This window comes from Pristiophorus japonicus, chromosome 16 (genome assembly GCF_044704955.1).
Source record: "Pristiophorus japonicus isolate sPriJap1 chromosome 16, sPriJap1.hap1, whole genome shotgun sequence".
Classification (NCBI taxonomy): Eukaryota; Metazoa; Chordata; class Chondrichthyes; family Pristiophoridae; genus Pristiophorus; species Pristiophorus japonicus.
The window spans coordinates 63,672,835-63,791,964 of record NC_091992.1 but is presented as its reverse complement, the minus strand read 5'-3'; the positions used below and the strand labels follow the sequence as shown (position 1 = coordinate 63,791,964).

General features: G+C 45.7%; 3 protein-coding genes across 4 annotated transcripts in view; 2 read left to right on the top strand and 1 right to left on the bottom strand.

The window, feature by feature from the left end:
• Positions 1–1,576: 1,576 nt before the first annotated feature.
• Positions 1,577–64,285, bottom strand: nup88 (nucleoporin 88). Of its 2 annotated transcripts, XM_070857387.1 has the most exons (17): positions 64,051–64,285; positions 61,941–62,110; positions 56,255–56,380; positions 54,641–54,727; positions 52,125–52,289; positions 47,334–47,520; positions 40,561–40,711; positions 37,344–37,442; positions 35,783–35,873; positions 32,891–32,995; positions 31,550–31,702; positions 30,202–30,327; positions 25,129–25,194; positions 16,332–16,412; positions 16,073–16,199; positions 11,909–12,027; positions 1,577–3,614 (listed from the first exon to the last, which is right to left on the bottom strand). In XM_070857387.1, the coding sequence occupies exons 1-17, from the start codon at positions 64,255–64,257 to the stop codon at positions 3,551–3,553; spliced, it is 2,124 nt and encodes a 707-aa protein (XP_070713488.1). In that variant the 5' UTR covers positions 64,258–64,285; the 3' UTR covers positions 1,577–3,550. The 2 variants fall into 2 exon arrangements, with proteins under 2 accessions (XP_070713488.1, XP_070713489.1); XM_070857388.1 differs by lacking the exon at positions 1,577–3,614 and having other exon boundaries at positions 11,905–12,027.
• A 150-nt stretch (positions 64,286–64,435) lies between these two features.
• On the top strand, positions 64,436–87,035 carry rpain (RPA interacting protein). The gene is made up of 7 exons (XM_070858139.1): positions 64,436–64,678; positions 66,610–66,798; positions 68,325–68,397; positions 72,703–72,817; positions 80,715–80,778; positions 86,377–86,511; positions 86,864–87,035. Exons 1-7 carry the CDS (start codon positions 64,607–64,609, stop codon positions 86,891–86,893), a joined length of 678 nt encoding a protein of 225 aa, XP_070714240.1. The 5' UTR covers positions 64,436–64,606; the 3' UTR covers positions 86,894–87,035.
• Positions 87,036–114,313: 27,278 nt separating this feature from the next.
• c1qbp (complement component 1, q subcomponent binding protein) overlaps positions 114,314–119,130 on the top strand; it is a 13,254-nt gene continuing 8,437 nt past the window's right edge. The window contains exons 1-3 of the mRNA XM_070858138.1: positions 114,314–114,595; positions 114,859–115,009; positions 116,066–116,153. Coding sequence (XP_070714239.1) covers positions 114,370–114,595; positions 114,859–115,009; positions 116,066–116,153 — 465 coding nt within the window. The 5' untranslated portion in view covers positions 114,314–114,369. The remainder of the gene's footprint in view (positions 114,596–114,858; positions 115,010–116,065; positions 116,154–119,130) is intronic.

Genomic DNA, 119,130 nt, shown 5'->3' with positions numbered 1-119,130 from the left:
ATCAGGCCCTCAAATCTAGCACCAAGCTTATGGTCTACAGGGCTGTCGTGATACCCGCCCTCCTATATGGCTCAGAGACATGGACCATGTACAGTAGACACCTCAAATCACTGTAGAAATACCACCAACGATGTCTCTGCAAGATTCTGCAAATCCCCGGAGAGGACAGACACATCAACATCAGTGTTCTCGATCAGGCCAGCATCGAAGCACTGACCACACTCGACCAGCTCCATTGGGTGGGCCACATTGTCCGCATGTCTGACACAAGACTCCCAAAGCAAGCGCTCTACTCAACTCCTACACGGCAAGCAAGCCCCAGATAGGCAGAGGAAACGTTTCAAGGACACCCTCAAAGCCTCCCTGAGTGCGACATCCCCACCAACACCTGGGTGACCCTGGCCAAAGACTGCCCTAAGTGGAGGAAGAGCATCCGGGAGGGCGCTGAGCATCTCGAGTCTCATCGCCGAGAGCATGCAGAAACCAAGCACAGGCAACGGAAGGAGCGTGCGGCAAACCAGACTCCCCACCCACCCTTTCCTTCAACCACTGTCTGTACAATCTGTGACAGAGACTGTAATTCCTGTATTGGACTGTTCAGTCACCTGAGAACTCACTTTCAGAGTGGAAGCAAGTCTTCCTCGATTTCAAGGCACTGCCTATGATGATGATGTACCTTCCCCAGGTTGGCACCATTGTTAGGTACACCTGGTGCTGCTCCTGGCATGCTCTTCTGTACTCCTCATTGAACCAGGGTTGGTCCCCTGGCTTGATGGTAATGGTAAAGTGAGGGATATGCCAGACTATGAGGTTACAAATTGTGGTGGAATATAATTCTGCTGCTGATGGCCCACAGCGCCTCATGGATCCCAGTTTTGAGCTGCTAGATCTGTTCTGAATCTATCCCATTTAGCACAGTGGTGGTGCCACACAACAGGATGGAGAGTGTCCTCAGTGCGAAGACAGGACTTTGTCTGCATAAGGACTGTGCGGTGATCAGTCCTAACAATACTGTCATGGACAGATGCATCTGCGACAGTAGATTGGGGAGAACGAGGTCAAGCAGGCTTTTCCTTCATGTGTTTCTCTCACCAGCAGGGGGCAGCGTTCTTGCACAAGTGAGTGATTTGGGGCTGGGGCAGGGGCGAGTGAGGTAGTGACTGGGGGAGGGGTGGGACAAAGGGAAGGTGTGATTTGGGGCGGGGGCAGGGGCGAGTGAGGTAGTGACTTGGGGAGGGGTGGGAAGAAGTGAAGGAGTGATTTGGGGTGAGTGAATGATGACGCTAAGGCAAGGCTATGTCCTTCAGGAATCAGCCAGCTGTGGTGCTACCAAGTGGTTGAAACCTGTTGCATTGTTAACTGTTTCCAGTTCTGATGAAAGGTCATCAACCTGAAACATTAACTCTCTCCACAGATGCTGCCTGACCCGCTGAATATTTGCAGCATTTTCTTTTATCATTCTCCATGCCTCGACTTCAGAAATGGATCAGATGCAACACCCTCAGCCCTGCTCTCCAACCAATGAATTAGGCACCTAGCCCAAGCCATTTTATCCAGTTTTATGAACAAGACAAGCTGATGTACCATATTAAAGCATTTATTCAGACATGTATAAAGTACACAAAATTACATATCAATGTACTTTTAAAAAAAAGGATCTTACACATTTTCTCGTATACTTTAGGTCAAATATCTAAAATATTACTTAAAAAAAAATATTTGGGGGTAATCTGAACCTAACCCATCCAGTGGGAAACTGACCTCAATGAAGAGTAAAATGAAACAGACTAAGCTTGACCTGATTCCCACCGTGTGGTAAAATTACTTTTTTGCATGGTATTTACAGGATTGTAACTGAATATTTACAGCAGCTGTCACCCCTCCAAAAAGGAGCATTCCAGAATTCAAAATAACAGATGCTGGGTGCAAAAGTAAACATAAGAGTATACAAACTGACAGACTAATTTGCAAGAGCTTCCCAAATATTTCAAACATATAAAAATGTTTGCTTTAGATAGTTATAGAAACAAATCTAGATGGGAAGAATCTGGACAAAATGTCACCCTCTCCTTTTCTAAAGTACTGTCCCATGCCATGTAAAGTTCCAGATGTACCAGCAATCATCTCTCTCTCCGCTCCCCAATCGCCATCGCACCCAAGTGACCACTTTTCATGAGGCAACCCAAACAGCAAATTTCAGCAGTCTAGTCAACCACGGCGGACACAAGAACTTCACCCGACGTGCACACAGGTTTTCCCGCAGGAGTTACTGGACAGCATTCCAGAGCAGGAATGCGGCTGGATTTCCTGCTCAGCTGACTGGAGGCAGTAAAGCCAGGTATGGTGCTGCCACATCCATCCAGATAGGGGCTCTGGAGATGTAGTCAGACACCTTGCTCTAATCAAAAAGTGTGCAGACTGTTGAAGTTCCAAGCCATGTCAAAGATATCGTTACTCTGCGCTGGGCCTTCGAAACCAGTTGAACAAAAACAACTGGTGAAAGTTTCTGTATATATATGTTTCAAAATGCATCTCACAAGCAATGACTGATTTTAAAAGCCTAGAATCAGCAGCATGAATAAGCATAAAATAATTGTGCCTCGTGGTGGCGAGAGCCGGATTTATAGCCACCGTACTCCTGTGTTGGAACCGGAGAGAAGCAGCAACACTGGAAGAGCAGGACTAGGAAATGCCACTGCAGCACCAGCAGAGGGAGCGAATGTGTATCCAATCTAATAGTTTGCTGCGGTAAACCAACAGCCGTTTCTTGCATTAGGCCGTGGGCTTGAATTGCCTGCTGATGCCCGATCTCTTGGCTTGCACATGAACTGCCAGATAGGCAGAAGGTGAAACTGTACGTGGCACATATCAGGGACTAGTGAGGAGCAGAGAAGAACCTGTTCTTTTGAAGGGAGCTCGTGTCATTTAGTTCAGCAAGAGATGGTTTACCACTAGTTAGTCATTTGGAATTCATGAAATATAGTATACTGCTGCCAACAAACCGGAAGCAGTCTGCGTATGCGCGCTGCCAGTTCGTCACGGGAGCGGGGCCGTTCAAACAAGTCGGGAAAGGTGCGAGCTCATTATTGTAAGAAGCATAAACACTATGCTTCTGATGGCATGCACAGTATGCTTCTGCGCAGCTTCTGGTTCGTTGGTAGCAGCCACTCCGATACGAAAAACGAGTTTAATAGTCTGTAGTCGATGGGTATATTTCCACTACTTTTTGGTGCAACATGAGAATCTCTGTCAATGAAATTTCATAACTGAAGTGCATATAAATAGCAAAACAATCTCAGGGATGTATGGTTAAAACAATGTCGGTCTTTATGCATCCTACAAATAGAAAACCTGGTGAAATTACACCCAGAGTGAAGTCCATTCCGTCTTGTACAAAACCCCATCAAAACTGACAGCTGGAATGAGAAATGCTGTCATTTTGCTTGTCCTCAATGCTGTTTCAGAGGAATTATAGTCATCTCTCCTCCCCCCTCCCAAACATAGCATCCTGAAAAATATCACCAGAAAACAAAATAGAAAAGTTCAGAACTTAAAAGTTGACATGAGTTCGGATGTCGTTAATCTTTTTCACCATTTCAGCTATACGGTCACTCCTGAAAAATAAAAAGACTCAATATTAAATGTTGAAGAAGCTCAGTTGATAGGAACGGCAGTAGATGATTCAGTCCCTCAAGTCTATTCCTCCATTGCATTAGATTATGGCTGATCTGTATCTTAACTCCATCCACCTGCTTTAGTTCCAGAACCCTCACCCAACACTAATCTATCAATGAAATTAAATGATGATTTTAAACACAGCTGAACAGTTATAGTTGGAATAGGTCACCATCTATAAAGAAATAACATGTTTAAGTGCTCCAGAAGACAGTTACAGCCTTGGTTTTATTTCTGTAATGTTCTTATACAGAAATAGGCCATTGTTTGGGAATAAAAAAAGTGTCAAATACCAATTTCTCCAGTCTGTTGCTGTTCAATATCTCAGCATGCCTGGTCGGAGGTATTTTAATGTGACTGCGATGGGTTGTCACCTCTCAGATGGACATAGAGTCAGAATAGAGGGCAGTTCACGGATGCAGAGCAGTCATTTGGGGGGAGGTGTGGAAAAGCGTGGGGTCCCGAGAGAGAGCAAAGCAGGCAGTGTCAACTGGCCCCACCCCGTTAATGTTCGAGCAGCGCTGCGAACATTAGTGGAGAAGTGGAACACAGGTGATGTTTGGATACCGATTAAGATCACCGGGCGACACTAATGACCAGTAAAAAAAACATTTTAAAAGTAGAATTAGAACAGATTAGATCAGATGTGATGCTATATTAGCAAATATTATGGGGTTAATGCATTCCTCCTTCATTTCTCTTGATCCTAAATTCGCCTGTCTTCGTCAAAGCAACGTCAGTTTCAGTCCAGTCACAAGAGCGTGTCCTTGGCATTGCTACAGTCAATATTTACCATTTAAACATGACTGGCATTCATCTCAACCACAGACAAAGATCTATGCTGACTGCCCCGGTCGTGCTTGTTTGACTATATGGGATTCGTCAAGAAAATTTGCTGGTGACACTAAACTGGCAAAATGTAACAGAAACTGTGCAAGACTGCAGGAGTGTGTCGACAGGTGAGCAGGACGGGCAGACAGGTGAGCAGGACAGGCAGACAGGTGTCAGATGCAGTTCAATGTAGCAAAGTGTGCAGTAATACATTTTGAGAGCAATAAGAAAACACCTTTAATTTGTACAATTTTAAATGCAGAGAGATCTTGGTGTGCTGGGCCTGAGAGTTGGCAGTAAGTAAACGTGTGAAAAAAGCAAACAGAAGCCAGGTTTTGTTGCTAGGGACAAAGGTTCTAAAAACAAGGAAGCAATGCTGAACTTACACAAGAGGTTAGTTTAACTGCAGATTGGATATTCAGATCGGTTTTACTGAATATGTTCTTGAACCAACAAGAGAACAGACTGTCTTAAGATTTAATGATGTGCAATGAGCCTGAATTAGTCAATAACCTAACATAGAAACATAGAAAATAGGTGCAGGAGTAGGCCATTCGGCGCTTCGAGCCTGCACCACCATTGAATAAGATCATGGCTGATCATTCCCTCAGTACCCCTTTCCTGCTTTTTCTCCATACCCCTTGATCTCCTTAGCCGTAAGGGCCATATCTAACTCCCTCTTGAATATAGCCAATGAACTAGCATCAACAACTCTCTGCGGCAGGGAATTCCACAGGTTAACAACTCTTGAGTGAAGAAGTTTCTCCTCATCTCAGTCCTAAATGGCTTACCCCTTATCCTAAGACTACGTCCCCTGGTTCTGGATTTCCCCAACATCGGGAATATTCTTCCCGCATCTAACCTGTCCAGTCCCGTCAGAATCTTTTACGTTTCTATGAGATCCCCTCTCATCCTTCTAAACTCCAGTGAATAAAGGCCCAGTTGATCCAGTCTCTCCTCATATGTCAGTCCTGCCATCCCGGGAATCAGTCTGGTGAATCTTTGCTGCACTCCCTCAATAGCAAGAAAGTCCTTCCTCAGATTAGGAGACCAAAACTGAACACAATATTCCAGATGAGGCCTCACTAAGGCCCTGTGCAATTGTGCAGTTGCAGTAAGACCTCCCTGCTCCGATACTCAAAACCCCTAGCTATGAAGGCAAACATACCATTTTGCCTTCTTCACCTGTATGCTGTACCGGTATGCCAACTTTCAGTGACTGATGAACCATGACACCCAGGTTTCGTTACACCTCCCCTTTTCCTAATCTGCCGCCATTCAGATAATATTCTGCCTTCGTGTTTTTGCCCCCAAAATGGATAACCTCACACTTATCCACATTATACTGCATCTGCCATGCATTTGCCCACTCACCTAACCTGTCCAAGTCACCCTGCAGCCTCTTAGCGTCCTCCTCACAGCTCACACCACCACCCAGTTTAGTGTCATCTGCAAACTTGGAAATATTACATTCAATTCCTTCATCTAAATTGTTAATGTATAATGTATATTGTAAAGAGCTGGGGTCCCAGCACCGAGCCCTGCGGCACTCCACTAGTCACTAACGGTGAGAGAACCCCTAGCTAATGGTGAGGGAACCCCTAGCTAACAGTGACCGGAACATGATGGAAGTCGATATTGGGTTTGAGGGAGGAAAGAGTCAAAAAGCAAGGTTTGAAATTTAGGCACGGCTAACTTTGGAGGAATGAGGCAGGTATTGACCACAATAGACTGAGCAGTACCAATAATGAATAAAACTAGATGAACAGTGGGAGGTATTTGGTAGAATACTCCTAAAGGCCAAGAGCTCTCTTTGTGTAATTAAACAACCTTGCTCAATAAGGGAAGTGAGAGATAGTATAAACAAAAAGCAAGGGCTTATACAAAGAGCAGCCGCAAAATGGCAATACAAGAAAAAGCTTGCGAGGGATATCAAGGACAACACAAAAGGTTTTTACAAATATATTAAGAGAACAAGGGTGGCTAAGAGTCTTGTGGGTCTTTTAAATGCAGGTGATGCTGTAATTGAAAACCAGGAGATGGCAAACTTGTTTCCCAGTGAAGAATGACAATAAAGTACCAGAGATACAATGAAAGGTGAATACAGATCAAGGGGAGCATTCAACAGGAGTAGATATTTTTGATGTATGTTAATGATTTGGACGAGTATACAGGGCATAATTTCAAAGTTTGTAAAGGACACAAAACTCGGAAATGTAGTAAACAATGAGGAGGATAAAGACTTCAAGAAAACAGAGACTTGAGATGGGCAGACACGTGGCAAATTAAATTTAGAGCAGAGAAGTGTGAAGTGATACATTTTGATAGGAAGAATGAGGAGAGGCAATATAAACTAAAGGGTACGATGTTAAAGGGGGTGCAGGAACAGAGAGACCCGGAGGGTGTATACACAAATCTCTGACGGTGGCAGAACAAGCTTATGGGATCTTTGGCTTTATAAATAGAGGCAGAGTACACAAAAGGATGTTATGCTAAAACTTTATAAATCACTGGTTGGGCCTCAGCTGGAGTATTGTGTTCAGTTCTGGGCACCACACTTTAGGAAGGATGGCAAGGCCTTGGAGGATGCATTAGAGATTTACGAGAATGGTACCAGGGACGAGGGACTTCAGTTACGTGGAGAGACTGGAGAAGCTGGGGTTGTTCTCCTTAGAGCAGAGAAGGCTATGGGGAGATTTAATAGAGGGGTTCAAAATCATGAAAGTTTTTGATAGAATAAATAAAAAGAAACGCAGCGAGATGTTGTGATCGGGAACGCACTGCCTGAAAAGGCGGTGGGAGCAGATTCAATAGTGACTTTCAAAAGGGAATTGGATAAATACTTGAACGGGGAAAATGTGCCGGGCTACAGGGAAAGAGCAGAGGGGTGCGATTAATTGGATAGCTCTTCAAAGTGCCGGCACAAGCACAATGGGTCTCCTTCTGTGGTGAGTCATTCTCAGATTCTATGATTTTTTGAAATGGGGAAAACAATGAGACTAAAGATATACAAATCTCCAGGATCTGATGGTTTCCACCCCATGGTATTAAAAGGTGGTGAGGAAGTTGTTGATGCTTTAGTCATGATCTTCCAAAACTCTCTCGATTCAGGAATTGACCCCTTGGATTGGAACATTGCCAATGTCACGTCACTATTTAAGGATAGGAGAGATAAACTAGGAAATTATAGGCCTATTAGTTTAACGTCAGTTGTGGTGAAGTTACCAGAATCTGTTATTAGGGACCGAGTGACTGAGCACTTGGACAAATATAAGCTAATCAGAGAGCCAACATGGGTTTGTAAAGGGCAAGTCATGTCTAACAAACAGAGTTGAATTATTTGAGGAGGTAACTAATATGGCAGATAAGGGAATGTCTATGAATGTTATTTATATGGACTTCCAAAAGGCTTTCGATAAGGTTCCACATAAGAGACTGTTACCAAAAATGAGAGTGCATGGGATTGGAGGAAACCTATTGATCTGGGTAGGGAATTAGGTAGGAGACAGAAAGTAGGGATAATGGGTACATGCTCAAGTTGGCAGGTGGTGACTAATGGTGTCCCCCCCAGGGATCTCGACTGGAGCCTCAGCTTTTCACTGTATTTATAAAAGATTTAGAGAAAAGGAAGAGAGAGCCATATATCCAAGTTTGCTGATGACACCAAGTTAAATGGCACAGTAAATAGTGTAGATGGGAGCAGCAAGTTGCAACGGGACATTGATGGATTAAATGAGTGGATGGAGTTGAATGTGGGGAAATGTGAGATCATCCACTGTGGACCCGAGAAAAGGTAGATCAGAGTATGTTCTCAATGGATGAGCAGAGCGTTCGGGGTCCATGTGCAGAAATCACCAAAAGTTAGTGGACAGGTACAAAAACTGTAAAAAGGCAAATGCAATATTAGCCTTCATCTCAAGGGGCTGGAAGTTATGTTAGTTATATAAAGCTCAGTTAGACCCCTTTTAGAGTATTGACCTTAGACTGGGTGCAGCACATCCAGAATGATAGAAGGGTTAAATTATAAGTACAGGCCACATAGACAAGGCCATGGATCTAACCAAGATGTTTACAATGAAAGGATTCGATAGGGTAAATATAGAAACTTTCCTATGGTGGGGGAGTCTAGAACAATAATAATAACTTTTATTTATATAGCGCCTTTAATGTAGTAAAACGTCCCAAGGTGCTTCACAACAGTGTTACAGACAAACAGATAAATTTGACACCGAGCCACAGAAGAGGAAATTAAGGCAGATGACCAAAAGCTTGTTTAAAGAGGTAGGTTTTTAAGGAGCATTTTAAAGGAGAAAAGAGAGGTAGAGAGGCGGAGAGGTTTAGGCAGGGAGTTCCAGAGCTTAGGACCCAGGCAGCTGAAGGCACGGCCACCAATGGTTGAGCAGTTATCATCAGGGATGCCCAAGAAGGCAGAATTTGAGGAGCGCAGACATCTTGTGGGGTTGGGAGGCTGGAAAAGATTACAGAGATAGGGAGGGGCGAGGCCATGGAGGGATTTGTAAACAAGGATGAGAATTTTGAAATCAAAGCGTTGTTTAACCGGGAGCCAATGTAGGTCAGAAAGCACAGGAGTGATGGGTGATCGTGACTTGGTGCGGGTTAGTACACAGGCTGCTGAGTTTTGGATGACTTCAAGTTTATGCAGTGTGGAATGTGGGAGGCTGGCCAGGAGTGAGTTGGAGTAGAGGTAACAAAGGCATGGATGAGGGTTACAGCAGTAGATGAGCTGAGGCAGGGGTGGAGATGGGCGATGTTACCGAGGTGGAAAAAGGCGGTTTTAGTTATACCGCAGATATGTGGCCGGAAACTCATTTCAGGGTCCAATATGACACCCAGATTGTCAATCTTGTTCACCCTCAGATTGATGCTTGGGAGAGGGATGGAGTCAGTGGTTAGGGAATGCAGTTTGTGGCAGGGACCAAAGATAATGGCTTCGGTCTTCCCAATATTTAATTGGAGCAAATTTCTGCTCATCCACTACTGAATGTTGGACAAGCAATCTGACTATTTAGATACCAAGCAGGGGTTGAGAGAAGTGGTGGTGAGGTAGAGCTGGGTGTCGTCAGTGTACATGTGGAAACTGATGCTGTGTTTCCGGATGATATCGCCAAGGGGCAGCATTTAGATGAGAAATAAGAGGGGCCAAGATCAGATTCTTGGGGGACACCAGAGGTAAAGATGCAGGGGCAGGAAAACAAGCCATTGCAGGAGATTTTCTGGCTACGATGAGATAGATAAGAATGGAGCCAGTCGAGTGCAGTCCCACCCAGCTGGACATTGGTGGAGAGGCATTGGAGGAGGATGGAGTGGTCAACCGTGTCAAAGGCTGCAGACAGGTCCAGAAGGACGAGGAGGGATAGTTTACCTTTGTCACAGTCACAAAGGATGTCATTTGTGACTTTGATGAGAGCCGTTTTGGTACAGTGGCAAGGGTGAAAACCAGATTGAAGGGATTCAAACATTGAATTCATGGAAAGATGGTCATGGATTAGGGAGGCAACAACACGTTCAAGTACTTTGGAGAGGAAAGGGAGGTTGGAGATGGGGCGATAGCTAGCAAGCACAATGGGGTCAAGGGTTGTTTTTTTGAGGCGAGGGGTGATGACGGTAGATTTGAAGGAGTGGGCGACAGTTCCTGAGGACAGAGAACCGTTAACAATGTTGGCTAACATGGGAGCCATAAAAGGAAGTTGGGTGGTCAGCAGTTTAGTGGGAATAGGGTCAAGAGAGCAGGAAGTGGGTCTCATGGACAAGATGAGTTTGGAAAGATCAAGAGGGGAGATCAAAGAGAAACTAGAGAAAGATGTGAGTTTAGGGCTGAGGCTGGTGGGAGCCTCAGATGAAGTTTGGTCCGGTGGGCTCGGGGAAAGAAGGGAACTGGCAGAGGCAGCTGATCGGATGGTCTCAATCTTTGAGACAAAGAAGTCCATGAGCTCCTCACACTTGTTGTTGGAGGCGAGTGTGGTAGAGACAGGGGAGAGGGGTTTAAGGAGACAGTTAGCAGCAGAGAATAATAGCCAGGGGTTATTTTTGCAATCCAGAATGATCCTGGAATAGTGAGCAGTTTTGGCAGACAAGAGTAGGAGCCGATAATGCTTTATGTGTTCGAGCCAGATCTGGCAGTGAATGGCTAAACCTGTTGTCCATCACATCCGTTCAAGTCTGTAACCCGTGGACTTGAGGGAGCGAAGATGAGGGTTGTATCAGGGGGAATGGTAAGGGTGGGCGAGGGTAATCATTTTAATAGGAACCAGAGCATTAAAGGTGGTAGTGAGGGTGTGGTTCAGCAGATCGATGGATGATGAAATGCCATTGTTAAAAGGGGGCCAAAGGTTGGACAGTTTGGAGTTGATAAGTGCAGTTGTAAGAGAGTTGGGAGAGTGTTTTTTCCAGGGGCGGATGCAGAAGGAAGTAGGTTTAGATTGGGGAAGGGGGATGTGGGTCGATAGTCATACAAGGAAATGGTCAGAGATGGCTTTATCTTTAATTGATACAATTGGAATAGAAAGGCCACGAGAGATTGCAAGGTCAAGGGGGTGGCCGTGAATATGGGTTGAGGAATTTACATGGAGGGAGAGATTAAGGGAGGACAGGAGGGTAGTGAACTCAGAGGAGAGAGAACAAGATGAATTGAGATGGAGGGTGAAGTCACCAAGGATGAGAAGTTGCTCGGTGCAGAGGCTGAGGGAGGAAAGCAGTGCGGAATATCCGTAATAAAGTTTTTATCATGTTTGGGTGGGCGGTAGAGAAGGAGAATTCTGAGTGAGAGGTTAGAGGGGTGGAATAAGGCGAGATGTTCAAAATGGGGGCATAACCTTAAAATTAGAGCTAGGCTTTTCAGGGGTGATGTCAGGAAGCATTTCTTCACACAGAGTGGTGGCACTCTCTCTCTCCTTAAAACGCTGTTGAGATTTGTCAAATGAAAATTTCAAAACAAAGATTGATAGATTTTTCTTGGGCAAGAGTTACAGAACAAAGACAGTAGAGTTAGAGAGAGATACATGATCTAACCGAATGGTGCAACAAGCTGGAGGGGCTGAATGTCCTGCTCCTATGTGCTCTATACTTGTGCGCCAGTGAATTGAACCGGAAATCTGTATCTTATAGATTCCTGATTTACGGTTTACCGATTGTAGGCCTATCTTCTCCCAGTTTGAGTCAATGTTCTTTTGCATCCCTATTCCCTTTCTTACTTCAAATTAAAAAAAACTAAATTTCCTTCCTCAGAAGGTCTCGACCATTAGCCTCTTTTAAGGAAGACAGAGTCTGATACTTTGCTTCTGATATATAGCAAAGTTGGCCAGCTGACCAGTTGTGCCCCCTCAGTGCAGTTCCCCATGTTTGCAGTTCAACAAATGCATCAGAAAGGCTCCCTGGTACTTACTGCTCCTTGAGCACGGAATAAATGCACTTCTTCTGGGATGCACTGAGGGTAATGCTCTTTCTCCGTGGATGGTCTTCTTGCCGGATTTCTCTCTGCTGGTATTCAGTCTTCATCTGCACCTGAGATAAAAAGGGTTTCGGTCAGAGTAATCAGGACAATCTGCAACATATTTGATTGTATGTGTAAACACAAGCCGATACCGAAAGTCGAGCTCACGCCTTCAGATTAAAGCGGAAGTCACTAATTAGTTGCTTTTTCCCCCCCAGCTATAATAAAAGACATAAACAGCAAATTAGCTCACTTAATTTGAGCAAAACTAGGTCAGTACAATGACTACGTGTATTTATATAGCGCCTTTAACGTAGTAAAAAGTCCCAAGGTGCTCCACAGGAGCGCAATCAAACAAAAGTTAACACCGAGCCACATACCGCGATATTAAGAGAAGTTTGGTCAAAGAGGGAGGTTTTAAGGAGAATCTTAAAAAGTGATGTAGAGAGGCGGAGATGTTTAGGGAGGGAATTCCAGAGCTAGGGGCCCAGGCAGCTGAAGGCACGGCTACCAATGATGGAGCGATTAAAACTAAGAATGCTCAGGAGTCCAGAATTAGAGCAGCACAGATATCTCGGTGGGTCATGAGGCTGGTGTAGGTTACGGAGATACGGAGAGGCGAGGCCATGGAGGGATTTGAAGACAAGGTTGAGAATTTTACAACTGAGGTGTTGCCTAACCAGGAGCCAATGCATGTCAGTGAGCACAGAGGCGATGGATGAATGGGACTTGGTGCGAGTTAGGACTTGGGCAGTCCATTTTTAGATGTCCTCAATTTTATGAACGTGGAAGGGCGGCCAGGAGAGCGCTGGAATAGTCGAGTCTAGAGGTAACAGAGGAGGCTGAGGGGAAACCCTATTGAGGTGTAAAAATAATGAGGGGACTAAATCGAATGGATAGGAAGGACCTGTTTCCCTTAGCAGAGGGGTCAAGAACCAGGGGGCATAGATTTGAAGTAATAGATGGGAGGTTTAGAGGGGACTTGAGGGGAAATTTCTTAACCCAGAGGGTGGCGGGGGGGGGGGTCTGGAACTCACTGCCTGAAAGGGTGGTAGAGGCAGAAACCCTCACCACATTTAAAAAGTACCTGGATGTGCACCTGAAGTGGCGTAACCTACAGGGCTACGGACCGAGAGCTGGAAAATGGGATTAGGTTGGATAAGCTCTTGGTCAGCCAGTGGACACGATGGGCTGAAATGGCCTTCTTCTGTGCTGTAAATTTCTATGATTCTATGTAACATAGAAACATAGAAAATAAGTGCAGGAGTAGGCCATTCGGCCCTTGGAGCCTGCACCGCCATTCAATGAGTTCATGGCTGAACATGAAACTTCAGTACCCCATTCCTGCTTTCTCGCCATACCCCTCGATCCCCCTAGTAGTAAGGACTACATCTAACTCATTTTTGAATATATTTAGTGAATTGGCCTCAACAACTTTCTGTAGTGGAGAATTCCACAGGTTCACCACTCTCTGGGTGAAGAAGTTTCTTCTCATCTCGGTCCTAAATGGCTTACCCCTTATTCTTAGACTAGCATGGATGAGGGTTTCAGCAGCAGATGAACTGAGGCAAAGGCGGAGATGGGCGATGTTCCAGAGGTGAAAATAGGCAGTATTGGTGATGGCATGGACATGTGGAAATTGACGCTGTGTTTTCAGATGATGTCGCCGAGGTGGGGGCCAAGAATAGATCCTTGGGGGACACCAGAGGTAACAATGCGGGAGTGGGAAGAGAAGCCATTGCAAGTGATTCTCTGGCTATGATTAGATGGATAAGAATGGAACCAGTCGAGTGCAGTCCCACCCAGCTGGACGATGGAGAGGCATTGGAGGAGGATGGTGTGGTCAACCGTGTCAAAGGCTGCAGACAGGTCAGGAAGGACGAGAGGGGATAGTTTACCATAGTCACAGAGGATGTCATTTGTATAGACAAATAATTTGAACTCTTTCACATCCAAAAGACTCTCCAGCACAACCAAATGCATTACCTTCTGCTAATTATCTGGCTATTTAAAAAAAATTCAAGTTGGTCTATGTTGCATTTGTTGAAAATGTACATCTGACAAATCAGGAAACTGGCATTTTATTTCACACAGTTTTCAAACAGTTTGTAACTAACAGTAATCTGAAAAGCTGACTTTGGATCTGTACATTATTACTTGTCAGTTGAAGTTTTAACAGCAAAACATAAAAACAGATAGTAAAAGCTTTTACCGATATATAAAACGGAAAAAAGTGACCAAAGTAAATGTTGGTCCCTTAGAAGATGAGAAGAGGGATTTAATAATGGGAAATGTGGAAATGGTTGAGACCGTAAACAATTATTTTGCTTCGGTCTTCACAGTGGAAGACACAAAAACCATGCCAAAAATTGCTGGTCACAGGAATGTGGGAAGGGAGGACCTTGAGACAATCACTATTACTAGGGAGGTAGTGCTGGACAGGCTAATGGGACTCGAGGTAGACAAGTCCCCTGGTTCTGATGAAATGCATCCCAGGGTATTAAAAGAGCTGGCGGAAGTTATAACAGATGCATTCGTTATAATCTACCAAAATTCTCTGGACTCTGGGGAGGTACCAGCGGATTGGAAAGCAGCTAATGTAACGCCTCTGTTTAAAAAAGGGGGCAGACAAAAGGCAGGTAACTATAGGCCGGTTAGTTTAACATCTGTAGTGGGGAAAATGCTTGAAACTATCATTAAGGAAGAAATAGCGGGACATCTAGATAGGAATAGTGCAATCAAGCAGACGCAGCATGGATTCATGAAGGGGAAATCATGTTTAACTAATTTACTGGAATTCTTTGAGGATATAACGAGCATGGTGGATAGAGGTGTACCAATGGATGTGGTGTATTTAGATTTCCAAAAGGCATTCGATAAGGTGCCACACAAAAGGTTACTGCAGAAGATAGAGGTACGCGGAGTCAGAGGAAATGTATTAGCATGGATAGAGAATTGGCAGGCGAACAGAAAGCAGAGTCGGGATAAATGGGTCCTTTTCGGGTTGGAAATCGGTGGTTAGTGGTGTGCCACAGGGATCGGTGCTGGGACCACAACAGTTTACAATATACATAGATGACCTGGAAGAGGGGACAGAGTGTAGTGTAACAAAATTTGCAGATGACACTAAGATTAGTGGGAAAGCGGGTCGTGTAGAGGACACAGAGAGGCTGCAAAGAGATTTGGATAGGTTAAGCGAATGGGCTAAGGTTTGGCAGATGGAATACAATGTCGAAAAGTGTGAGGTCATCCACTTTGGGGAAAAAAAAAACAGTAAAAGGGAATATTATTTGAATGGGGAGAAATTACAACATGCTGAGGTGCAGAGAGACCTGGGGGTCCTTGTGCATGAATCCCAAAAAGTTAGTTTGCAGGTGCAGCAGGTAATCAGGAAGGCGAATGGAATGTTGGCCTTCATTGCGAGAGGGATGGAGTACAAAAGCAGGGAGGTCGTGCTGCAACTGTATAGGGTATTGGTAAGGCCGCACCTGGAGTACTGCATGCAGTTTTGGTCACCTTACTTAAGGAAGAATATACTGGCTTTGGAGGGGGTACAGAGACGATTCACTAGGCTGATTCCGGAGATGAGGGGGTTACCTTATGATGATAGATTGAGTAGATTGGGTCTTTACTCGTTGGAGTTCAGAAGGATGAGGAGTGATCTTATAGAAACATTTAAAATAATGAAAGGGATAGACAAGATAGAGGCGGAGAGGTTGTTTCCACTGGTCGGGGAGATTAGAACTGGGGGCACAGCCTCAAAATACGGGGGAGCCAATTTAAAACTGAGTTGAGAAGGAACTTCTTCTCCCAGAGGGTTGTGAATCTGTGGAATTCTCTGCCCAAGGAAACAGTTGAGGCTAGCTCATTGAATGTATTCAAGTCACAGATAGATAGATTTTTAACCAATAAGGGAATTAAGGGTTATGGGGAGCGGGCGGGTAAGTGGAGCTGAGTCCACGGCCAGATCAGCCATGATCTTAATGAATGGCGGAGCAGGCTCGAGGGGCTAGATGGCCTACTCCTGTTCCTAATTCTTATGTTCTTATGTTCTATTCCTTAAAAATAGCCATCAAAAAGATAACTAAACAATACAAGGTGCTAGATTATTTGTACCTGGTTAATGCTGCTTCCCAGGTCCTGGAGCTGGTCGTGGATAATAACCAGTTCTTTCTTCATGTCTCTCTCACTGTCGGACAGCACAGGAAGCTGGGAATTAAAATTGCGCAAAACTCCCTTCACCCTGCCAAGTGGAGTACATCAGAAAATTAATCTTTTTCCTAAAATACTACACACATGCCCACCCACCCATTTCTTATTTATAAAAAGGGTTTTCTCCCCTTTTGTAAACCGTCAATCTACTCTTGGCCCATACCTATTCATGATGTCTTCTTGGTTGTCTTTTGCCTCCTCGTATTTCTCAGCGAGCACCTCTGCCATTTCTCGCAGCATCTGCCTGACAAAGAAAATTAATTTTGATCAGCATCTCCGAAACTGAACTTGCGCCATTTTCAAAACAAGTTCTTCTCCCTCCATCAACAATCGCCGCTACTAATTTCAATCCAGTTAAAATCCACGTATTTACAAAATATATCTAATCAGTGCATCAAGCAGCAAGTGCTGAAATACTTCAATGCACTGAGATCTCTGCCCTTGGCTCAGGCTGGCTCTCCCAGATTCCCTACTCTGTCTGTCCATCACACTTAAGGGAGAACCAGTGGATGTGGTGTATTTGGACTTTCAAAAGGCTTTTGACAAGGTCCCACACAAGAGATTGGTGTGCAAAATTAAATCACATGGTATTGGGGGTAATGTACTGACGTGGATAGAGAACTGGTTGGCAGACAGGAAGCAAAGAGTAGGAATAAACGGGTCCTTTTCAGAAAGGCAGGCAGTGGCTAGTGGGGTACCGCAAGGTTCAGTGCTGGGACCCCAGCTATTTACAATATACATTAATGATTTAGATGAAGAAATTGAATGTAATATCTCCAAGTTTGCAGATGACACTGAGCTGGGTGGCTGTGTGAGCTGAGGAGATGATAAGAGGCTGCTAGGTGACTTGGACAGTTTAAGTGAGTGGGCAAATGCATGGCAGATGCAGTATAATGTGGATAAATGTGAGGTTATCCACTTTGGTGGCAAAAACAGAAAGGCAGATTATCTGAATGGTGACAGATTAGTAAAAGGGGAGGTGCAACAAGACCTGGGTGTCATGGTACATCAGTCATTGAAAGTAGGCATGCAGGTATAGCAGGCAGTAAAGAAAGCAAATGGTATGTTGGCCTTCATAGCGAGAGGATTTGAGTATAGGAGCACGGAGGTCTTGCTGCAGTTGTACAGGGCCTTGGTGAGACCACACTGAGTATTGTGTGCAGTTTTGGTCTCCTAATCTGAGGAAGGACATTCTTGCTATTGAGGGAGTGCAGCGAAGGTTCACCAGACTGATTCCCGGGATGGCAGGACTGATATATAAAGAAACACTGGATCAACTGGGCTTGTATCCACTGAAATTTAGAAGAATGAGAGGGGATCTCATAGAAGCATATAAAATTCTGACAGGGCTGGACAGGTTAGATGCAGGAAGAATGTTCCCGATGTTGGGGAAGTCCAGAACCAGGGGCCACAGTCTAAGGATAAGGGGTAAGTACATCTAGGACCGAGATGAGGAGAAACTTTTTCACTCAGAATTGTGAACCTGTGGAATTCTCTACCACAGAAAGTTGTTGAGGCCAGTTTGTTGGATATATTCAAAAGGGAGTTAGATGTGGCCCTTACGGCCAAAGGGATCAGGGGGTATGAAAAGAAGGCAGGAATGGACTACTGAAGATGCATGATCAGCCATGATCATATTGAATGGCGGTGCAGGCTCGAAGTGCCGAATGGCCTGCTCCTGCACCTATTTTCTATGTGACCATCATCGTGCTGTCCAATTGTCCGATCAGATGTTAAGTTTCTTCAACATTGATCAGATTGAGATCCTGCAAGAAATGTTTTATTCCGATGTCCCTTTTCCTGCCTGCTCCTCAGATGGCCCCTGGAGGTGTGCAGCCTCTATGTCCTCTGTTTCACACCCCACATTTCTGTTTATGGCCACCACAGCCTTCACTGCCACTGAAACCCTTGTTCATACTTTTGCCACTGCAAATTCTCATTTTGCAATGGCCTCCTAGTCAGCCTTGTGACAAACTGCTGGTCTGACAGCTGACCATTTAATCCAGTCACAATTCGCAGAGTTTAAAAAGACACCAGCTGTATCCTAGCCTGAATCAATACAGATACTGTAAAGTTTGTTGGATTCATAGAAAATAGAAGTAAAAATTTACAGCACAGAAGGTGGCCATTCGGCCCATCGTGTCCACGCCAGCAGACAAAGAGCTATCCAGCCTAATCCCACTTTCCAGCTCTACCACCCTTTCAGGCAGTGAGTTCCAGACCCCCACCACTCTCTGGGTGAAAACATTTCTCAATTCTCCTCTAATCCTTCTAACAATTACTTTAAATCAATGCCCGCTGGTTATTGATCGTTCTGCTAAGGGAACAATTTCCTTCCTATCTAGGCCCCTTATATGGTCTCCCCTCAGCCTCCTCTGTGTCAAAGAAAACAACCTCAGCCTATCCAATCTTTCCTCATCGCTAAAATTCTCCACTCCCGGCAACATCCTTGTAAATCTCCTCTGGGCCCTCTCTAGTGCAATCACGTCCGTCCTGTAATGTGGTGACCAGAACTGCACGCAGTACTCCAGCTGCGGCCGAACCAGTATTTTATACAGTTCAAGCATAACCTCCCTGCTCTTGTATTCTATGCCTCGGCTAATAAAGGCATACTGTATGCTCCTTTTATCCTTGCCGCTGCTCTTCAGATCCTAGGAGCTTGAGGGGCGGCTGGATTCACTGTGGTGCATTCGCGAGACTGAGAATATTGTGGATAGCACATTTCTAGAGGTGGTCATCCCGCAGCTTAAAAATATGCAGGCAGAGAGGGAATGGGTGACCACCTGACAGAAGAGGAGGACCAGGCAAGTAGTGCAGGAGTCCCTAAGTCCATCTCACTCTCCAACCAGTACTCTGTTCAGAGTACCAGTGCCTCTTCGGAGTGCAGCTAGAGCCAAGTCCACGCCACCACGGGTGGCTCAGCTCCACAGGGGGGAGGAAGAAGAATGGAAGAGCTATAGTGGTAGGGGATTAGATAGTCAGGGGAGCAGACAGGCATTTCTGCGGCCGCAACCGAGACTCCAGGATGGTATGTTGCCTTCCTGGTGCAAGGGTCAAGGATGTATCGGAGCGGTGCAGGACATTCTGAAAAGGGAGGGTGAACAGCCAGTTGTCGTGGTACACATAGGTACCAACGATATAGGTAAAAAATGGGATGAGGTCCTACGAGATGAATTTAAGGAGCTAGGAGTTAAATTAAAAAGTAGGACCTCAAAAGTAGTAATCTCAGGATTGCTACCAGTGCCACGTGCTAGTCAGAGTAGGAATCACAGGATAGCTCAGATGAATACGTAGCTTGAGGAGTGATGCAAAGGGAGGGATTCAAATTCCTGGGACATTGGAACCGGTTCTGGGGAAGGTGGGACCAGTACAAACCGGACGATCTGCACCTGGGTAGGGCCGGAACTAATGTCCTAGGGGGAGTGTTTGCTAGTGCTGTTTGGGAGGAGTTAAACTAATATGGCAGGGGGGTGGGAACCTATGCAGGGAGACAGAGGGGAATAAAATGGAGACAGAAGCAAAAAATAGAAAGGAGAAGAGTAAAAGTGGAGGGCAGAGAAACCGGAGGCAAAAAACAAAAAGGGCCACTTTACAGCAGAATTCTAAAGGGTCAAAGTGTGTTAAAAAGCCTGAAGGCTCTGTGCCTCAATGCGAGGAGTATTCGGAATAAAGTGGACGAATTAACTGCGCAGATAGCAGTTAACGGGTATGATGTGATCGGCATCACGGAGACATGGCTCCAGGGTGACCAAGGTTGGGAACTCAACATCCAGGGGTATTCAGCATTTAGGAAGGATAGGCAGAAAGGAAAAGGAGGCGGGGTTGCGTTGCTGGTTAAAGAGGAAATTAATGCAATAGTAAGGAAGGACATTGGCTTGGATGATGTAGAATCGGTATGGGTGGAGCTACGGAATACCAAAGGGCAGAAAACGCTAGTGGGAGTTGTGTACAGGCCACCAAATAGTAGTAGTGAGGTTGGGGACAGCATCAAACAAGAATAAGGGATGTGTGCAATAAAGGTACAGCAGTAATCATGGGCAACTTTAATCTACATATTGATTGGGCTAACCAAACTGGTAGCAATGCGGTAGAGGAGGATTTCCTTGAGTGTATTAGGGATGGTTTTCGAGACCAATATGTCGAGGAACCAACCAGAGAGCTGGCCATCCTAGACTGGGTGATGTGTAATGAGAAGGGACTAATTAGCAATCTTGTTGTGCGAGGCCCCTTGGGAAAGAGTGACCATAATATGGTAGAATTCTTTATTAAGATGGAGAGTGACACAGTTAATTCAGAAACTCGGGTCCTGAACTTAAGGAAAGGTAACTTTGATGGTATGAGGCGTGAATTGGCTAGATTAGACTGGCAAATGATACTTAAAGGGTTGACAGTGGATAGGCAATGGCAAACCTTTAAAGATCATATGGACGAACTTCAACAATTATACATCCCCGTCTGGAGTAAAAATAAAACGGGGAAAGTGGCTCAACCGTGGCTAACAAGGGAAATTAAGAATAGTGTTAAATCCAAGGAAGAGGCATACAAATTAGCCAGAAAAAGTAGCAAGCCAGGAGGACTGGGAGAAATTTAGAATTCAGCAGAGGAGGACAAAGGGTTTAATTAAGAGGGGGAAAATAGAATACGAGAGGAAGCTTGCCGGAAACATAAAAAATGACTGCAAAAGCTTCTATAGACATGTGAAGAGAAAAAGATTAGTGAAGACAAACGTAGATCCCTTGCAGTCGGATTCGGGTGAATTTATAATGGGGAACAAAGAAATGGCAGACCAATTGAACAAGTACTTTGGTTCTGCCTTCACAAAGGAAGACACAAATAACCTTCCGGATGTACTAGGGGTCCGAAGGTCTAGTGAGAAGGAGGAACTGAAGGATATCCTTATTAGGCGGGAAATTGTGTTAGGGAAATTGACGGGATTGAAGGCCGATAAATCCTCAGGGCCTGATAGTCTACATCACAGAGTACTCAAGGAAGTGGCCCTAGAAATAGTGGATGAATTGGTGATCATTTTCCAACAGTCCATCGACTCTGGATCAGTTCCTATGGACTGGAGGGTTGCTAATGTAGCACCATTTTTTTTAAAAAGGGAGAGAAAAAACGGGTAATTATAGACCAGTTAGCCTGACATCAGTAGTGGGGAAAATGTTGGAATCAATAATTAAGGATGAAATAGCAGCACATTTGGAAAGCAGTGATAGGATTGGTCCAAGTCAGCATGGATTTATGAAGGGGAAATCATGCTCGACAAATCTTCCGGAATTTTTTTGAGGATGTAACTAGTAGAATGGACAAGGGAGAACCAGTGGATGTGGTGGTGTATTTGGACTTTCAAAAGGCTTTTGACAAGGTCCCACACAAGAGATTGATGTGCAAAATCAAAGCACATGGTATTGGGGGTAATGTACTGACGTGGATAGAGAACTGGTTGGCAGACAGGAAGCAGAGAGTCGGGATTAACGGGTCCTTTTCAGAATGGCAGGCAGTGACTAGTGGAGTGCCGCAGGGCTCAGTGCTGGGATCCCAGCTCTTTACAATATATATTAATGATTTGGATGATGGAATTGAGTGTAATATCTCCAAGTTTGCAGATGACACAAAACTGGGTGGTGGTGTGAGCTGTGAGGAGGACGCTAAGAGGCTGCAGGGTGATTTGGACAGGTTAGGTCAGTGGGCAAATACATGGCAGATGCAATATAATGTGGATAAATGTGAGGTTATCCACTTTGTGGGTAAAAACACGAAGGCAGAATATTATCTGAATGGTGGCAGATTAGGAAAAGGGGAGGTGCAGTGAGACCTGGGTGTCATGGTTCATCAGTCATTGAAGGTTGGCATGCAGGTACAGCAGGCAGTGAAGGCGGCAAATGGTATGTTGGCCTTCATAGCAAGGTGATTTGAGTATGTCGAGCAGGGAAGTCTTACTGTAGTTGTACAGGGCCTTGGTGAGGCCCCACCTGGAATATTGTGTCCAGTTTTGGTCTCCTAATCTGAGGAAGGCCATTCTTGCTATTGAGGGAGTGCAGCAAAGGTTCACCAGACTGATTCCTGGGATGGCAGGACTGACATATGAGGAGAGACTGGATCAAATGGGCCTGTATTCACTGGAGTTTAGAAGGATGAGAGGGGATCTCATAGAAACATATAAAATTCTGACGGGACTGGACAGGTTAGATACAGGAAGAATGTTCCCGATGTTGGGGAAGTCCAGAATCAGGGGACATAGTCTTAGGATAAGGGGTATGCCATTTAGGACTGAGATGAGGAGGAACTTCTTCATTCAGAGAGTTGTTAACCTGTGGAATTCCCTGCCGCAGAGAGTTGTTGATGCCAGTTCATTGGATATACTCAAGAGGGAGTTAGATATGGCCCTTGCGGCTAAAGGGATCAAGGAGTATGGAGAGAAAGCAGGAACGGGGTACTGAAGGAATGATCAGCCATGATCTTATTGAATGGTGGTGCAGGCTTGAAGGGCTGGATAGCCTACTCCTGCACCTATTTTCTGTGTTTCTATTCTGGAGGGGGAGGAAGAAAGAGGATGAACAGCCAGTGGTCGTGGTCCATATCGGTACCAATGACACAAGTAGAAAGAGGGATGAGGTCCTACAGGCAGAGTTTAGGGAGCTAAGAGATTAAAAAGCAGGACCTCAAAGGTAGTAATCTCCAGATTACTGCCAATGCCAAGTGCTAGTGAGTACAACAATAGGAGGACAGAGCAGATGAATGCGTGGCTGGAGAGATGGTGCAGGCGGGAGAACTTTAAACTCCTGAAGCATTGGGACCGTTTCTGGGGGAGGTGGGACCTGTACAAGCCGGACGGGTTGCACCGCAACAGCACCGGGACCAGTTTCCTTGTCGGGGGGTTGCTAGTGCTATTGGGGAGGGTTTACACGAGCTGGGCAGGGGGATGGGAACCGGAGAATAGATTCAGTAAAGCAAAGCTGGAATTGGGCAGCAGAAAAGTAGAAAGTGAATTTGGAAGACAGAGGAAACAAGGGCTGGAAAATAGACAACAAGGGAGTTTGGCACCACTAAGTGGTATATACTGCAATGCAAGGAGTATAGGGAATAAGGCAGATGAGCTGAGAGCACAGATAGATACATGGGAGTATATTATAGCTATTACTGAGACATAGCTGAAAGAAGGGCAGGTATGGCAGCTCAACATTCCTGGTTACAGGATCTTCAGTCGGGATAGAGAGGGGGTAAAAAAAGGAGGGGCGGGGGGAATGAGTCGCAGTTTTAATTAAAGAAACAAAAACAGCTGAGAGAAGGGATGATATGTTAGAGGGGTCATGTGTGCTGAATTGAATAACAAAAAAGGGGCGCTCATACCACTGGGAGTCCACTATAGACCTCAGTCAGAGGGAGATAGAAGAACAAATATGTGCTCAAATTACTGAGAAGTGCAAAAACTCTAGAGCTGTAATAGTGGGATTTCAACTACCCCAATAATAACTGGAAAAAAGTAGTGTTTAGCCAGTATGTAACAAGCCCAACAAGAGAGGGGGCAGTTTTGGACTTGGTTTTGGGGAATGAAGAGGGGTAGGTGGAAGGGGTATCATAGAAACATAGAAATTTACAGTGCAGAAGGAGGCCATTTCGGCCCATCGTGTCCGTGCCGGCCGACAAAGAGCCGCATGGCCCGCGGACAGCAACCCTGAAGGTTACATGAACAATGATGAAAAGGTAAAGAGCTTCCGGCCCAACCAGCTGTGACACCCTACACCGAAACATTCTACACTCCACCCCAACTGGAGCCATGTGATCTCTTGGGAGAGGCAAAAACCAGATAAAAACCCAGGCTAATTGGGGGAAAAAATCTGGGAAAATTCCTCTCCGATCCATCCAGGCGATCGAAATTAGTCCAGATCATCCTGGCCGTATTCTATTCCCTGCAGTACTTACCATTGTATCTGCGCCGACCAACAAAAGGTCATCCAGTCTAATCCCAATTACCAGCTCTAGGTCGGTTACCCTGCACTTCAAGTGCCCATTCAAGCACCTTTTAAATGTGGTGAGGGTTTCTGCCTCTACCACCCTTCCAGGCAGTGAGTTCCAGACCCCCACAATCCTCTGCATAAAGAAGAGGTAACCAGGACGGTCGATGAGGGCAGTGTGTATGACATATGGATATGGATTTTAGCAAAGCTTTTGATAAGGTCCCACATGGCAGACTGGTCACAAAAGTAAAAGCCCATGGGATCCAGTGGGGTTCTGCAGGGCTCAGTACTGGGTCCCTTGCTTTTTGTGGTAGATATCAATGACTTGGACTTGAATGTTGGGGGTTTGATTAAAAAGTTTGCAGATGACACTAAAATTGACCCTATGGTTGAAATGAAGAAGAAAGCTGCGGACTGCAGGAAGGTATCAATGAACGGGTCAGGTGGGCAGAACAGCGGCAAATGGAATTCAATCCGGAGAAGTGTGAGGTAATGCATTTTGGGAGGTCTAACAAGGCAAGGGAATACACATCAAATGGCACAACACTGAAAAGTGTAGAGGAACAAAGGGACCTTGGAGTGGGTGGGGAGAGCACGTGGGGGGGGGGGGGGGGGGGGGAAGAGCGCGCGGGGGGGGGAAGAGCGCGCGGGGGGGCGGGGGGAGAGCACACGGGGGGTGGGGGGGTTTAAGGTCAGGAACGAGGGCTGGGATGGGGGGAGGCAGGAACGTGGGCTGGGGGGGGGGGGCAGGAACGTGGGCTGGGCTGGGGGGCTCCACCCTATCTGGGGGGTCAGAAGTCAGAAAGGCTCGAATCACACTTTGCAAAGTCAGTCAGTCAGAACTTGGGCTGGGCGGTTCCAATTACACATCCCAGAGTAACTTCTGGGTGTGGCTTATCCTCCAAGAGGATCAATCAGCAATCAGGTCATGTGTTAATGGCGAGCCAATCAAGCATTTCTCTAGTGCAAATAACTATCATTTAAAACACAACCTCTACTTACTTCTCCTCAATGCAATGTGCGAGATCAAACTGCTGCTTCTTCTTCTGACTACCCAGAAGCTTCACCCTGCAACATAGGAACAGTTTCTTTTTTAACTATCATGTGCCTTGGTGATAGTTAATTCAATATTACTGCCATAGTGCGGTAAATAATGGTAATTAAAGCTGCAATTATACTGCACACAACAATCTCCGATCAACATCTGTATAGTGTGATACATGGTCGACAGAACTGTCATTTCTCTGTCAGTAAAGGGAGTCAAAGGTTTTTAGACGCTCCTGGCAGTAGACACTGAATTGCTTGATCAAGGCTAAAATGTCATTTTATTAAAGTTACAGTACATCCGTGTGAAGCCCATTGGCTGCCCCCTCAGTTGTGAATAAGGTCCTCTCCAGTCACAACCAACACCGAGCAGTGACCCCCATTCCCTACAGAAGCCCCAACATAAGAATTTGGAGCAGGAGTAGACCATTCGGCCCCTCAAGCCTGCTCCACCATTCAATGAGATCATGGCTGATCTTCAACCTCAATTCCACCTTCCAGTCATATTTCCAACTCCCTTGATTTTTAGTATCTAAAAAACTACCGATCTCTGTCTTGAATGCACTCAACGACTCAGTACACAGCCCTCTGGGGCAGAGAATTCCAAAGATTCAGCACCCTCTGAGTGAAGATGTTTCTCCTCATCTCAGTCTTAAATGGCCGACCCCTTATTCTGAGACTGTGACCCCTGGTTCTAGACTACCCAGCCAGAGGAAACATCCTCCCTGCATCTACCCTGTCAAACATTTCACCAGCGGCCTCACTCGGCCAAACTAGAGAGGCACGTAGCCTTCATCAATTCATAAGAGCGTTTGGAGAGAGGGAAGGAAAAAGGAGCATTTGGAGGGAGGGAAAAAGAAGCGTTTGGAGGGAGGGAGAGAAAAAGGAGCGTTTGGAGAGAGGGGGGGATAAAGAGAGCACTCTGAACGGGATGAGTGTTACTGGTGGGCGGGGGGGGGGGGGGGGGGGAAGAAGAGAGAGAACAAAGGCTTGTTTGACAGTATAGATTTTTTCATTTAAGGGAGATGGGGCGGGGGGGTGGGGTGGTGAAGCAGGTTAGGACTAATTAGCAATCCTGTTGTGCGAGGCCCCTTGGGGAAGAGTGACCATAATATGGTAGAATTCTTTATTAAGATGGAGAGTGACACAGTTAATTCAGAGACTAGGGTCCTGAACTTAAGGAAAGGTAACTTTGATGGTATGAGATGTGAATTGGCTAGAATAGACTGGCAAATGATTCTTAAAGGGTTGACAGTGGATAGACAATGGCAAACATTTAAAGATCAAATGGATGAACAATTGTACAACCCTGTCTGGAGTAAAAATAAAACGGGGAAGGTGACTCAACCGTGGCAACAAAGGAAATTAAGGATAGTGTTAAATCCAAGGAAGAGGCATATAAATTGGCCAGAAAAAGCAGAAAACCTGAGGACTGGGAGAAATATAGTATTGAGCAGAGGAAGACAAAGGAGGGGGGAAATAGAGTATGAGAGGAAGCTTGCCGAGAACATAAAAACTGATTGCAAAAGCTTCTATAGATAGGTGAAGAGAAAAAGATTAGTGAAGACAAATGTAGGTCCCTTGCAGTCAGATTCAGGTGAATTTATAATGGGGAACAAAGAAATGGCACACCAATTCAATAAATACTTTGGTTCTGTTTTCACGAAGACACAAATAACCTTCCGGAAATACTAGGGGACTGAGGGTCTAGTGAGAAGGAGGAACTGAAGGAAATCCTTATTAGGCGGGAAATTGTGTTAGGGAAATTGATGGGATTGAAGCACGATAAATTCCCGGGGCCTGGTGGTCTGTATCCCAGAGTACTTAAGGAAGTGGCCCTAGAAATAGTGAATGTATTAGTGATCATTTTCCAACAGTCTATCGACTCTGGATCAGTTCCTATGGACTGGAGGGTAGCTAATGTAACACCACTTTTTAAAAAAGGGAGAGAGAAAACGGGTAATTATAGACCGGTTAGCCCGATATCAATAGTAGGGAAAATGTTGGAATCAATTTATTAAAGATGAAATAGCAGCACATTTGGAAAGCAGTGACAGGATCGGTCCAAGACAGCAGGCATGGATGTATGAAAGGGAAATCATGCTTGACAAATCTTCTGAAATTTTCTGAGGATGTAACTAGTAGAGTGAACAAGGGAGAACCAGTGGATGTGGTGTATTTAGACTTTCAAAAGGCTTTTGACAAGGTCCCACACAAAAGATTGGTGTGCAAAATTAAAGCACATGGTATTGGGGGTAATGTACTGACATGGATAGAGAACTGGTTGGCAGACAAGAAGCAGAGAGTCTGGATAAACGGCTCCTTTTCAGAATGGCAGGCATTGACTAGTGGGGTGCCACAGGGCTCAGTGCTGGGACTCCAGCTCTTTACAATATACATTAATGATTTAGATGAAGGAATTGAGTGTAATATCTCCAAGTTTTCAGATGGCACTAAGCTGGGTGGTGGTGTGAGCTGTGAGGAGGATGCTAAGAGGTTGCAGGATGACTTGGACAGGTTAGGTGAGTGGACAAATGCATGGCAGATGCAGTATAATGTGGATAAATGTGAGGTTATCCACTTTGGGGGCAAAAACACAAAGGTAGATTATTATCTGAATGGCGGCAGATTAGGAAAAAGGAAGGTGCAATGAGACCTGGTTGTCATGGTACATCAGTCATTGAAAGTTTGGCATGCAGGTACAGCAGGTGGTGAAGGCAAATGGTATGTTGGTCTTCATAGCTATGGGATTTGAGTATAGGAGCAGGGAGGTCTTACTGCAGTTGTATAGGGCCATGGTGAGGCCTCACCTGGAATAGTGTGTTCAGTTTTGGTCTCCTAATCTGAGGAAGGATGTTCTTGCTATTGAGGGAGTACAGCGAAGGTTCAGCACACTGATTCCCGGTTTGGCAGGACTGACATATGAGGAGAGACTGGATAGACTGGGCCTTTATTCACTGGAGTTTAGAAGGATGAGAGAGGATCTCATAGAAACATATAAAATTCTGACGGGACTGGATAAGTTAGATGCAGGAAGAATGTTCCCGATGTTGGGGAAATCCAGAACCAGAGGACAAGTCTAAGGATGAGGGGTAAGCCATTTAGGACTGAGATAAGGAGAAACTCCTTCACTCAGAGAGTTGTTAACCTGTGGAATTCCCTACTGCAGAGAGTTGTTGATGTCAGTTCATTGGATATATTCAAGAGGGAGTTAGATATAGCTCTTACGGATAAAGGGATCAAGAGGTATGGAGAGAAAGCAGGAAAGGGGTACGGAGGTGAATGATCAGCCATGATCTTATTGAATGGTGGTGTAGGCTCAAGGGGCCGAATGGCCTACTGCTGCACCTATTTTCTATGTTTCTATAAACCTAAAGGTATGGGAAGGGAAGTCAGTCTAAGTTTGCAGAGGTCGTATACACAACATTTTGAAAATTACACAGAGGCGTTTTGATTCAAAAACGTAATGTCTTTTCCTGGAATTTTCTCTTCAATCAAACTGCTTTTTAAAAAAAAACAGGCAACAACTTTACGTTTATGAAATAAAATCTTGTTCTGACATTATACAGAAATACATTTCAGCTTACAATGCAAAGCTTTTAGAAATTAAAAGTGAAGAAAATGTTGAAACCTGTAACCTTCGGCCAGCATGCAGCCTACATTTCAGAGAGGCCTGACAAAGATGCATGAGCAGATCTGAATGCAACAACCGTTTGCTCCACTGCACTAATTACAATGACAAAGCTGTTAAATCCGGAATTATGTGCAGAAATACAGTAAGAGGAGACATTTTTCTCTGCATTTAAAAAATAATAAATAACAACTGATTGTAACTTTGTTTGAAAATGTGATTAAGCAATACACTTCCTTTTAAAGGGGATAGGATTAGTTAATCCTTCCTTGTTCTCACTTTTTATCTATTATGAATCTAATACATGGTTTACTCAAAAACATCGCCTGACTCTGCCCCTCCTCAGCTGCTGCTGAATTCCTCATCCATGCCCGTGTTCAGCCACCTAAGAACTCATGTTAAGAGTGGAAGCAAGTCCTCCTCGATTCCGAGGGACTGCCTATGATGATGATGATCTCTGGACATGACCATTCCAACACTCGCCTGGCCAGCCTCCCATCCTCCACCCTCCATCATCCAAAACTCGGCTGTCCGTTCCCTAATTCGCACTAATTCTCACCCATGACCCCAGAGCTCGCTGACCTACATTGGCTTCTGGTTAAGCAATGCCTCAATTTTAAAATTCTCATTCTTATTTTTAACAGAGTGACGGCTGCCAACGAACTGGAAGCTACCAGAAGCTGCAGAAGCATTCTGCACAGGTCCAAAATTTGAAACAGTGACATCCACCACAACAGATGGAGGAGCTGAAAAGTGCTGAAGCACATCACTAAAAGTTTCATTAATGTTACTGTGGTTGGATTAATTTAACTTTGTTTCATTGTTACTGTGGTTGGATTAATTTAACTTTGTTTCATTAAGGTTACACGGTTGGGTTAATGTAAGAACTGCTGTCTCGAAGAACGAACAAATTCAGTTCAAATTTTATTTAAAATTAACGGTTGTAACAAAATTCTCAAAATCCACTTCTTTATTCCTCATTTTGGGAAGTCTGGCAAAACAAACGAAAACACACACTGGAACTGCGCACGCGCGCAACTACTCCAGGTCCGTTGGCAGAAGTCGCACCCTAGTTTTAAATGGCCTCGCCCCTCCCGATCTCGAACCTCCTCCAGCTCCACAACCTTCCGAGATCGCCACTCTCCTACAATCTCTGGCTTCTTGCACATCCCTGATTTTAAGGTCCCAAGCTCTGGAATTCCCTCCCTATACCTCTCCACCTCTCTCTCCTCCTTTAAGAAGCTCCTTAAAACCTACCTCACTTGTCCTAATATCTCCTGATGTGACTCAGTGTCAAACTTTGATTGATAATGCTCCTGTGAAGTTGGGTTGTTTTACTAGGTTAAAGGCGCTATACAAATGCCAATTGTTTAAAATGAACCAGATGTTGGCACCGTTACCTGCGTGCGATCTCTTCTCTTGCGAGAGCCTGTTTGAGGATGTACTCTTCTCTGAAGACCTGGGTAGCTCGACTTAGGAGCTGCAGACATTCCTGTGGTGGCGGAGCTCCCTCTGCATCGGAGGCCCTGGATTGATGAATGAAGCTGGGTCAGTGTGTATTCTGTAGAGTCCCAAGCACTAGGAACTCTTTAACCTCTTCACTCTGCAAAATCAGTTACATTACGGGCAGGATGCAATACAACAGAAAAACCACGCAAGTATCATGCAAAATGGCTTCTTGGACGTACAATGTCAATGGGATTGCTGAGGAAAACAGACACTGATTAATATGATATACATCACCAGCATAACACACGCAATAACCACTCCCACACCAGACGCCTGGTTGAGTGGAGCTCTGTCCTCCATAGCTCTCCTTGATCAGTCTACCAGGAAGTAGGGGAGGAATGCCCTCACCCTATGGGTACAGTCGTTTTGTGGTTATGTTACTGAACTACTAATCAAGAGGCTTGGATTAACGATCCGGAGAATATGAGAATTTGAGTTCAGTTTTGAAAAAAAATCTGGAACTAAAAAGGTGGTGTCAGTAAAAGTGAGCATGAAACTGTTGGATTGTGGCAATACCCAATGGGTTTACCAAGGTCCTTACCCGCTCTGGGCCTATATGTGACTCCAGTCCCACACCCACGTGGTTGATTTCACTGCCCACTGAAGTGGCCTAATAAGCGACTCAGTTCTCAGGGAAACTAGGAATAGACAGTAAATTCCAGCCTCGATAGTAATTTAAAAACCCAAACGTACAGTCCAAGAGACGCACGAGTACAAATCCCAATCAAGATTACTCCTCATGGATTGGCAAGGGCGAACCGAATGCATCATCAATGTAGCTTCAGGTTCACCAGGTTGAAAACACTTTTTTCTGCCAATTTTCACTTCTCCTTTCCTGAAAGTGCCGACTTGTGGCGCAGCAGTTCGATGCATGCCAGCAGCCCACCAATAAGTCACCAAAGTGGTCATTCTTCCTGTGAGCCCAGACAGGGCATGCTAACCAGGGCATCACAACCCGCCCCCAATCCTGCCCAAACCAACATTCACACACTTCAGGAGTGGTGGCAGATAGCTGCAATGCCCCAACTCAGACCATCTAATTCAACAACTGAACTTGCAACTGTTCTGTCTGTATAGCTTTAGTGGCCCATTGAACCGTTACACACCAGCCTAGCAGGGCAGTGGGAAAAAACAAATCATTCAAATTTAAGCCATTTTGACTCAATGTCATTATTTCAGATAGAGGGAATTTGGTTGCTTGCAAATAGGATGTCACATGGCTGCGGATTAAAACGATACCTTAGAAGTAGAGGATTGGTTGTACTGCGACGCAAAATGTTTCTAATGTGTTGTTCAAAGGAATTGCTGGCAAAGTTCCGCAGCGGAGATGCCACACAGCCAGTGTCTGGGTTGGAACACAGTAGTGGTGGCGACACTGGTCGCGTAGTGGTCCTGCAAACACAGTTAGAACATTTATTGCACGGCAATCGAGTCGTGCAGTATCAAACAAAACTTGCAGCTGTAAACATTCAGACCCAATCCTGGAATGGTTACAGCACAGAAGGCCATTCGGCCCATCGAGTTTGTGCTGGCTCTCTGCAAGAGCTCTTCAGCCAGTCCCACTCCCCCACCCTTTCCCCGTAGCCCTGCAATTGCTTTCCTTCAGATACTTATCCAACTCCCTTTTGAAAGCCACGATTGAGTCTGCCTCCACCATCACCACTATGCATTCCAGATCCTAACCACTCGCTGCGTAAAAAAGTTTTTCCTCATGTCGCCTTTGGTTCTTTTGCTGATCACCTTAAATCTGTGTCCTCTGGTTCTCGACCCTTCCGCTAATGGGAACAGTTTCTCTCGATCTACCCTGTCCAGACCCCTCATGATTTTGAGCACCTCTATCAAATCTCCTCTCTACCTTCTTTGCTCTGAGACCACCACACCACCAGATTCTCCAGTCTATCCACGTAACTGAAGTCCCTCATCCCTGGAACCAATCTTGTCAATCTTTTCCGCATCCTCTCTAAAGCCTTCACATCCTTCGTAAAGTGTGGTGCCCAGAATTGGACACAATACTCTAATTGAGGCCAAACCAGTGTTTAATAAAGGTTCATCATAGCTTCCTTGCTTTTGTACTCTATGCCAGGATCCCGATTGCTTTCTCAACCTGGGTGCACGATTCAACAGCATTATTTCTTCCATCTTAAATGTTCTCCTCTCCACCAACCCCCAGAAGTTGATCATTCATGCTGGGTTGCAGTTCCGAAGGTTAGCCTCCGATACCTTGCCCAAGGAACCTGTCTTTCATTGTGAGCCGGGACAGCAAGCTGATTCAGAAGAGCCAGATTTCTGATTTCATCCAAAATTCATACACACAACTTTCTAGCTGGAGAATAGGATAGCATTTAGGAGTAGGAATCCTGTCTGATGATATAAAGTGCCCCACTAGGTGCAGCAACTTAGCAGAAGCCAGAGATCAAACGTGGGACCTTCCTGGTCTAACATTCTATTGGCCCATAAGATTTTGACTTGACAATACAATTTGTAACAAATCATATACTCACTTTCCTGACCACTACACCTTTCTAACCCTGTTAAATGAGAGCTTTCCAAATTAAACTATTAATACAAGAAAATACTTACAACAATTGTCTTATGATACATTCGTATGAATCTGTAATACAAATCATTGTGGCCCCAAGAGACAGGTCGGAAATGATCCAGAATCCCTTGATTGGTGCAGGCCGGCTGTGAAAATACACAGATGGTGAAAGTAAAGCACTTGCCATATTCTTTACCAAACGAATGTGACAGACAAATATAGAAAAAGCATTATTGGCTTTAAAAGAGACTACAATTTCTGGATACCTTCTCATTTGATAGATTATTTTGAAATAAAGTCCTCAAGGTAATTTGTGAGGGGGTGTGTTCACCTCCGGTTGGGGTGGAGTGTAGAATGTTTCGGTGTAAGGGGTATCGCAGTTGTGTGGGGCGGACTGGTTGGGCTGGGTGCTCTTTACCTTTCCGTCATGTTCATAGGTTTATATGTAATCTTCAGGGCTGCTGACCGAGGGCCGCGCGGCTCTTTGTCGGCCAGCGTGGACACGATGGGCCGAAATGACCTCCTTCTGCGCTGTAAATTTCTATGTTTCTATGTGTCAATTTGATAACTTATAAATGAGTTTGTAAAATGACCAGATACATTTATTTTTGCTAAAATTGTAATTTTAAGCACAATACTTATCATATTGTCAAGGTTATTTTGGGGGCATGACAGGAGAAATACAGAACATTTAAAAGACAGCAGATTCGGTCCAACCAGTCCAGGTTGGTGATTACCCTCCTCACAATCATAGTCTCAATCATGTTTACCCACTCTGTTCTAATATCCTTTCAACCCCTTTACCTTCATTCCCCTATCCAGTCTAATCTTGAATGCTGACATTGTTTCTGTCTCAAGCACTGACCCTGGGAGTGAACATCACAGTCTCACATCTCTCTGTGTGAAGACGATTCTCCTGCCCTCTGTTCTAACTCTCTTGCATTTAATCCTGCATCGATGGTCTCTCGTTCTGGACCCCACAATCACTTGAAACTGTCTGCTTCCATCAACCCTGTCTTATTTTTTCAGAATTTTAAATATTCTATCATATTGCCCCTTCCTATAGTGAGAAGCCCAATATTGCAGTGTTCTAATTGAGGCCTTGGGGTTTTAAATAGACACATTACCACCTCTTGGATTTTATGTTCTATACCTCGAGACAAAATCTAAAAAAATTTTTTATGGCCTTATCAACGCGAGCTGTTGTGAACCTGCTTTCCCCCCCCACCCCCCACCCCCATCCATCCTTCTGCTTTCCCACAGCACCACGCTGACTACCACTCAGATCATCATTACTGTAGTTACTTTTTTTTTTAAACCAAAATGCATGACCTCATACTTATGGACATTGAAATATATCTCCCACCTTTTAGGCCCTTCCCCACTTACTATTGCTTTACAGTTTTCTTTCATAAAGAATTAATTATCAGCACATTTAGGTAGCACTCCCTCTAGCCTTATATCCAAATCATTGACATACACAGTGACCAGAAGTGGCCCTATAACTCAACCCTGTCGGACTCACTCCCAACTACTCTGGAAATTTGCCGTTAGCTCCTACTGCTTCCTAACCAATGTTTAATCCATTTTGCTATCCACCCCCTATTTTCATACCATTAAATCTCCTCTAATAATCACCTGTGCTAACTTTGAGAGGTTAACTTTGCTCCAACTATTAAACAGGACGTAGGCTGCTGCCCTGATGATTGATGGTTCTTTAATTCTCACTCACTGCGTTACTGATTGCATTAGCAGGCTTCTCAGTCAGAATGAAATCCACATATGCTAGAGATTGGCAGGATTGTATTATTTTGTTAAATTGGCTATTCAATGCCGGTTTGGCTAATAATTTAATAAAACAAATCAAGTAAGTTTTTAAACTTTGTGAATGTTGTACTCTTTAGGATTACCGAATTTCGCGCCGGGGAATGGAACACTTGCCATGCTGAGTATCAGTAACAAGCACACCTAAGTCACAAAACACATGGTTTGATGCAGTGTAAAGCTCCGTCCATCCTATCCCAACTTGACAAGAGCACTCCCCATTGCAGTGGCAGCTTTGCTCTGTGGGTCCACACCCAGCACGAACTGAATTCAGATGGTTCAAACTCACTTCACATAGAAGCAGAAACTGCTGGAAAGACTCAGCAGGTCAGGCAGCATCCGAGTGTTTCCAGCATTTGTGGTTTGTGTTTCGGATTCCAACATCCACAGTATTCTGCGATTGTGTCATGGAGTGCTAGTTTTATTTTTATTTTTAAATGAGTACTAATCAAAGGGTCCACAGGGAAAGGAGGCGATAGTGACAGTTATACAACACAGGGTAGCCATTTTAACTGCTGCGTCACTGCATTGTGGCAGAAATGATAATATGAAACATTTTCCTTGCACGTTTTATATAGTTTTGCTTCAATTTCCAAAATATTGATTATGGCCAGACACCTGTGCTTCTGGAATAATTCTGGTTACACTAGGAAAAGTATAACCTAGCTTCAATAAGACCCCTCTCAATTCTTCATAACTAACCCCACATGCCAAGAATTACACCAATACAACAAAGAAAATTAAGGGACAGTGAGCTGGTCAACCACAAAGTGCAAGATAAAAGTCTGCGGATTGAAAAGTTCCAATCAAGAGTCTAGCACAGGGTTGTTGACTGCAGGTCTATGTCAAAATCCCAGAAATCCTTTTGCCCACGTGAAAGTCCAGTCAGCCCAAGGCACACATCTCCCAGGAACCAGTTATTGAGACAGAAACCTCCTGGCTGTCCTCCCTCTTGGCCACAAGTATGGTACAGAGCTAGAGAGGAACTAACCAGTCAGTTTGCAGTAGGTAAAATAAAAAAGGGACATCTTAAAATGTTAAAACAGTAATATAAAACCAACAGTGTGCGTTACAATTGTTCAGCAATAAGGAACAGAGAGCGACAATACCTGCACGGCAGTGGTTTGGTACACAGGATGTGTTCCACTATGCATTTCTGTTCTGCTGCCAACTCCTGCAGCCCATTTTTATCATCTTCATCTATAGGCATAAAAGCAAAAGGTGAAGCACTTTCCTCGGGACAGGGGTTATACAAGTCACCCGCGTACTCTTAAAAAGAAAGCATCAATTACTGCCAAATAGTCACCTGTGAAAAGAATCACCCCCAGGCAAATCAAAACTCGATTTTGATTATTTTCCAATGCATGTAACTACCAGAATTTATAAACCATGCCTTTTATTGCTTTTTCTGGAGTAGAAAAATAAATTTAACTTGAGCCTAATTGTGGAACAGAAATATCGATTACTTGCCTACCACAGTTGTACCAACCAGACACTAACTGCAGCATTTTACTCAACGAGTCTGTAGTGGACTCTGGTACCCAGCATCTACCTAGAATTAGTGTCCATGAGCAAATGAAACAGCCAGAAAACATGTTTTGGTACATGAGTGTTTGAGATCTGTGCAAACACTGCAGGTCGTGTAATCTGGTTGTTGTGGTCTCTGCTGCCATATTGGGATTAACATTAAGGGTAACTCCCAATCGATCGTGCCATAAAGGGAAAGGCACTTGCAGAAGCCAGGTGCTTCCTTACAGAAAGTTCCCTTCTTAAGGTAGGCTGACCATACCTGCCACCCCAGCAGACCTTATCAACTGAGCTTCAGCATGTGTGTCTTTCTTCTATTGTGATCTCTCTAGACAGGTAGTTTGCTGGCTAATAACCCATCACTCCTTCCCTGAGCATGGGTTGGCCAGTGGCCCTGCCTAAAGTGGATTACTACCAGAATACCCCATGCTGTGTAAACAAACAGTGTCTCCCACCATCTTATGAATGAATGGAGGGTCTGAAAATGAGATAAATTAACTATTGTCTTAGATTGTTACTGATAAATTTCAATTACTGGCTCATTACTCTATCTTGATGGCACATCAAGTGAGAAAGGATGCTACATCTGAGCATTAACCCTTAAAAATCCTGAACCCCAGTTCATACCAGGAACATATTATACCTTAAACTAAAAATGTCAGTTCAGTCAATAGTCAAGAATTCCTAGTCATATGACAATCTCCTGGGAGCCTGCTGGCATGGTGGACTGCCTTAAAATGGTGTCATCACAGCCAATGTTCCCAGTAACCTGCCCAGCGACGCAGCAACCTGGAGGTCCCACGCCGACTTAAAAGCTTGATCTCTAGTTTGATGAGCATTTTCTCTCTCTCGCAGCAGGGGAGAACGTGTTGCAAAGGCAAGTGAGTGAGCAGCAAACAGGGTGCTGAGTAAAATACTGCTTCAGTAAATTTGCTATAGTACAGCAATGAGTCTAGCCTGCAGTGAACTTAAAAGGAACGCTGTCCAGCTCCCACAATACCATGGAAGACTGTAAAGATTTAAAAAACATTTTTTAAAGTTAACATAAATCACAAATCGATCACACTATTTTATTTTTAAAATCAGTACAGCTGGCAAGACAACTTTTTGAATAGGAAGGAACCCTCCAGATTATAGACCCACCTGTGCTGAGAAATTGTTCCAGTTTGTTGACCCACGTCAGCCCAATGCTGTGTACACCAGCTATGTGCGTGCAATGATATCGTGTTGGACATAACGGATCTAGAATGAGAACAGTATATAAATGAATGGCAGCCACGATTCATCACTGTGGGTACAATGAAACAGCCTTGGCACATATATATATGGTGAAACATCTGGCAAAGTAAGGCTAATTAGCATCAGCCTCTCATACAAACGCAGCATTTATTTAGATAATACAATGGAACAGGTGGATGAATTAACTGTGCAAATAGATGTTAACGGATATGATGTGATTGGGATTACAGAGACGTGGCTCCAGGATGATCAGGGCTGGGAACTCAACATCCATGGGTATTCAACATTCAGGAAGGATAGAATAAAAGGAAAAGGAGGTGGGGTAGCATTGCTGGTTAAAAAAGGAGATTAATGCAATAGTTAGGAAGGACATTAGCTTGGATGATGTGGAATCTATATGGGTAGAGCTGCAGAACACCAAAGGGCAAAAAACGTTAGTGGGAGTTGTGTACAGACCTCCAAACAGTAGTAGTGATGTTGGGGAGGGCATCAAACAGGAAATTAGGGGTGCATGCAATAAAGGTGCGGCAGTTATCATGGGTGACTTTAATATGCATATAGATTGGGCTAACCAAACTGGAAGCAATACAGTGGAGGAGGATTTCCTGGAGTACATAAGGGATGGTTTTCTAGACCAATATGTCGAGGAACCAACTAGGGGGGAGGCCATCTTAGACTGGGTGTTGTGTAATGAGAGAGGATTAATTAGCAATCTCGTTGTGCGAGGCCCCTTGGGGGAAGAGTGGCCATAATATGGTGGAATTCTGCATTAGGATGGAGAATGAAACAGTTAATTCAGAGACCATGGTCCAGAACTTAAAGAAGGGTAACTTTGAAGGTATGAGGCGTGAATTTGTTAGGATAGATTGGCGAGTGATACTTAAGGGGTTGACTGTGGATGGGCAATGGCAGACATTTAGAGACCGCATGGATGAACTACAACAATTGTACATCCCTGTCTGGCGTAAAAATAAAAAAGGAAAGGTGGCTCAACTGTGGCTATCTAGGGAAATCAGGGATAGTATTAAAGCCAAGGAAATGGCATACAAATTGGCCAGAAATAGCAGTGAACCTGGGGACTGGGAGAAATTTAGAATTCAGCAGAGGAGGACAAAGGGTTTGATTAGGGCAGGGAAAATAGAGTACGAGAGGAAGCTTGCAGGGAACATTAAGACGGACTGCAAAAGTTTCTATAGATATGTAAAGAGAAAAAGGTTAGTAAAGACAAACGTAGGTCCCCTGCAGTCAGAATCAGAGGAAGTCATAACGGGGAACAAAGAAATGGCAGACCAATTGAACAAGTACTTTGGTTCGGTATTCACTAAGGAGGACACAAACAACCTTCTGGATATAAAAGGGGTCAGAGGGTCAAGTAAGGAGGAGGAACTGAGGGAAATCCTTATTAGTCGGGAAATTGTGTTGGGGAAATTGATGGGATTGAAGGCCGATAAATCCCCAGGGCCTGATGGACTGCATCCCAGAGTACTTAAGGAGGTGGCCTTGGAAATAGCGGATGCATTGACAGTCATTTTCCAACATTCCATAGACTCTGGATCAGTTCCTATGGAGTGGAGGGTAGCCAATGTAACCCCACTTTTTAAAAAAAGGAGGGAGAGAAAACAGGGAATTATAGACCGGTCAGCCTGACCTCAGTAGTGGGTAAAATGATGGAGTCAATTATTAAGGATGTCATAGCAGCGCATTTGGAAAGAAGTGACATGATAGGTCCAAGTCAGCATGGATTTGTGAAAGGGAAATCATGCTTGACAAATCTTCTGGAATTTTTTGAGGATGGACAAGGGAGACCCAGTTGATGTGGTATATTTGGACTTTCAGAAGGCTTTCGACAAGGTCCCACACAAGAGATTAATGTGCAAAGTTAAAGCACATGGGATTGGGGGTAGTGTGCTGACATGGATTGAGAACTGGTTGTCAGACAGGAAGCAAAGAGTAGGAGTAAATGGGTACTTTTCAGAATGGCAGGCAGTGACTAGTGGGGTACCGCAAGGTTCTGTGCTGGGGCCCCAGCTGTTTACATTTTACATTAATGATTTCAACGAGGGGATTAAATGTAGTATCTCCAAATTTGCGGATGACACTAAGTTGGGTGGCAGTGTGAGCTGCGAGGAGGCTGCTATGAGGCTGCAGAGTGACTTGGATAGGTTAGGTGAGTGGGCAAATGCACGGCAGATGAAGTATAATGTGGATAAATGTGAGGTTATCCACTTTGGTGGTAAAAACAGAGAGACAGACTTTTATCTGAATGGTGACAGATTAGGAAAAGGGGAGGTGCAACGAGACCTGGGTGTCATGGTACATCAGTCATTGAAGGTTGGTATACAGGTACAGCAGGCGGTTAAGAAAGCAAATGGCATGTTGGCCTTCGTAGCGAGGGGATTTGAGTACAGGGGCAGGGAGGTGTTGCTACAGTTGTACAGGGCCTTGGTGAGGCCACACCTGGAGTATTGTGTACAGTTTTGGTCTCCTAACTTGAGGAAGGACATTCTTGCTATTGAGGGAGTGCAGCGAAGGTTCACCAGACTGATTCCCGGGATGGAGAGACTGACTTATCAAGAAAGACTGGATCAACTGGGCTTGTATTCACTGGAGTTCAGAAGAATGAGAGGGGATCTCATAGAAAAGTTTAAAATTCTGACGGGTTTAGACAGGTTAGATGCAGGAAGAATGTTCCCAATGTTGGGGAAGTCCAGAACCAGGGGTCACAGTCTAAGGATAAGAGGTAAGCCATTTAGGACCGAGATGAGGAGAAACTTCTTCACCCAGAGAGTGGTGAACCTGTGGAATTCTCTACCACAGAAAGTTGTTGAGGCCAATTCACTAAATATATTCAAAAAGGAGTTAGATGTAGTCCTTACTACTAGGGGGATCAAGGAGTATGGCGAGAAAGCAGGAATGGGATACTGAAGTTGCATGTTCAGCCATGAACTCATTTAATGGCTCGAAGGGCCGAATGGCCTACTCCTGCACCTATTTTCTATGTTTCTAACAGGATTGAGAGCTTAATTGCATCCAACATCAATGCAGTTACATTTACTGTCAGGTATCCAGTGGGTCAATGATATCAGTGTATATGGAGGATTACAAAGAAATGACACCATACCTTTATACAATGTGATTGGGCAGGAGAAATCCGATTGTAACTGCTCATCATCATCCCCCGTTGCCAGCTTCAGGGTCAATTCCAATTCCACACATTCAAACACATAGAGGGAAGGAACAGGTTCACATCTCAGGTCCCAAGATTCATTAGCCTAGAGTTAACATGAAGAAAATGAATCTTCAACTTTACAGACAGATGCAAATTTTACAATCAGTCCTTTTTAATGGAAGTACACTTCCTGGATTCGATCAGCCAGCACGTGATAAATATCTTTATAACTGGGAGCTGTTCAATGTATTTCATGGGTGGCCATACAAACCTTGAGGGTCTGAAGATATTTCAGATACTGTGATATCCTCCATAGTACATCGAGTCTACAACACAGATACAGGCCATTCGGCACAACTGGTCTATGTGTTGGGAGGTCCTGTGAGTTCGGCGAGTCGGGAGGTCCTGAGAGTTCAGGAGGCTCGGAGGTCGGCGAGAAGTTCCCTTCTGGCAAGGAGCTCGAAGCCCTCGGCCGGGCAGGTAAGTGATTGCCAAGTGAACGGCACACTTAGATAATATCAATGGGATTAAACAAAGTCAACATGGGTTTATGAAAGGAAAATCATGTTTGACAAACCAACTGGAGTTTTTTTGAGGATGTAACTGATAGAATAGATAAGGGAGAACCAGTGGATGTAGTGAATTTGGATTTTCAGAAGGCCTTTGATGAAGTCCCACATAAGAGGTTAGTGTGCAAAATTAAAGCACATAGGTTTGGGGGTAATGTATTGGCATGGATTGAAAATTGGTTAACTGACAGGAAACAGAGAGTAGGAATAAACGGGTCTTTTTCAGGGTGGCGGGCAGTGATTAGTGGGATACCACAGGGATCGGCGCTTGGGCCCCAGCTATTCACTATATATATATATAAATGATTTGGATGAGGGAACCAAATGTAATATTTCCAAGTTTGCTGACGACATAAAACTAGGTGAAATTGTGAGTTGTGAGGAGGATGCAAAGACACTGCAAGGTGATTTAGATAGGTTGAGTGAGTGGGCAAACACATGGCAGACGTGGATAAATGTGACATTATCCACTTTGGTAAGAAAAACATATGGACAAAGTAATATTTAAATGGTGATGGCTTGGGAAGTGTTGATCTACAGAGGGATTTGGGTGTCCTTGTACACCAGTTATTGAAAGCAAGCAGCCAGGTGCAGCAAGCAGTTAGGGAGGCAAATGGTTTGTTGGCCTTCATTGCAAGAGGATTTGAGTACAGGAGCAAAGATGTCTTACTACAGTTATACAGGGCCTTGTGGAATATTGTGTGCAGTTTTGGTCTCCTTACCCAAGAAAGGATATACTTGCCATGGAGGGAGTGCAGCGAAGGTTCACCAGACTGATTCCTGGGATGGCAGGACTGTTGTATGAGGAGAGATTGGGTCGACTAGGCCTGTATTCCCCAGAGTTTAGAAGAATGAGAGGGGATCTCATTGAAACTGGGTTGGATATTTCCCCTGGCTGGGAAGTTTAGAATAAGGGGTCACAGTCTCAGGATACGGGGTAGGAAATTTAGGACCGAGATGAGAAGAAATGTTTTCACTCAGAGGGTGGTGAACCTGTGGAATTCTCTACCACAGAAGGCTGTGGAGGCCAAGTCACTGAATATATTTAAGAGGGAGATAGATAGATTTCTATACACAAAAGGTATCAAGGGGTATAGGGAAAAAGTGGGAATATGGTGTTGAGATAGAGGATCAGCCATGATCATATTGAATGGAGGTGCAGACTCGAAGGGCCGAATGGTCTTATTTTCTATGTTTCTATGGGCCTAAGTTTCCACAGGATAAAAAACGGGCGCCCCTCTGAGCTGGGCGCCCGTTTCTCGCGCCTAAAACGGCGCCAGAAAAAAAACGCACTATTCTCGAGCGCTTTGCAGCTCCTTGTCTGTTTGGTGCGGTGCCCAGGGGGGCGGAGCCTACACTCGCGCCGATTTTGTAAGTGGGAGGGGGCGGGTACTATTTAAATTCGTTTTTTTCCTACCAGCAACGCTGCGCGTGCGCGTTGGAGCGTTCGCGCATGCTCAGTGTGAAAAAAACATTGGCACTCGGCCATTTTTGTAGTTCTTTGTAGCTGTTTAATTTTTGAACATTTTTTAATAAAAGCACATTGCCATCAACACATCAGCACTGAGGCTACCCTTCTCACTGTCTCCTTCCCCTCCCTCCCCTCCACGGCAACAAACCGCTGTCTCCTTCCCCTCCCTCCCCTCCGCGGCAACAAACCGCTGTCTCCTCCCTCTCCCTCCCCTCCGCGGCAACAAACCGCTGTCTCCTTCTCCTCCCTCCCCTCCGCGGCAACAAACCGCTGTATCCTTCCCCTCCCTCCCCTCCGCGGCAACAAACCGCTGTCTCCTTCCCCTCCCTCCCCTCCGCGGCAACAAACCGCTGTCTCCTTCCCCTCCGCGGCAACAAACCGCTGTCTCCTTCCCCTCCGCGGCAACAAACCGCTGTCTCCTTCCCCTCCCTCTCCTCCACGGCAACAAACCGCTGTCTCCTTCCCCTCCACGGCAGCAAACCGCTGACTCCTTGCCCTCCCTCCCCTCCGCGGCAACAAACCGCTGTCTCCTTCCCCTCCCTCCCCTCCGCGGCAACAAACCGCTGTCTCATTCCCCTCCCTCCCCTCCGCAGCAACAAACGGCGGTTTCCTTCCCCACTCCCCACGGGAACGAACGATGGCTGAAGCACTTTCACACAGGTAGGAAGATGGTTTATTTAATCTTTTCTTTGCTTATAAATGTTTATTCAGGTTGGATTTATTTGTATAATATTTGTGGAAGTATAAATAAGGATTGATTGTAGAATTTAATGACTTCCCTTCCCCCCCCACCTCGTTCTGGACGCCTAATTTGTAACCTGCGCCTGGTTTTTTAATGTGTAGAACAGGTTTTTTCAGTTCTACAAAAATCTTCACTTGCTCCATTCTACTTTAGTTTGGAGTACGTTTTCACTGTGGAAACTTTGAAATCAGGCGTCAGTGGCCGGACACGCCCCCTTTTGAAATAAAAATTCTGTTCCAAAGTAGAACTGCTCTACCTCACTAGAACTGCAGAAAAAAAAATGTGGAGGATTGCGATTTCTAAGATAGTCCGTTCTCCACCAGTTGCTCCTAAAAATCAGGCGCAAATCATGTGGAAACTTGGGCCCTTTGTATCTCTTTCCGTTTTTAATCAGATTAGTTTAAATAGAGGGATGGCAGGAGAGCTCAGTCCTGTGGAGTGCATGTCCTGTGGCATGTGGGAAGTCCTGGATGCTTTGCGCAGCCTAGACAACCATGTGTGCAGGAGGTGTCTCCAGCTTCAACTGATTGAGCTCCGTGTTTTAGAGCTTGAGCGGCGGCTGGAGTCAATACGGTGCATCCGCGAGGCTGAGAGCTACGTGGATAGCACACTTCAGGAGGTGGTCACCCCGCAGCTTAAAAGCATGCAGGCAGAGGGGCAGTAGGTGAACATCAGACGGAGGAAGAACACTAGGCAGATAGTGCAAGAGTCCACCCGTGAGTCCATCTCGCTTTCCAACCGATATTCATTTCTGAGTATCGGTAAGGACGATGGTGCCTCTGGGGAGTGCAGGCACAGCCACGTCCAAGGCACCACAGATGGCACACGGGGGAGGGACAAAGAATAAAAGAGCCCTAGTGATAGAGGATTCTATAATTAGGGGAACAAACAGGCGTTTGAGGCCGTAGACATGACTCCAGGATGGTATGGTGCCTCTGTGGTGCCAGGGTCATGGATGTCACAGAGCAGACGCAGGGCATTCTGGGGGAAGAGGGCGAACAGCCAGAGGTCATGGTCCATATCGGGAACAACGACATAGGTAAGAAGAGGGATGAGGCTGTGCAGGTAGAATTTAGGGAGCTTGGAGAAAAATTAAAAGGTAGCACTGGTGCCACGTGCTAATGAGTACAAGAATAGAAGGATAGAGAGGATGAACGCTTGGCTGGAGAGTTTGGTGTAGGACGGAAGGCTTTAAATTCTTGAGGCATGGGACAACTTCTGGGGGAGATGGGGCCTGTACAAACTGGACGGGTTGCACCTCAACAGTGCCGGGACCAATATCCTGGCGGGGAGTTTTGCGAGTGCTGTTGGGGAGAGTTTAAACTAGCTTGGCAGGGGGATGGGAACCCGAGAGCTAATTCAATAGGGAAGGAAGTAAAGCAGAAATTGGATAGCAAGAATTTAGAAAGTGAATCTGTAAGACAGAGGAAACAAGGGTTAGTAAGTAGTAATCAAGGAGGTCTTCCTGTGCTAAATGGTATATACTTTAATGCAAGGAGTATGGCGAATAAGGTGGATGAGGTAAGAGCACAGGTAGACACTTGGGAGTATGACATTATAGCCATTACAGAAACATGGCTGAAAGAGGCAGGTTTGGCAGATTAATATTCCTGGTTACAGAATTTTTAGACAAGACAGCGAGGGGGGTTAAAAGGGGGGGTATCACAGTACTGATTAAAGAAACTATTACAGCGGTGAGGAGGGATATGTTAGTGGGATCATCAAATAAGGCCATATGGGTTGAATTGAAAAATAAAAAAGGGACGATCACACTGCTGGCCGTGTATTATAGACCCCCAAACAGTGGGAGGGAGATGGAGGAGCAAATATGTAGGCAAATTGCTGTGAAGTCTAAAAACCATAAGGTAGTAATAGGGGATTTTAACTATCTAAATACTGATTGGGACAAATATAGTGTTAAAGGTATAGAGGGTGCAGAATTCTTAAAATTAATTCAAGAGAACTTTTTTTAGTCAGTATGTAACAAGCCCAACACTAGAGGGGGCGGATTTGGATTTAGTTTTGGGGAATGAAGCTGGGCAGGTAGAAGGGGTATCAGTGGGAGAGCACTTGAGTGCCAGTGACCATAATTCAGTCAGATTCAAGATAGTTATGGATAAGGACGAGGATAGACTAGGAATAAAAGTGCCAAATTGGGGAACTTTGCTAAGTTGAGAAGTGATTTGGTCAATGGACTGGAAACAGCTACTTGTGGGTAAATCAGTGTCGGAACAGTGGGAGACATTCAAGGAGGAGATCCGGAGGGCTCAGGCCAAATATGTGCCCTTAAAGAAAAAGGGTAGGAAAAATAATTCTAGAGCCCCCTGATGTCTAGGGACTTACAGGGGAGGATAAAGAAAAAAAGGGAAGCTTATGTCATATACCGACAGCTACATACTGTAGAATCTTTGGAGGAATATAGAAAGTTCAGAGGTAAAATTAAAAAGGATATTAGGAATGCTAAGAGAGAGCATGAAAAATTCTTGGCAAGTAAAATTAAGGAAAACCCAAAGATGTTCTATAAATATATTAAGAACAAGAGGGTAACTAAAGAAAGGGTAGGGCCTATTAGAGACCATGAGAGTAATCTCCGTGGGGAGGCGAAAGTTGGTAGGGTTCTTAATGAATACTTTGCATCTGTTTTCACAAAGGAAAGAGGCAATACAGTTGTACAGGGCCTTGGATATTGTGTACAGTTTTGGTCTCCTAATCTGAGGAAGGACATTCTTGCTATTGAGGGAGTGCAGCGAAGGTTCACCAGACTGATTCCCGGGATTGCAGGACTGACAAATGAGAAAAGACTGGATCGACTAGGCTTATATTCACTGGAATTTAGAAGAATGAGAGGGGATCTCATGGAAACATATAAAATTCTGACGGGATTGGACAGGTTAGATGCAGGAAGAATGTTCCCGATGTTGGGGAAGTCCAGTATCAGGGGTCACAGTCTAAGGATAAGGGGTAAGCCATTTAGGACCGAGATAAAGAGAAACTTCTTCACTCAGAGAATTGTGAACCTGTGGAATTGTTCACTGCAGAAATTTGTTGAGGCCAGTTCGTTAGATAGATTCAAAAGGGAGTTAGATGTGGCCCTTACGGCTAAAGGGATCAAGGGGTATGGCGAGAAAGCAGGAATGGGGTACTGAAGTTGCATGATCAGCCATGATCATAGTGAATGGTGGTGCAAGCTCGAAGGGCTGAATGGCCTGCTCCTGCACCTATTTTCTATGTTTTTATAAGGAGAAATTATGGCAGATTACCAAAAGCTTGGTCAAAGAGGTAGGTTTTAAGAAGTGTCCAAAAGGAGGAAAGAGCGGTCGAGAGATGGAGAGATTTAGGGAGGGAATCCTGAGCTTTGGGCCTAGGCAGCTAAAGGCATGGCCACCAATGGTGGAGCAATTATAATTAGGGATGCGTAAGAGGCCAGAATTGGAAGAGCGCAGAGATCGTGGAGGGTTGTCGTGCTGGAGGAGATTACAGAGATAGGGAGAGGCGAGGCCATTCCTATCAAAATGTACCACCTCACATGTATCTATACTGAAATTCATGTGTCAATTAAATGCCCATTCTTCAAGTTTATTAATGTCTTCATAGCGACACAATTATTATTTGCATTGATTATCTGATCATGTTCTACTGTACATTGCTCTTGTTTTATCTGTGTGCCTTTATTTTTGTCATTTTGTCTTCTGCCACAAGAATAACAGCTGTGACTGTTAAGGCATCACGCATTGAATACAAGGGACCGAAGGCACGACAGCATTACCAACGCAACAATTTCACTACATGATAGGCAGACAGATGGAGGGTGAAGCCATTGTGTATGGATGGAAGATAGAGAGGAAGGAGGAAGAAACACTACTCGAATATACTAGCAAACTACCAAGATCACGATTAATCATAAATCCCAACTGGATATGGTCGGATACATATTCCATCTTACCGTCGGATCCTCTTCTTCATCCCCCTCAAGAACCACACAGTGGTATAGCATGCCGGATTGTGTCGCAATAACCAGAATGTTGGGGATGCAGGGAAGGCAGAGTATTGCGCAAGCGTCATAGCCATAGTTATCCTCAGCTGCCGGATGCATGGGCAGAGGACCCAGTAACTTGCCAATAAGACCAGAGCTAGGAGAGAAGATTGGAAGGAAGGCAACGTCACATTATGTTGTACTAACAAGGATACGTTTATTTTTACCCGAGGCCCTCAAAGTTGCCACCAAGCAGATGGTCTACAGGGCTGTAGTAATACTCGCCCTCCTGTATGGCTCAGAGACGTGGACCAGGTACAGTAGACATCTCAAGTCGCTGGAGAAATACCACCAACGATGTCTCCGCAAGATCCTACAAATCCCCTGGGAGGACAGACGCACCAACATTAGTGGCCTCAACCAGGCCAACATCTCCAGCATTGAAGCACTGACCACACTTGATCAGCTCCGCTGGGCAGGCCACATAATTCGCATGCCAGACACGAGACTCGCAAAGCAAGCGCTCTACTCGGAACTCCTTCACGGCAAGCAAGCCAAAGGTGGGCAGCGGAAACGTTACAAGGACACCCTCAAAGCCTCCTTGATAAAGTGTGACATCCCCACTGACACCTGGGAGTCCCTGGCTAAAGACTGCCCTAAGTGGAGGAACTGCATCCGGGAGAGCACCGAGCACCTCGAGTCTCATCGCCAAGAGCATGCAGAAATCAAGCGCAGGCAGCGGAAGGAGCGTGCAGCAAACCTGTCCCATCCACCCTTTCCCTCAACAACTATTTATCCCATCTGTGACAGAGACTGTGGTTCTCGAATTGGACTGTTCAGCCACTCATGATAAGAGTGGAAGCAAGTCTTCCTCGATTCCGAGGGACTGCCTATGATGATTATGATGACGTTTATCTTCACCCGAGGGACTGGAAAGTCAGAGCAGCTCTGGTACAAGAGTAAAAGATACCCAAGTCGTGAGTGTCACAAATATGAGCGAGTTACGAATTTCATCCTCTCCAATGCATAAAACAAAAGTTATGGGACCAATTATATCACAAATTTTGGGTCGACTGCAGACATTCTGGCCACAGCTGGAGTACTGCGTGCAGTTCTGGTCGCTGTATTATAGGAAGGACGTGATTGCACTAGAGAGGGTGCAGAGGATATTTACTAGGATACTGCCTGGAATGGAGAATCTTAGGTATGAGGACAGATTGGATAGGCTGGGTTTGTTCTCATTGGAACAGAGGAGGTTGCGAGGAGACCTCATTGAGGTGTACAAAATATTGAGGGACCTGGACATAGTGGATAGTAAGGGTCTATTTCCATTGGTGGCGGGGTCAATTACAAGGGGGCATAGTTTTAAGGTGGTTGGTGGAAGGTTTAGAGGGGCTTTGAGGTGGGGCTTCTTTACGCAGAGGGTTGTGGGGGTCTGGAACTCGCTGCCTGGAAGAGTGGTGGATGCAGAAACCCTCACCACTTTTAAGAGATGGTTGGATGGGCACTTAAAGTGCAGTAACCTGCAGGATTACGGACCTAGAGCTGGTAATTGGGATTAGACTGGATGACCTTTTGTTGGACGGCGCAGATATAATGGTAAGTACTGCAGGGAATAGAATACGGCCAGGGTGATCTCTTGGACTAGTTTTGATCGCCTGGATGTGCTGGAGAGGAATTTTCCCAGATTTTTTCCTCCCTAAATTGGCCTGGGTTTTTATCTGGTTACTGCCTCTCCCAGGAGATCACATGGCTCCGGTTGGGGTGGAGTGTAGAATGTTTCAGTATAAGGGGTGTTGCAGTGGTGTGGGGCAGACTGGTTGGGCTGGGTGCTCTTTGCCTTTCCGTTATTGTTCATGGGTTTGTACGTAACCTTTAGGGCTGCTGACTAAGGGCCGTGTGGCTCTTTGTCGGCCGGCGCAGACTCGATGGGCCGAAATGGCCTCAATTCTGCGCTGTAAATTTCTATGTTTCTATTCTCTTGGTTATCCTTGCAAGCCGACCCTTAGTCCCCGGAGTTTACTTTCACTAATATTTAGACACGTGATTCAGGGGCTGTAACAATAAACCCCCCTTGCTGTATGGAACAACAGGAACCCGTAATCCCCCTCCCGCGTCCTCCAATCCTTTGAAAAGTAAAGAGATTTACACATTAGTCAGACTAAGTCAGCTAAGTGGAATGATGCCACTTGATTTTACAGGCAATAAGCAATGGTACAGTTATACAAAATCTCACTAAGTTAATGTCAGCTCCTCCTCGTAATCAGGACAACAATAAACCATGTCGTTCTGTCCTGCCCAGTGGGCCAAGTAACAGTTGCTTTTGGTCAGCCCCATCACTACATCAGACCAAGACTTGCTCTGAGCCCGACTGGACTAAGCCTTAACTGGCATTCCGAACAGACCTTACCAATTGACCCCGAACCTATTCTACTTCTCTTTGGTTTCCCCCTCTGGACAGAAAGTAATGGGCTTGACCTCTTCACTGTCCGAGGGTTGGCCAGTGGAGCAGTTAAAGCCCCTACTTACCCAGGAAACAACCTCATGCTTTCTGCATATAAAAACATGTTCCCTCCCAACATCACATAATTGAAGCCGACCAGAAGAGTCTGAAAAGTGGTAACTCTAGGTCAATAGGTAGATCGTTCAGGATAAATTGCTGGTTCATTAATTTTCCGATCTAACTATTTATACTGCACTTTTTTTGTCAGACATGCGTCTGCCTTATCTGTCAAGCCCTGTCTCCCCCCCATCCGAGCCACGAATCATTCTCTCCACATGGTGCCTAGAGGCAGGGCTGGGTGGGTGAGGGGCCGAGGGAGGGAGGGAGGAAGGGAGGGGAAGAGAGCGAGAGAGCGCAAGAGCGCGCGAGAGAGAGAGCGCGAGAGAGAGAGAGAGAGAGAGAGAGAGAGAGAGAGCGCGGGCGGTGGAGAGGGAAGGAGGGAGGAAGGGCGGGAAGGAGGGAGGAAGGGCGGGCGGGCAAGAGGGAGGGAGGGCGGGCGAGAGGGAGGGAGGGCGGGTGGGCGAGAGGGAGGGAGGGTGGGCGGGCGAGAGGGAGGGAGGGAGGGCGGGCGAGAGGGAGGGAGGGAGGGAGGGCGGGCGGGCGAGAGGGAGGGAGGGCGAGAGCGGGCAAGAGGGAGGGAGAGAGCGAGGGAGGGCAAGAGAGAGGGAGCGAGGGAGGGCAAGAGAGAGGGAGCGAGGGAGGGCAAGAGAGAGGGAGCGAGGGAGGGCAAGAGAGAGGGAGCGAGGGAGGGCAAGAGAGAGGGAGCGAGAGAGGGCAAGAGGGAGGGAGCGAGCGAGGAAGCGAGGGAGGGAGCGAGGGCTGGCGAGAGGGAGAGAGGGCTGGCGAGAGAGAGGGAGGGAGGGAGGGCGAGCGAGAGGGAGGGCGAGCAAGAGGGAGGGAGTGAGGGCGAGCAAGAGGGAGGGAGGGCGAGCAAGAGGGAGGGAGGGAGGGCGAGCAAGAGGGAGGGAGGGAGGGAGGGCAAGAGGGAGGGAGGGCGGGCAAGAGGGAGGGAGCGCAAGAGGGAGGAAAGCGAGGGAGGGAGGGCGAGAGGGAGGGCTGGCGAGAGGGAGGGAGGGCGAGAGGGAGGGAGGGCGAGAGGGAGGGAGGGAGGGAGGGCGAGAGGGAGGGAGGGAGGGCGAGAGAGAGGGAGGGAGTGAGAGCGGCCGGGGGAGAGGGAGGGAGGGAGGGAGGGAGAGCGGCCGGGGGAGAGGGAGGGAGAGCGGCCAGGGGAGAGGGAGGGAGAGCGGCTGGGAGGGAGGGAGAGCGCGGGGGGGGGAGAGGGAGGAGGGGAGGAGGGGGGAGAGAGGGAGGAGGGGAGGAGGGGGGGAGAGGGAGGGAGGGGGGAGAGAGGGAGGGAGGGGGGGAAGAGAAGAGCGGCCGGGGGAGAGGGAGGGAGGGGGAGGGAGAGAGAGGAGCCGGGGGAGAGGGAGAGACTTTGGGAGGGAGGGTGGGTCGGGTTTGAAAGAGACACAGGGCGGGGGGCGGGTCATCGGAGGGAGAGAGGGAACTCAGGGAAGACGGATCATGTTCTTCCAACCCCCTACAAGGTACATCGTTGGGGTGGATGATATCCAGAAGTCACGACACTGTCACTATTGACTTCATACCCAATAAACCTGTTAACAATCCGTACACAATGCCTCATCTATGGTGGGGGGGTGGTGGGAGGATGCAGTTGCGCTGGGTGTAAGGCACCTCGGCTGGGGGAGGCATACACTTGGACTGGGGTAAGGCACTTTGGCTGGCCCTTGCTGTCTTCTCGGGAGCTCTGTCCTCTGTCGCTTCAGGAAGTCAAAGTGGATCGAGTTACAATTTGCAAATTGTTACACATTCCTGTGAAACTTCAAGGTATAGCTTATCCTCCAAGGAGACCAGAGACAAAGGGTGGAGCAGTACAAATAAGCATGTCCTTAACTTTCAGGAGATGTGATTATCATATCAATCCCCCCAGCCTGTGTCCCTGCAGGTCCAGTTCTGTCTATTGAATGATAATCTTCGATAAGCTTCGAGAGCTGACCCTCAAAAATATTGAACCTCAGTTGGCATCAGAAACATGTTATAATGTAAACCACAAATATCTCCTAGTCTGAATGATCAAACAGTCCCCGAACATTATTATATATGATGTAATAAAAATAGCTAGCAATATGAACCCAATCCAATACTGGGACTATTAAACACCATCTTATTTCTGAAGTCTATTTTATCTCTACTGCATTTATATCCAGAGCAGTGCCATGCCTTTACGGATTACTTACCTGTTGAGAGTAAGATTACAGTATATTAAGAAGGTCTCTCCATTTTCATACAGGATGTAGAGTGGATGGACCTGAACCTCTCCTTTGGAACGATGCCCAGGAGCACATATCAAAGGACCAAAGTCAAATGCAACTGCAATCTCACCCAGCGATGCTGCGTATGACCTACAGTGGAACAGTACACAAAGAAACACTATCTTGTTTCCAAATAACGTAACAATTTAAAAGAAAAGGAGGGGAAAACTTGCATTTATAAAAGGTACTTTATCATGTTTTAGTCCAAAGGAGGCAGTTCTAGTCGAGAAAATGAAGTGCAATAAGGAGATAATCCAAGGGCTGAGAACTTGTTGGAAACAGCAACCACAAGATAATTAGGTTCAACATAAAAGTTAAGAAGAAACAGTCAAGAGTTAAAAAGAAATTGACTGGAAAAACAGCCTGTTCCAATAAAATACAAAAGGGAACTAGTCCAGAAAAATGAGACAACATTGCACAAACGCTGGGTACAGTAGTGTAGCAGTTACATTTCTAGACTAGTAATCCAAAGACTTGGACTAATAATCCAGAAAACACAAATTCAAATTCAGTTTTTTTTTTTAAATCTGGAAATAAAAATTGATTTCAGTAGAAGCTATCAGAATGCTGTTAAAAAAAATGGTTGATTAATGTGCTTTCGGGAAGGAAACTTGCCGGCCTTACCCGAACTGGCCTATATGTGACTGCAGTCCCACACCAACTTCTCTTGTAGGAATGGGCCATCAATGCCCACATCCCATGAATGAAAAAGTTCTAGATCCGTCTGCTGTAAAAATTCTCTCTGTCCTAATACACTACTCAAACAATAAGTTACTTTGAAGCACATCCACTTATGTAGATGAAAGTATGTGCGGCACTCTCAGTACTACACTGAAGTGCCAACCTAGATTCTGGGCTCAAGTCTGGACTTTGAACCCCAACCACAATTTCCTGACTCAGCGAATGAGTCAGACCATTAGTTTGACCCAGAAAAATAACATTTATTCCCTATTGCACAATCGGAAATCCAAGCTACATTCTTATTTTTGGGCCGTTCTGCTCCCACTCTTTCCTATCCCACCTCCCAAAGCCAAGTAGAAAAATAACTTGCATTTACATAGTGCTTTATCATGTATGCAGAAAAACAAAAGGCAACACGCCTCACTTGCAAAAGGTAAATCCAATCCTACTAAACCTTGAATGAGCGACATGACAACAGTTTTCACTACCTTCAGAAACTCTTACAACTTTACCCAAGATTTTAACAGAAAAAGGAAACGAGATCTGGCATGCAGATACATAGATCTTTAAAGGTGCGAGTACAATTAGAAAAGCCTGTTAAAATGGCATGGGAGAATCTGGGTTCAATATATGGGGCGCGGACTATAAAAGAGATACTGAATTTATACAAGACATTGAGTCGGCCATCGTAGGGAGTACCACGTGCATTCTGGGAGCCACGTTATAGAAAGGATATTTGAATCATGGAAAGGATGCAGCAAAGAATGAGGTATTATAGTTAGGAAGAAAGGTTCAAAAAACATTCTCACCAGAACGGAGAAGGGGAAGGGTTATGGAAGGCTCAGAGAGGTAAACAGTGAAATATCGCAGTCATTTAAATATTTTGGGTCATGGGCTTCAAGTTGAGTTGAAGAGTCCAAAGGGAAAATAAAATCTCAGAATAATCTCTGCAGTTGATAAGTTCATACAATACTTGGGGTGGGGTTGGCTCGGCTCAGTGGTACCACTTTGGGCTTTGAGTTGGAGACCATGGGCTCCAGCCAATGTTCCCAATTATTTTGGCTGCACGGCCCATTTACAGTTTCATACTGTATGAAATTTAATAATTTAGCATGGGACTGGCAGACAGCTTAGAGGAATTATTGGTTCCAGCCCTGCTGCAGAATTTAAACACAGGAGTGCTGCACTGTCAGAAGTGTTGTCTTTTAGATGAGACATTAAACCGAGGCCCCGGCTACTCTCAAGTGGATGTAAAAGATCCAATGACAACTATTCAAAGAAGAGCAGGGGAGTTATCCCAGTGTCGCAGCCAATATATATCCCTCAAGCAAATTAACCAGTCATTCATCTCATGAATGGGCCTTGCTGTGCACAATTGACTGCTGCATTTGCCTACACTATAACAGTGACTGCACTTCAGAAGTATTTCATGGGCTGTAAAGTGCTTTGAGACATCCTGAGGATGGGAAAGGGGCTCTAGAAATATTATTTATTTCTTACATTATAAAAACAGGTGGCTTACACCATTTGTTAGTTGGTATTTTCAGCAGAGACAGTTGGGAGGTGACTTTCAAAGATCAGTCATAAGCCGATTAGTCAGTAGTTTGAGTCCTGGCAGGGGAGAGGGCAACAGTTGGAGTTGACCAATTGACCAGACGCTAATTTGTTCTCATTTTAGTTTACAATTTCTCTATCTAAGAGAAAATTAAGTCAGTCAAAATCATTTCCGTTTAACTATCAAAGGAGTGAATATATTTTACCGTGTAGCAGGTACAATATTTTCCTCTTCACACTGAGTAAGGGAGAACATCTTTACTGGCGTCTGTGGTTGCTTTAAATCATAAAACCTATGGCGAGAGAATGGTTAGAGAACAAATAAATATCGACTTCATCTATATGATCTTTTAATGCATTGTTTCTCATCTATAGCAAAGATGGTATTGTTGAGCAACAAAACACTTTGCATTTCAGTGGCTCATTGCCAACATTCTGTCATCGAGCTACAGTACGCGGACAACGCCTATGTCTGCGGACAAAAAGAGACTGAACTCCAGGGCATAGTCGACATATTTACTGAGGCATTCAAAAGCATGGGCCTTACGCTAAACATCCGTAAGACAAAGGTGCTCCACCAGCCTATCCTCGCCGCACAGCACTGCCCCCGTCATCAAGATCCATGCGCGGCCCTGGACACCGTGGACCAGTTCCCCTAACTCGAGAGCCTCCTATCAACAAGAGCAGGTATTGACGACGAGATCCAACACCGCCTCCAGTGCGCTAGTGCAGCCTTCAGCTCCTGGGGGAAAAAAGTGTTTGAAAACCAGGTCCTCAAAACTGCCACTAGGCTCATGGTCTACAGGGCTGTAGTAATATCCGCCCTCCTGTATGGCTCAGAGACATGGACCATGTACAGTAGACACCTCAAGTCACTGGAAAAATATCACCAACGATGTCTCCGCAAGATCCAACAAATCTCCTGGGAGGACAGATGCACCAACATTAGTGTCCTCAACCAGGCCAACATCCCCAGCATTGAAGCACTGACCACACTCGATCAGCTCTGCTGGGCAGGTCATTTAGTTTGCATGCCGGACACGAGACTCCCAAAGCAAGTGCTCTACTCGGAGCTCCTTCATGGCATTGAGCCAAAGGTGGGCGGCGGAAACGTTACAAGGGCACCCTCAAAGCCTCCCTGATAAAGTGCGACATTCCCACTAACATCTGGGTGTCCCTGGCCAAAGACCGCCCTAACTGGAGGAAGTGCATCCGGGAGGGCACTGAGCACCTCGAGTCGCAATGCCGAGAGCATGCAGAAAACAAGCGCAGGCAGCGTAAAGAGCGTGCGGCAAACCTGTCCCACCCACCCCTTCCCTCAATGACAATCTGTTCCACCTGTGACAGGGACTGTGGCTCTCGCATTGGACTGTTCAGCCACCAAAGAACTCATTTCAGGAGTGGAAGTCTTTCTCGATTCCGAGGGACTGCCTATGATGATGATGATAATGGTTCAATGCAGAGTAAACCTCCTGTCTCAATAATCTGCTTTTGTCCCAAGCTTGAGAGAACCTCCTGCTGTAGCAGTGAGATATTTTTCTATTACACCAACTTAAATGAAAAACTGGTGCAGTTTTATGCTGTAGGTCCATGCCCACTAGCCAGTGCACTGGCAAATGAATGTACACACAGGATCTAATCAGTCTGATCTGAATTTGCAATGAAATTTCAAACTGCTTGTGAAGGAGGGGAAAAAAGTGGAGCGCTGCTAAATAAGAAACGGCTCATTCCTAAAAGATGGAATGAAGATCTTTCTTCCGATGGTTGGTAAAGGCTTTATATTGTTAGTTTAGGCTTTCTAGCGACCGCAGATTCAGTACCTCATAGTATTATCAGAGGTCAACACGACAACATGTGGCTCCTCGGTTTCACTGGGGTACCAAGCAGCATGTCTCAGTGTCAGCGATGTCGAACTAGTAAAGAATCTTTCTGCTATAGGAACCGTGCTGTAAATCCAAAAAAAATAATCAGCTTAGCATCCACAATCTTTTGTCCTTTGTAATAAACTATTAAACAGAATATAAATATCTTAATTTTAATGAGCATTGTTCTTTCTCTCCCTCTCAGCACAGTGAACTGAATCCACAAACATGTACACAGAGACTGGAAAGTATTTCAAGCAGTTACTACACTGTCTTTGTTCAGATAAAGCCACAAAATTGAAGCATGAGCAGGATGGGATTCTATTTAAACTTTTCAGAGATATCTTTTGAAAATATTTTAGCCTGTTGACATAATCTGAATTGACACATTTCATAAAGTATATTTGATAGAGAGGTGGCGTGACCAGATTTAATTATTGCAACCATTTAATTAAACGAGACTTAAAATTGACAAGACTTAAAGGTGCTATTTAAATACAAGTTATTGTTATCGACTTCTGGTCAGTTCATTTTCTTCTTTGAGATATCATAACCTGTAGGCCAGTGTTCAACTCTCTCCAATGTACCAGTGTAATTAAACTACTGTAGACCAGGAAAGATTGAAATTAGTTGTTAAAGTGGCTGGTAATTTATTGGCAGATGTTATTGCTTGTAGCACAAATATATAAACCCATGTAGCAGCAATGGCAATAGTCCAACTGCATATGTAGAATTTTGCAGCGGGTAGACTATTATTTGAAGAAATTGCAGGTTTTAACACTGAGAAGACAGTTAATTGTGTGGAAGCTGACATTATCCCATGTTTGCAGTGACTGGTGTCCCTGACTGCATACACTAGTCAATCAACCTCAATAAATCACGACATTCCCATCACACCATAGAGTTGGCACGATACCGAGTGCACTTAAGACCGCACCCCACATCCCCACCCCATGAAATGGGGGAGGCGAGCAGGACACCTGCTGAACTCATCAACCCCTTTCATCTCCAACAGCCTGGAGACCCTCCCCCTGCCATTAAGCCGCTTGACCGGGCAACGGCAAACACTCTTCAACGGCTGGCTCCAGGAGGGAGCGCGATATGCCCAGCTACTTCAGGCCCACGCGGGGTTTGGGCCCGGCCACCCGTGCTAATTTAAAAAGGTGCTCACTGCTGCCATCCCCCAGTCACTCACTGACCCCGCTCCCCCAGTCACTCCCTGACCCCACTGCCATCCCCCAGTCACTCACTGACCCTGCTCCCCCAGTCACTCACTAACCCCACTGCCATCCCCCAGTCACTCACTGACCCTGCTCCCCATCCCCCAGTCACTCACTGACCCTGCTCCCCCAGTCACTCACTGACCCCACTGCCATCCCCCAGTCACTCTCTGACCCCGCTCTCCCAGTCACTACCTGACCCCACTCTCTCTCCCTCCCTTCCCCCCTCCCCCCACCACTGCCATCCCCAAGTCACTGCCACTTCCTGAGACTCAAAACTCCCTGACCCCACTCCCCCCATTTATAAGAAATAGGAGCAGGAGCGGCCATTTGGCCCCTCGAGTCTGCTCCGCCATTTAATAAGATCATGGCTGATCTGATCATGGACTCAGCTCCACTTCCCTGTCTGCTCCCATAACCCTTTATTCCCATGTCGCTCAAAAATCTGTCTATCTCCACCTTCACAGCTCTCTGGGGCAGAGAATTCCACAGATTTACAACCCTCAGAGAAGAAATTCCTCCTCAACTCAGTTCTAAATGGGCAGCCCCTTATTCTTAAACTATGCCCCTTAGTTCTAGATTCCCCCGCCGAGTGGAAACATCCTCTCTGCATCTACCTTGTCGACACCCCTCAGAATCTTATATCTTTCAATAAGATCACCTTCCATTCTTCTAAACTCCAATGAATATAAGCCCAACCTACTCAACCTGTCTTCATAAGTCAACCCCTTCATCTCAGGAATCAACCTTGTGAACCTTCTCTGAACTGCCTCGAATGAAAGTATATCCTTCCTTAAATACGGAGACCAAAACTGTATGCAGTACTCTAGGACTTCTCTGCTTTTATACTCTATCCCTCTTGCAATAAAAGCCAACATTCCATTTGTCTTCCTGATTACTTGCTGTACCTGCATACTAACTTTTTGTGTTTCATGCACAAGGACCCCCAGGTCCCTCTGTACTGCAACATTTTGTAATTTCTCTCCATTTAAATAATAATTTGCTTTTTTATTTTTCCTGCCAAAGTGGATAACCTCACACTTTCCCACATTATACTCCATCTGCCAAATGTTTGCAAACTCACTTAACCTGTCTATATCCCTTTGCAGATTCTTTGTGTCCTCCTCACAATTTGCTTTGCCAACTATCTTTGCATCATCAGCAAACTTGGCTACATTATACTTAGTCCCTTCATCCAAGTCATTAATATAGATTGGAAATAGTTGAGGGCCCAGCACAGATCCTTGTGGCACCCCATTAGTTACCGTTTGCCAACTGGAAAGTGACCCATTTATCCAGGCTCTCGGTTTTCTGAGAGTTAGCTAATCCTCTACCCAACTCCATAGCTTATATCTTGTGCAGAAACCTTTTATGTGGCACCTTATCAAATGCCTTCTGGAAATCCAAATGCACACATCCACTGGTTCTCCCTTATCCCCACTTCTTTTAAGACCCTAGGATGTAGACCATCATGATTCAGAGGACATGTCCATCTTTAATCCCATTATTTTAGAGTACTTTTCTTTAGTGATTGTTTTAAGTTGCCCCCTCTCTATAGCCCTTGATTATTGAGATGTTTTAAGTGTCTTCTACTGTGAAGACAGATACAAAATATTTGTTCAAAGTCTCTGTCATTTCCCCTGTTCCCCATTATTAATTCCCCAATCTCATCCTCTAAGGGCCCAGTGTTTACTTTAGCTACCTTTTTATATACCTGTAGAAGCTCTTCCTATCTGTATATTTCTTGCTAGTTTACTCTCATAATCCATCTTCTCTCCCATTATTATTTTTTTTGTCATCCCTTAAAAAGTTCCCAATCCTCTGGCCTCCCACTAATCTTGGCAACATTGTTTTCAATTTGATACCTCCTTTTACTTCCTTAGTTAGCCACGGATGGTTCTCCCTTCTCAAAGTCGTTCCTGATCACTGGAACATATTTTTGTTGACAGTTTTGAAATATCTCCTTAAATGTCTGACACTGCTCATTAACCATCTTACATTTTAATCTATTTTCCCAGTCCACTTTAGCTAACTCTGCCTTGGCAGACAGGAAGCAAAGAGTAGGAGTAAATGGGTACTTTTCAGAATGGCAGGTACTGCAAGGTTCTGTGCTGGGGCCCCAGCTGTTTACATTGTATATTAGTGATTTAGACGAGGGGATTAAATGTAGTATCTCCAAATTTGCGGATGACACTAAGTTGGGTGGCAGTGTGAGCTGCGAAGAGGATGCTATGAGGCTGCAGAGTGATTTGGATAGGTTAGGTGAGTGGGCAAATGCATGGCAGATGAAGTATAATGTGGATAAATGTGAGGTTATCCACTTTGGTGGTAAAAACAGAGACACAGACTATTATCTGAATGGTGACAGATTAGGAAAAGGGGAGGTGCAGCGAGACCTGGGTGTCATGGTACATCAGTCATTGAAGGTTGGCATGCAGGTACAGCAGGCGGTTAAGAAAGCAAATGGCATGTTGGCATTCATAGCGAGGGGATTTGAGTACAGGGGCAGGGAGGTGTTACTACAGTTGTACAGGGCCTTGGTGAGGCCACACCTGGAGTATTGTGTACAGTTTTGGTCTCCTAACTTGAGGAAGGACATTCTTGCTATTGAGGGAGTGCAGCGAAGGTTCACCAGACTGATTCCCGGGATGGTGGGACTGACATATCAAGAAAGACTGGATCAACTGGGCTTGTATTCACTGGAGTTCAGAAGAATGAGAGGGGATCTCATAGAAACGTTTAAAATTCTGACGGGGTTAGACAGGTTAGATGCAGGAAGAATGTTCCCAATGTTGGGGAAGTCCAGAACCAGGGGGTCACAGTCTAAGGATAAGGGGTAAGCCATTTAGGATCGAGATGAGGAGAAACTTCTTCACCCAGAGAGTGGTGAACCGGTGGAATTCTCTACCACAGAAAGTTGTTGAGGCCAATTCACTAAATATATTCAAAAAGGAGTTAGATGTAGTCCTTACTACTACGGGGATCAAGGGGTATGGCGAGAAAGCAGGAATGGGGTACTGAAGTTGCATGTTCAGCCATGAACTCATTGAATGACGGTGCAGGCGCGAAGGGCCGAATGGCCTACTCCTGAACCTATTTTCTATGTTTCATATTTAAGCTTAGGACACTGGTTTGAGACCCAACTTTCTCACCCTCCAACTGAATTTGAAATTTATCCATGCTGTGATCACTCTTTCCTAGAGGATCCTTTACTGTGAGATCATTTATTAATCCTGTCTCATTACTCAGTACCAGATCCAAGATCTATGTCATTTCTCAAACATTATATAATGTAAACTGGGATAAAGGGAGGTGGAGAGAGAAACTAATTAATCGAGTTTGGATGAAAGCTAAAGATCAGAAAGGACTATTTCTCAGACAAGGTTCATTACATTGTTACTTTTTTTGATGGTAATTCCAATTGGATGTTTGCAATGTCCTCTTAGAAAAGAAAAACTGTCCCAGCAAATTTCATTGGGTGACTTTTGTGAAGGGTGAACTGTGGAAATGAATTGATAACTAAATAAATCGAACTGTATACACTATCCGCTTTGTGTCCTCCTCACAACTGGTTTTCCCCGCCACTCCCTCCCCAGCACTCTATTTCTACCCCCCCCCCCCCCAGAGGGCCCCAACAAAGTAAATGCAGGGAGGATGTTTCCTCTGGCTAAGGAGTCCAGAACCAGGGGACACAGTCTCAGGATAAGGGGTTGGCCATTTCAGACTGAGATGAGAAAATAAATTTCACTTAGAGGGTGTGAATCTTTGGAATTCTCTACCCCAGAGGGCTGTGGAGGCTCAGTCATTGAGTATATTCAAGGCTGAGATCGATGGAGTTTTGGATATTAAGGGAATCAAGGGATATGGGGAGCAGGCAGGAAAGTGGAGTTGAGGTCGAAGATCAGCCATGATCTCACTGAATAGTGGAGCAGGCTCGAGGGGCCGAATGGCCTACTGCTCCAATTCTTATGTTTATCTCCCTCTGCCCGACATCATCGTTACATGTCATTTAATTTCTCCTGCCTTCCACCCTTTGTTCTTTCCTCCCATCCTCTTTTCCTGCTTCTGCACTTGCTTAAAACTTACATTTCTAACTTTTTCCAGTACTGACAAAAGGTCATCGACCTGAAACGTTAACTGTGTTTCTCTCTCCCCAGATGCTGCCTGACCCGCTGAGTGTTTCCAGCATTGACTGTTTATTTAGGATTTCCAGCATCCGCAGTATTTTGCTTTTGTTCGCATGTTGTGCTCTGGATATTCTCTCTATTCATCATAGAACTTCAGCAGAGTATAAAATTCTGCACTCAATTATTTTCCATGAAGTGGCGGACCATGATGAACACCGAATGCCTTTATTTTATGTGGTTTCACTTCTTCAAAAAGGAGCCAAATTAGGACGACAAAAGAATCAAGCAGAGACTCACAGACAATTGATCTTGGATTTTCCACCCTCGAACGCTGACCTCTTGCCCCATCGCTGTGGCAGCTCCAACACCATCAGTCCTTTGGTTCCAATCAGTAGCACATGATGCTGCGCTGGACTTAGCAGAACTTCATTAACTTCAAACAAAGGTGGGTTTATACATAGTAACATCTGCAGGCGAACAAAGGAAACAAGTTAAACATTTATGGCGTGAAGCTACATCTTAAAAAGGACTTCATAAACAACAAATGTGGCAAGTGAAATCTCCAATGGCACATAAATTGTTACCACCACCACCCCTCCCCACCCCTCCCCACCCCCCACCCAATGCTAGAACGGTACCTATTATTGTACCATCAGGACATTTCTATTTCCCCACAGAAGCCACTTTAATTATGGGCACCGTATCCTCTCGGCCTCTGGGAAGTCAGGTAAAACTGTCCACATTTATTACACCAGACAGATGGGACTTTTGCCCCAAACTGATCTGCATTCAGATCGGAGTCCCAAGAATCATCTAAGCAGTGACAATGATTTGGTTTTAAAGTCGATGCATACTGATTAGAATCAGCCCCAGAACTGCCTCCCTTTGAGGTGGAAGGACACAAGGAACAATATATGAAACATATCTATTGCAGATCCACAGTTTACTTAATCACAAACAGAGATTTTAATCCTGGCAAAAACCCTGTGACAATACTGCTTTGCAGAATTACTTCGCAGATGTCAACCCATGTTCACTGTCCACCCATCCATGTATGCACATTTGTAAGAAAGGAGTGACGACAAACATAGCAAAATAAAAGGGAGCGTCGTCTCCACAAAACATTGCTCTGGCTAATAATGATTTTGCTGTGCTTTAAATATTTTTTTACCGCAATCAACCCGCCATTTTTCTGCAAAAGTCAACCGGGAGAAATGCAGAACAAGGGGATTTGGGTACAGAAATAGAAAGTCTTGCCATTTATATAACGCCTTTTACGACCTTAGGACATCTCAAGCACTTTACAGCCAATTAAGTACATTGTGCAGTGTTGTAATGTGGGAAATTGCACACAGCAAGCTCCCACAAACAGCAATGTGATAATGACCAGATAATCTGTTTTAGTGATATTGGTTGAGGGATAAATATTGGCTGTAGTGATATCTGCCCTCCTGTAGAGACATGGACCATATACAGTAGACACCTTAAATTGCTGGAGAAATACCACCAACGATGTCTCCGCAAGATCCTGCAAATCCCCTGGGAGGATAGACGTTAGTGTTCTTGATCAGGCCAACATCCCCAGCATCGAAGCACTGACCACACTCAACCAGCTCCATTGGGCGGGCCACATTATTCGCATACCTGACACAAGACTCCCAAAGCAAGCGCTCTACTCTGAACTCCTAAACGGCAAGCCAGTATTTCAAGGACACTCTCAAAGCCTCCTTGATAAAGTGCAACATCCCCACCGACACCTGAGAGTCCCTGGCCAAAGACCACCCTAAGTAGAGAAAGAGCATCTGGGAGGGCACTGAGCACCCCGAATCTCATCGCCGAGAGCATGCAAAAACCAAACGCAGGCAGTGGAAGGAGTGTGCGGCAAACCAGACTGCCCACCCACCCTTTCCTGTGACAGAGACTGTAATTCCCATATTGGACTGTACAGCTACCTGAGAACTCACTTTTGGAGTGGAAACAAGTCGATTTCGAGGGACTGCCTATGATGATGAAATATTGGCCAGGACACCAGGGCTCCTGCTCTTCTTCAAATAGTGTTATGGGATCGCTTACATCCACCCGAGGGGCCAGACTGGGATGTGGGAGGATGAGACTCAAACCAACAATACAGCACTCGCTCAGGACTGCACTCCCTCAGGAGTGGAACTTGAACCTACAACCTTCTGACTGAGAAATCTGGAACTCTCTCTTCCAAAAAAGCTGGCAGTCAATTGGAGCTTTCAAAATTGAGATTGGCAGATTCTGGTTAGATAACGGTATCAAGGGATCTGGAGCAAAATAAGGTAAATGGAGTTAAGGTACAGTTCAGCCGTGATCTAAGTGAATGGCCTATTCCTGTCCCTGTTCCTCTCCCTCTCCCTCTCCCCCCGGGAGCCGCGGCCGGTACCTGGTGCGAGTTGATGCCGGAGTTGAGGAACTTGAGGTTGGTGGTGTGAAACACGCTCTCGGCGCCGTCCCAGAAGAAGATGTCCCCGTCCAGGCAGAAGGTGAGATTCTTGGCCGGCTCGTCCGCTCGCCCCTGGGCCCTCTTGAGCCGATCAAAGAGCGGGTGTTTGAGGAGGCCACCCCACCAGCGCTCACACATCTCGGCCATCTTCAACCGCCTGGCCCGGCCCGCAACGCGTCACTATACCCGCCAGCCAGTGGGGGGCCGGCCAGCGCGCCTGCGCACAACCCGCCCAGCGCGTCACTATAACCGCCAGCCAGTAGGGGGGGCCGGGCAGCGCGCTTGCGCACAACACGCACCCGCCCGCAACTTAGTCCGCATGCGCCCAGGCGCTAGTGCGCAAGTGTAGGTTGCTGGGAGCGGGGAATGACGCCGATTGGTGGCTGAGCTCCGGCTCCAGGCAGCCGCCGCCGGGGGACGGACCGGGACCGGGACCGGGACAGGGACAGGGACAGGGACAGGGACACAGACAGGGACACAGCTCCGCACTGAGGCGATGGAAGCAGATTCCAGGCACAGAGCTCTGTACAAGGGCAGCACCGTCCCCTGGAAGGAGACCTACAGGAAGGTGAGCGGCGGGGTCAGGGAGTAGCGGGGTCGGGGCCAGGGAGCGGCAGGGCCCGGGGTCAGGGAGCAGGGGGGTTGGGGTCAGGGAGCGGAGGGGGCAGGATGGAGGGGCCCGGAGAGAGGATATTTGCACTCATAGGGGAAACTAAAACTAGGGGACATAGTCTCAGAATAATAAACTGAGATGAGGAGGAATTTCTTCTGAGGGTTGTAAATCCAAGGAATTTTCTGTCCCAGAGAGCTGTGGAGGCTGGGTCATTGAATATGTTTAAGGTGGAGATAGACACATTTTTGAGCGATTAAGGGAGTAAAGGGTTATGGGGAGCGGGCAGGGAAGTGGAGCTGAGTCCATGACCAGATCAGTCATGATCTTATTAAATGGCGGAGAAGGCTCAAGGGGCCAAGTGGCCGCCTACTGCTCCTATTTCTTACACTATTATTTGCAGAAATAAGAACATATTGACTGCAAAATACTACATGTGCAGTTGGACTATTGCCATTGCTGCTACATGGGTTTATATGTTTGTGCTACAATCAAAAACATCTTTCAATAAATTACCAGCCATTTTAACACCTAATTTCAATCTTTCCTGGTCTACAGTGGTTTCCTGGTACATTAAAGAGAGTTGAACGCTGGCCTACAGGTTATGTTATCTCAAAAGAAGGAAATGAACTGACGAGAAGTTGATAACAATAACTTGTATTTAATTACTTTAATATAATAAAACGTCCCAAGGCACTTCAAAGGAGCAATTATCAAACAGAATTTGACAATGAGCCACCTAAGGAGATATTAGGGCAGGTGACCTGGTCAAAGGGCTAGGTTTTATGGAGCATCATTAAAGGAGGAGAGAAAGATGGAGAGGTTTAGGGAGGGAATTTAAGAGCTTGGTACCAAGGCAACTGAAGGCACAGCCGTCAATGGTGGCGCGATTCAAATTGGGAATGCGCAAGAGTCCTGAATTGGAGGCGCAGAGATCTCTGCGAGTTGTAGGACTGGAAGAGGCAGAGCGAGGCCGGCATGTGAGTGATGCGACAGAGAGGCCAATGATCCACCTATGCCTCCCAGAAGAGCAAAATACTGCGGAGGCTGGAAATCTGAATTAAAAACACAACATGTTGGAAATACTTCGGGTCAGGCAACATCTTTGGAGAGAGAAACAAAGTTAACGTTTCGGGTCAATGACCTCCTCTTTCTGTTGTTATGTCAGTAGTGATGGCCGAATGTGCTTCCTCTCTGGGAACAAAGATCACGAAATGCAGTCCTGTCCAGCAGCAAATGTCAGAGTGGGTGTTTTAATTTTAAAAAGTAACTAATTTAAATAAAAAGTAACTACCAAATTTCATGATTTATGAGACGGTAGGATTGGCATTGTTGTAAATGAGGAGATAATTTAGGAAGAATTTTCTTTGCTCAAAGCACTTTGGGACGTCCTGAGGTCACGAAAAGTACTCTATAAATGCAAGATCTTTAATTTTGAATGTGTTAAAATAAGAATTTCCCAACTGTATTTGTGAATAACCACTGGCTCTGGCTGGCAGGAGTGGCCGCTGCGGTAACTTGCTGGTGATGGGACAGTCGAGGGACCAGAGCCCAGCCGGTGTCGATATCTTCCAAAGAAAGAATTGCATTTATATAGCACCTTTTATGACCAACAGCCCAAGCAAAGGGATGGAGAGCGCTAGGGGGAAAGTTTCCAAATATTAGAGGTGTCATCTTTTAAGTATATTATCACAGCTGATCTTTTTGAAGAGTTTTCTAAGTCTTAGTAGCATTGCTATAAAATCCAGCACACTCTCATTCTTCTCACAGATTTTTGTGATCTGTATCCCTGAAAGATTGCTGGTGTGTTGCAATCTGTGTTTAAATTGGATGATTTGCAATGTGAAATGATTATTCATTGATTCTCATTTCCCATGTTCCCCTGTAAGAGGTGTGTGGAAAGACTGAAGAACAGTCGGGCGAAGCTGTTGGACAAGTACAGGCATTTGGGAGAGAATGCAAGCTGCAGCCTCAATAGGTCGTTTCTCGTGCGAGAAGTGATGGAAGAAGAATGGAGCGCTCTGAAAGCACTGGACAGAGATTTTCCATCACTGTGGAAGAAGGGGAGTTTAGCAGAGGTTTGTTAATCTGAACATCCTTATGATAGGTTCTAATTATATATTTTGATCTCTTGATTTTGAAATTGTGGTGCAAATATTAAAATAAACAGGGATAGCACCTCCACTGAAATAACCAAGGAAGAGCATATGAACACGTTCAAGGCCATTGTTCTTAGTAATTTAGCAATCCAAGCAGATCTGTCCTGTAGCAGATATTTAAATAATGACAAAGTCCAGTTGTGTATTAATTGAATCTATATAAGAGTATGATGTTTAATTAGTCAGAAGATCTTGAGCACCAATTTGATATTTCACTGATGACATTTAAGATTGTTACTTTGCTGTTTTGATGTGTTTAGTTACACTGCACTATTGAAAGTGCGATACAATTTTGTCCAAAAATGTCACCACTTATATTTTGAAGAGCAATCACTTCACAAAGGGCTGTCTGATTAGAGTAATTCTAATTCAATAAATAGGAGTAGAATAGAATGTAAATATAAAATTGTAATAATTTGGGGTTGCTGTAATGCAGCAGTGTCTTTCTGAAAAGTTCAGAATTGCTGCCGGTGATCATCCAGCTAATGGTCTCAGTGAATCATTAATAGCTCTGCTCTTTAATATAATCGTTTCATTGGAAAATGTAGTAGTGCTTGAATAGTTTTTTCAAAAACATTGAATTCCCGTCCTCTGATCTCATTTCACGTGGCAGCCTGTGGTACCTGAATGGATGCGATTGTCTCAATACTGTACCAGAGCTTGGATGGTGATACAGCCTAGTGAAGCCAGCTGTTTGTGTAGTTGTGTTTAATAACTGACACGTTCTACGGTTGTAGAGCAGTTAATGGTCTGGAACATGCTTCTAGCCCCTATTTATAATTTTAAAAAAATTATGGTATTAAAACTCTTCCTTTGTTTTCTTGGAGAGTGTGTTATAATCTATTCTAAGTTATAAAAGTTGGCGTGTGTTATAATCTATCTGTAATGTATTCAGAATCTTGCATCTGCACACTTCCTGTCAACTTTCCCCATTATACATTCCAATGTTCACACTTGCAATGGGAACTCTGTAAATTGTCACACTGGAATGACAGTCTCCTACAGTGATGTGATTGCTGGAGGTGTATCTGACATGTTACTACTTTACTTTCACAATTATAGATTAAGATTATGGGGGGGGGATTCTATACTATGATATAATCCAATATTTTTATAGTTCCAATCCTTTTAGCAACATGGAAACAGCATGAGACCATTCTTGCTGGATCAATTTGTTAGCCACTTCCGCTTTTTATGCTTTTAATACCCATTCTCTGCCTTTATCCCTTGCTATTTCCCTTCTTTAAATCCCTGAATTGATTCTGCACCCAGCACCTCGGGGACAGCGTGTTCCACACTCTTGGCCTTTTGTATGAAGAACTGAACTGCATTAGTTTTAACTTTACAATGTCCCCTCGTTCTGTTTTATCAGATTCCTTGAGCCTGTTCCTCATTCAACATCCACCATTGCAGTGATGTGTCTGTCTGTGGTTATTGCTTCCCAGGTGCTGAATACACTGGAGAATATAAATGAATTGGCAGAACTTGAGGAAATTCAACAGGAACTCCTCAGCGAAGGTAGAAACTACTTGCAAACCACACCTCCATTGTTTGTCAGGGAAGACTGGCATTTCTGCATGCAAACTAGCGATAGCTAAATATAATTGCGTCTTCGTGGTTATTCTGCCAGTTGGCCTAGGCTGAGGGAAAACGTGGTCTTTAGATATTTCACTTGACATCGAGTTCACTGTGTAAAATACCCCATTTCTATAATGCACATAAGAACACAAGAAATAGGAGCAGGAGCATTTGGTCCCTCAAGCCTGCTCCACCATTTAATAAGATCATACCTGATCTGATCATGGACTCAGCTCCACTTCCCTGCCCGCTCCCCATAACCCTTTATTCCCTTATCACTCAAAAATCTGTCTCTTTCCGCCTTAAATATATTAAATGACCCAGCCTCCACAGCTCTCTAGGGCAGAGAATTCCACAGATTTACAACCCTCTGAGAGAAGAAATTCCTCCTCATCTCAGTTTTAAATGGGCGGCCCCTTATTCTAAGACTATGTCCCCTTGTTTTAGCTTTTCCCATGAGTGGAAATACCCTCCCTGCATCCACCTTATCAAGCCCCCTCGTTATCTTATATGTTTCGATAAGATCACCTCTCATTCTTCTGAACTCCAATCAGTATAGGCCCTACTCAACCTATCTTCATAAGTCAACCCCCTAATCTTGGGAATCAACCTAATAAACCTCTGAACAGCCTCCAATGCAAATATATCCAAAACTGTATGCAGTACTCTAGGTGTGGCCTCGCCAATACCCTGTACAGATGTAGCAGGACTTCTCTGCTTTTATACTCTATCCCCCTTGCAATAAAGGCCAACATTCCATTTGCCTTCCTGATTACTTGCTGTACCTGTGTACTCACTTTTGTGTTTCATGCACAAGGACCCTTAGGTGTCTCTGTACTGCAGCACTTTGCAATTTTTCTCCATTTAAATTTTAATTTGCTTTTCTATTTTTTCTGCTAAAGTGGATAACCTCACATTTTTCCACATTATATTCTTTCTGCCAAATTTTTGCCCACTCACTTAACTAATCTATATCCCTTTGCAGATTTTTTGTGTCCTCCTCACAATTTGCTTTCCCACCCTTTTTTGTATCATCAGCAAACTTGGCTACAGTGCACTCGGTCCCTTCATCCAAGACGTTATTATAGATTGTAAATAGTTGAGGCCCCACCACCGATCACTGCCGCATCCCACTAGTCACTGTTTGCCAACTGGAAAATGACCCATTTATCCAGACTCTCTGTTTTCTGTTAGTTAGCCAATCCTCTATCCGTGCTAATATATGACCCCTTGTGCACCTTATTGTGGAACCTTATTGAATGCCTTCTGGAAATCCAAATATACTACATCCATTGGCTCCTCCTTATCCATCCTGCTCGTTATATCCTTAAAGAAACTCCAGCAAATTTGTCAAACGTGATTTCCCTTTCATAAAACCACGCTGACTGCTTGATTGAATCATGCTTTTCCAAATGTCCTGCTGCTGCTTCCTTAATAATGGACTCCAGCATTTTCCCAGCAACAGATGTTAGGCTAACTGGTCTATAGTTACCTGCTTTCTGTTGGCCTCCATTTTTAAATAGGGGTGTTACATTTGCGGTTTTCCAATCCGCTGGGACCTCCCCAGAATCCAGGGAATTTTGGAAGATTACAACCAATGTATCCACTATTTCTGCAGCCACTTCTTTTAAGACCCTAGGATGCAAGCCATCAGGTCCAGGGGACTTATTCACCTTTAATCCCATTATTTTACCGAGTACTACTACTTTGTGTGATTAGTGATTGTATTAAGTTCCTCCCTCTCTATAGTCCCTTGATTATCCATTATTGGGATGTTTTTAGTGTCTTCTACCATGACTACTGATACAAAATATTTGTTGAAAGTCTGCCATTTCCCTGTTCCTCATTAATTCCCCAGTCTCATCCTCTAAGGGATTAACTTTTATGTTTCCTTTTTATGCACCTGAAACTCTTACTAAACACACACTTGCTTAACTCCTAGACACATTTCCTTTATTCAATATAATGGAGAAATAATCCTTTTGCATGCCATCATCATAGGCAGTCCCTCGAAATCGAGGAAGACTTACTTCCACTCTAAAAGTGAGTTCTTAAGTGACTGAACAGTCCAATATGGGAATTCCAGTCTCTGTCACAGGTCGGACCACCTGTGCATGCCAGTTCTTTCCCAACAGTGTACTTCTGCTACTGCATGATGTATTAAAATCCTTTAAAATAACTGTGGTATCTTTGAATATATATTTGTGGTAGTTTAATCCCCTCAAATTACTGAAAGAATTGTAGGCTATTATGAAATGAAAGTTTTTTTTAAAAAAAGATAATGTCACCTCAGTCTTTGGTTGGAATATTGAGATTGATAAATGTTTGAGTTTGAAAATATGCCAATAAATAAATAATGATGGACATTAGAAATAATATAAATATATTCAACAGCTGAGGCGCAAAGAAATTGATGCGCAGCCTGGTGGAGAATGGACTAAGTATCAATGCTGAACCTGATTATCACAGAATTATAGAAATTTACCGCAGGGAAGGAGGTCATTTCGGCCCATCATGTCCGCGCCGGCCGACCAAGAGCTATCCAGCCTAATCCCACTTTCCAAGTCTAGGTCCGTAGCCCTGTAGGTTACGGCACTTCAAGTGCACATCCAAGTATTTTTTAAATGTGGAGAGGGTTTCTACCTGTACCACCCTTTCAGGCAGTGAGTTCCAGACCCCCACCACCCTCTGGGTGAAGAAATTTCCCCTCATATCTCCTCTAAACCTCCCCCCAATTATTTTAAATCTATGCCCCTGGTTGTTGACCCCTCTGCCAAGGGAAGCAGGACCTTCCTATCCAATCTATCCAGGCCCCTCATAATTTTATACACCTCAATAAGGTCACCCCTCAATAAGAAAATAAACCCAGCCTATCCAAGCTAAAACTCTCCAGTCCAGGCAACATCCTTGTAAATCTCCTCTGTACCCTTTCCAGTGCAATCACATCTTTCCTTTAATGTGGTGACCAGAACTGCACACAGTACTCCAGCTACAGCCTAACCAGTGTTTTATATTAACCTCACTGCTCATATTCTATGCCTCGACTGTTGAAGGCAAGTATTCAGTATGCCTTCTTAACCACCTTATCCACCTGGCCTGCTACCTTCAGGGATCTATGGACATGCACTTCAAGGTCCCTTTGTTCCTCTACACTTTTCAGTGTCCTACCATTTAATGTGTATTCCCTTGCCTTGTTAGCCCTCCCCAAATGCATTACCTCACACTTCTCCGGATTGAATTCCATTTGCCACTGTTCTGCCCACCTGACCAATATATTGATAACTTCCTGCAGTCCGCAGCTTTCTTCAGGTTACACAAGTGATCCACTAAGCAGGAGTGCACTGACATACCTCGCAATTTCCCAGTACACACTCCTGGCGGGTGAGGCTAAATTGGCCGCGTGAAATCGGAAAGCTTTCATTAACTCGGCCTGTTCAGTGATGTTTAACTGGCTTTGAGTTTGTGGAGTTGCTTCTGCAATATAGATGGGGAGGGAGAATGCTGCTGCTCATCCTGACCTATTTATGATCACTGCAACAAATTCTCAATCGAGTCAGGGGTGAGAGGAGCAGGATTTGGAGATTGTTTGATCCATGCTTGAAAATGTTGGTGTAACAAAACTCCGACCTAGCAGATCAATGACCGATCTAAATGTGTGTCACAAGATTGAAAGCCAACATTCTGTTTGTTATTGCCATGTGGACGAGGATAAGTGTACTTGGGATATAAGGGGTTATAGGGGGTGGGCAGGCAGGGAAGTGGACCCGAGTCCATGATTGGATCAGCCATGATCATATTAAATGGCGGAGCAGGTTCGAGTGGCTGGATGGCCTACTCCTGCTCCTATTAAGTTCTTACGAAATATGGAAATAAATTCACTGTTGTTAATGGTATTTATTTCTGTTGGATTGAACTGCTGTAATGTTATGACCCTTTGAAGTATGAATATAGTTTAGCAAAATAGAAACAAAATGGGATGGAGCATGAGGGAATAAAAGTGAAACTAAAGAACAGTAACAGAGAAGGAACATGAAGAAGCTTGTACTAATTAGGGGAAGCAATGGAACAGCACTGCTTGTGAAAGCAACAATTAACAGGAAGCTCTGAAATTCCTCTTTCACCGCTAAAAGTTTAGGATAAAGCATTTGGTTTATAGAATAGAACTTTTAAAGGCTGTTCTTTCAGTGGGTTTGTACAAAGTATAATTTTTTTGATAATAAATGGTGTCTGTGATATTTCTTGTAGAACATGCCATTATAAAGGAGTACGAGGCCAGCTTGCATTTTGATGAAGCGTGCTTGAATGCCATTCTTGACGGATTTGATGTTCCCGACAGGCTTATATGCCCTGTTTGTAACAGGTGAGTGTGCTGGAATCAGGCTGTCAATTGGATTTCGAGCTAATTAACTGAATCTTGTCTCAAACGAGCTAGATACAAAGGGGTGCAAGTTATGTTACAGTTATAGAAAGCTCTGGTTAGACCCCATTTTGAGTAACTGCGTTCAGTTTTGGACACTAGCTCAGGAAGGATATATTGGCCTTGGAGAGGGTGCAATTATCAGGACAGGTTGCATAGACTAGGCTTGTATTCCATTGCTTATCGAAGATTAAGGGGTGATCTAATTGAGGTATTTAGGATGATCAAAGGAGTTGATAGGGAAGATGGATAGAAACTATTCCCTTTGGTGGGGGAGTCCTTAAAATAAGAGCCAGGCCACTCCGGAGAATGTCAGGAAACATTTCTTCACACAAAGGGCAGTGGGAATCTGGAACTCTCTCTCCTGAGACTGGGGGTCAGCTCAAAACATAGAAACTGAGATTAATAGATTTTTGTTGTGTAAAGTTATTAAGGTTACAGAATCAAGGTGGGTGGATGCAGTTATGATACAAACCATGATCTAATTTACATAAGAACATAAGAAATAGGAGCAGGAGTAGGCCATACGGCCCCTCGAGCCTGCTCCGCCATTTAATACAATCATGGCTGATCAGATCATGGACTTAGCTCCACTTCCCTGCCCGCTCTCCATAACCCCGTTATCGTTTAAGCAGCTGTCTATTTCTGTCTTAAATGTATTCAATGTCCCAGCTTCCACAGCTCTCTGAGATAGCGAATTCCACAGATTCATAACCCTCTGAGAGAAGAAATTCCTCCTCATCTCAGTTTTAAATGGGCGGCCCCTTATTCGAAGATTATGCCCTCTAGTTCTAGTCTCCCCTATCAGTGGAAACATCCTCTCTCCATCCACTTTGTCAAGCCCCCTCATAATCTTATACGTTTCGATAAGATCACCTCTCGTTCTTCTGAATTCCAATGAGTAGAGGCCCAACCTACTCAACCTTTCCTCATAAGTCAACCCCCTCATCCCTGGAATCAACCTAGTGAACCTTCTCTGAACTGCCTCCAAAGCAAGTATATCCTTTCGTAAATATGGAAACCAAAACTGCACACAGTATTCTAGGTGTGGTCTCACCAATACTCTGTATAGCTGTAGCAAGACTTCCCTGCTTTTATACTCCATCCCGTTTGCAATAAAGACCAAGATTCCATTGGCCTTCCTGATCACTTGCTGCACCTGCATACTAACCTTTTGTGTTTCATGCACCAGGATCCCCAGGTCCTGCTGTACTGCAGTACTTTGCAATTTTTCTCCATTTAAATAATAACGTGCTCTTCGATATTTTTTTTTCTGCCAAGTGCATAACCTCACACTTGACCACCATTTTCCAGTCCTCTTTGGATTTGGGCATGGTGCCAGAGGATTGGAGGACTGCTAATATAGTTAAACCCTTGTTTAAGATGGGAGAAAGGGATAGGCCGAGTAGTTACAGGCTTGTCAGACTCACTTCAGTGGTGGGAAAATTATTGGAAAGCATCCTGAAAGACAGGATAAATCTACATTTGGAAAGGCAAGGATTAATTAGTCGGTACGGATTTGTTAAGGGAAGATCATGTTTGACTAACCTGATTGAATTTTTTGAGGAGGTAACCAAGAGGGTCGATGAGGGAAGTGTGTACAATGTAGTATATATGGACTTTAACAAGGCTTTTCCCACATGGTAGACTGGTCATGAAGGTTAAAGTCCATGGGATCCAGGGCAAAGTGGCAAGTTGGATGCAAAATTGGCTTGGAGGTAGAAAGCAAAGGGTAATGGTTGCTGGATGTTTCTGTGACTGGTAGGATGTTTCCAGTGGGGTTCCGCAGGGCTCAGTACTGGGTCCCTTGCTTTTTGTGGTATATATCAATGATCTAGATTTGAATATAGGGAGTATGATTAAGAAGTTTGCAGACAACACTAAAATTGGCTGAGTGGTTGATAATGAAGAGGAAAGTCATGGGCTGCAGGAGGATATCACACTACTGGTCAGATGGGCAGAGCAGTGGCAAATGGAATTTAATTCAGAGAAGTGTGAGGTGATGCACTTTGGGAGGGCTAATAAGGAAAGGGTCTACACATTAAGCGGGAGGCCACTTAATAGTGTAGATGAACAAAGGGACCTTGTCCTCAGATCCCTGAAAGTTGCAGACCAGGTGGATAAGGTGGTTAAGAAGGCATACGGAATGCTTGCCTTTATTGGCCGAGGCAAAGAATATGCGGTGAGCAGGGAAGTTATGCTTAATTGTATAATACTTTGGTTAGGCTGGAGCTGGAGCACTGCTTGCAGTTCTGGTCGCCATATTATAGGAAGGACGTGATTGCACTAGAGAGGGAGCAAAGGAGATTTACTAGGATGCTATCTGGACTGGAGAACCTTAGTTATGAGGACAGATTGGATAGGCTGGGTTTGTTCTCATTGGAACAGAGGAAGTTGAGAGGAGACCTCATTGAGGTGTGCAAAATATTGAGGGGCCTGGACATAGTGGATAGTAAGGGTCTATTTCCATTGGTGAATGGGTCTATTACGAGGGGGCATAGTTTTAAGGTGGTTGGTGGAAGGATTTGAGGGTGGGGGAGTGCTTCTTTACGCAGAGGGTTGTGGGGATCTGGAACTCGCTGCCTGGAAGAGTGGTGGATGCAGAAGCCCTCACCACTGTTAAGAGATGGTTGGATGGGCACTTAAAAGTGCAGTAACCTTAGGGTTACGGATCTAGAACTGGTAATTGGGATTAGACTGGATGACCTTTTGGACAGCGCAGATATAATGGTAAGTACTGCAGGGAATAGAATACGGCCAGGGTGATCTCCTGGACTAGTTTCGATCGCCTGGATGGGCCGGAGAGGAATTTTCCCATATATTTTCTCCCTAAATTGACCTGGGATTTTATCTCTCCCAGGAGATCACATGGCTGCGGTTGGGGTGGAGTGTAGAATGTTTCGGTATAAGGGGTGTCGCAGTTGTGTGAGACGGACTGGTTGGGCTGGGTGCTCTTTGCCTTTCCGTCATTGTTCATAGGTTTATATGTAACCTTCAAGGCTGCTGACCAAGAGCCGCGCAGCTCTTTGTCGGCCTGTGTGGACACGATGAGCCGATTGGCATCCTTCTGTGCCATAAATTTCTACGTTTCTTTCTATTTTCCAACATTATACTCCATCTGCCAAATTTTTGCCCACTCATTTAGTCTGTGTCCTTTGCAGGTTTTTTTGTGTCCTCCTCACACATTGCTTTTCCTCCCATCTTTGTATCGTCAGCAAACTTGGCTACGTTACACTTGATCTCTTCTTCTAAGTCGTTAATATAGATTGTAAATATTTGGGGTCCCAGCACTGATCCCTGCGGCACTCCACTAGTTACTGATTGCCAACCAGAGAATGAACCATTTATCCCGACTCTCCGTTTTCAGTTAGTTAGCCAATCCCTCTATCCATGCTAATATATTACCCCCAACCCCGTGAACTTTTATCTTGTGCAGTAATCTTTTATGTGGCACCTTGTCAATTGCCTTCTGGAAGTCCAAATACACCACATCCACTGGTTCCCCTTCATCCACCCTGTTCGTTACATCCTTAAAGAACTCCAGCAAATTTGTCAACCATGACTTCCCTTTCATAAATCCATGCTGACTCTGCCTGACTGAAATATGTTTTTTCAAATATCCTGCTACTGCTTCCTTAATAATGGACTTCAACATTTTCCCAACGACAGATGTTAGGCTAACTGGTCTGTAGTTTCCTGCTTTTTGTCTGTCTCCTTTTTTAAATAGAGGAGTTACATTTGCAGTTTTCCAATCTGATGGGACCTCTCCAGAATCCAGGGAAATTTGGTAAATTACAACCACTATTCTTGCTGCTACTTCTCTTAAGACCCTAGGATGCAAGCCATCAGGTCCAGAGGATTTATCTGCCTTTAGTCCCATTATCTTGCTGAGTACAACCTCCTTAGTGATTGTGGTAAGTTTCCTTCCCCCCCCCCCAACCACCATAGCCCCTTGACTATCCACTGTTGGGATATTTTTAGTGTCCTCTACTGTAAAGACTGATACAAAATATTTATCAGAGTTTCTGCCATCTCCATGTTCCCCATTATTAATTCCCGGTCTTGTCCTCTAAGGGACCAACATTTACTTTAGCCACTCTTTTCCTTTTTATATACCTATAGAAACTCTTGCTATCTGTTTTTATATTTTGTGCTGGTTTACTTTCATAGTCTTATCTTCCCTTTCTTAATCATTTTTTTTAGTCATTCTTTGCTGGCTTTTAAAAACTTTCCAATCTTCTGTCCTCCTTGGCCACCTTGCATGCCCTTGTTTTTAATTGGATACCGTCCTTTATTTCTTTAGTTAGCCACGGATGGCTATCTTTTCTTTTACGCACTTTCCTCCTCACTGGAATACATTTTTCTTGAGAGTTATGAAATATCTCCTTAAATGTACAACACTGTTCATCACCCGTCCTACACTTTAATCTATTTTCTCAGTCCACTTTAGCCAACTCTGCCCTCATACCTTTGTAGTCTCCTTTATTTAAGCTCAGTACGCTGGTTTGAGATCCAACTTTCTCGCCCTCCATCTGAATTTGAAATTCAGCCATGCTATGATCACTCAATCCAAGGGGATCCTTTACTAGGAGATTGTTTATTGATCCTGTCTCATTACACAGGACCAGATTTAATGGCAGAACAGACTCGAGAGTCTGAATAGCTGACTCCTGTTCCTAAAGTAGCAGTTTTACACGCATACAAATGGAGAGGAGCTGGAGAGAAAAGTTATGTGACTTTGGAACATCTTTTATTGAAATACCTGAAATTTATTTTTGAGGTAGCAATCCAGTCGGGTCTTAATTTTGGTCTCGGGTCTTTGTACAGTTAGCTGTGGTGGTGGGCACCTTCTGGCCCCCATGTTAGCTGACCTCGTTAACGGTTCTCTCTCCTCGGGTACTGTCCCCCTCTCCATTAAATCTGCCGTTATCACCCCTCTTCTCAAAAAATACCCCCGACCCCTCGTCCTTGCAAACTTACCGCCCCATCTTCAACCTCCCTTTCCTCTCCAAAGTTCTTGACCGTGTTGTCACCTCCCAAATCCATGCCCGTCTTTCCTGCAATTCCATGTTTGAATCCCTCCAATCTGGTTTTCGCCCCTGCCACAGTACCCCGAAACGGCTCTCATCAAAGTCACAAACGGCATCCTTTGTGACTGACAAAGGCAAACTATCCCTCCTCGTCCTTCCTGACCTGTCTGCAGTCCTTGATACAGTTGACCAGTCCATCCTCCTCCAACGCCTCTCCACCGTTATCCAGCTGGGTGGGACTGCACTCGTCTGGTTCCATTCTTATCCAGCTAATTGTAGCTAGAGTACTAGAGTATTACTTGCAACGGCTTCCCTTCCCACCCCTGCATCATTACCTCTGGTGCCCCCCACCTCCAGGATCTATCCTTGGCCCCCTCCTATTTCTCATCTACATATTGCCCCTTGGCGACATCATCCGGAAACACAACGTCAGTTTCCACATGTACATTGACGACACCCAGCTCTACCTCACCACCACTTCTCTCGACCCCTCCACAGTCTCTAAATTGTCAGACTGCTTGTCCGACATCCAGTTCTAGATGAGCAGAAATTTTCTCCAATTGAATATTGGGAAGACCAAAGCCATTGTTTTCGGTCCCCGCCGCAAACTCCGTTCCCTAGCCACTGACTCCATCCCTCTCCGCACCTTCTGTCTGAGGCTGAACCAGACTGTTCGCAACCTTGGTGTCATATTTGACCCTGAAATGAGCTTTCAATCACATTTTCGAGGCATAACTAAGACCGCCTATTTCCACCTCTAACATGGCCCGTCTTTGCCCTTGCCTCAGCTCATCTGCTACTGAAGCCCTCATCTATGCCTTTGTTACCTCTAGACTTGACTATTCCAACGTACTCCTGGCTGGCCTCCCACATTCTACCCTACGTAAACTAGAGATGATCGGCTGCCTGTATCCTAATTCGCACCAAGTCCCGCTCAACCATCACCCCTGTGCTCGCTGACCTACAATGGCTCCCAGGGATTAAGCAATGCCTCTTTGACCAAGCTTTTGATCACGTGCTAATTTCTACTTATGCGGCTTGGTGTCAAACTTTTTATCTCAATGCTCCTGTGAAGTGCCGTGGGACATTTCACTATGCTAAAGGCTCTATATAAATTCAAGTTGTTGATTGAGCAGAAGAAAAATATCCCAGCATTCCTGCTTCTGTTCAGTATCCAATGATTCCCGCTGACAGGTCCAGAGGTCGACGCTGGGTGAAGACTACACTGGGCTCGGGAGTGATGCTCCCTTCCTGTCAACCAACCTTTAGTCATCCACTGTTTATACATGGAGAATGGTTACTTGGGCAAGTTGCCAAAGAGATTTAAACTAAAGTCCAGCATGAAGTCTCGAGGGAGTGTGCTGGAAGCGGAGCACAGTCCTGCTTACATTTTGATGTATTTTTTTAAAGTCTTTAACTGTAGATCTTATTGGTGCGGTGATGAAGACCGCCCCTTATTGCCTTCTGATTCAGAGTGCGTCTTCACCTGCCTTTATTATCTGGGCGCTGGTTAGTGAGCCGAGGGATTGAACTGAGAAACCACTTAACTATTTTGCCGAATAGATTTTCCTTGTGTTACCTCTGGTTCTTTTGTGCAACTTAAGCATTTATATTATGCAGCTGCCTTTCTTTGGCTTCTGTGTAATTAGAATTCTTGTAATTTAATTTGATTAGTATTAAACAATACGATCAGACGGTTTGGGTTTCCACTTTCCACGGCAGTGCATCGTGGGCAACAGGTGGAACCTCCAGTACGAAATGACTGGATAAAGGGGTAATTGTTCATCATGTGACCAGTCCCTCATTGGAGACATAAAATCTGCAAAGGGATATAGACAGGCTAAGTGAGTGGCCAAAAATTTGGCAGATGGGGTATAATGTGGCAAAAAGTTGGTATGCAGGTACTGTAAGTGATCAGGAAGGCAAATGGAATGTTGGCCTTTATTGCAAGGGGGATGGAGTATAAAAGCAGAGAAGTCCCACTACAACTGTATTGGGGAGGCCACACCTAGAGTACTGCGTACAGTTTTGGTCTCCGTATTTAAGGAAGGATATACTTGCATTGGAGGCTGTTCAGAGAAGGTTCACTAGGTTGATTTCGGAGATGAGGGGGTTGACTTGTGAAGATAGGTTGGGCCTATACTCCTTGGAGTTCAGAAGAATTGAGAGATGATATCGAAACATATAAGATAATGAGTGGGCTCACTAGGTGGATGCAGAACGGATATTTGCACTCATAGAGGAAACTAAAACTAGGGGACATAGTCTCACAATAAAGGGCCACCCATTTAACACTGAGATGCGGAGGAATTTTTTCTATGAGGGTTGTGAATCTGAGGAATTTTCTGCCCCAGAGAGCTCTAGAGGCTGGGTCATTGAATATATTTAAAGTGGAGATAGACAGATTTTTGAGCGATAAGGGAATAAAGGGTTATGGGGAGTGGGCAGGGAAGTGGAGCTGAGTCTATGATCAGATCAGCCATGATCTTATTGAATGGCGGAGCAGGCTCGAGGGGCCGTATGGCCTACTCCTGCTCCTATTTCTTATGTTCTTATGTTCTGAGCAGAGGCGGTGGGGTCTGGCTTGGGAAAGTGCATTTTTGGTGCAGTCATTTATAAATAGAGATCCAGCTTGGTTCAGAACTGTACTCCATCATGAAGTCAAGGAGATGGGGTAAGGGAGGAAAATTGAGAGTAGATCATGTATTTGACCACATTGTGTGTTTACTATACTGACCGTTCTCCAGAATGTATTTCAGCAAAAGGCAAAAAGGACTGACAATCTAACCAAAGCTACTTTCCTTTCCCAGGAACTACCTAAATGTGAGCAGTGACTTTATAACTTGTCCATGTGGGATGTGTATTAATACACGGGTAAGTTTCTCGCATATAGCAATCTGATTCCCTTGGTTTCTTTCTTTCCTGCCTGAGAATGGTAAGCAGATGAGCCTTACTGGACTTGCATCCTACATGCTCGAGTGCTGTGGGTCAAGGCACTGCTTACCTAACCTCTGTCTACGTGAAAACTTTGTCCAAAAACCTACTGCATGTGTTCCTTGAGTCAAGATGTCATTTGATTCCTGTACTACTGGAAGTACTCCGAATTGTGTGTATCTACTAAACCGAATGGCTTGTAAACTGAATGGGCAGTGTCCTAGGCCCAACCATCTTCAGCTGCTTCATCAATGACCTTCCCTCCATCATAAGGTCAGAAGTGGGATGTTCGCTGATGTTCAGTGTTCAGTTCCATTTACAACTCCTCAGATAATGAAGCAGTCCATGTCCACATGCAGCAAGACCTGGACAACATTCAGGCTTGGGCTGATAAATGGCAAGTAACATTCGCACCACAAGTGCCAGGCAATGGCCATCTCCAACAAGCGAGCGTCTAATCACCGCCCCTTGACATTCAATGGCATTATCATCACCGAATCCCCCACCATCAACATTCTGGGGGTCACCATTGACCAGAAACTTAACTGGACCAGCCACATAAATACTGTGGCAACAAGAGCAGATCAGAGGCTGGATATTCTGTGGCGAGTGTCTCCCCTCCTGACTCCCCAAAGACTTTCTACCACCTACAAGGCACAAGTCAGGAGTGTGATGGAATACTCTCCACTTGCCTGGATGAGTGCAGCTCCAACAACACTCAAGAAGCTTGGCACCATCCAGGACAATGCAGCCTGCTTGATTGACACCCCATCCTCCACCGTCAACATTCACTCCCTCCACCACCGGCGCACCGTGGCTGCAGTGTGTACCATCTACAAGATGCACTGCAGCAACTCGCCGAGGCTTCGTCAACAGCACCTCCCAAACCCGCGACCTCTACCACCTCGAAGGACAAGGGCAGCAGATGCATGGGAACACCATCACCTGCAAGTTTGCCTCCGAGTCACACACCATCCTGACTTGGAAATATATCGCTGTTCCTTCATAGTTGCTGGATCACAATCCTGGAACCCTCCCTAACAGCACTGTGGGAGCACTTTCACCACACGGACTGCAGCGGTTCAAGAAGGCGGCTCACCACCACCTTCTCAAGGGCAATTAGGGATGGGCAATAAATGTCGGCCTTGTCAGCGACACCCACATCCCATGAACGAATTTTTAAAGAAGGAATTTGGTGAGTGCGAATTCAGTGCAGAGGGGGAAATGCTTTGAACCAAGGGGCAACAGTAAATATATAAATAAACAGAGTAATTAATTAGACTGAAGGTATTTTTTAAGTAAAATGATAGGACAGCTGAGACTTGTTGCCTGCAATGCCCATGCCATGTGTCCTGGATAACCACGTGTGCTGCAAGTACTTCAGCTGCTCAGGGTTTCTGAGCTTGAGGTGCGGCTGGAGTCACTGCAAGGGTTAGGGGAGGTTGAGAATTTCCTGGAGCAAATGTTCCAGGAGGTAGTCATCCTGCAGCTACAGAGAGTTCAGGAGGGGGGAGGGGGAAGTAAGTGGGTGGCCATCCGGCAGGGTAGGAAGAGGCAAGCAGTGCAGGAACCCTCCGGGAGGTGCAATCGAGAGCACATCCACCGCATATATATCCAAGTCAGGATGGTGTGTGACTTTGAGGTGGTAGTGTTCTCATACACCTACTGTTGTCCTTCTAGGTGGTAGAGGTTGAAGGTTTGGACGATGCTGCTGAAGAAGCCTTGCTCAGTACACACTGCAGCCAGTGGTGAAGAAGGTGTATGTTTAGCAAGTGGAGGAAGTGTCAATCAAGCAGGCTGCTTTGTCCTGGATGATGATGAGCTTTTTGAGTGTTGGACATAAGAATATAAGAAATAGGAGTAGGCCATACGGCCCCACGAGTCCACTCCGCCATTCAATAAGATCATGGTTGATCTGATCTTGGCCTCAACTCCACTTTCTTGCCTGTTCCCCATAACCCTTGTCTACCCTATAGTTCAAAAATCTGTCTATCTCCACCTTAAATATATTCAATGACCCAGCCTCCACGGCTCTCGGGTAGAAAATTCCAAAGATTCACGACCCTCTGAAAAACAACATTCTTTCTCATCTCTGTTTCAAATGGGCGACCCCTTATTCTGAAACTATGCCCCTTAGTTCTAGATTCCCCCACAAGGGGAAACATCCTCTTAGCATCTACCCTGTCCAAGCCCTGTCAGATTCTTATATGTTATTATAAGATCACCTTCCAAACTCCCATGAGTACAGGCCCAACCGGCTCAACCTTTCTTCATAAGACAACCCCTTCGTCTCAGGAATTAACCTAGTGAACTTTTTCTGAACTGCCTCCAATGCAAGTATATCCATCCTTAAATAAGGAGACCGAAACTGTATGCAGTGCTCCAGGTGTGGCCTCACAGTTGTAGCAAGACTTTCCTACTTTTATACTCCATCCCCCTTGCAATAAAAGCCAACATTCCATTTGCCTTCCTAATTACTTGCATGCTAACTTTGTGTTTCATGTACGATGACCCCCAGGTCTCTCTGTACTGCAGCATTTTGTCGTCCCTCTCCACTTAAATAATATTTTGCTTTTCTATTCTTCCTACCAAAGTGGATAACCTCCCATTTTCCCACATTATACTCCATCTGCCAAATGTTTGCCCACTCACTTAGCCTGTCTATATCCCTTTGCAAACTCTTTGTGCCCTCCTCACAACTTGCTTTCCCACCCATCTTTGTATCATCAGCAAATTTAGTTACAATACACTTGATCCCTTCATCCAAGTCATTGATCTAGATTGTAAATAGTTGAGGCCCCAGCACCCCACTAGTTAGTTTTCCAACCTGAAAATGACCCATTTATCCCGACTTTCTGTTAGCCAATCCTCTATCTATGCTAATCCATTACCCCCCCAACCCCGTGAGCTCTTGTGGCACCTTATCGAATACCTTTTGGAAATCCACATCCATTGGTTTCCCTTTATCCACCCTGCTCGTTACATCCTTAAATAACGCAAAAATTTGTCAAACATGATTTCCCTTTCATAAAACCGTTTTGACTCTGCTTGACTGCATTATAATTTTCTAAATGTACGGCTATTGCTTCCTTAATGATGGACTCCAGCATTTTCCCAATGACAGATGTTGGGCTAATAGTTTCCTGCTTTCTGTCTGCCTCCTTTCTTGAATTTGCATTTGCAGTTTTCGAATCCGCTGGGACCTTTCCAGAGTCCAGGGAATTTTGGTAGATTACAATGCATTTACTATCTCTGCAGCCACTTCTTTTAAGACCCTAGGATGCAGGCCATCAGGTCCAAGGGACTTGTCCACCTTTATCCCATTAGTTTGCCTAATACTTTTTCTCTAGTGATTATTTTAATTTCCTCCCTCCCTTTTACTCCCTGATTTTCTACTATTATTTGGATGCTTTTAGTGTCTTCTACAGTGAAGACAGATAACACAATATTTGTTCAAAGTCTCAGCCGTTTCCTTGCTTCCCATTATTAATTTTCCAGTCTCATCCTCTAAGGGTCCAATATTTACTTTAGCTACTCTCTTCCTTTTTATATAAGAACATAAGAAATAGGAGCAGGAGTCGGCTATACGGCTTCTCGAGCCTGCTCCGCCATTTAATAAGATCATGGCTGATCTTCGACCTCAACTCCACTTTCCCGCCTGATTTCCATATCACTTGTTTCCCCTAAAGTCGAAAAAATTATCTCAGCCTTGAATATACTCAGAGACTCAGCATCCGCAGCCCTCTTGGGCAGAGAATTCCAAAGATTCACAACCCTCTGAGTGAAGAAATTCCTCCTCATCTCTGTCTGAAATGGCTGACCTCTTATCTTGGGGCTATGCCCCCTTGTTTTAGACTCTCCAGCCAGGGGAAACAACCTCTCAGCATCTACCCTGTCAATCCCCCTTAGAATCTTGTACACCTCATTCTTCTAAACTCCAGAAAGTATTTTACACAATCTCTCCTCATAAGGCAGCCCTCTCATCCCAGGAATCAATCTAGTGAACCTCCATTGCACCGCCTCCAAGGCAAGTATATCCTTCCTTGGATAAGGAGACCAAAACTGTACAGTTGTAGTAAGACTTCCTTACTCTTGTACTCCAACCCCCTTGCAATAAAGGCCAACATGCCATTTGCTTTCCTTATTGCTTGCTGTACCTGCATGCTCGCTTTGTGTTTTTTGCACAAGGACACCCAAATCTCTTTCAACACCAACATTTAAAAGTTTCTCACCATTTTAAAAAAAATATTCCTTTTTTCAATTCTTCCTACCAAAGTTAATAACCTCACATTTCCCCACATTATACTCCATCTGCCACCTTACTGCCCACTCACTCTGTCCATATCCCTTTGCAGATGCTTTGTGTTCTCCTCACAGTTTACTGTCCCACCTAGCTTTGTATCGACAGCAAGATACATTACACTCGGTCCCTTCATCGAAGTCATTAATGTAGATTGAAAATAGCTGAGGCCCCAGCACCGATCCTTGCGGCACCCCACTGTTTTCCAACCTGAAAAAAACTTGTTTATCCCTACTCTGTTTTCTGTCCGTTAACCAGTCCTCTATCCATGCTAATACATTACTTCCAATCCCTCCAATATACTTGTAGAAGGTCTTACTGTCTGTCTGTTGGAGCAGCAAGTGGAGATGGTTTGGGGAGTCAGGAGGTAAGCCACTCCCCACAGAATGCCCAACCTGTGACCTGCTCTTGTAGCCATGGAGCCATGGTACTTATATGACTGATCCAGTTGAATTTCTGGGCAATAGCAACCACCCAGGATGTTGATGGGTGACTCAACAATGCCATTGCATGTCAAGGGGAGGTAGTTGGGCTCTCTTGTTGGAGATGGTCATTGCCTGCCACTTTTGTGACCCAAATTATCAGCCCAAGCCTAGAAGTTGTCCAGGTCTTGCTACACACAGGCACGGACTGCTTCATTATATGAGAAATTGTGAATGAAGCTGATCACTGCAATCATCAGTGAACAGCCCCACACATAAGTGATGGAGGGAAGGTCATTGCAGTAGCAGCTAAAGATGGTTGGGCCTGGGATGCTGCCCTAAGGAACTCTTGCAGAGATGTTGTTTGTTGGTCTCCAACAGCTGTAGCCATCTTCCTTTTTGCTAGGTGTGACTCCAGCCAGTGGAGAGATTTTCTCCTGATCCCTATTGACCAGTTTAACTATGGCTCCTTGGCACCACACTTGATCGAATGCTGCCTCTGGAATTGTCCATGTTTTAACCAAAGCTGTAATGAGGCCTGGAGCCGAGTTATCTTGGTGGAATCCAACCTGGGCATCGGGGAGCAGGTTATTGGTGGGTCAGTGCCACTCAGTAGCACTGTTGAAGATTCCTTTCATCACTTTGCTGTTGGCTGGGAGGAGGCCAGTAGAGTGGCCAGGTTGGATTTGTCCTATTTGTGTCCAAGGCATACCTTGAGGTAGAGGAATCACTTTAGTCACTGTTGAGTATGTAATGTGAACCCAATGTTGCTTCAGCCTATTGAGTTGCTTCAAGTTTCCACCCATTCACTTGCAGGAGATGAGCGTGCAGCAGTTTCGAGCTGCTCTTGAGCATGGTGTCACAGAACATAGCGGCCAATGTGCACATTGTCCAAGCTTCTCTCTGGTAGATGGTATCGAAGCAGAAACCACGCTTCTCATGAGCTGTCGGGTGAGTGTGATCGTTTACTACACTAACATGGTGTAGCAGCATTTCAGCTATTGCGGGGGAAAGATGGGACTTCAGCATGCTCGGTTCCATCACGGGATTCATTAAAGTGCAATTGCAAAGCTGTTCATTCACTAGCTGAACATGCACCCACCCTTTCGGTTAAAGGTTTATGAGGGCTTCTCTTCCCACCCACACACTCTTACCTCGAGTCCCCCTAGGATATATCCTTGGCCCCCTCATATGAAAACGGGTCTGGTTCCATGTACACTCACGCCACCCAGGGGTGATGGGTGAACGAGACTTGGTGCGAGTAAGGTAATTTGTGTTAAAAATCATTTTCTTCTTCTTTCAGGCTTGTGATTACCTGTCTGTTATCCTGTAGTTACACTGAGCTCGCTTCATTGCAAGAGTAACGAACATGCCTGTTCTCAGACCTTCAGTCTGCTCAATGTCGGCTTTGTTTCACTGCACTTCATTTATGCATTCTGTATTCTACCTCGAATTTAATAAAGAGTTTTGTTATATATCTCTCTATACTCCCAATGGGAAGTACTTGATTTTTTTTCCCCAGTGAGATTGTTCAATAAAAAGATCACAAGTACTAAGGCACATGATGAAGGTGGAAAGAATTAAATGGGAAATACTAATGTACTTTGACTTGTCGTGATTTGTAAACCCTGTAGGATCTAGTGAGAATGAGGAACTGAAATAAGTTGGTATTGTAAAAAAAAAAGTACCGGAGAAATTAATGGGACTGCAATCCAATAAATCCGATGGACCCGATGGGCTGCATCCTAGAGTTTCGAAAGAGGTGGCTATAGAGAATCCATAGATTCTAAAACGGTTCCCATGGTTTGGAAGGTAGCAAATGTAATCCCGCTATTTAAGAAAGGAGGGAGAGAGAAAACTGAACTACAGACCAGTTAGCCTGACATCCATAGTAGGGTAAGTGCTAGAATCTATTAAGGACGTGGTTACAGAGCACTTAGAAAATAATAGGACTGGGCAGAGTCAACACAGATTTATGAAAGGGAAATCATGTTTGTCAAATCTGTTCAGTGTTTTGAGGTTGTAACTAGCAGAATAGATAAGGGGGAACCAGTGGGTGTGGATTTTCAGAAAGTATTCAATAAGGTACCAACACAAGAGGTTATTGAACAAAATTAGGACTCATGGGATTGGGGATAATATACTAGCATGGATGGAGGATTGGTTAACGGGACAGAAAACAGAGAGTAGGAATAAACGTGTCATTTTCAAGTTGGCAGGAAATAACTAGTGGGGTACTATAAGGATCAGTGCTTGGGCCCTAGCTATTCACAATCTTTATCAATGATTTGGATGGGGGGGGACCGAGTATAATATATCCAAGTTTGCTGATGATACAAAGCTAGGTGGGAATGTCAGTTGTGAGGCGGATGCAATGAGGCTTTAAGAGGATATTGACAGGCTAAGTGAGTGGGCAAGAGCATGGCAAATGGAATATAATGTGGAGAAATGTGAAGTTATCCACTTTGGTAGGAAAAAATAGAAGCAGAGTATTTTTTACATGGTGACAGATTGGGAAATGTTGGTGTTCAGAGGGACCTGGGTGCCCTTGTACACAAATCACCTGAAAGTTAACATGTAGGTACAGCAAGCAATTAAGAAAGCAAATGGTATGTTGGCCTTTATTACAAGAGATTTGCATACAAGAGTATAAAAGAGGAGGTGCAGTGAGACCTGGTTGTCATGGTACATCAGTCATTGAAGGTAGGCATGCAGTTTAAAAAAAGCAAATGGTATGTTGGCCTTCATAGCTAGGGGATTTGAGTATAGGAGCAGGGAGGTCTTACTGCAGTTATACAGGGCCTTGGTGAGACCACACCTGGAGTATTGTGTGCAGTTTTGGTCTCCAAATCTGAGGAAGGATGTTCTTGCTATTGAGAGAGTGCCACGAAGGTTCACCAGACTGATTCCTTGGATGGGGGGGGGGGGGGGGGGGGGATTGTCCTATGAGGAGAGATTGAGTAGACCAGGCCCTATATTCTTTAGAGATTTAAAGAATGAGAGGTGATCTCATTGAAAGATACAAAATTCTTACAGGGCTTGATGGGTAGATGCAGGGAGGATGTTTCCTCTGGCTGGGGAGTCTACAACCAAGGGTCACTATCAGAATAAGGGGTCGGCCATTCAGGACTGAGTCTAATGTAGCCAAGTTTGCTGATGATGTAAAGATGGGTGGGAAAGCAAGTTGTGAGGAGGACACACAAAATCTGAAACGGGATATAGACAGGTGGGCAAAAATCTGGCAGATGGAGTATAATTTTGTAAAGTGTGAGGTTATCCATTTTGGCAAAAAAAATTAAAAAGCTAATTATTATTTAAATGGAGAAAAATTACAAAATGCTGCAGTACAGAGGGACCTGGGGGTCCTTGTGCATGAAACACAAAAAGTTTGTATGCAGATACAGCAAGTGATCAGAAGGCAAATGGAATGTTGGCCTTTATTGCAATTGGGATGGCGCATAAAAGCAGAGAAGTCCTGCTACAACTGTACAGGGTATTGGTGAGGCCACACCTGGAATACTGCTTACAGTTTTGGTCTCTGTATTTAAGGAAGGATATACTTGCATTGGACGCAGTTCAGAAGGTTCACTCGGTTAATTCTTATGAAGAGGTTGACTTATGAAGGTAGGTTGGGCCTATACTCATTGGGCTTCAGAAGAATGAGAGATCTTATTGAAACATACAAGATAATGAGGGAGCTCGACAAGATAGATGCAGAGAGGATGTTTCCACTCTCGGGGGAAATCTAGAACTAGGGGGCATAGTCTCAGAATAAGGGATCACCCATTTAAAAGTGAAATTAGGAGGAATTTCTTCTCTCAGTAAATCTGTGGAATTCTCTGCCCCAGAGAGCTGGGTCATTGAATATATTTAAGGTAGAGATAGACAGATTTTTGAGTGATAAAGGGTTATGGGGAGAGGGCAAGGAAGTGGAGCTGAGCCCATGATCTTACTGAATGACGGAGCACGTTTGAAGGGCCAAATGGCCTGCTCCTGCTATTTATGAGGAAAAATGTCTTCACTCAGAGGGTGGTGAATCTTTGGAATTCTCTGCCCCAGAGGGCTGTGGAGGCTCAGTCTTTGAGTATATTCAAGACAGAGATCGCTGGACTTTTGGATATTAGGGGAATCAAGGGATATGGGGACAGTGCAGGAAAGTGGAGTTGAGGTCGAAGATCAGCCATGATCTCATTGAATAGTGGAGCAGGCTCAAGGGGCCGAATGGCCTACTCCTGCTCCTAATTCTTACGGTCTTCGATAATCAATCCAGGGACGCTATATGAAAATCAAACTGCTTCTTAACATTTACATCCCCCATATTTCACTACAGCAAATTTTACAAACAAAATGAATGCAAATAGACAGGAATTATGGAGTGGTTTCTCGGTTAATCAGAACAGTATACACATTCTTGAACAATGCATTGGTGTCCCAACTGAATCTAACAATTCCAGCCAAATTAAAAGAAAGACTTGCATTTCTATAAGCGCCTTTCATGACCTGTAGACATCCCAGAGCACTTTACAGCCAATGAAGTACTTTTTGAAGTGTACTCGTTGTTGTAATGTAGGAAATGCGACAGCCAATTTGCGTACAGCAAGCTCCCACAAACAGCAATGCAATAATGACCAGATAATCTGTTTGTGACGCTGGTTGAGGGATAAACAGTGACCAGGAAATTGGTCATCTAAACTAATGCTCTCAACTTTAACAATTAGTTCCATTGATATTGACCTCCGTTTTGGCTCTCCTTTACTTTGGAGATATTCCTTTGTCGCTGGGAAGCTTCACTCAGCAAGCACATGGCCTGATTTCAACTATGCTGCGGTGATTAGGCCAAGGAGAGCGGAGAAGAAAGTAAGACTATCTGCCCACAGCAAAATTATTAATACTACAGGCACCGTGTCCAACATCATTCACAAATATTATAAACAGTAGAAGATTCAGAGCACGTCTTTGTGGAAGTCTGTGGCTCAGTGACATCACTCTTGTCTCTGAGTCGGAAGGTCATGGGTTCATGCCTCTCTCCTTGAGTTGATAATCCAGGCTGATAGTTACGTGCAATACTCAGGGGGTACGGCACTATTGGGTGGAGGTAAAATATCCCACGGCACTATTTGAAGAGCACTATGTCCTGGCCAATATTTATCCACCATAAAATATAAAATATTCATCTCAATATTATGAGACCTTGCTGTGCGATTTAACCACCACATTTCCCTGCATTACAACAGTAACTATATGTCATCGGCTGCGAAGTGATTTGGAAGATCCTGAACTCATGAAAGTGAGTGACAGTCTTCACTGTCTTAATCCTATTTGGAACTCCCTAAACCTTTTTTAAAAAACATCTCTGATAATGCTTTAAGCCGCCCATCCTGATATGTGCCCTTTGGCCCAGTATTGGTTCTCCTTACTCATTGCTTTACCATGCTCCCCATTTTAAAGGCGCTATACAAACACAAGTTGGAGTTGAAGGCTCAGGCACTGGCCCCACCCACGGCTCACCATTATCTTGTGAACTCCCATCCCTTCCACTACCAGCCACTCCACAAATTACCAAAAAATGAGTGCCAAAAGCATTTGTCTTCCTATTGAGCTGTTAAACTACCAGAACATGTTGTTGCCATGGAGCAGGTGATGTTCTGAAACCAGCAGTGACCACACCCCAAAACATGAGGCAGACGCAACAACAATGTAAAATTGGTTGATGCTGGAGTGGCTGGCTCTGCTCCAATATTACACACAGAGGGAAATAGAAAAGCAAATATGTAGGCAAATTTCTGAGAAGTGCAAAAACTATAGGGCAGTAATAGTAGGGGATTTCAACTACCCTATTAACTGGGATAAAATTAGTGTGAGGATGCAGAATTCCTAAAATGCATTCAGGAGAATTTTTTTAGTCAGTATATAGCAAGCGCAACAAGGGCTGCACTTAATTTTAGGGAAGGTTTTGAAATAACTCGCAAAACAACGAAAACCTCAGAAATAGCGTAGGGCAGTGTGAAACGCAGCACAACCGATAGGCACCATGAGAAACTTCAAAAAACTCAAAAAAACATTTAAAAACTCGAAACACAACGAAAACATCAGAAACAGCGTAGGGCATTGTAAAATGCAGCACAACCCATAGGCACCATGACAAAGTTCAAAAAACTCAAAAACATAATTTAAAAACTCGGAAAACATCAGAAACAGTGTAGGGCATTGTAATAATGCAGCACAACCCATAGGCACCATGACAAAGTTCGAAAAACTCAAAAACGTTTAAAAAAAACTCGAAAAACAACGAAAACCTCAGATACAGCATAGTGCAGTGTAAAACGCAGCAGAATCCATATACACCATGAGATACTTCAAAAGACACAAAAAAACTAAAAAAAATAACAGAAAACAATGAAAACCTCAAACCTCGTTGCAAAACTCCGCAGAATCCATATGCACCAAGAGAAACTGCGAAAAACAACAGAAAGGTTTTGAAATAACTCGCAAAACAACGAAAACCTCAGAAACAGCGCAGATCATTGTAAAACTCAGCAGAATTCATATGCACCAAGAGAAATTGCGAAAAACAAAAAGGTTTTGAAATAACTCGCAAAACAACGAAAACCTCAGAAATAGCGTAGGGCAGTGTGAAACGCAGCACAACCGATAGGCACCATGAGAAACTTCAAAAAACTCAAAAAAACATTTAAAAACTCGAAAAACAACGAAAACATCAGAAACAGCGTAGGGCATTGTAAAATGCAACACAACACATATACTACATGAGAAACTTTGAAAAACTCAAAACGAAAAAAAATAACTGGAAAAACAACAAAAACCTGAGAAACAGCGAAGGGCAATTCGAAACGCAGAACAACCCATATACACCATGAGAAACTTCAAAAACTTTTTTAAAAATTAAAAAATAACGAAAAACGAAAACCTCAGAAACAGTGTAGTTCATTGTAAAACTCAGCAGAATCCATATGCACCGAGAAATTACGAAAAACAAAAAGGTTTTGAAATAACTCGCAAAACAACGAAAACCTCAGAAATAGCGTAGGGCGGTGTGAAACGCAGCACAACCGATAGGCACCATGAGAAACTTCAAAAAACTCAAAAAAAAACTCGAAAAACAACGAAAACATCAGAAACAGCGTAGTGCATTGTAAAATGCAGCACAACCCATAGGCACCATGACAAAGTTCGAAAAACTCAAAAACATAATTTAAAAACTCGGAAAACATCAGAAACAGTGTAGGGCATTGTAATAATGCAGCACAACTCATAGGCACCATGACAAAGCTCGAAAAACTCAAAAACGTTTTTAAAAAACTCGAAAAACAACGAAAACCTCAGATACAGCATAGTGCAGTGTAAAACGCAGCAGAACCCATATACACCATGAGATACTTCAAAAGACACAAATAAACTAAAAAAATAACAGAAAACAATGAAATCCTCAAACAACCTCGTTGCAAAACTCCGCAGAATCCATATGCACCAAGAGAAACTGCGAAAAACAACAGAAAGGTTTTGAAATAACTCGCAAAACAACGAAAACCTCAAACAGTGTAGGGCAGTGTGAAACGCAGCACAACCCATATACACCATGAGAAACTTTTAAAAACTCAAAAGTAAAAAGATAACTCGAAAAACAACAAAAACATCAGAAAAAGCGTAGGGCCGTTTGAAATGCAGCACACCAATATGCACCATGAGAAGCATCCAAAAACTGAAAAAAGAAAAATAACTCGAAAAACAACGAAAACCGCAGAAACAGCGCCGGTCATTGTAAAACGCAGCACCACCCATATGCACCATTAGAAACTTCGAAAAACTCCAAAAAGAAAAAAAATAACTCAAAAAACAACGAAAAACTCAAACAGCGTAGATCATTGTAAAATGCAGCATAACCCATAGGCAACATGAGAAACTTTGGAAAAAACACGAAAACGTAAAAAAATAACTTGCAAAACAACGAAAACCTCAGACACCGCGTAGGGCATTGTAAAACGCAGCACTGGCGATGGACTCGAGATCTTCACCCGCGTCCTCCACCGAGTCCCCGTCCTCCTCCGGGAGGTCGCCGCCAGCAGCCGGCCTGTCGACCGCACGATGTACGGCAAACGGCCCGGCCGCTCCATCTGGCCCTGGCTCTGCCCCAATCCCACCCCCAGGATCGTCGGCAGAGGAGTCCCCACTGCGCTCTTTTAAAATTGGTGCTGGGTCGGGAAGCGACAGCAGAAGGGGTTCCTCCTCCGGCCCAGGAACCGGGGAACACGGAGAGACCTGGTCAAAGTAATGTTCCAGGTCCACCAAGTACCCCAGCTCCAAAGTAGGGGGCGAGGGTTGTTGTTCTTCCCCCTCCCCGCCGCCACCCCCTGGCCCAGCGTGTACAGAATCTTTAAAATTATTCATAATTTCGGTTTCTGCCGGGTCAAGCGACTCCCAGGGGAAGTTGGTTAATAGCTGGGCGTGCTCAGGTTCGGGCTTTTCGGCCCCGCCCGCCTCAGTCCCCGGGACGCTCGGCCCGGCGGCAATGCATTCCTCCGCCTGCCCCACACCCCCCATGACAGGCAGATCTTCCACGCCATCCCCGGGGGGCAGAGGCTGGACAGCCTCGACTGTCTCACCCTCCCCGGGGACAGATTCCTCGCGCCTACAGCGCAATTTGGGGGCGCAGGTGGGGGACGCGGGACACGCGGCGGGCACCGACTCCTCCGCGGAGGGATGTTGTTCCCCCTCCGCCTCATTGGAGCGGCGCCTCCTTTTGTTCCTGGGGGTGCACGGAGGCAGGGAGACCTCCATGTCTGCCGAGGCCTCCCGCTCCACCCACCCCTTTTTCTTTTCTTGCCCGCGCCCGAGCCCCTCTGCGATATTGGTCAAGGGCTCGGGCACGGGCTCAGGGCACCCCGCGCTCGCCGGTGACGGGGTTGGGCCGAGCGCGGTAAACAGATTGTCTGGCGCACCGAGGGGACCCGCCTCTAGATGGATCGTCTTCTTCCGCGCCTTCTTTCCGGTCAGACGCTCTCCCTCCCCCCCGCCGGATGCCGTGAAAACAAAGGCCTCCGACGATGCCCGCGCACCTACGGCTCCCGGCACGCGGACGCAACTAGGGGGAGGGGTGGCAGCAGCGCCAGCCTTGGCCGCCTTTGGTGGTTTGGCTTGCGAACGTGCCCCACCTCCCTGCAGGCATGGCACCGCACGCCGTCCGACGTCCAGCAGACGCGGTAGGCAGTCCCCTCGTGCACCACATTAAAATTGCCCTCTGTTGTCTCCTCCCGCGCCAGCCCGACAAAGAGCTGGCGGCGGAAGGAGAACACATGGTGCAGGCTGTTCTCCCTGAGGCCGAGCGGTATGGGGTTGATCCCCGACCTTACCTCTCCCAGTTGGTGTAGGTGAGGGAGGAGGAGCTCAGCGGGAACAAAGGGCGGGACGTTCGATAGAATGACCTTCTGCGCGGTGGCCTTGAGAGGGTCCACCGGCAGGAACGCCCCGCCCACCGTGAGCCCCTTTTCAATGGCCAGGGACACCGCTCGCTCCGACCCCAGGAAGAATACAGCCTTCCCAGACATCTTGGAGGCTGCGACAATGGCCGACGGGCCGACTACCCCAGCCATCGCCCGCACGCACTCCTCAATGCTCATTGTGGGGTGAGTGTAGCTCTTGACCCCGTGTTTCTTGGTAATTAGTCTGAATGGTGGCAGGGCAGCAGGAGGCGCAGGAGGCGCCGTGGATGTGGATGCCGCCTGCGCATAAGTCTTAGCTGGCCCTGCCACCGGCGTGGATGGGGTCGCCATCACGGGGTCCCTTTAAGGGCTACACCCACCCCAAAGTCACAGGCCTTAATGGTCTTAAATTGGCCTCGTTTGAATGTTTGAGCAGAGGAGCTCTGAAAGAGGCACACTTCTCCCCTAGTTGGCAATTGGGGAGGGGCCTTGCTCCCTCTGCTCAGTTGTCTTGATTGTTTTCTTTTTTTTTAAAGAAATTAGGAGCAAAGGGCTCTCAGAGAGAGAGGGGAGAGACAGAGAGAGAGAGATAGAGTGAGGGGTTGGGAAGGAGGGAAGCTGCGAGGGCAGGTCTCCCCTCACAACGGTGGGTGGGTGTTTCTTGGGGTGCACTCCCCAGATGGCAAAAAAACACAGTCTTTGTAGAGTGGTCTTCGGATGGGGGGAGAAGATATCTTCACCTGGGGTAGCTGGAGCCACCCAGGCACACACTCCCAACGATGTTTAAAGGGTGATTAAAGATTCTTCATCCAGGTAGCTCCAGCTATCCCAGGCTAGGCAATGGGGGAGGGGCGCTTCAGTGGTGTGTGGGGCCTAGCTGTAAGCAAGACCCCCACACACACTTCCACACACACACAACCCCCGCGATGTTCCGGCCCTCAAGTTATTTTCTTTCCTCCCCCCACCGATACCACAAAGTCTATTGGGGAATGCACCAAAACACACCCACCTGTCGAAGATGTGGAAATGACTCTCCCTCCTTCCACACTGGATGGTGTTTCCTCAGGTTGTTCTTTCCCCCTCTCTCCAACTCTCTGTAGTTGTAATAAATGATAATTGTTCAGCTCTCCACCTCTCCCTCCAGAGGTTGAGTTGTAGTAAGCCTGGCCCTCTCCTCCTATTCCTGGGCTGTTCTCAGGGCTCACTCCAGGCCCTCTAGACAGGAGCAAAGCAGGTAGCTCCTTCTCTCTCAGCAGCCAGGCTCCAACTGATTAGGCCACGCCTCCAAAGCCCCACCATTGGTCCTTGTGTATGAAACTCGTTTAGGAGTAAACAAAAAACATTAAACCGTGCCCCCCGATCTGGGGGAAACACCAACATTTACAAGGCCCTTTTTGTTATTTTTTGGGGGTTTTTTTGGGCACAGAATCAAATTTTTTTCCAAGTGCCCCCTATAAAAGGGGAGGGGGACACTAAAAGCACCGGCATTTAAAACAAATTAACTTAAAAACATAAAATCAAATTAAAATTTGGTTGCCGGGCGTGATGATGCACTCCAGTCCCTCGGGTGCCCACCTCTCGCGGAAGGCCGCGAGCGTACCGGTGGACACCGCGTGCTCCATCTCCAAGGACACCCTGGACCGGATGTATGCGCGGAAGAGAGGCAGGCAGTCCGACTGAACGACCCCCTCGACCGCCCGCTGCCTGGACTGGCTGATGGCCCCCTTGGCCGTGCCCAGGAGCAGTCCCACAAGGAGGCCCTCGGACCTACCCGCTCCCCTCCGCACAGGGTGCCCGAAGATCAGGAGTGTGGGACTGAAGTGCAGCCAGAATTTCAGGAGCAGCCCCTTTAAATAACAGAACAGGGGCTGCAACCTCGTGCACTCAATAAAAACATGGAACACGGACTCTTCCAGACCACAGAAATTGCAGGCGGCCTGGGAGCCCGTGAACCGGCTTAAAAATTTATTGCACGGCACTGCTCCGTGCACCACCCTCCAGGCCAAGTCCCCGACAAATAGTGGGAGGACCCCTGCGTAGAGTGCCCTCCATCGGGGACCCCCGCCTCCTCCAGACGGCAAGATGGTACGCCATGGCGTGTCCGGACGGCAGGCGAGAATGGCAATGTTGAGAGTGTGCAGGAGCAGCCCATACAGGAAACCCCTCCGCGCGGAACTGAAAGGCACGGAGGGGATTTCCCCGAGGCGGCTCAAGTTGTGAGGCGCCGGCCCCCGAGGGAGGTTTCGGGGTTTGGCGCTGATGAGGAATTCCGTCCAGACGGGGGTCAGTTCGAACGGGATCTCCCCACGTGCTTGAGCCTCCTCGATGCACCTAACGGAGTCGGGGCCCAGAGCTCTTTTTAGAGACTCGATGGCATCGGCCGTGTGGCGGACATTGGCAGAATTTAGGCGCCGCACCAGCGTGTCTGGCGCCATCCAGCCCGCTCCTCCACCATCGAGCAGGTCCCTGACCCTGGTCACCTCACCAGCCACAGCCCTCTCGTCCGACCGCCACCCAAAACCTCGGTCATGGAGGTACGGATCCCCGAGCAGCGGCTCCTGCAGGACGGCCGCCACTCCAGCCGGTGGAGAGCTGCGCTTGGTGGAGACTTTGTTCCAGACCCTGATGAGTTCCTTGTAAAAGACAGGCAGCTCCCGGAGGGCGGTCCTGGCGCCCCCCACACTCACAAACAGGAGCTGTGTGTCGTAGTTGAGGCCGTGCTGCTGGCGGAAGAAATACATCGCCAGAGCACACCACCTAGGAGGGGGTTCAACGTAAAGGTATCTCTGCAGGGTCTGAAGACGGAAAGTCGCGAGCTGGGCGCTGACGCACACCAACGACTGACCGCCCTCCCCAAGCGGGAGACTCAAGACCGCGGCAGAGACCCAGTGCTTCCTGTTGTTCCAGAAGAAGTCCACCAGCTTCTTCTGTAAAATCTCTGTTTAATTAAGGAATTACCAGGAGTGGGGTTCGAACCGATGCGGGTATAAACCCATCAGATTTTAAACCAAACACCTTAACCAATCGGCCATCATTGTCCTGTCTCCTTGTGTATGAATCCCAAAAAGTTAGTTTGCAGGTGCAGCAGGTAATCAGGAAGGCGAATGGAATGTTGGCCTTCATTGCGAGAGGGATGGAGTACAAAAGTAGGGAGGTCCTGCTGCAATGGATATTGGTGAGGCCGCACCTGGAGTACTGCAGTTTTGGTCACCTTACTTAAGGAAGGATATACTAGCTTTGGAGGGGGTACAGAGACGATTCACTAGGCTGATTCCGCTTATGATAGATTGAGTAGTCTGGGTTTTACTCGTTGGAATTCAGAAGGATGAGGGGTGATCTTATAGAAACATTTAAAATAATGAAAGGGATAGACAAGATAGAGGCAGAGAGGTTGTTTCCACTGGTCGGGGAGACTAGAACTAGGAGGCACAGCCTCAAAATATGGGGGAGCCAATTTAAAACCGAGTTGAGAAGGAATTTCTTCTCCCAGAGGGTTGTGAATCTGTGGAATTCTCTGCCCAAGGAAGCAGTTGAGGCTAGCTCATTGAATGTATTTAAATCACAAATAAATAGATTTTTAACCAATAAGGGAATAAAGGGTTATGGGGAGCGGGCAGGTAAGTGGAGCTGAGTCCACGGCCAGATCAGCCATGATCTTGTTGAATGGCAGAACAGGCTCGAGGGGCTAGATGGCCTACTCCTGTTCCTAATTCTTATGTTATGTTCTTATAGGGGTGGGGGATAGGTAATGGCAGCTAAAGATAGCAGCTAATTTGTAGTTGGGGCTAAAATGCACCAACTGATGGAGCCAGGGGAACTTGAACAGTGAAAGTGAGGAGATTTGGGTGAGAGAGAAAGGGCAGAGGATGGCAGCAGATTCCCATGGATAGAGGTGAAACAATGAGGCACTCCCTATGGAACTACTAGCCTAGCTACAGCCATCTTTGAATGCTCGCAGGTGTTATACCTGTTGTGGAGTATTTAAATAACACTCGACACAAGTCTGCATGTGGAGAAGAGAGTTTATTTTGCTCGATCGATCAAGGGAGACCCGGCTTCCACATGAGTTCAGTAACTCGGTGACCCAAATCAGCCATTCTCCCCGAGCAGCTTCGGGGCTGCTATTTTTATATTGTCAAAATACATACAAAATCATGAAGTTCCACACGGAAGCTTTCCATTGGTTCCCTGCCACTTCACAAAGTTTTGCCTATCTATTATGATTACAAATATTAATTGGTTAATATAATTATATTGACAGCAAGCTTTGTTACCTCCCCTGTGTGCCTTTTATCTGATTAGTTACGTGCTGCATCATTCTCGGGTCTTTGAACTCTTCCCCTCTTTGCCGATCTGCCCTCAACCAGCTGTGGGTTCTCAATCATCCATTGTTTCCCGCAATCTCTTACCACCCCATGTGACCTAGCCTTGCAGTGTAATTTTCCCAACTGTCTGTTTTTTTCTGTGATAAGGTCATTTATCTTCCTGCGAGTTCTAGTTTAGCATCTTCCCTGTGTTTTGTAGCACGTATCTTTCTTTTTTTTTCTTTCAGCCTTGCTTATGATTTTCAACTTTACTTAATTAGGTCCCCTTTGATTAATTAGGTCCCCTGTACTTAATTTTTTTCCTCTCCAATCCCCCCATTTGGTCAGATGGTACCCCAAATACTCACCATGACCAATAATTCACCTTGTCTGATTATCGTGTACTCCGCCCCAGTCTCGGTGGTCAGGCGATAGGTTGGGAGCACCCACAAATCATGTCAAGTATGCATTCTGCAACAATTTGACCTGTTCCCTAGCTTGTAGCTTTGCTTAGGTACACCTCTTCTGTCTTTTGCACTTGTTACTTAACATCATCAACCAACTCATGGCTATTACTATCTATACTGCCACTAGAATACTTATCCACGGATGAAAGGATACTTATCCACGGATGTATTTCAATGTTCATTCCCCAATTCCATAATCTCAAGTACCAAGGTGGATTTTTCAGGTTAACCTTTATTTCACTATCCAGTTCTTTGCCTTTACCTTCAGCTCATAATAACTTTTAAATTATTTCTTAATGGTCCTTTGAGCTCAGTTAAATCTTCAGATAACAGGGGAATTGGCGATGCTTGCTCTTTCATGTAATTATCAATATTTTGCTGAATCTCATCGCTTATATTTAATGTCATTGTCTTCCTGGCACGTCATGCATGCTCTTCCCACTGCCACCAACACTCTGGGAGTAAAGCAAAAGTTAGGCATTGTAATGTTACAAGTCAAGCCTCCATAATTGTAAATTGTAAGGGAAATTAGAGATAGTGTTAAATCCAAGGAAGAGGCATATAAATTGGCTAGAAAAAGCAGCAAACCTGACGACTGGGAGAAATTTAGAATTCAGCAGAGGAGGACAAAAGGTTTAATTAAGAGGGGGAAAATAGAGTACGAGAGAAAGCTTGCCGGGAACATAAAAACTGACTGCAAAAGCTTCTATAGATATGTGAATTGAACAAATACTTTGGTTCTGTCTTCACGAAGGAAGACACAAATAACCTTCTGGAGGTACTCGGGGATCAAGGGTCTAGTGAGAAGGAGGAACTAAAGGATATCCTTATTAGGCGGGAAATTGTGTTAGGGAAATTGATGGCATTGAAGGCCGATAAATCCCCGAGGCCTGATAGTCTGCATCCTAGAGTACTTAAGGAAGTGGCCGTAGAAATAGTGGATGAATTGGTGATCATTTTCCAACAGTCTGGATCAGTTCCTATGGACTGGAGGGTAGCTAATATAACACCACTTTTTAAAAAAAGAAGGGAGAGAAAACGGGTAATTATAGACCGGTTAGCCTGACATCAATAGTGGGGAAAATGTTGGAATCAATCATTAAGGATGAAATAGCAGCGCATTTGGAAAGCAGTGACATAGAAACATAGAAAATAAGTGCAGGAGTAGGCCATTCGGCCCTTCGAGCCTGCACCGCCATTCAAGAAGATCATGGCTGAACACCCACCCCAGCACCTCCCCCCTCCGCCCCCTCCAAACCCCCCGACCTCCCCAGCCGCAAGGACCATATCCAACTCCCTCCCGAACACATCCAATGAACTGTCATCAACAACTCTCCGCGGCAGGGATCCCCACAGGCCAACAACTCCCCGAGTGAAGAAGTCTCTCCCAATCCCAGCCCCAAACAGCCCACGCCCCATCCCAAGAGCGTGCCTCCCCCCCACATGCTCCAGACCCACCCATCACCGGGAACACTCCCCCCCCGCACCCAACCCGCCCCGTCCCATCAGAATCCTTCCCAAATGCCGAACACCCCCGGATGTCAAGCCCCCAGCCCAGGCCACCCCGGAGCCACGCCCCCGCGACGCCAACCACACCACATCCACCAACCGCCATCTGCGCAGTCAACCCGTCCACTCCACTCTAAACACTCCCCGCAACGAGGCACAGAGCCCCCAGGCCCGCCCCTCCAACACACTTCGCCCCCCGAGACGTTAGCTGCAATGTGGCCCCTCCTGCTCCCCGCCCTGGGTTTCTGCGCCCCCTCCACTTCCACCACTCTCCCCTCCATCCCCCGCCCCCGTCTCCTCTCAACTTCCCTCTGCCTCCTCGCACAGGCTCCCATCTTGGGGCCGGTAACCTTCTGGGGTAGGGAATTTTAGCCCCCAGCGTGGAAGTCCTGCTCCTGCCGCAGAATTGGCCTTACCACCCCTCAATGGAAGTGGAGTGCAATTTCCCATACTCCACTTCCTTTGGGGGCAGTTACCGGGGCACGACTGGATGCTCCTGTGACAGTTGGAACAAGATCGGTCCAAGTCAGCATGGGTTTGTGAAAGGGACATCATGCTTGACAAGTCTTCTGGAGTTTTTTGAGGATGTAACTAGCAGAGTGGACAAAGGAGAACCAGTGGATGTGGTGTATTTGGACTTTCAAAAGGCTTTTGACAAGGTCCCACACAAGAGATTGGTGTGCAAAATCAAAGCACATGGTATTGGAGGTTAAGTACTGATGTGGATAGAGAACTGGTTACATAGAAACATAGAAAATATGTGCAGGAGCAGGCCATTCAGCCCTTCTAGCCTGCACCGCCATTCAATGAGTTCATGGCTGAACATGAAACTTCAGTGCCCCCTTCCTGCTTTCTCGCCATACCCCTTGATCCCCCGAGTAGTAAGGACTTTTGAATATATTTAGTGAATTGGCCTCAACTATTTTCTGTGGTAGAGAATTCCACAGGTTCACCACTCTCTGGGTGAAGAGGTTTCTCCTCATCTCGGTCCTAAATGGCTTACCCCTTATCCTTAGACTGTGACCCCTGGTTCTGGACTTCCCCAACATTGGGAACATTCTTCCTGCATCTAACCTGTCTAACCCCGTCAGAATTTTAAACGTTTCTATGAGGTCCCCTCTCATTCTTCTGAACTCCAGTGAATACAAGCCCAGTTGATCCAGTCTTTCTTGATAGGTCAGTCCCACCATCCCGGGAATCAGTCTGGTGAATCTTCGCTGCACTCCCTCAATAGCAAGAATGTCCTTCCTCAAGTTAGGAGACCAAAACTGTACACAATACTCCAGGTGTGGCCTCACCAAGGCCCTGTACAACTGTAGCAACACCTCCCTGCCCCTGTACTCAAATCCGCTCGCTATGAAGGCCAACATGCCATTTGCTTTCTTAACCACCTGCTGTACCTGCATGCCAACCTTCAATGACTGATGTACCATGACACCCAGGTCTCGTTGCACCTTCCCTTTTCCTAATCTGTCACCATTCAGATAATAGTCTGTCTCTCTGCTTTTACCACCGAAGTGGATAACCTCACATTTATCCACATTATACTTCATCTGCCATTCTTTTGCCCACTCACCTAACCTATTCAAGTCACTCTGCAGCCTCATAGCATCCTCCTCGCAGCTCACATTGCCACCCAACTTAGTGTCATCCGCAAATTTGGAGATACTACATTTAATCCCCTCGTCTAAATCATTAATGTACAATGTAAACAGCTGGGGCCCCAGCACAGAACCTTGCGGTACCCCACTAGTCACTGCCTGCCATTCTGAAAAGTCCCCATTTACTCCTACTCTTTGCTTCCTGTCTGACAACCAGTTCTCAATCCACATCAGCACACTACCCCCAGTCCCATGTGCTTTAACTTTGCACATTAATCTCTTGTGTGGGACCTTGTCGAAAGCCTTCTGAAAGTCCAAATATACCACATCAACTGGTTCTCCTTTGTCCACTTTACTGGAAACATCCTCAAAAAATTCCAGAAGATTTGTCAAGCATGATTTCCCTTTCACAAATCCATGCTGACTTGGACCTATCATGTCACCATTTTCCAAATGCGCTGCTATGACATCCTTAATAATTGATTCCATCATTTTACCGACTACTGAGGTCAGGCTGACCGGTCTATAATTCCCTGTTTTCTCTCTCCCTCCTTTTTTAAAAAGTGGGGTTACATTGGCTACCCTCCACTCCATAGGAACTGATCCAGAGTCAATGGAATGTTGGAAAATGACTGTCAATGCATCCGCTATTTCCAAGGCCACCTCCTTAAGTTCTCTGGGATCCAGTCCATCAGGTCCTGGGGATTTATCGGCCATCAATCCCATCAATTTCCCCAACACAATTTCCCGACTAATAAAGATTTCCCTCAGTTCCTCCTCCTTACTAGACCCTCTGACCCCTTTTATATCTGGAAGGTTGTTTGTGTCCTCCTTAGTGAATACCGAACCAAAGTACTTGTTCAATTGGTCTGCCATTTCTTTGTTCCCCATTATGACTTCCCCTGATTCTGACTGCAGGGGACCTACGTTTGTCTTTACTAACCTTTTTCTCTTTACATACCTATAGAAACTTTTGCAATCCGCCTTCTTCTCGTACTCCATTTTCCCTGCCCTAATCAAACCCTTTGTCCTCCTCTGCTGAGTTCTAAATTTCTCCCAGTCCCCGGGTTCGCTGCTATTTCTGGCCAATTTGTATGCCACTTCCTTGGCTTTAATACTATCCCTGATTTCCCTAGATAGCCACGGTTGAGCCACCTTCCCTTTTTATTTTTACGCCAGACAGAATTCATCCATGCGGTCTCTAAATGTCTGCCATTGCCCATCCACAGTCAACCCCTTAAGTATCATTCGCCAATCTATCCTAGCCAATTCACGCCTCATACCTTCAAAGTTACCCTTCTTTAAGTTCTGGACCATGGTCTCTGAATTAACTGTTTCATTCTGATAGGAGGCAGAGAGTCGGGATAAACGGATCCTTTTCAGAATGGCAGGCAGTGACTAGTGGAGTGCCGCAGGGCTCAGTGTTGGGACACCAGCTCTTTACAAAATACATTAACGATTTCGATGAAGGAATTGAGTGTAATATCCAAGTTTACAGATGACACTAAACTGGGTGGAGGTGTGAGCTGTGAGGAGGACGCTAAGAGGCTGCAGGGTGACTTAGACAGGTTAGTTGAGTGGGCAAATGCATGGCAGATGCAGTATAATGTGGATAATTGTGAGGTTATCCACTTTGGGGGCAAAAACACGAAGGCAAAATATTATCTGAATGGTGGCAGATTCGGAAAAGGGGAGGTGCAACGAGACCTGGGTGTCATGGTTCATCAGTCATTGAAAGTTGGCATGTAGATACAGCAGGCGGTGAAGAAGGCAAATGGTATGTTGGCCTTCATAGCGAGGGGATTTGAGTATAGGAGCATGGAGGTCTTACTGCAGTTGTACAGGGCCTTGGGTGTGACCTCACCTAGAATATTGTGTTCAGCTTTGGTCTCCTAATCTGAGGAAGGACGTTCTTGCTATTGAGGGAGTGCAGCGAAGGTTCACCAGATTGATTCCAGAGATGGCTGGACTGACATGTGAGGAGAGACTGGATCAACTGGGCCTTTATTCACTGGAGTTTAGAAGGATGAGAGGGGATCTCATAGAAACATATAAGATTCTGACAGAACTGGACAGGTTAGATGCGGGAAGAATGTTCCCGATGTTGGGGAAGTCCAGAACCAGGGGACACAGTCTTAGGATAAGGGGAAGCCATTTAGGACTGAGAGGAGGAGAAACTTCTTCACTCAGAGAGTTGTTAACCTGTGGAATTCCCTGCCGCAGAGAGTTGTTGATGCCAATTCATTGGATATATTCAAGAGGGAGTTAGATATGGCCCACGGCTAAAGGGATCAAGAGGTATGGAGAGAAAGCGGGAAAGGGGTATTGAGGGAATGATCAGCCATGATCTTATTGAATGGTGATGCAGGCTCGAAGGGCTGAATGGCCTACTCCTGCACCTATTTTCTATGTTCCTATGTTTGCCAGGCTAGTTACAACACAATATTCTCCTCATCCTTGATAGGCGTAATGTGTGGGTTCGGTTCAGGCAGGGCTTATTCCAATGACACATCCTTCCGTAGTATTGTCAAACCCGCAGCTATCCTTGCTCCCGTTTCACACTGGTGAGGGCATGTAGTTAGGCTTCCTTCTCTCCGGCACCCAGATAAAGATATTCGCCTTATCTTTCCATTCTTTTTGATCGCATACTGGTCATCGGGTAATGGCGGATGTACTGTTCCCCTCATATTATCCCTATGTTTTCAACTTCATATTCGTTTACCGAGTTGGTCACACCGCAGGTAAAGGGTATTCAGCCAGCTAGTAAATGGGTGACCAGCAGGAAGAGCAGTGTAAGGAAGGTAGTGCAGGGGTCCCCTGCGGTCATCCCCCTGCAGAACAGATACACCGCTTTGAGTACTGTTGGGGGGGATGACTCATCAGGGGAGGGCAGCAGCAGCCAAGTTCATGGCACCATGGGTGGCTCTGCTGCACAGGAGGACAGGAAAAAGAGTAGCAGAGCGATAGTGATAGGGGATTCAATTGTAAGGGGAATAGACAGGCGTTTCTGCGGCCGCAACCGAGACTCCAGGATGGTATGTTGCCTCCCTGGTGCAAGGGTCAAGGATGTCTCGGAGTGGGTACAGGACATTCTGAAAAGGGAGGGTGAACAGCCAGTTGTCGTGGTACACATAGGTACCAACGATACAGGTAAAAAACGGGATGAGGTCCTACGAGACGAATTTAGGGAGCTAGGAGCTAAATTAAAAAGTAGGACCTCAAAAGTAGTAATCTCAGGATTGCTACCAGTGCCACGTGCTAGTCAGAGTAGGAATCGCAGGATAGCTCAGATGAATACGTGGCTTGAGGAGTGGTGCAGAAGGGAGCGATTCAAATTCCTGGGGCATTGGAACCGGTTCTGGGGGAGTAGGGACCTGTATAAACTGGACGGTCTACACCTGGGCAGGACTGGAGCCAATGTCCTAGGGGGAGTGTTTGCTAGTGCTGTTGGGGAGGAGTTAAACTAATATGGCAGGGGGATGGGAACCTATGCAGGGAGGCAGAGGGAAATAAAAGGGAGACAGAGGCAAAAGATAGAAAGGAGAATCCCAAGGCAAAAAACAGAAAGGGCCACATTACAGCAAAATTCTAAAGGGGTGTTAAAGGGACAAGCCTGAAGGCTCTGTGCCTCAATGCGAGGAGTATTCGGAATAAGGTGGACGAATTAACTACGCAGATAGCTGTTAATGGATATGATGTAATTGGCATCACAGAGACATGGCTCCAGGGTGACCAAGGCTGGGAACTCAACATCCAGGGGTATTCAGCATTTAGGAAGGATAGGCGGAGAGGAAAAGGAGGCGGGGTGGCGATGCTGGTTAAAGAAGAAATTAATGCAATAGTAAGGAAGGACATTGGCTTGGATGATGTGGAATCGGTATGGGTGGAGCTGCGGAATACCAAAGGGCATAAAACGCTGGTGGAAGTTGTGTACAGGCCACCAAACAGTAGTAGTGAGGTTGGGGAAAGCATAAAACAAGAAATAAGGGATGTTTGCAATAAAGGTACAGCAGTTATCATGGGTGACTTTAATTTACATATAGATTGGGTTAACCAAACTGGTAGCAATGCGGTAGAGGAGGATTTCCTGCAGTGTATTTGGGATGGTTTTCTTGACCAATATGTGGAGGAACCGACGAGAGAGCTGGCCATCCTAGACTGGGTGATGTGTAATGAGAAGGGACTAATTAGCAATCTTTTTGTGCGAGGCCCCTTGGGGAAGAGTGACCATAATATGGTAGAATTCTTTATTAAGATTGAGAGTGACACAGTTAATTCAGAAACAAGAGTCCTAAACTTAAGGACTGAGATGAGGACAACTTCTTCACTCAGAGAGTTGTTAACCTGTGGAATTCCCTGCCGCAGAGAGTCATTGATGCCAGTTCATTGGATATATTCAAGAGGGAGTTAGATTTGGCCCTTACGGCTAAAGGGATCAAGAGGTATGGAGAGAAAGCAGGAAAGGGGTACTGAGGGAATGATCAGCCATGATCTTATTGAATGGTGGTGCAGGCTCGAAGGGCTGAAGGGCCTGCTCCTGCACCTATTTTCTATGTTTCTATCAAGATACGGGTATGATCCTTGGTTTATTACGGGGATCACTAATATTATCCCTACCATGGGGGTTTGTTTCCCCTTACATCCTCCTGTAACCGCATACACCCTCGTCATTCCTTTCAGGGTGCAGCTGTCTAATGGTTCAGTGTGCTGTGCATTTCTTTCAGCTGGGTGCTATTTATCCAATCTGCAACTCGCCCGGTTTGTATCTGATCCATATTGTGTCTCACCTGACCGATCATCCATTTTTCATAGGCATGACATATGTCTCTTTTCCTGTCATAGAAACATAGAAACATGGAAAATAGGTGCAGGAGTAGGCCATTTGGCCCTTCGAGCCTGCACCGCCATTCAATGAGTTCATGGTTGAACATGCAACTTCAGTACCCCATTCCTGCTTTCTCACCATACCCCTTGATCCCCCTAGTAGTAAGGAGTACATCTAATTCCTTTTTGAATATATTTAGTGAATTGGCCTCAACAACTTTCTGTGGTAGAGAATTCCACAGGTTCACCACTCTCTGGGTGAAGAAGTTTCTCCTCATCTCGGTCCTAAATGGCTTACCTCTTATCCTTAGACTGTGACCCCTGGTTCTGGACTTCCCCAACATTGGGAACATTCTTCCTGCATCTAACCTGTCTAACCCCGTCAGAATTTTAAACGTTTCTATGAGATCCCCTCTCATTCTTCTGAACACCAGTGAATACAAGCCCAGTTGATCCAGTCTTTCTTGATATGTCAGTCCCGCCATCCCGGGAATCAGTCGGTGAACCTTCGCTGCACTCCCTCAATAGCAAGAACGTCCTTCCTCAAGTTAGGAGACCAAAACTGTACACAATACTCCAGGTGTGGCCTCACCAAGGCCCTGTACAACTGTAGTAACACCTCCCTGCCCCTGTACTCAAATCCCCTCGCTATGAAGGCCAACATGCCATTTGCTTTCTTAACAGCCTGCTGCACCTGCATGCCAACCTTCAATGGCTGATGTACCATGACACCCAGGTCTCATTGCACCTCCACTTTTCCTTATCTGTCACCATTCAGATAATAGTCTGTCTCTGTTTTATCCACATTATACTTCATCTGCCGTGCATTTCCCCACTCACCTAACCTATCCAAGTCACTCTGCAGCCTCATAGCATCCTCCTCGCAGCTCACACTGCCACCCAACTTAGTGTCATCCGCAAATTTGGATATACTACATTTAATCCCCTCGTCTAAATCATTAATGTACAATATAAACAGCTGGGGCCCCAGCACAGAACCTTGCGGTACCCCACTAGTCACTGCCTGCCATTCTGAAAAGTACCCATTTACTCCTACTCTTTGCTTCCTGTCTGCCAACCAGTTCTCAATCCACATCAGCACACTACCCCCAATCACATGTGCTTTAACTTTGCACACTAATCTCTTGTGTGGGACCTTGTCGAAAGCCTTCTGGAAGTCCAAATACACCACATCAACTGGTTCTCCCTTGTCCACTCTACTGGAAACATCCTCAAAAAATTCCAGAAGATTTGTCAAGCATGATTTCGCTTTCACAAATCCATGCTGACTTGGACCTATCATGTCACCTCTTTCCAAATGCGCTGCTATGATATCCTTAATAACTGATTCCATCATCTTACCCACTACCGATGTCAGGCTGACCGGTCTTTAATTCCCTGTTTTCTCTCTCCCTCCTTTTTTAAAAAGTGAGGTTACAAAAGGCTACCCTCCACTCCATAGGAACTGATTCAGAGTCTATGAAATGTTGGAAAATGACTGTCAATGCATCCGCTATTTCCAAGGCCACCTCCTTAAGTACCCTGGGATGCAGTCCATCAGGCCCTGGGGATTTATCGGCCTTCAATCCCATCAATTTCCCCAACACAATTTCCCAACTAATAAGGATTTCCCTCAGTTCCGCCTTCTTACTAGACCCTCTGACCCCTTTTATATCCGGAAGGTTGTTTGTGTCCTCCTTAGTGAATACCGAACCAAAGTACTTGTTCAATTGGTCTGCCATGTCTTTGTTCCCAGTTATGACTTCCCCTGATTCTGACTGCAGGGGACCTACGTTTGTCTTTACTAACCTTTTTCTCTTTACATATCTATAGAAGCTTTTGCAGTCCATTTTAAAGTTCCCTGCAAACTTCCTCTCGTACTCCATTTTCCCTGCCCTAATCAAACCCTTTGTCCTCCTCTGCTGAGTTCTAAATTTCTCCCAGTCCCCGGGTTTGCTGCTATTTCTGGCCAATTTGTATGCCACTTCCTTGGCTTCAATACTATCCCTGATTTCCCTTGATAGCCACGGTTGAGCCACCATCCCTTTTTTATTTTTACGCCAGACAGGGATGTACGATTGTTGTAGTTCATCCATGCAGTCTCTAAATGTCTGCCATTGCCCATCCACTGTCAACCCCTTAAGTATCATTCGCCAATCTATCCTAGCCAATTCAAGCCTCATACCTTCAAAGTTACCCTTCTTTAAGTTCTGGACCATGGTCTCTGAATTAACCGTTTCATTCTCCATCCTAATGTAGAATTCCACCATATTATGGTCACTCTTCCCCAAGGGGCCTCGCACAACGAGATTGCTAATTAATCCTCTCTCATTACACAACACCCAGTCTAAGATGGCCTCCCTCCTCGTCGGTTCCTCGACATATTGGTCTAGAAAACCATCCCTCATGCACTCCAGGAAATCCTCCTCCACCGTATTGCTTCCAGTTTGATTAGCCCAATCTATATGCATATTAAAGACACCCAATATAACTGCTGCACCTTTATTGCATGCACCCCTAATTTCCTGTCTGATGCCCTCCCCAACATCACTACTACTGTTTGGAGGACTGTACACAACTCCCACTTGCATTTTCTGCCCCTTGGTATTCCGTAGCTCCACCCAGACCGATTCCACATTATCCAGGCTAATGTCCCTCCTTACAATTGCATTAATTTCCTCTTTCACCAGCAATGCCGCCCCGCCTCCTTTTCCTTTCCGTCTATCCTTCCTAAATGTTGAATACCCTTGGATGTTGAGTTCCCAGCCTTGGTCACCCTGGAGCCATGTCTCCGTGATGCCAACCACATCGTATTCGTTAACTGTTATCTGCACAGTTAATTCGTCCACCTTATTCTGAATACTCCTCGCATTGAGGCACAGAGCCTTCAGTCGCCTTTTTAACACACTTAGACCCTGTTTCTGCAAAGTGGCCCTTTTTGTTTTTTGCCTTGGGTTTCTCTGTCCTACACTTTTACTCATTTCCTTTCTGTCTTTTGCTTCTGTCTCCATTTTGTTTCCCTCTGTCTCCCTGCATTGGTTCCCATCCCCCTGCCATATTAGTTTAACTCCTCCCCAACAGCATTAGCAAATACTCCTCCTAGGACATTGATTCCAGTCCTGCCTAGGTGCAGCCCGTCCAGTTTGTACAGGTCCCACCTCCCCCAGAACCAGTTCCAATACCCCAGGAATTTGAATCCCTCCCTGCTGCTCAAACCACGTATTCATCTGAGCTATCCTGCGATTCCTACTCTGACTAGCACGTGGCACTGGTAGCAATCCTGAGATTACTACTTTTGAGGTCCTACTTTTTAATTTAGCTCCTAGCTCCTTAAATTCATCTCGTAGGACCTCATCCCGTTTTCTACCTATATTGTTGGTACCAATGTGCACCACGACAACTGGCTATTCACCCTCCCTTTTCAGAATGTCCTGCACCCACTCCGAGACATCCTTGACCCTTGCACCAGGGAGGCAACATACCATCCTGGAGTCTCGGTTGCGGCCGCAGAAACGCCTGTCTATTCCCCTTACAATTGAATCCCCTATCACTATCGCTCTGCCACTCTTTTTCCTGCCCTCCAGTGCAGCAGAGCCAGCCACGGTGCCATGAACTTGGCTGCTGCTGCTCCCCCCTGATGAGTCATCCCCCTCAACAGCACTCAAAGCGGTGTATCTGTTTGGCAGGGGGATGACAGCAGAGGATCCCTGCACTACCTTCCTTGCACTGCTCTTCCTGTTGGTCTTCCATTCCCTATCTGGCTGTGTACCCTTTACCTGCGGTGTGGCCACCTCACTAAACGTGCTATTCATGTCATTCTCAGCATCGTGGATGCTCCAGAGTGAATCGACCTTCAACTCCAATTCCGCAACGTGGTCCGTCAGGAGCTGGAGGCGGATACACTTCCCGCACACGTAGTCGTCAGGGACACCTGATTTCCCACATAGTACAGGAGGAACATAACACGTGTCCGAGCTCTCCTGCCATGACTTAACCCTTAGATACACTTAAATTGGCAACAACAATGTTAAAAGTTACTCACTGATATAGAAGAGAAAAAAGAAAAACTACTCACCAATCACCAATCACTTACCCCCTCGGCATCTTCCTCTCGTTCCTGTTTATTTAGCTCGTTAATTGTTCATGCATGGTCTTCCAATGCGGATATACCCTCTAGCAGTATTTTGGATGTTTTAGATCCTAACTCTGAAAATTCTATCCCTATCCCAGCCTGTTTCCTCATTAATACCTCCATCGTTCCCCTCAAACTATCTTCTCCTGCTTGGATCGCCTGTATATCTAGTGCATCTACTAGAGAGATCCCTGTACTTACTCCAGTTAGCACGTCATTCCCTATAGATCTCCTCTGTCTTCCTCCTTTGTGTCTCAGCTGCTTGGGACTAGACTGCAAGGTTCAGTGCTGGAACCCCAGCTATTTACAATAAACATTAATGATTTAGACGAAGGACTTGAATGTAATATCTCCAAGTTTGCAGATAACACTAAGCTGGGTGGCAGTGTGAGCTGTGAGGAGGATGCTAAGAGGCTGCAGAGTGACTTGGACAGGTTAGGTGAGTGGGCAAATGCATGGCAGATCCATTTGTGGCAAAAACAGGAAGGCAGAATATTATCTGAATTTTTTTTCTTTCAGCCTTGCTTGTGGCTTTTAAACTTTACTTAATTAGGTCTCCTTTGATTAATTAGGCTCCCTCTACTTAATTTTTTTCCAAAACAGTACCCCTATTCTAGTATTGCTAATATCTAGTATCTATCTTTGATACACTAGAGGGTTGAAAGACCAAATCTATTTGGGGATCTACAGTAAATACCCAGCAAAGAAGGAAATAGAGGAGTAAATCCCTCTGCTCTGATCCACTCCTCAATCACCCACAATACCCCCTCCCCTCTCCATGGCACCTTCCTGTGTAAGCGCAGGAGATGCAACACCTGCCCTTTTATCTCCTCCATTCCCACTGTCCAGGGCCCCAAACACTCCTTCCAGGTGAAACAGCAATTTAATTGTACTTCCTTCAATTTAGTATACTGTATTCTTTGCTCATGATGTGGTCTCCTCTACATTGGAGAGATCAAATGTAGATTGGGTGACTGTTTTGTGGAACACCTCTGTTCAGTCCCCGGGCTTCCAGTCACCTGTCAATTTAATTCTCCGCTCCACTCCCAATCTGTCCTCAGCCTCTTGCACTGTTCCAACGAAGTGCAACATAAGCTCGAGGAACAGCACCTCATCTTTTGTTTAGGCACTTTATAGCCTCTGGACTCAAAAATTTCAGACCATAATCTCTGCCCCTATTTTTTCAAATGGCAGCTGTTGAGGATTCTGATATTGCCATTTACACGTCCACTAGACCATTCTTTTGTTTCTTTACTTGTCGCATTACCATCTCCTTTTGCTTTGTACTATCAGACCTTTTATCATTTAAGAACATAAGAGCATCAGAATTAGGATCAGGAGTAGACCTTCGAGCCTGCTCCACCATTCAGTAAGATCATGGCTGATCTTCGACCTCAACTCCAATTTCCTGCCTGATCCCCATATCCCTTGATTCCCCTAGAGGCCAAAAATCTATCAATGTCAGTCTTCAACATACTCAACGATTCAGCATCCAAGGCCCTTTGAGATAGAGGATTCCAAAGTTTCACTGCCCTCCGAGTGAAGAAATTATTCATCATCTCAGTCTTAAATGGCCGGCTCCAGGTGTGGGCTCACCAAATCTCTGTACAATTGTAGCAAGACTTCCTTACTCTTGTACTCCAAACCCCTTGCAATAAAGGCCGACTGTCTTCCAAATTCAAAAGCAAAATACTGCGGATGCTGGAATCTGAAATAAAAACAGAAAATTCTGGAAAAACTCAGCATTTGCAGAGAGAAAAAGAGTTAGCGTTTCTGGTCGACGACCCTTCATCTTCCTAATTGGTTGCTGTATCTGCATGCTATCTTTCTGTGTTTCCTGTAGGAGGACCCAAATCTCTCTGAACACCAACATTTAATAGTTTCTCACCATTTAAAATATTCTGTTTTTTTATTCTTTCTATCAAAGTGAATAACCTCACATTTCCCCACATGATACTCCACCCACTCACTCACTGAACCTATCCATATCCCTTTGCAGGCTCTGTCTCTCCTGCCTTGCTCTTTCCCACTCTCTCTCCCCTCTCCCCTGCACTGGGTCTCCAACCTTTCCAGTTCTGACCAAGGGTCACCGACCCGAAACGTTAACTCTGTTTCTCTCCACAGATGCTGCCTGACCCGCGGAGAGTTGCAACATTAGGCGCTGATGGATCGCAGTGAGATGGCGAGCCCCGATTGGTCCCTTTAGCCTGGCCTCTGATTGGTGCTTTCAGCCCGGCCCCGGATTGGTACCTTCAGCCCGGCCCCGGATTGGTGCCTTCAGCCTGGCCTCTGATTGATGCCTTCAGCCCGGCCCCCGATTGGTGCCTTCATCGCGGCCCTTGATTGGTGCTTTCAACGCAGCCCCGGATTGGTGCCTTCAGCCCGTCCGCTGATTGGTGCCTCAGTCACCCAGCTGATTGGCTGGCCAGGCGCCGGTGCCCTGTGCTGCTGCCGATTGGCGAAGGCTTTGGGCCGGGGGTTCCGGTTCCGGTTTCGGTTCGCGCTCTCCACGTTGTGTTCAGAGGTCGGGCCGCCATGCTCAGAGTGCTGCCCCGACTCCTGTGCTCAGCCGGCCGCCTCGGCTCCCGGGCTGCCCCGCTGCCTCTCCTGCAGCCGGCCGGCGCCAGCGGCAGCTCCGGGATCCGCGGCCTGGCCCGCTCCATGTGGCTTCTCTGCAGCTCCGGCCCAGGGCGAGGGCCGCTCGGCTCTAGCCGGCCCCTCAACGGCCTGTCGTGCGGCTGCGGGGCGCTTCACACCGAGGGTAAGCCGAGGCCGGCCGCAAAACTCCCCACACACACCCTCTCGTTCCCTCCCCCTCCCCCCACTCTCTCTCCCCCCCCACCCCCTTAACCTAATTATTCTGGCTGACCAGGCTGTGGATCAAATCTGCGGCCGGCTTTGTTTGTGACGGAGTACTGTGCTGTGCATTTAACAGTGAAGTCAGCAGGGGCTCTGTGTTTACACTTGTGGAACATGGTCATGGCACAGTGTTTAGTTTTAACCAGTTCTTCATTCACTCTGCAGGTGATAAAGCATTTGCAGAATTTCTCACAGATGAAATCAAAGAAGAGAAGAAAATCCAGAAAAGTTCGATGCTGCCAAAGATGTCGGGAGGTTGGGAGATTGGGCTGAATGGGACTGAAGCTAAACTTGTACGAAAAGTTGGTGGTGAAAAGTAAGTTAAGTGTCTCTGTTTCCCAGTGCTGCTATTCAGTGTTGATTCCCCTGGGTCTGTTCCATTCCTCTTCCTCCCAAGCGCCTTGGGAAGGTGTGTGGTTTAGTAATCGCTCCGAGAATATTGCCTGTATGAACTAATGTAGGTTTGAAGTCTTTTATTGTGGCACTTCTGGATTGTGCGACACCGTTTACTGCTAATTCAGTCACTAATTTCAAATTATTTGATTCAAAAACACAAAAGGAGTCGACTACTTAGATAGATACAGCATCGTGTTTCACAGCCAATGGAAATCTTTATAAATATTGCAGTCCCTTTGTGCACAGTAAGGTCTTCAGGCAGCAGTGAGAGAGACATCCAGCTCGCCTGTTTTAGTGATGTTGATTAAGAGACATTTTGGACAGGGCAAAGAGAACTTCCCTGCTCCTCTTCGAATAGTGCCGTGGGATCTTTTACATCCACCTGAACATGTTTAACGTCCCGTCCAAAAGACAGCATCTCCGACAGTGCAGCACCCCCTCCGTATGCACTGAGATGTTGGCCTAGGTTTTGTGTACAGATCCCTGGAGTAAGACTTATAATCCATGACCACCTGATTCAGAGACGCGAGTGCATCCCACTGAGCCAACTACTTAATCCTGCATTGCGTTACCTCCGTGCTAAAAGAATTGACTATAGAACAAATATGTACTTAACTGTAAATTGAAAAGAAATCCCATTTTAATTTTGGAAAAGTTTTGAAATATATTCTGTAAAACTTTCAGTATCAAACTTAGATTACAATGCTGAACATTGGAAATGATCAGAACGTTATATTTGCAGTCAGTCTACACAGTGCCAGTATTCTGATTTTATTCCATGCTGCTTTGGAGTAGCGCTTCATCCTGCTCTTGAATGTGAGTGATGTACTCCCAGCCCTAGTTTTTAAATGAACTTATCACTCAAGGCAGTCTGTGATCGGAGTGTCCTCTTTGTCACGTTCCTGCTCTGTGAGGTTCAGTGTTCCTCGTTGTTTGTTCATGATGGTGATGACCATTCACATCTTCCTGTTTGTAGGGTCACAGTCTCCTTTAATATCAACAACAGTATTCCGCCAACAATGGAGGAAGAACCGCAGGAAGGACAGAAGGGTGCAGAGAATGAGGTGAGATGGATTGACCTCACATGGCACTACAAGTACGTCACATTGGTATAGTCAGCGGGCAGTTGAGCGAAAGCACTTGCTGCGTTTTGTTCGTCCTCAGTGAGGGAGGGGTGATCGTTGAATGCGACTGTGGATAGGGAGCCAGGGCTGGACAGAATGCAGCAGGATATTTTAAACACCTGTTTTACAACCACTTTCCCTACAAGGCTGAGGTTGGTAATTTTTTAATGGTGAAAGTCTTGGTAACTGGCTGGGTGTGGAGTTTGAAGCTGAGCTGAAGTAGCACACTGAGATTGTGCACCATTAAGTTGCACATGAGCAGACCTTAAAGGGAATAGATTCAGGGAATGGGTGTGGAGTTTAGTGTGGAGCGGGTTGCAATTATGATGGAACTCCAACCTCCCATTCCTCCGGAGTCCTTGAGCATGTTGTCACCTCCCAAATCCGTGATCCCTCCAATTAGGTTTCCGCCAGCTCTACCTCACCATCTCTCAATGCCTCCACAGTCTCTAAATTGTCAGACTGCTTGTCTGACATCCGGTTCTGGATGAGCAGAAATATCCTCCAACTAAATATTGGGAAGACTTGTAGCCATTCTCAAGTCACTGCGACAAATTCCATCCCTCTCTTGGCAACTACGTGAGGCTGAACCAGACTGTTCGTAACTTTGGTGTCATATTTGATCTTAAGATGAGCTTTCGACCACACATCCATACCATCACGAAGGCTGCCAATTTCCACCTCTAACATCGCCTGACTCCGCCCCTCCCTCAGCTCATCTGCTGCTGAAATCCTTGTCCGCGTCTTTATTGCCTCTAGACTTGACTATTTCAATGCGCTCCTGTCTGGCCTCCCATCTGCCACCCTGCATAAACTTACGCTCATCCTCCTGTATCCTAGCTCACACCAAATTCCGTTCACCCATCATCCCTGTGCTTGCTGCCTATAATTGGCTCCAGTTAAGTGATGCCTCGATTCAAAAATTCTCATCCTTATTTTCAAGTCCCTCCATGGCCTCACCCTATCTGCATTCCTCCAATTTTGGCCTCTTGGGCATCCACGATTTTAATCATTCCACTATTGTCGACCGTGCCTTCAGCAGCCTAGGCTTGAAGCTCTGGAATTCCATCCCTAGCCTTTCCCTCTCACTTCCTCTCCTCCTGTTAAGATGCTGCTTAAAACCAAGCGTCTGGAAACCTATCCATCCTAATAACTCCTTGTGACTTTTATAATCACTCCTGTGAAGTGCCTTGGGATGTAAAGGTGCTATATAAATGCATGTTGGAATCAATCATGCCAGCCAGTATTGAACCGCAGAAAGTTATGGCTCAACCGTGATTTTAAATGGTGGACAACACAGTAATAGTCGTGGAACAGTAGCTCTGTCTATTAGCCAGAGGTGCCGCCACCCCCCCTCCCTGCTAACTGGACAATATGTAGGTGAGGTGAGGTGAGGAGGTACACGGAGAAAACATTGCAGGAAATGTGCTGATAGGGCAGGTATGAATGGAGCCAGGTGAGGACTGTGATGTGTACAGCATTGTTCTCTGCTCAGAGTGGGGTGTGTGCGCATGGTCTCTAAACCCTTGCTTCTGTCCTGCTTGTCTTTGGCTGCTGGGTGTAGGAAATCTGCACTTGCAACATTCTGCCAACTAGTCTGGCATGTTTACGTAGCGGACAAACGGAACCACAGAGAGAGGTTTCCACACATAGAAACCTGTGAAAGGTGCAACACAGAAACAGACCACTCAACCCAACTAGTCCGTGTCAGCGTTTTATCCCCCACACGAGTAATTAGTTCTAATCACATTTACTCAACCTGTACCCATTCATCTCTTCCTTCATCCACATTTCCAATCTAATCTCGGAATGTAACTTAGTTCTGCATCAACCAGCATTAATTGTATTTTGCTATTCATTCACGGGATATCGGTGTCACTGGCAAGGCCGGCATTTATTGTCCTAATGGCCTCTTGAGAAGGCGGTGGTGAGCTGTCTCCTTGAACCGCTGCAGTCCGTGTGGTGAAGGTGCTCCCACGATGCTGTTAGGGAGGGTTCCGGGATTGTGATCCAGCGACTATGAAGCAACGGCGATATATTTCCAAGTCGGGATGGGGTGTGACTTGGAGGCAAACTTGCAGGTGATGGTGATCCCATGCACCTGCTGCGCTTGCCCTTCTAGGTGGTAGAGGTTGTGGGTTTGGGAGGTGCTGCTGAAGAAGCCTTGGCGAGTTGCTGCAGTGCATCTTGTAGCTGGTACACACTGCAGCCATGGTGCGCCGGTGGTGGAGGGAGTGAATGTTGATGGTGGAGGATGAGGTGCCAATCAAGCGGGCTGCTTTGTCCTGGATGGTGTCGAGCTTCTTGAGTGTTGTTGGAACTCATTCAGGCAAGTGAAGAGTATTCCATCACACTCCTGACTTGTGCCGTGTAGATGATGGAAAGGCTTTGGGGAGTCAGGAGGTGAGACACTCGCCACAGAACACCCAGCCTCTGATCTCTTGTTGCCACAGTATTTGTGGCTGGTCCAGTTAAGTTTCTGGTCAATGGTGACCCCCAGGATGTTGATGGTGGGGGGATTCGGCAATGGTAATGCCGTTGAATGTCATGGGGAGGTGGTTAGACTCTCACTTGTTGGAGATGGTCATTGTCTGGCTGTTGTGTGGTGGCACGAATGTTACTTGCCACTTATCAGCCCAAGCCTGAATGTTGTCCAGGTCTTCTTGCATGCGGGCATGGACTGCTCCATTATCTGAGGAGTTGCAAATGGAACTGAACACTGTGCAGTCATCAGCGAACATCCCCACTTCTGACCTTATGATAGAGGGAAGGTCATTGATGAAGCAGCTGAAGATGGTTGGGCCTAGGACACTGCCCTGAGGAACACACTCCTGGGGTTGAGATGATTAGCCTCCAACCATCTTCCTTTGTGCTGGGTATGACCCCAGCCATTGGCATTTTCCTCTGATTCCCATTG

Coding starts and splice junctions, on each gene's coding strand:
- rpain (XM_070858139.1), top strand. CDS start 64,607: ATGGAAGCAGATTCCAGGCACAGAGCTCTGTACAAGGGCAGCACCGTC. Junction 68,398..72,702: donor ACAGGAACTCCTCAGCGAAG/GTAGAAACTACT, acceptor TATTTCTTGTAG/AACATGCCATTATAAAGGAG. Junction 86,512..86,863: donor CGCTTCTCATGAGCTGTCGG/GTGAGTGTGATC, acceptor TTCTTCTTTCAG/GCTTGTGATTACCTGTCTGT.
- nup88 (XM_070857387.1), bottom strand. CDS start 64,257: ATGGCCGAGATGTGTGAGCGCTGGTGGGGTGGCCTCCTCAAACACCCG. Junction 40,712..47,333: donor ATGAAGAAGAGGATCCGACG/GTAAGATGGAAT, acceptor TGTTAACTCTAG/GCTAATGAATCTTGGGACCT. Junction 12,028..16,072: donor TGGGAAGCAGCATTAACCAG/GTACAAATAATC, acceptor TTTTTATCTCAG/GTGCAGATGAAGACTGAATA.